The following is a 144,179-nucleotide window of genomic DNA, read 5'->3' as shown; positions in this document are numbered from 1 at the left end:
GTGCTGACGCCGCCGTGCGGACGCACTCGCCGTTTCCCACAGGGTGAGAGCCTGTATCTACCCAAGCGGGATTCTCTGCAGCTGCGGTGCCCCCGCACTTTCTGTTCCAGGTTTTGTGGGAAGTTCCCTCCCTCCTTGAGGACAGGGAGCCGGTGGCGTGAGGCTGGTGGGGACCTCACGCTGGCAGGGGAGTGGACCTCGCGCAGCCCGGCACCCGCTGGCGGACCGGACCCCGACGGTGAGGAAGTCGCACCTGCCGTTGTCTCCCTTTACCGAGCACAGCCGTGAGCTCAGGGCTTCGGGATGAAGGAGACCCGAGGTTCCGTGTCCTGCAGACGATCGCGCTGAGCGCACACATTAAGCTAAACCACGAGCCCTGTGGTGAGGTCCTACTGCGCACAGTCTGAACCACTTTTATCCTTCTAAGGGCCTGCCCACCATGAATGGTCTTAACACCATCACCCTTCTGTCTCTCTCTGTCTCAACACACTTGTAAGAGAAGGGAGTGCAGTCCGCTGTCCAGCACTCGATGACCACGCTAGTGACCTGATGGGGCACCCGCCGTGGGCCCTGCAAATGCCCCAGGGACATGAGCCATGCTTTCCACCTGTTCTCATCATCCATCAGCCCTCTGAATCCCAGGGCCTTGTTGCATTTGTGAGTGGTTTCTCCCCAAATGCACAGGCAGGGTGGTGGGGGGACGGTGGACCCCCCAGAAGCCCACAGAACTTCTCTTACCGCAGTTTGTGTATCCCACCATGGAGACCACAGGAAACTCCCGCCGTCTGCGCTGCCTTCCCAGGAGATGCCTTTTGTCCCGAAGTCTGTCCAGGGCCTTCAAATCTTCAGCTCCTTGTCCTTCAGCAGGTGCCGTTGCACCTGCATGAGCGATTCTCCTACAAACACCCAACACGGTGAGTCAGTGAGCACACTCACAAAGACGTAAGAGCAGAGTGAGCCACGCGGGTCCCTGTGTGCGTTGTGGACAGGCATTCTGCCCCTGGGACCTGCCCCCCGCCCTGCCGGTCTGCTCTTCTATACTGCCCCAGCACCTTCCTGTCTGACAGATGGCTTCACCCAGTGGAGGGTGGCCTCGCCTCCGGACTTCTGCCCTCTGAGGTCACCTGGGCTCCCCTTTATTTGGGAGTAAGGGAGAGCCTCAGAAGGACATGATATCCAGAGCCACCTGAGCGGTGCCCCAAAGACACATCTACATCCTGACCCCTGGGACCTGTGAACGGGAACTCATTTTGGAATATGGTCTGGGCGCATATAACTGGTGAGGGATCTGAGGGGTCATCCTGGATCAGTGTGGCCCTAAATCCAAAGACAAATGTCTGCATAACATAAGAGAAGACAGAGGAGAAGCCGTGTGAAGATGTGAAGACCCATGTGGGAGGGACACAGCCACGAGCCCAGGGACGCCTGGAGCCCCAGAAGCTGCAAGAGGCAGGAAGGACCCTCCCCTGGAGCCTCTGGAGGGAGCACAGCCCTGCCCACTTGGATCTCAGCGGCCCTGCCCAACCCCCCTAACCCGATCTCAGCGGCCCTGCCCCCACCCCACCCCCCAGATCTCAGACTTCTGGTCTCCAGAGCTGACAGAGTAGATTCCTGAGGTTTTAAGGCTCTGGCTTGTGGTCCTTCATTGCAGCCACCCCAGCAGACCACGTAGATATTCTAGTTTGTGTGAATGGGACCATGTATGAGGTCACATGCAGCCCCACTGGGATCTTTCAGCGCTGCTGTCCCCTTCCTAAGGGTGGCTGCCGTGACATAACCCCTTCTGAGCACGTGGTGACAAGACCTCACGTTACCTGACCCCATGATGTAGCGTGAGCCTCCTCCCCGTCCATCCAGGCGGGTGGTACTGCTCAGGTGGGACCTGCCGTGGAAAGGGGGCGTCTCAGTAGACAGGGTGAGACGTCCGTGCCCATCTAGGGGGAGCGCACCAGGTGACAGCACACAGATGCGAGGGTGAGATGAGAACTCTGGGTGGAGAGAGCGAGGCAGGAGGTCTTTCCTCCTGCCTGGATCTTCACCGTCACGGAAGGGGGGGGGGGCCACAGCGGGGTGACCTGTCCGGGTAGGCATGCTGCTTGGACAGGAGCCTGACAGGCCTCGTCCGGGAGGGCACGGCCAGCCCTGCCTTCCGTCTTCACTGCACCCCAGGCAACGGGTCGGACATGCGACTAGGCGAGCCGCGAGAGCTGGGGCGTGCCCCGAACCTGAGAAGGGGGAGCTCAGCCAGCGCGACCTGCAGCCGGGCCTCCTTCGTCCGGGCGTTGCAGCGGAAAATGGAAAGAACAACGGTGAATCGGTCAAACACCTGCACGCCCCAGGCGGCCTCCAGTTCTTTCTGGAAACGGAGGGAGGGAGTGAGGGCATCTGCAGCAGTGTCTCGGGTGAAGGGGGCCGCCGAGATGGCGTCCACGATCCCGGGGCCTCCTCCGTCCGACCCGACTCCCTCCGCCCCGGAGCGTGGGAAGCGCCCTGAGACTCCCGTGTACCTTGGTGGGCGGGGCCATCCTCTCCACATTCAGAAAGACCGAGGTGTTTTCTGGCAACGCTCTGATTTTCTCTGAGGAAAAGAGAAGGTTCGGTTGGACGTCAGGGCTCCATGGGGTCTGTCGTGGGGCCGACCCTGGGCTCAGGCTGGCTGTGGTCACCGGGTACCCCTCGACTCCCTGAGTGTGTATTTGGGAAGTCGGGTGTGTGAGGCAGGGGAGGGGAGGACCGGGGTCCTTCGGGGGTCATGGGTCTTGCACACGCAGGTGACACGACCCCACGGGGTCTGAATGGCTCCATGACCTGTGGTGACAGAGCTGGGCGGTGAGCACCCCCTCAGCGTATCCGCAGGGCTCGCTGCTCTGAAGTGTGACACCCCCGGGGGTCCCTGGAAGGCAGGGTTCACACACAGCACCCTGTCTGCGGGGAGGGCTGGGCTGGGGTCCCGGGGCCGGTTTCCACCGGACTCTGAATTGCCCCGACGGCCCCACTGGGCACAGTTCAGGTTGCGATCGGGGCACGGAGGCGTTTTGGACGTCCGATCCAAGTTCCCGTGAGGACACCTCTACTCGGCCCAGACGGCGAGAGCCCCACCATTCCTGCTCCAGGAGGAAGAGAGCCAAGGAGCAGGGCCCACCTGTCAGGTGCCGCAGGGTCCCTCTGCCGAACGCGACCTTCCCTTCGGGTGTTCTGGCGGGCACCACCATCCTTTCCACCACCGACCAGCGGTCCAGCGTGTGGACCAGAGATTCCGCCTCCGCCACCTGCCGGTCAGCTTCGGGGAGACACAGGGCCAGGGTGAGGGACGCACCCTTGCGAGGTCGGCCCCGGGGCCCCGTGCTCCCCAGCTCGGATGCTGCAGCACGGCGGCACAGAGGTCCGGACGCAGCACCCAGGTAGGCACCTGGTCCGAAACACAGCTGTGTGCCTCCAGGCCCAGACCGTTGCAGCCTCCGCTCACGCTGGACGCCGGGGGCTGGGCAGATAACGGGACGTGGGCTCGGTGAGGCCCCCGCGGTCTGTTGTGACCCAGCGGACAGCCGGTCTCGTGACGGAGCCCAGGAACTGGCTACATTCATTGCCTGCAGGGTGGGCTGTGAGCCCCCGCTTAGGCAGGGAGTGGGGCGCAAGTGCCAGTGGGTCCTGGGGCTTGGAGTCCTGACTGCTGCCGACAGGGCCGAGGGGGGCTCAGGGCTCTGTGACACGGAGGCCAGCGTGCTGGGTCCCACCCCTGTGACACTTGTACTAAGCGCCCGCTGTGCCCCAGTGCGGTCCGCCCTCTCCCGGCGGCCGCCTTGGAGCACAGTGTCCTCAGGTTCCCCTGAGGGACCTCGCTGGTCCTCCTCACCTCACCCCTCTGGGTGGGGTCCCCCGATTCGACTCCTTAACCGTCACACGTGGGGCATCGGCAACCCCCACAGACGCGGTCTTTCCTGACCTCCGTGGGGGGCCAGGTCCCCACTCAACCGTGGATCACCGTGTAGCTTCCCACAACCCCCCTGGCGGTCCTGCTCCTGCGGACCCCCACAGCCACCGGCCTGGGGGTCTGGTCGAAGTGCCACGTGGGACCCCCAACGCTAATGCTCGGGGATCCACCAGGTGGGGATGAAACCTCAGGACACTTGTGTATTCACAGTTCACATGCACGGGCTCACTCACAACTGGGCCCTGCTCGCAGGACTACGGAGGCTTCCCCCACCCCTCACCTCCCCACCCCTGCACCACAACTCCCTACCCCTGCACCACAGCTCCCCACCCCTGCCCCACACCTCCCCTCCCCGCCCCACACCTCCCCTCCCCTGCCTCACACCTCGGCACCACACCACTGAAGACCAGTTGACACCACTTCCTTGTACCCCATCTATCACATCTGGCCATTAGGAGAAAATTACAGGGTATACTGACAGGTGACAAACGTGATGTAAAGACACAGAGCAGTCTCAGAGCCAGTGGAATATGGCAGGAATGCTGGAATTATCGGACCAGGAACTTACAACAACTATGATTCATATGCTAAGGGCTCTGACAGATAAAGGAGCCGGCACGCAAGGACAGATGGGCAACGTAAGCAGACAGATGGAAATCTGAAGAAAGAGCCAAACAGAAATGCTGGCTGTCACAAACACTCCAACGAAAAGGAAGAATCCGCTAATAGGCTTATGAGTGGGCTGGACAAGGCCAAGGAATGAATCTCTAAGCTTGAAGACAGGACAAGAGTCGTGATGAAGAAATTCCGACTGTGAATGACGTAGAGAAACTGAAAAGTCAAGCCACAAACTAGAAGAAAATATTTGTAAAAAACATCTGAGAAAGGGCTATTATCCAGAAGAACTCTTAAAACTTAGCAATAAAAGAAGAACTTGAGGGGCACCTGAGGGCTCAGTTGGTCGAGCGTCCAACCTTGGCTCAGGTCATGATCTCGTGGTTCGTGAGTTCGAGCCCCACGTCGGGCGCTGTGCTGACAGCTCAGAGCCCGGAGCCTGCTTCAGATTCTGTGTCTCTCTCTCCTTCTGCCCTTGCCCTGCTGGTACTCTGTCTCTGTCTCTCAAAAAGTGAATAAACATTAAAAAATGTATTTTAAGGGGCCCCTGGGTGGCTCAGTGGGTCGAGTGTCCAACTTCGGCTCAGGGCATGATCTCGCGGCTCGTGAGTTCGAGTCCCGCATCAGGCTCTGTGCTGAGAGCTCAGAGCCTGGAGCCTGCTTTGGATTCTGTGTCTCTCTCTCTGCCCCTTCCCTGCTCATGCTCTGTCTCTGTCTCTCAAAGATGAATAAACGTTTAAAAAAAATTAAAAAAAAAAAAAACTTGATCAAAAGCTGGGTCAAACAGGACGCCTCAGTGGCTCGGTTGGTTGAGGGTCTGACTTTGGCTCAGGTCACAATCTTACGGTTTGTGAGATCGAGTTCTGCGCGGGGCTGTCAGTGGGAGTTGGCTTGGGACCCTCTGCCCCCTCTCTCTTCACCTCTCCCGCTCCTGCTCTCTGAAAAATAAACTTTAAAAAAATTTATAATAAAAATATAAAAAAACAAAAGCTGGGCTGAAGACTTAACACACACTTGACCACAGAAGCTGGGGAGAGACGCTCTACACCATATGTGGTCGGGGAAATGAATGCACGTTACCTCGAGAGCCACGCACACCTGTGAGGCTGGCCCAGACGCAGAATGCGGACAACACCTGACACTGGTGACACGGTGCAGCAAGAACCCTCCTTGGTCACTGATGGGAACCCAAAGTGGTGCAGCCGCTGGCAAAGCAGTTTGATGCTTTCTTATAAAACCAAATGTGCTCTTACCAGAGGGTCCAGCAGAATGCTCCCTGGTATTTACCCAAGTGAACAGAAACTTAGGTCCACACAAAGTTGCACGTGGATGTTTACAGCAGCTTGGAAGCAACCTTGATGTCCCTCAGCAGGTGGATGAATAAATACACTGGGGGCCATCCAGACAATAGGGTCTTAGCACCACCAGAAACAAATGAGCTGTATGGCCACAGAAACTCACGCAGGAGCCTTAGATGCATGTGATTGAGCGACAGGAGCCGGTCTGAAAAGGCTGCATAGTGGATGGTTCTAACCCTATGATGTTCTGGAAAAGGCAGAACGAGGCACATAGTAAAAATATCTGCAGTTGCCAGGAAGGGGGTGGGGTGAAGCATGAACAGGAGGGGCAGTGAAACCCTCTGCAGAATCCTGTAATGATGGATCCGTAACATTGTACATTGTCTAGACCCACAGAGCGTGAAACACTGAGAGTGAATCGTACTGTAAACCATGGACTCTGGGTGATTCCATGTTCACGTAGGTTCCTGGATCGTAATATGTGTCCTGCTCTGATGGGGATGCTGGTAACACACGAGGCTAACCAGGTGGGACAGGAGGTATAGGGAACCCTCTGTACTGTCTTCTCAAGTTTCCTGTGCAACTAACACTACTCTAAAAGGATTTAAAAGAGAAAACAAGGAACATAGCACTGAGATGGAATGTTCTTGAACAGGAAAGTTCACAGGAACAGAGAGCAGATTCGTGGCTGTGAGGGACTGGATGGGGATGCGATGCAAAGTGGCTGGTATTAAGAGGACAGGGCCTCCTGTGGTGATATGAACCACACAGAGGGGCTGGCTGCAATGTGCTTAATGCTACTGAACTGTGCCCAGCAGAAGGCTAATTACGAATGACATGTTAATAAAGGTCTAAGGGGAAGGGGGGAATTAAAAGAACCCACAGTATCAGGTCACCCTCCTGCTCAATGCAGAGTACTCGTGACAACCCCAGCACTTACAGCCCACATCAGTGTGTGTTAGACACCCAGGGACTCCACTGTAAGTGCCCCCACCTCCCCAAAGCCACCCAGCCAGCCTGCCGGGGGTCACAGGCCGTGCTCCCTGGAGGACCCCTCTCTGGAGACTGTCCTCACATCTCTGTGCCTGCCCCTTTCCACTGTGGGGTCTGGTCTTCCCAAGCCATTCAGGATCGCCCTGCTGAGACCCTCGAACCACGTTTTCGCCCACCCGAAGCACGTGGGCCCAGAAGGTGGCTCTCTGCCGTGAGTGCATGCTGTGCCCCGAGCCTCCATCAGCACAGGCACAGCACTGGCTGTGAGCTACTGGGGGGAACGGTGGTGGTCCCAGGCAGCTGCCCTGGAGAGGGCAGGCAGACAAGGGTTTGCGGTTCCGGGTATAAAGTGCATGTACTATAACCGTCTTCTTGCGCAATCTTTAGTATTCAGTGGTTACATAAATGAAAATGCTGCACAGTAAGGTACTTAAGGATCCGTCTCACACACACACACTCACACACAGACGGGGCACACTGGCTCTAGACTTTTGTTAGATTCTTTACAAAAGAACGGGTAGGACACAACACACAATGCAGGGGAGAGGAGGGCTTAACCAGGAAGCAGGCAGAGAGGGGATAGGGCCAGGCAGCAGAGAGCTGGTGCTGCCTCCAGCAGGTTTAAGGGGGATGGGTGCTGGCATTTCAGTGCTGCGCTTGGCGCCCCGCCCCCTCAGCCCAAGCCCTCCGAGTCTCCGCCCCCCGATGCCCCGCCCCTCCCAATCTCCGCCCCCAGAGCGCCAGCCCTGAGCTCTGGCATCGGGAGCCCCGCCCATCCGAATCTCCGCCCCCAGCGCCAGCCCTGAAAGCCCTGCCCCCAGCCTCCACTCCGGAGTTCAAGCGCCTACAACCACGCCCCCCAAGCCCCGACCCCCCACTGAGCTCCAGCCCGATTCTCCCGAGTCTACGCCCCCTGGAAGCCCCGCCTCTGAGTCCCCGGCTCCGTCCGCGGCGCAGTTCCTGCGCACCTCGGGTCGGCTGCGGCTTCCCGGGTCCCCACTTGACCTCAGGGTGAACCAGGCACACACACTGGGTCCCCACCGGCAGCAAAGGGTCCCTCCTCAGCAGCTCCTCCTCCTTTTCTTCCTCGTCCTCGGCATCTTCTGGTTCCTCCACCTCTCCCGTTCGGCTTCTCGGGCCATCAGCCGGTGGGCCCCGTCCTCTGCCCCCTCGCCCCTTGAGGCCCCCGGGCCCGAAGGTGGCGAGCGCGCGCTCAGGGCAGAACAGCAGCGGCGGCGCGGGTCTCGGAGCCCGGTGGCAAAGAACCACGCGAGACAGACAGGCCCCCGGGCGGATGGCGGCCCGCAGGGCCTACTTCCCGCACTCACAGGAACGCTATGGGGCGGGGCTTCGGGTGGGGCGTGTTCCCATGCGAACTCCCCATTGGCCGCCGGACTTAACGTGCTCGTCGCCGCTTGATTGACGCGAGTGGTCCTGGGCAGTCAAAATTTGGGACTACGCCGCAGCCGGGGATTAGCTTCGCTTCCGCGGATCCTGCTCGGGGTGTATGCCCGCATCGGTAGTGCCACCAGCGGGGCAGGCGCGGGCATCCGACCCTGGGCGGGCGCTTCCCCACACCCGTCCCTATCCGGCTTCTGAGCGGGACTGGTGATTTGGTCCTGGAGGCCTGACTGCTCCCCCAGAGGTCCCACATACTGCCAGGAGGTACGAGGCTGCCCCGGGGGTGGGGGTGCCTCCAAATCCTGCCGCGGGAGTCCGAGTGAGGCCGCGGGGGTCCACATCCAGCCTTGGGGTTAGAGGAGCTCCCTCGGGGGTCCCACATCCAGCCTTGGAGATAGGAGTGCTCCCTCAGCGGTCCCACATCTTGTATTGGGGGTCCGAGTGCTGCCCCCGGGGGGGGGGGTCTCCACATCCTGCCTTGGGGTCCGAGTGAGGCCGCTGGGGGCACATATCATGACTTGAGGCTCAGAGTGCTCCCCCAGGGTTCCCACACCCTGCTTAGGGGTGTGAAGGCACCCCTTGGGGGGTCCTACATACTGCCTTGGGGGGTCCGAGTGCTCCTCCAGGATTCCCACATCTTGCCTTGGGGGTCTGAGACCTTTTCGGGGGTCAGGAATTCTACCTTGCAAGTCTAGTACTGCCCTGGGGGATCCCACATCCTGCCTTGGATGGTGGCCCATACATTTGTCTGGCCATGGAACCCAAAAACTAATCCGGACCGGCACCCTCCCTTATGCACTCCACTCAGCCCTTTTGGTCACCAACTGCACTGTTGTGGGTTCAGTCCCTGGAGCCTTCTGGGACCTAACCCTAAATATAACTGAAACCCTAACCATAACCCTCAACCGAAACCTAACCCTATCTCCAAACCTAACCCTATGCTTGACCTGCACCATCCCATGGGCCCTCACTTCAGCCCTCCAGGGAGATCACCAGCCTGGAGTAGCTTTGGCCCTGGCGGCATTCCTGGACCAAACCCTAACCTAGCTAAGGCTCTCTCCCCATGGGGGACCCATTACCAAAGTCTGACAATACCATGCACATGGGGTCCAAGAGCGGTGCAGGATCACTTGGCACAGAACCTGGAACATCAACATGTCATTTCCAAGGCCCGGCAGAAGCTGCCAAGGAGGATTCCTGCTGCCAACCCGACCAGAAGCCCATATATTTGTGTGGCCTTGGAACCCAAAGACTAATCCTGACCGGCACCTTCCCATTTGTAATCCACTCAGCCCGTCGGGGAGACAACTGCACTGCTCTGGGTTCAGCAGCTGGAGCCTCCTGGGACCTAACCCTAACCCTAACTGTAACCCTAACCATAACCCTCACCCTAAGCCTAACCCTGTCTCAAACACTAACCCTACACTTGATCCGTACCCTCCCATATGTCCTCACTTCAGCCCTCGAGAGAGATCACGAAACTGGTGTCACTTCGGCCCTGGCGATGTCCCTGGACCAAACCCTAACCCTAGCTAAGGCTCTCTCCCCATGGGGACCCAATTCCAAAGTCTGACAACAGCAAACACACGGGTTCCAGAATCAGTGTAGAAATACTCGGCATGGAACGTGGAACATCATGTCATTTCCCAAGAGTGACTGCAGCTGCAGGAGAGGATCCTGAGCCTACCAAAAGAGTGGCACATACATTTGTCTGGCTTTGGAACACAAGGACTAATCCTGACAGGAACCATCCCTTGTGCAGTCCACTCAGCCCTTCAGGGAGACAACTGCATTGCTCTGGGTTCAGAGCCTGGAGCCTCCTTGAACCTAAACCTAACCCTAACTGTAACCCTAACCATAACCCTCACCCTAACCCTAACTCTATCCCTTACCTACAGTTGACCTGCACCCTTCATGGGCCCTCACTTGAGCCCTCGAGGGAAATCACGAGACTGGAGTCACTTCATCCCTGGTGACGTCTCTGGACCGAACCCTCACTGAAGCTAAGGCTGTCTCCTGATGAAGACCCATTCCTAATTCTGAAAACACCATGCACATGGGTCCCAGTAGCGGTGCATGATCAATCTGAGGGAATGTGGAAAATCACCACGTCATTTCCAAAGCTCAATTGGATTTGCACGACGGGGCTCCTGACGCCCTGCTGAAGAGTGGCCCACACAAGAGGCTGGCTCTGGAAGCCAAAATCTAAGCCTGACCGGCAGCCTTAACCTATACCTAACCCTAACCCTAACCCTACACCTACCCTAACCCCTACCCCTATCCCTAACTTTAACCCTAACCCATTTCAAGTTTCCCCGCTGGTGCCCCAGGTAGAAATAGACAATTGGGAACAAATTAATGAATGAACACAGATTGAACATCTGTGTTTTATTTTTATTTATTTATTTTTAATGTTTTTAAATGTTTTTATTTATTTTTGAGACAGAGAGAGACAGAGCATGAGCAGAGGAGGGGCAGAGAGAGAGGGAGACACAGAATCCAAAGCAGGCTCCAGGCTCTGAGCTGTCAGCACAAAACCCGACATGGGGCTCGCACTCATGGACTGTGAGATCATGACCTGAGCTGAAGTCAGACCCTTAACCGACTGAGCCACCCAGGCACCCGGAACATCTGTGTTTTAAATGAACATCTGTGTTAAATGAACACAGATGGAACATATTTGATATTGAAAGGGATTTGATATTTAAACGTATTAAGTTTGTTGGTTTAAGATAGACATGTCTTTAAAGTTATCATTAAGTAAATAAAACTTTTTTTATTTAAAAAAATTTTTAATGTTTATTTTTTGAGGGTGAGACAGTGTGAGCGGGCGAGGGGCAGAGAGAAAGAGGGAGGCACAGAATCCGAAGCAGGCTCCAGGCTCTGAGCTGTCAGCACAGAGCTCAACATGGGGCTCAAAACCACAAGCTGTGAGATCATAACCTGAGCCGAAGTCAGATGCTTAACTGACTGAGCCACCCAGGCGCCCCCATAAAATTTTTTTCTACCTAATGTTTTCTGAAGGTCAAATAAGGTCTTGTTATCTCTGTTACAATTTGTCAGCAAAAAAGGTGACTTATAATGATGGTTAATTTTGTCTGTCTCAAAGTTTTCATGGGTAATTTTTACGATAGCTTTCAAAGTTTTTGGTAACCTAAAACGTTAAAGTTTTGCTTGCATGATAAATTGAGAGTTGAGATTGAATTAATTGGATATCAGGCGAGATAAGAAGCTAATTACTAATTACTAAATGTAAGTTTGTGCTTCTGACTTGTTGCAGAGAAACAAAGGATATTTGGATATGTGAGGAAACATGCTTAATAGATTCATAAGTTTGTCATCTAAAGAAATTCTGCTGTAACGTAGAGTTCACATTTGGTTACTACTTAGTTTTCAGTGGAGACTAAGATTTCTAAGAGTTAAAATTCTGCTAAATGTAGTTAACACTGATGGAAATAAGAAAAGGAACTCTGTAGAGAAGTAGGAGATATGAAATAAAGATATAAAAAATTGAAATATATTTTTGTAGAAGGTAAAAGAAAGTAATCTTGTCCTAAATGAGACTGGTTATTTTAAAAGAAATGGCTTGGGAGAAAATCTAAATGGAAAGGAAAGTCGTAGAAGGTCTATGTGGGGAAATCTTTGGAAAGGAATTTTATGTGTGGTTAGGATGGGCTAAGGTTAAAATAATTGGATTTTAGGGGCACCTGGGTGGCTCAGTCAGTTGAGCATCCGACTTCAGATCAAGTCATGATCTCACGGTTCGTGAGTTCGAGCCCTGCATCGGGCTCTGTGCTGACAGCTCAGAGCCTGGAACCTGCTTTGGATTCTGTGTCTCCCTCTATGTCCTCCCCTCCTCCCCTTCTCAAAAATACATAAACATTAAAAATTTTTTAAAAATAAATGGATTGTAAATTACACTGTGTTAAGATTCAATTCCTCCTCCTTTGATCCAAAGGCTTGGAAAATAATAGCAATACCCTTGGTGTCAGCCTCCAAATTCTCCACATTTGTGTTGTTTCTGTTTAGCAGAGAATGGATGCCTCTGCCATATGAGGAATGGATGATATATAAAGGGCTTTTACTGAGATATATGGGAGCCATCTTACTAAACTTAGCCCATTGTATGTCGAAATTGATATCCACATGGCTGGAACATATGTGTGTGGGCATTGCTAAAAAAGGCAGGGAAATAGACCTTGACTTTGGCCCTTTAATCCCCTCCCTCAATGGTGGGTGATCAATATGTAAGTTCCTGTTGGGCAAAAATAAAATTAGTGCATTCTATGACAACCAGGGAAGTCTCGCTTGGTCACAGTCCATACCCCCAAGGTCCTGCAGGCCGGAAACAGAGGGGTAGGAGAAATTGGGGAAGAAAAGGTCAGCTCTCAGGGGTAAGGTCAAGCCTGGGTAAGAGTGGCTACTCCCAGCACCTCACAAGACTGACAGGGCTTTTGGCTGCCAGTCACATAGCCAGCCAAAACACGGGGTCAGAAGATCAGGTTTCTCCTGGCCAGCTATAGGAAATTGAGATAAAGGATGCCTTTCTTTCTTTTTCCTATAGATGGATAATTCCCCAACCAAGGCCATTATTCCTTTGGAATGCATTATGATTCATTTCCTATTGCACAAAGCCTTGGCCCCAATACAAATTGGAGGAGAAAACATGGCTTCAGAAGGAAAATATCAATGATAATACTATCCTACAATTGAACTTGTTTTGCAAATGTAAAGAAAAATGGGGAGAATCTCCCTATGTTCATTGTTTTGGGGTCTTAAATCAAAATATATGTAAGCAATGTAAGATGGATCCTGATTTAATGGCAAACCTTTCTAAAGCCCAGCAATCAAGAGGGGAAACAATTAAGGGCCCCTTACCTGTATCCAAAGCAGACCTAGAGAAGGAGGACGGAAATTCTTCCACCTCAACCTCCTCCTCCTCGGGTCCTCAATCTATATAAAAAAATTCAACTCTGCTCCCTGCTACCCACCTTATCCAGGCATGTTTCCCTTACAAGAAGCTAGAATGCCAGAAGGGGAAACCATTACATTATAAGATTTAAGACAGATAAAAAGAGATCTAGGTAAATTTTCTGATTGGATAAAAATGTACAGGCTTTTCAGAATATTGAGTATGTTTTTAAGTTGACCTGGAAAAATATAATGCTTTTGTTAAATCAGACTCTTAAGACAGAAAAATGTGGGGTTCAGGTAGCAGCTAAGAGATATGGAGATGAGCAACTCATTAATTACCATGGGACTGGAGGTCCTATAGGGAACTTTCAGCTCCCTACTACTGGAGCTCAGGCAGTTCCACCCCAAGATCCTAATTGGGACCATGACCATCCCAATGGGGAATGATATTGCTCCACCTCCAAGCTTATGTTTTGGAAAAATTAAAGAAATCTAAGATTAAGCCCTTAAATTATGCTAAATTAGCCACTATTTTACAAACACAAAATGAGAGCCTGATGGCCTTCCTGGAGACGTTGAGGGAATCTCTCATTAAATATATGGGTATCTCCCCTGACATCTCTAAGGCTGAGATGATTTTAAAGGACAAAGTTGTCCAAGATATTCAGAGGAAATGCAAAAATTGGCTGTTGGTCTGGAAGGGACACCAATTGGGTGTATTACAACCAAGATTTAAAAAAAAAAAAAATCTTGAGGCCTTGGTCATGGCCTTATGTACCATGTCAGTACTATGTAATACTAGACTTCCAGAGGTCCTGGCACCAAATGCCACGTATGTGGCCATAGAGGGCCCTGGAAATAAGACTGCCCTCAGAAGAGACAATGAAGTCAAAGCCCTGTAAGCCATGCTCCTTGTGTGGAGACAATCACCGGAAGCCTGAATGCCCCTAGGGACCTCTATCTGCAAGGGCTCAGAAAACCAGAGTCCCTGGAAGGGATTGATGGGGTCTGGGCTCTTCGGGATGGCTCCCAGAACCAACTGTCTATTGGAAGCCCAGAGCCTCCGGTAACTCTGGAAAATTCAGGTAACTAGGAAGCCGGTTCAGTTTCTTCTTGATACTGGAGCCACCTTTTCTGACCCCCTTTCCACTCCAGGCCAACTATCCAAATGCCAGCATTACAATTAGAGCCATCTCTGGAAAACCTCTAACTAAATATTTTTCTCAGCCCCTGGGATGTATGAGGGAAAACCTAATTTTTTCTCATTCATTCCTCATAATGACAGAGAGCCTTACTCCCTTGCAAAAAAGGACATTATAACTAAATTAGAGACTATAGTGCTACAAACTCCAGGACAGATAAACAATTATGTGAGTTGGGAAATTACTGGATATTGTAGGCTGTGGATACCAGGGTTCAGAAAATAGCTCTCCTGCTATATCAACTATTTCCGACCCGCCCCGCCCCCCCAGGGGAGTTCTACCAGACGTTTATTTTTTTATTATTATTTTTTTCATTTATTATTTATTTATTTATTTATTTATTTTCAATATATGAAATTTATTGTCAAATTGGTTTCCATACAACACCCAGTGCTCATCCCAAAAGGTGTCCTCCTCAATACCCATCACCCACCCTCCCCTCCCTCCCACCCCCCATCAACCCTCAGTTTGTTCTCAGTTTTTAACAGTCTCTTATGCTTTGGCTCTCTCCCACTCTAACCTCTTTTTTTTTTTCCCTTCCCCTCCCCCATGGGTTTCTGTTAAGTTTCTCAGGATCCACATAAGAGTGAAAACATATGGTATCTGTTTTTCCTTGTATGGCTTATTTCACTTAGCATAACACTCTCCAGTTCCATCCACGTTGCTACAAAGGGCCATATTTCATTCTTTCTCATTGCCACATAGTACTCCATTGTGTATATAAACCACAATTTCTTTATCCATTCATCAGTTGATGGACATTTAGGCTCTTTCCATAATTTGGCTATTGTTGAGAGTGCTGCTATAAACATTGGGGTACAAGTGCCCCTATGCATCAGTACTCCTGTATCCCTTGGGTAAATTCCTAGCAGTGCTATTGCTGGGTCATAGGGTAGGTCTATTTTTAATTTTTTGAGGAACCTTCACACTGTTTTCCAGGGTGGCTGCACCAATTTGCATTCCCACCAACAGTGCAAGAGGGTTCCTGTTTCTCCACATCCTTGCCAGCATCTATAGTCTCCTGATTTGTTCATTTTGGCCACCCTGACTGGCGTGAGGTGATATCTGAGTGTGGTTTTGATTTGTATTTTCCTGATGAGGAGTGACGTTGAGCATCTTTTCATGTGCCTGTTGGCCTCTGGATGTCTTCTTTAGAGAAGTATCTATTCATGTTTTCTGCCCATTTCTTCACTGGGTTATTTGTTTTTCAGGTGTGGAGTTTGGTGAGCTCTTTATAGATTTTGGATACTAGCCCTTTGTCCAATATGTCATTTGCAAATATCTTTTCCCATTCCGTTGGTTGCCTTTTATTTTTATTTTTTTTTAAACGTTTATTTATTTCTGAGACAGAGAGCGACAGAGCATGAACAGGGGAGGGTCAGAGAGAGAGAGGAAGACACAGAATCCAAAGCAGGCTCCAGGCTCTGAGCTGTCAGCACAGAGCCCGACACGGGACCCAAACTCACAGACCATGAGATCATGACCTGAGCAGAAGTCGACGCTTAACTGACTGAGCCACCCAGGCGCCCCCCGTTGGTTACCTTTTAGTTTTATTGGTTGTTTTCTTTGCAGTGCAGAAGCTTTTTATCTTCATAAGGTCCCAGTAGTTAATTTTTGCTTTTAATTCCCTTGCCTTTGGGGATGTGTCAAGTAAGAAATTGCTACAGCTGAGGTCAGAGAGGTCTTTTCCTGCTTTCTCCTCTAGGGTTTTGATGGTTTCCTGTCTCACATTCAGGTCCTTTATCCATTTTGAGTTTATTTTTGTGAATGGTGTGAGAAAGTGGTCTAGTTTCAATCTTCTGCATGTTGCTGTCCAGTTCACCCAGCACCATTTGTTAAAGAGACTGTCTTTTTCCATTGGATGTTCTTTCCTGCTTTGTCAAAGATTAGTTGACCATACGTTTGTGGGTCTAGTTCTGGGGTTTCTATTCTATTCCATTGGTCTATGTGTCTGTTTTTGTGCCACTATATCAACTATTAAAGGAGACTCAATCCCACCTACTCTCCCAAGGAAATAAACTGGGGTCTAACTAATGGATACTGACTCCAGCCCTTGGGATGTTTATGAACAGAGCAGGGGTAATTACTGTTGCTGAGCTAACAGAGCTAAAAAAATCATTAAAACACCACCTCAGGCCCTTCTTTAGGGAGGGATAAAACTTATCCAATAGAGCAAAGGATGTTTACTAAAAAATTTGTCAAGGGACAGTTCACCACATAGTATCAACCTCTAAGATATGATAAATGACTGCCTTGACTCTTTCTCTAATTAGGACTCCCAGCTCCTGGAAATTTTTACACCTCAAAAGAAAACAAACTGTCTGCTTATACTCAGCAAAGCTATAAATAACACCTCACAAGCATTAGATGCTTTAAAAAAATTAAATAAAGTTAGGGCCAAACTCTTGGAGAATAGGGCCATCATTGATTACTTACTGCTTGTCCATCACCTGGGATATGAGAGATTCCCTGACATATGTTGTTTTAATATAACCAGTAATTCTCACAGAGTCTTAGAACTGATAGATGACATTTGGGCATAATTGGACAAAGTTAGGGTCCCTCCTAGATTGTTTGACTGGTTTGGGAACTAGGAACATTATCTTTTTTAATTTTTTTAAATGTTTATTTATTTATGAGAGAGAGAGAGAGAGAGAGAGAGAGAGAGAGACATGAACAGGGAAGGGGCAGAGAGAGAGAGAGACAGACAGAATCTGAAGCAGACTCCAGGCTCTAGGCTGTCAGCACAGAGTCTGACGTGGGGCTCAAACTCATGAACCATGATATCATGACCTGAGCCAAAGTCAGACACCCAACCAACTTAGCCACCCAGGAGCCCCTAAGAACATTATCTTAAGTTGCCATCTTGTTGGTCAGTATAATTTTTATGTTTTTCTCTTTGTGTCTGCTAATGTTTTTGCCACCTCATGCCTGCCAGCCTTCCTGTAGAACCATACCATGGGCCTTTCGACTGACCCTTGGGTAGACTCTAACTGCTGTACCCCCCAACACCATCCCTTATCAGCCTAAAGAAGCCAGAACGGTTTTCATCTCTGTTCCCTAACAGCAATTACGGGCCCTCTTCCAGGGGGAAATATGGATCGAGAAATAGTTAACATTAGGCAGGAAAAGACAAGGGACCTTCAGAAATGCAAACTTCAGCTGCAAATGGGAAGCTAAAGCAGCAGATGGGGTTCTCCCCTTATAAAATCCTTTATGGGTACCCTCCCCCCATTATCAAGGGCATAAGGGTGGGATATAAATAAAAGTAGACAATCTAACCCTAAGGCAACAGTTGTGGGCCCTTGGCTCTACCTTAACCACCTTACACCACTGGGTTAGAAAACAAATCAACAAACGGAAGCAGAAATTAGCAGACTTATGGAACTCTTGGAGCAATATATAAAACTGGGCATCCTGGCTCCTCCCTTTAGCTGGTCCTCTCCTAATACTTTTCATAGCCCTCCTGTTTGGTCCTTATATTCTTAATATGCTAACCAGATTTGTTTCCTCTAGCCTGGAAGCTATAATACTCCAGCTGATGCTCCAGTTGGACCATTCTAGCTGTAGCTATTGTCCTTTAAATGGTGAAAAACCCTAGTTGTCACATTCCTCCCTTCGACATCCCTGTCTAGCAGGAAGAAGACAGAATGGTCTTCGCCCCACCTCCCATGGCAGCAAAGGTTTCCCTGGCCCTCACAAACTGATTTTCTCTAAGACTACTACAACAACTTGAGAATCAAGAGTGGGGAATGAGGAGGAAAGCTGATAAACGCAAAATAAAAAGGGCCAGCCAGATGTCCAAGACCGGATACTCCCCTTACATGCTTTCGGCTTCTGCAGTCTTATTTGCCTTTTGCATCAGCCAGCATCCAGGAACCAGAAGTTTGACTATACTAGTCCTATCCAACCCAGAAGCACATATGTATAAAAGATCAGTAAAACCTGAGCCAGATGCTCAGTCTTTCGAGGTGAATCTGCAGGGCTGGCACCAGTGTGAAATGAACAGTCTTTTCTGATTGCCCGAGTGCTTGTTGCTTGTCTCTTCCTGGGCGCTGAGTATTTGCTGTAACATAGGTTGTGTGGCAAAATGTTCTGACCTAAGTAACTTTAGAAATTAATGGAATCTCTAAACTAAAGGAAAAATGTACTTAACATAAACAGTGGACTCTATAACATTTTTTCCCATCTGGGTGGGTCTGAAAATCCCACATCTGTAATCTGGAAAGGAGCAATGAATTATAGAAATGGCAGGCTGTGGGAGCCAGGTATCTCACCACAGGAGTGGGGAGTTACAGACTAGCAAAGGCAGAAAATCACAATGTCCATGTGATGATGGAGAGTTTGGGGACATCAGTATAAACTCTAATTTAATATAGGTACAGACAGTTCCACATAGAAACCTTTATAATTAGGTGTGTATATATAGGTTAGAATACATGCATACATTTCTTTGCATTGTCCACTGAGCACATTTAGTTCCCACATTTAAGTTTTTTTCATACCATTCCCTAATGAAAGGAACAAGGTCTCCTTGAAGAAATTGCTGACACCAAGACTGAGACAATATAGGAGCCATGATAATCTTGAATATTAGAAAGTAAGGAAGTACCAAGGAAAACCCCACAAAGATGGAAATATGTCAAATGAAAACATGAGCCAATGGAAAGTGCTCTCAGTGGCTAAGCAGGAATGAACCAAGGAGCAAACACTATACTGCTGGAGTATACAACAGCTTAAAGTGACTACCCAGGTGTCCACACTGGTAAAAATAAATGATTAGTTAAAAAACAAACCACAGGACTCAAAGTGGACTCACTTATGTTCAGAGACCCAGGTCAGCAAACCAAGATGTACTATCTAAACTAACTGCAGTTTCACACACATGCCCCAGGTAACCTGGAAAATGTACTGAATGGCCTCTTCTGGTTCCCTTAGGATGGCGGCCTTGCCTAAAACAATGCATCCTGTGCTAATAATTTCCTTTTTTCAATTCTCCTACTGCCTTTAAAAACCTTTTCTTCCCTGTAGCTCAAAGGAGTTCCTTTTTGTTTGCTAGATGGGATGCTGCCTGCTTCATTAATTGTTCAATGAAGCCAATGGGATCTTTTAAATTACTCAGTTGCATTTTTATCAACAGATTACACAGGTTTGTTTTACAAATGGGTTGAATAGACCTCTTCTATAAAATTCCATGTAATAGGTGTAGACATTCAGCCATCCATCAAGGAGGCAAAGCTAACTTCCCTCTCCTACAGTATAGGCTCCACATAGTGTATTCCTGCTCAAGAAGACTCATTATACACACATGGGAAAGAGTAATTCATGGTGAAGAAGTCTGAAAAACACTGCCTCAGCCAGGTGACCATAGTGAACACAGTGGTAAGTGGCCTCTAGAGTGTATTCCCTTGATATAAAGTGATGACGGAGCACTTTACCTCTGTGATCTGCTTCCTCAAAACCCATAACCCCAGTCTAATCATGAGGAAAACACCATCTAAATCCCACTGCGGGACTTTCTACCAAATACCTGAGCAGATCTCCTAGAAACTTCCAAGGTCACTGAAACAAGACAAGTCTGAGGGACTGTCACAGCCAAGAAGAGCCTAAAGAGACATGATGACCACATGTCATGTGGTTCCCTGCATGGGATCCTGGAGCAGGAAAATGTAGAGCAGAGGGAACCTGAATCAAGTATGGACTTTAGTAAATAATAACATATCAACATTTATTCGTTAATTGTGACAATTCTGTAGAAAACTATAAAGAGAGTAGATATTAAAGGTCAAATAAAAAGTGTATTGCATCACACTGGACACCTAGAGGAAATGGGTGGATTCATAGTAAATATACATGTTAACAAAATGGACCCTAACATAAGGAAGAAACAAGCAGACCAATTAACCATCCAGGGACCTCTTTCTTCCTCCTGCTGATTCTCCTTCCACTTTTCTGGAGTTTTCCTCTCCAGGGACAGAGAAGGAACAGGAACAGAGCTGTTCTGGAGGTCCCATTGAGACCTAATGCCACCTACTGTCCTCTCCCCAGCTATGGCCACTGTGCACAGGGAGTCTCAGGGACTGTTGATCCCCATGTGTCAAGATTTTGGATTGCAAGGGACTGGACACACTTAACTGCAGTAAAATAAGTTAATATTTTTAAATGGTGGAAAAAATTAATGCTTGCAAGTGGCAAGAGTGGATTTGGATTTGGCAGATCCAGGGGCTCACAGTCTCATTTGGATCTGGCAGACCCAGGGGCTCAAAACTCTCCATCCTGCTAAGTGCCTTTGGGGAGGCCCCATTCACAGGCACAGTCTCTCTCACTGCATCTGGGGCCTCCAGCAACTCCACGCTGACACTCACTCACTGTCCATTCTACTGGAAAGTGATTCTTTTTCCCTTGGGTTCCATGAAAAGTCATGGCTTTAAATGTCTTTGGCCACATTCTCATCCTTGAAGCTATCAGAGCACCCAAAGGCTGGAGCATGGGTTTGGCTAGATTTGGATAATATGCCCATCTTCAAGGTGGGTGGAATCTGGGGGCTGCCCTCTGGAGCTGCTTGGATGGGAGGCAGGGGGAGATACAGTTCCTAAAGGAAAGCCATAGTGCTGGACTTAGGCATGAGAACAGATGTTGGGGCAAGGAAAGCAACAGATTCCACACCCTTAAGGGCCCACTGCACGGTTGTAGAATCTGAAGACCAAGGAAGAAAGGGTTTCACTTAGAGTCAGGGGCTGCAGCTGCCCATCCAGTGCTCTTGTCCTCCCACAATGGCAAGACACTCTTCCACTTGCTGAAAAAGCAACTTTACTGTTGGTGATAAACTCAAGGCTCCTGCCTTGGGCATTGGGTCCTCACATCTCAGATACTGGAAGGCACACAGACCTCAGTTGTGTCCCTGGGAGGAGGGAGCCCAGGAGTCACAACTGCTCCCCAGCCACATTAATCACCCATCCTCAAAAAACAAAGTGGCCCATTTTACAGTCTCTTCTCTCTCCTTTACTAAGACCAGAGACCAAATGTGAGGATAGTAAGGAAATTATTGCTCAGTGAAGCAGTGGGAAACCCAAGGACTATTCCACAACACAAATCCACACTTGGCAGGCCACAGGCCCTGGGTCATGCAAGTGGTTCTCTGAGACCATGCAGCTTCAGTGAGAAACTGCTCACTGGGAGACACAATTGCTCCCATATCCTTGATTCTTAATGAGTATGCATGTTAAAGGTTTACATTACAATCGGGAGGCCAAAGGACTGCAGGGCCATTCTGCTTTACAGCTGTTGTGGTCAGGGCCACATTCAGCATTTGAAGGATTATTATCTCTCTTGGCAGGCTAGAAGGCTGTGATAGAGGAGGTGTTTTTCTCAACCACACAGATGTTAGGAATGGAAATATCTTGAAGGGCTGTCTACACTGCCCTTGGGCCTGTTAAATTGCCAGGAGCACAGCCGCTCAGTAATTGGCCATGGCGGTTGTCAAGACCCTGGCTGGCCCAAGCTGGAGGACCACAGATGCCTGCCTGGATGGCCAGAGACCAAATACTGTCCTGTCTGAAACCTGACTACTGCTGCCTACTCATATGGGATGAAGGACCCAGCCAGTCCCAGGATGGCCCCACCAGCCCTCAAGAAGTCTGCATGTGGGGGCTGGAAGTTTGCTGCACTCTGTCCTGTATAAATCAACATGTCTACTGAGTGCCCTCATGTGTTAAGGCTGTACTGGAACCTGGAGATGCCCAGAGTGTGGCAGCAGCACCCTTTCTTGGAGGGAGGGTAGGAGGAAACCCTGCATGACTTTTGAGGCCTTCCACAATCCTTGACCCTTCTACAACACTTGAAGTTGTGTTATATTTGAAATAGGCAGTGTCCAGACAGGCATTTCATTTTTCTTCTAAAAGAGCCCAGTACTGGGGAGAATACAGCCAATGGCCCAGCCCAATCCCTGCCTCATGTGTGACCCTGGGTGAGTTCTGTCCATCCCGGAGGCCCAGAGAGATGGAGAGAGAGAAGGGGGAAGAAGGCTAGTTATGACTAACTATAATCCTAACCCTAACCCACTGACCCTAATCCTCTAACCTCTAAATGTAACTCCCTAACCCCTGACCTATACCTCTAACCCAGACTTCTGGCCACCAGTCCTGATCCTCTAACCCTAATCCCTAACATAAGTAAATCTTGAGTCCCCAAAGCATTTGGGGGAGGTTAGTGGGAAGGGAAGGGAAAGTGAAGAAAAGACAAATTCTACTTTTTGGCACTAAAATTGCAGTGAAGCAGGAGGTAGCTATGATCTTTAACTGTGATAGGAAATAAACTGGGAGAGAGCTGGAAAAAAGAAATTACTGAGGGGTTCTGACAGTAAAATGAAGAAATATCTCTTTTCGTATCAAAGTTTCTTGAAATATTTGATTTCTTTGCTAAGGCTTTGAAATGCATACTCTATTGTGACATTTGTGTGACATTTATTATGGGGAACTCAGTATAAAGAATGGGGAAATAGAAAGGAAACCCAGAACCTAACCCCTAACCCACTACCCCACCCAGCCCAAACCTAAACCTTAATCCTGAATATTTAGCCTCAAATGCCAACAGTGCCAAGGGTAAGAAATCCTGGTCTAGGCAAGACCCTTCTGAGGATTCTTCCAAATCGCCTGTGAATCATGAGATTTTCCAGTCTGTCTGGTAGGTACAGGAAAAATCCCTTGCCCTGTGTGAGTGTAGGATACTGTTCACTGTAATCTTTTGTGGATTCTTTCTCAGGCATTTGAGTAGTTTCCTAAGATCTCTAGAGTCCTCTCTCCAGGACTCTCCTCTCCAATACCCAAGTCTACAAAGACTATGTGTCTTGATCTCCATGAAAATCTCAGTCACGTCTCTACGTAGGGAATCTTACAGGCTCTTCCTGCGTTCCTCCTCACTGTATAATTGTCTGGGTACCCTGTCAACATAAGCTGGGGCAGTTGCTGTGTTCACCTCTTTGAAGTATCACTGCCTTACATTGCCTAGAGTCCAGTGTCTTAAAAACTGTTGTTTCATATATATATTATTTTCCTCTGTGGGGTTATTTCAAAACAGAGGATAATTACAGTCCTCCTGTTACTCCATCTTGTCTAGAAGTGAAATCTGTAAGGGGCACTACTGAATTTAATGTTCTCTCTGTGTGCATGAGACCTTTAAAATTTTTCTTTATGTTGTTACAAAATTGGAATGGGAATAAAAAGGTATATCAGGGTGTCAGCCTGTGCATATGAATTTTCTCATATAGAGTATTGCCATTGTTTTCCTTCTCTTTGGAAAAGAGATGTAAAAAATCACAACTAGCTCAGATTTAGGTAATGTTTTGGTTTAATACGCAGCATGAATCCAGCATAATTTTGCACAATGTACCCTAACCAAAAGAATGTTTTAACTTGCCCCAAAGGTCTTTCTCCATAAGGTAAAGCAGTTGAATTGATATTACAAATGAATCTAGGAGGAAATTGGCTGTCCTAACTGGAACCACTGATCTTCCCAGAAGCTGGGAACTTTATAGAAACTTCTTTACCTATATACTTTTAGGATTATATTTTGCCAGTGAAATGAACTCATGTGAGACTTGGAAAGCAGAAAGGAAGTAGAGGCCAATACTTTCTGAAGGTCAGGGCAGTCAGACACAAAGATGATAAAGTGCCTGGTGTGCCCCAGCTTTTTCTCATTCTCTTCCAGTCCATATCCACTTCATCCTCCTGTCTGCTGATCCTGCTGACCAAATGGGACCCCAAGCCAAGTACTTCACATCAAGCTTCCTGAGGCTGTAGCTTCCATAAATCTTTCCACACCATCCTCTTCACACAGTTGCTTTGTCAAAAAGGTATGTAGGGATTCTCAGGTTTTCCAGCAAGCTTCAACGTTCCCACTAGTGCTAATGCTTCAAGTAGAAATGCTTAGTACTATTCCTCTGGTTCCCTTGCGCCTCCTTTCCAGATCTTCCCTTCCCAGTTTTTTAGACACTTGTATAAGCTTAAATCCTGTATTAAACCCCCTGCTTCTTTAATTGTCTTGATTCAGTTTTCCTCACTGAATTCAAATTGACTCATAGATCAACCATCACCACCACCACCACCACCACCACCCCACCTCATTTATTATTCTTAAAAAGATGGAGCAGTCAGTAACAGACCTGCTTCTAATGTAGAATACTGTAGTAAAGTCTAATGCTGCTATTATTTTTGTTACAAACTTCAAGATATTCTAAGAAGCAATCCAATTTCTTTATCTATCTCAAGGCTAGGAAAGATAGGTACTAGCAGAGTTAAGCAAGGAGGAACCATTATCTGATGTAAGCCATATCCACTAATTCAGAAGGAAACATATGGATTGTGGCAACATTTGGCCTTACAGTCAGGGGTTTGAAGTACAAAGAAAGAGTTATTTTGTGCCACTTCTTTCTCTGTTAATAGCAAAATAAATAGCCATGATTTTTTTCTGTAAATGTCTGATTAGGGATGGAATACTTCAGTTGAAACCTAGAGGAGGCCTGGGGAAAAGTTAAATGGGTTGTTTAGAGTTGCCTTAGTCTGAAAAAACAAACAAAATTCCACCATTCCTGACTTGTTACCTAGGTTCAAATAGCTGATTATTGTTTTGTTGTGGCCAAACTTCTTGTACATTTGATCTTGGCCCTTCTTTTTTTCTGTTTAGCTATCCCTGTCTGTCATAACGAATGATTGTCTCCCACCATCTTTTGCCTTTCTTTGAGCCATCTCATTCAGAGCCAATCATGCAACTTTAGATAGAAAGATTTTTTCAGAATTATGTTGAATTAGATTAAAATCCCTGTTTTTGTTTTTGTTTTCGATTATGTCTCAACCATGGTTTAAGGATGATATTTGCAGAGGTTGTGTGGTCATTTCAGTATCTTTCACTGGTTTCAGTATGGTATACATATACATTTTTTAAAACTTTTTCTGTGTCTTTTCATTTTGAAGAAACAAAACATAGCTGAGACAATGCCCTTTATTGAAAGTTTCCAGGTCACACTTCTTCTTTGTTTCAAGTTTTTATTTAAATTCTAGTTAGTTAACATATAGTGTAATATTGGTTTCAGAAGTAGAACTTAGTGGGGCGCCTGGGTGGCTCGGTTGGTTAAGCGTCCGACTTCGGCTCAGGTCATGATCTCACAGTCCGTGAGTTCGAGCCCCGCTTCGGGCTCTGTGCTGACAGCTCAGAGCCTGGAGCCTGCTTCGGATTCTGTGTCTTCCTCTCTCTCTGACCCTCCCCTATTCATTCTCTGTCTCTCTCTGTCTCAAAAATAAATAAACGTTAAAAAAAATTTAAAAAAAGAATTTAGTGATTCATCACTTACATACAGCAGACACCCAATACTCATCACAACTGTCTTCCTTAATACCCATAACCCTTTAGCCCATTCCCTGCCACCTTCCCTCGATTAACCCTCAGTTTCTTCTCTATAATTAAGAGTTTCTTATGGTATTTTTCCCTCTTTTTTTCCCTCCCCCTTCCCCTATGTTCATCTGCTTTGTTTATTAAATTCCATATATGAGTGAAATCATATGGTATTTGTCTTCCTCTAACTTATTTCTTTCCCTTAGCACACTACACTCTAGCTCCATCTGTGTCATTGCAAATGGCAAGATTTCAGTTTTTGATGGCTGAGTAACATTCTGTTATACACACACACACACACACACACACACACACCACATCTTCTTTATCCATTCGTCAGTTGCTGGACATTTGGGCTCTCTCATAGTTTGCCTATTGTACATAATGCTGCTATAAAGATTGGGGGGCATGTGCCTTCACATCTGTATTTTTTATCCTTTGGGCAAATACCTAGTGCAATTTCTGGGTTTTACGGTAGTTCTAACTTTTGAGGAACCTACATACTGTTTTCAGACTGGTTGCACCAGTTTGCATTCCCACCAACAGTGCAAGAGAGTTCCCCTTTCTCTGCATCCTTGTCAAATCGGTTATTTCCTGTGTTGTTAATTTTAGCCATCTGCCAGGTGTGAAGTAGTAACTCATCATGGTTTTGATTTGTATTTCTCTGATGATGAGTGATGTTGAACATCCTTTCATGTATCTGTTAGTCATCTGGATGTCTTCTTTGGAAAAAATGTCTATTCATGTCTTCTGCCCAATTCTTAACTGGATTATTTGTTTTTTGGGTGTTGAGTTTGATAAGTTATTGATTTTGGATACTAACTCTTCATCAGATATGTCATTTGCAAATATCTTCTCCAATTTCATAGGTTGCCATTTCGTTTTGTTGATTATTTCCTTCAATGTGCAGAAGCTTTTTATTTTGACGAGGCTCAAAAAGTTCATTGCTTTTGTTTCCCTGGCCTCTGGAGATGTGTCTAGTAAGAAGTTGTCATGGCTGATGTAAAAGAGGTTCTCCTCTAGTATTTTGATGTTTGGTGGTTTCCTGTCTCAAATTTAGGTCTTTCAGTCATTTTGAGTTTATTGTTGTGTATGGTGTAAGAAAGTGGTCCAGGTTCATTCTTCCGCATGCTGCTGTCCTTTCACAACGCCATTTGTTAAAGAGACTGTCTTTTTTCCATTGGATACTTTTTCCTGTTTTGTTGAAGATTCATTGATTATATGGTTGTGGGTCCATTTTTGGGTTTGCTTTTCTGTTCCACTGATCTTTGTGTCCGTTTTTGCTCCAGTACCATACTGTCTTGATCAATACAGCTTTGTAATATAACTTGAAGTCCAAAATTGTGATGCCTCCAACTTTGCTTTTCTGTTTCAGGATTGCTTTGGCTATTCGGAGTCTTTTCTGGTTCCACACAAATTTTAGGATTGTTTGTTCCAGCTCTGTGAAAAATGTGGCTAGTATTTTGACAAGGATTGCATTAAATGTGTAGATTGCTTTGGGTAGTATTGACATTTTAACAATATGTTTTCTTCCAATCCATAAGCATGGAATATGCTCAATTTCTTTGTGTCATATTCAACATCTTTCATAAGTGTTCTATAGTTTTCAGAGTACAAGTCTTTAGACTCTTTGGTTAGGTTTATGCCTAGATATCTTATGGGTTTTGGTTCAATTGTAAATGGGATCTGTTCCTTGATTAATCTTCCTGCTGCTTCATTATTTGTGTATAGAAAGAAATGCAACAGATTTTTGCACATTGATTTTTGTGTCCTGTGATTTTGCTGAATTTGTGTATCAGTTCTACCAATATTTTGGTGGATTCTTTCAGGTTTTCTACATAGAGTATCATGTCATTTGCAAAAAGTGAATGTTTGACTTCTTTCTTGCCAATTTGGATGCCTTTTATTTCTTTTATTGTCTACTGAGGCTAAGACTTTCAGTACTATATTAAGTAGCAATGGTGAGAGGGGACATCCCTGTCTTGTTCCTGACCATAGAAGGAAAGCTCTTTTTCCCCACTGAGAATGACATTAGCTGTGGTCTTTTGTGTGTGGCCTTTATGATGTTGAGGCATGTTCCCTGTATCCTTACTTTGTTGAGGGTTTTTATCAAGAATGCGTGGTTTACTTTATCAAATGCTTTTTCTGCATCTATTGAGAGGATCATTTTGTTCTTATCCTTTCTTTTATTAATGTGGTGATTTATGTTGATTGATTTTATGAATATTGAACCATCTTTTATTCCTTGCGGCCCAGGAATAAATAACACTTGATCATGGTGAATAATTTTTTAATATACTTCTGGGTTCAGTTTGCTAGTATCTTGGTTGAGAATTTTTGCACCCATGTTCATCAGGCAGATTGGCCTATAATTCTCCTTTTTAGTGGGGTCTTTGTCTGGTTTTGGAATCAAGGTAATGCTGACCTTGTAGGATGAGTTTGGAAGTTTTCCTTCCATTTCCATTTTTTGAAAGAGTTTGAGAAGAATAGAGTTAATAGACTATTAATTCTTCTTTGAATTAAAATTTCCTGAAAAGTTCTTGGAAATTTCCTAGAAAATTTCCTCTTCTAGCTCCTTTAGGTGTAAGTTTGGTTTTGTGTTTGGGAATTTTCTTCCTTCTTGAAGTAGGCTTATACTGGTATATACTTCCCTCTTATGGCTGCTTTTGTTGCACTCCAAGGCTTTGGACTGTTGTGTTTTCACTTTCAGTTGCTTCCATGTTTTTTTTTTTTTCCTTCTTTAATTTGCCAGTTAACCCATTCATTCATTCATCCTTTATTTATTTATGTACTTATTTATTTATTTGTCTTTTTAAAATATAATTTATTTTCAAATTGGCTAACATATAGTATGTACAGTGTGCTCTTGGTTTTGGGGGTAGATTCCTATGGTTCATCGCTTACATACAACACCCAGTGCTCATCCCAACAAGTGCCTTCCTCAATGCCTATCATCCATTTTCCCTCTCCCCCACTCACCCCCGTCAATCCTCAGTTTGTTCTCTATATTTAAGAGTCTCTTACAGTTTGCTTCCCTCCCTCTCTGTAACTATTTTTTCCCCTTCCCTTCCCCCATGGTCTTCTGTTAAGTTTTTCAAGATCCACATATGAATGAAAACATATGACATATGTCTTTCTCTGACTGGGTTATTTCACTTAGCATGATACCTTCCAGTTCCATCCACATAGCTGCAAATGGCAGGATTTCATTCTTTCTCATTGCCAAGTAGTACTCCGTTGTATATATAAACTACATCTTCTTTATCCATTCATCAGTTGATGGACATTTAGGCTCTTTCCATAATTTGGCTATTGTTGAAAGTGCTGCTATAAACAGTGGAGTACATTGTGCCCCTATGAATCAGCACTCCTGTATCCTTTGGATAAATTCCTAGTAGTGATATTGCTGGGTCATAGGGTAGCTCTATTTTTAATTTTTTGAGGAACCTCCACACTGCTTACCAGAGTGGATGCAATAGTTTGCATTCCCACCAACAGTGCAAGAGGATTCCCGTTTCTCCGCATCCTTGCCAGCATCTGTTGTTTCCTGAGTTGTTAATTTTAGCCATTCTGACTGGTGCAAGGTGGTATCTCAGTGTGGTTTTGATTCTTACTTCCCTGATGATGAGTGATGTTGAGCATATTTTCATGTGTCTTCTGGCCATCTGGATGTATTCTTTGGAAAGGTGTCTATTCATGTCTTCTGCTCATTTCTTCACTAGATTGTTTTCCAGGTGTTGAGTTTGGTGAGTTCTTTATATATTTTGGATAGTAACCCTTTTCCAAAAGGTCATTTGCAAATATCTTTTCCCATTCCATCAGTTGCCTTTTAGTTTTGTTGATTGTTTCCTTTGCAGTACAGAAGCTTTTTATCTTGATGAGGTCCCAATAGTTCATTTTTGCTTTTAATTCCCTTGACTTTGGAGATGTGTTGAGCAAGAAATTGCTGCGGCTGAGGTAAAAAAGATTGTTGCCTGCTTTCTCCTCTAGGGTTTTGATGGTTTCCTGTCTCACATTCAGGTCTTTCATCCATTTTGAGTTTTTTTTTTTGTGTGTGTGTGTGTGTATGGTCTAAGAAAGTGGTCTAGTTTCATTCTTCTGCATGTTGCTGTCCAGCTCTCCCAGCACCATTTGCTAAAGGGACTGTCTTTTTTCTATTGGATACTCTTTCCTGTTTTGTCAAAGATTAGTTGGCCATACATTTGTGGGTCCAATTCTGCATTCTTTATTCCATTCCATTGGTCTGTTTTTGTGCTAAAACCATACTTTCTTGATGATTACAGCTTTGTAATAGAATCTAACATCTGGGATTGTGATACCTCCTGCTTTGTTTTTCTTTTTTCAATATTACTTTGGCTATTTGGGGTCCTTTGTGGTTCCATCAAATTTTAGGATTGTTTGTTCTAGCTTTGAGAAGAATGCTGGTGCAATTTTTATTGGGACTGCACTGAATGTGTAGACTGCTTTGGGTAGTATTGACATTTTAACAATATTTATTCTTCCAATCCATGAGCATGGAATGTTTTTCTATTTCTTTGTGTCTCCTTCAATTTCCTTCATAAGCTTTCTATAGTTTTCAGCACACAGATCTTTTACATCTTCAGTTAGGTTTATTTCTAGGTACTTTATGGTCCTTGGTGCAGTTGTAAATTGGATCAGTTTCTTAATTTCTCTTTCTGTTGCTTCATTATTGGTGTCTGGAAATGCAACCGATTTCTATGCATTGATTTTGTACCCTGTGACTTTGCTGAATTCATGTATCAGTTCTAGCAGCCTTTTGGTGGAGTCTTTTGGGTTTTCCATGTAGAGTATCATGTCATCTATGAAAAGTGAAAGTTTTTCTTCTTTGCCAATTTTGATGCCTTTGATTTCATTTTGTTGTCTGATTGCTGATGCTAGGACTTCCAACACTATGTTAAACAACAGTGGTGAGAGTGGACATCCCTGTCGTGTTCCTGATATCAGGGGGAAAGCTTTCAGTTTTTCCCCATTGAGGATGATATTAGATGTGGGCTTTTCATATATGGCTTTTATGATGTTTAGGTATGTTCCTTCTATCCTGACTTTCTTGAGGGTTTTTTAAGAAAGGATGCTGTATTTTGTCAAATGCTTTTTCTGCATCGATTGACAGGATCATATGGTTCTTATCCTTTCTTTTATTAATGTGATGTATCACACTGATTAATTTGTGAATACTGAACCAACCCTGCAGCCTAGGAATGAATCCCACTTGATCATGGTGAATAATTATTTTTATATGCTGCTGAATTCAATTTTCTAGTATTTTGTTGAGAATCTTTGCATCCATGTTCATCAGAGATATTGGCCTGTAATTCTCCTTTTTGTGGGGTCTCTGTCTGGTTTGGGAATCAAAGTAATGCTGGCTTCATAGAATGAGTCTGGAAGGTTTCCTTCTGTTTCTATTTTTTGGAACAGCTTGAGAAGGATGGGTATTAACTCTGCTTTAAATGTCTGGTAGAATTCCCCTGGGAAGCCATCTGGCCCAGGGCTCTTATTTGTTGGGAGATATTTGATAACTGATTCAATTTCTTCCACTAGTTGTGGGTCTGTTTTCTATTTCTTTCCATTTGAGTTTCAGTAGTGTGTGGGTGTGTAGGAATTTGTCCATTTCTTCCAGGTTGTCCTGTTTGTTGGCATATAATTTTCCATAGTATTCTCTGATAATAGTTTGTATTTCTGAAGGATTGGTTGTGATAAGTCCATTTTAGTTTGTGATTTTATCTATTTGGGTCCTATCTCTTTTCTTTTTGAAAAGTCTGGATAGGAGTTTATCAATTTTGTTTATTTATTTATTTAAAAAAAACAGCTCTTAGTCTCATTGATCTGTTCTACTGTTTTTTTTTTATTCTGTATTGTTTATTTCTGCTCTGATATTTATTATTTCTCTTCTTCTGCTGACCTTGGGATTTCTTTGCTGTTTTGCTTCTAATGCCTTTAGGTGTGCTGTTAGATTTTGTATTTGGGATTTTTCTCGTTGCTTGAGATAGGCCTAGACTGCAATGTATTTTCCTCTAAGAACTGCCTTTGCTGCATCCCAAAGGGTTTGACTGTCATGTTTTCTTTTTCATTTATTTTCATATATTTCTTAATTTCTTCTTTAATTGCCTGGTTGACCCATTCATTGTTTAGTAAGATGTTCTTTAACCTCCATGCATTTGGAGGTTTTCCAAACTTTTTCCTGTGGCTGATGTCAGGCTTCATAGCATTGTGATCTGAAAATGTGCATGGTATGATCTCAATTATTTTATATTTATCGAAGGCTGTTTTGTGACCCAAAATGTGATCTATCTTGGAGAATATTCCATGTGCACCAGAGAAGAATGTGTATTCTGCTGCTTTAGGATGAAAAGTTTTGAATATATACACCAAGTCCATCTGGTCCAGTGTATCATCCAGGGCCATTGTTTCTTTATTGATTTTCTGCCTAGATGATCTGTCCATTGTTGTAAGTGGAGTATTAAAGTCTCCTGCAACTACCATATTCTTACCAATAAGATTGCTTATGTTTTTGATTGTTTTATATATTTGGTGCTTTCAAATTGGGTGAAAAAACATTTATAATTGTTAGCATTGGGCGCATAAACATTTGTAATTTTTAGCTCTTCTTGATGGATATACCCCATAATTATGATATAATGCCCTTCTCCATTTATTATTACAGCCTTTAGTTTAAAATCCAGCTTGTCTGATATAAATATGGCCACTCCAGCTTTCTTTTGACTTTTAGTAGCATGATAGATGATTCTCCATCCCCTTACTTTCAATCTGAAGGTGTCCTCAGGTCTAAAATGGGTCTCTTGTAGACAGCAAATAGATGGGTCTTGTTTTTTTATCCATTCTGATACCCTATGTCTTTTGATTGGAGCAATTTAGTCCATTTACATTCAGTGTTATTATTGAAAGCTATGGATTTAGAGTTATTGGGTTATCTGTAGGTTTCATGCTTGTAGTGATGTCTCTGGTCATTTGTGGTCTTTGCAACATTCCACTCACAGAGTCCCCCTTAGGATCTCTTGTAGGGCTGCTTTAGTGGTGATGAACTCCTTCAGTTTTTGTTTGTCTGAGAAAACCTTTATCTCTCCTTCTATTCTGAATGACAAGCTTGCTGGATAAAGGATTCTTGGCTGCATATTTTGCCTATTCAGCACATTGAATATTTCCTGACACTCCTTTCTGGCCTGTCAAGTTTCAGTAGATAGGTCTGCTACTCCTGTTATGTCTATCCTTGTAGGTTAAGGCCCATTTGTCCCTAGCTGCTTTCAGATTTCTCTCTTTATCTTTGTATTTTGCCAGTTTCACTATGATATTGTCGTGCAAAAGATCGATTCCTGTTATGTCTGAAAGGAGTTCTCTGTGTCTCCTGGATTTTAATGTCTGCTTCCTTCCCCAGATTGTGGAAGTTCTCAGCTATGATTTGTTCAAGTACACCTTCAGCCCCTTTCTCTCTCTCTTCTTCTTCTGGAACTCCTATGATACAGTTATTACATTTCATTGACTCAGTTCTCTAATTCTCCCCTCATGGTCTAGAATTTTTTTTATCTCTCTTTTTCTCAGCTTCATCTTTTTCCATAATTTAATTTTCTATTTCACTTATTATCCCCGCTGCCTCTTAAATCCTATCACCACCTCTAGTTTATTTTGCACCTCAATTACAGCATTTTTAAATTTATCATGACTATTTTTTGGTTCCTTGATCTCTGCAGCAATATATTCCCTGCTGTCTTCCAAGCTTTTTTCAAGCCCAGCAATTAATCTTATGGCTATTATGCTAAATTCTTGTTCAGTTATATTGTTTGTATCTGTTTTGATCAATTTTTTAGCTGTCATTTCTTCCCGGAATTTCTTTCGAGTAGAATTATTCTTTTCATCATTTTGGCTACTTTTCTGTCCCTTATGTGTTTTAAAAGCTCATTGTGTGTCCTGCACCTGCGAGCACTACTATATTAGAGAGGAGTCATGCACTGCCCAGGGCCTGACCCTTCAGGAGGTGTTTTTTGGAGTGTGTTATTTGCTCTCTGTTGTTGTGACTTTGGTTGCTTTATCTCCCTACTTGTAGTGATGTTTGGACCCTCCACCAGCTGTGCTTTGATTTGTTCATTGAAGTAACCCTGGAAAGAAAACAAACAAACAAAAAAACACAAACAAAAGCCAAAAACAAACAAAACGAAACAATGAAACAACAACAACAAAAAACCCCGCAAACAAACCAGAAAACCCAAAAACACCATCTAAAAAAACAACGGGGTGACGGTGGTGTTGATGAAAGAGGCCTTATCCCTTACCAAGAGAGAAATGACAGGGGCAGGGAAAAAGAAAAGAAAAGAGAATTGACCAGGCAGAGAAACTACAAGGCTTAAATCAGAGAGAGAGAGGAAAATAAAGGAGACATAGAATATGTATAAAGAGAATAGATTATATATGTCTGCTTAAACAAGCCAACAACCAGAATACCAGACTAGAGAAGGGAAGAAATAAGAAGGAGAAAAGGAAGGGGGGAAATATATATATATATATATACATATATACATATATATATATATATATATATATATATATATATATATATAAGAATTGTCCAATAATTAAATTAGAAAATGCAAAACTGCTGGGTGCCTTGGTACTTACTGGTGGCAGTGCTGGTCTGGAGGAGGGGTCGTCTGGTTTGTCAGCATCTATCCCGCTCCAGTAGATATGCAGTTACCAGGTGCAGAGGGGTGTGGTTTCATGTAGGCAGGTCCTGCCTCCACTGTGGACCTGCTGTCTATTCCCTGAAGCCCCACCTTGTTGGTGATGGGGAGAAAAATGGCGACACCCCAGTCTCTCCTCCACGGGCCAGGTTTCTCAAACCACTCTGTTCAGTCCATCCTCAGAGTGCCACAGTCACAAACAAGGCAGTTTTTTCCACTCCGTTGACTCCCACACCTCCCTGGCACTCAGCTGGGATTTAAACCCCGATGTCTTAAAGGGTCTTGCTCCGTGTGCGTCCAGGTTCCAGGGAAGTGCCACTACGTGCCCACTGATATATGGTCTCTGGCTGGTGGGCGCAGGCAGTCTTTGTCCTTCGAATGGTTATATACCTTCTTCCCACAGCTCTCCATGCCTCGAGGGGGTTGCTTTCTTTCACTGAGGACTGCGCCTCTGAACTAGTTACCAAGCCCAGGGCTGGCTCCCCTTCCCCAGGTGCATGAATAGGGCAAACAGCCCCAGTCTGGAGAAAGCCCCACAGAGATTGGATCTTGGTTTTTCTCTTGTCCAGATACAGTCCTACACTTCCCAAGCCTCTCTCTCTCTCTTCCCTTTGTCTCTACGCAGAAGGGGATCCCTCCCATCTGTGCCTGCACCACCTGTTTTATCTCTCCCAGTTTGCAATCACACACCTATGGCCCTCCAGGTTGTCTCTGTGGGCCCCTGGAGACATCTCTGTCACTCTGCAGCCCTGACTCTTGGAATTCAAAGTCTTTTGGCCTCAACACTGCTGTGTTTGAAAGACAAGGGAACTTTGGGTCCCCACATTTCTCCATGTTGGATCTCCTCTTACCCATTCATTCCTTAGTAGGATGTTCTTTAATCTCCATAGATTTGTAGCCTTTCGAAATTTTTTATGGTTGACTTCAAGTTTCATAGCATCGTGGTCTGAAAATATGCATGGTATGATCTGTTGTAGACTCTGGGTCTGGAGTTCTCTCTTGTCCAGCAAGAAAGCAGGACACAGGATTAAAAATGTGAGAGAGGCTAATGTCCAGGAGGAAACAGCACCAAGTAAGGGTCCTTTCTCCATTTTTATTAGGATCAGAAGGCTTACAAACATGGTGATGGATGTGCACAGAGACAATGAAATCATGAACATTAATTCATGGGCGTGAGGGAAAGGGGGTTTTGAAGATATGCAGTAAGGGTTTGGGTCAATACAAAACAAAATCTTGGTTTACAGCTGAGGTGAGGCCCCACCTCTGTTTACCTAAACTGGCCTAGGGGACATGAAAGAGCATGCTACCCCAGGGTCAACAAGGCACCTTTCTTTTGCTAATTAGTTCCACTCTGGGCAACTTCGCTCTGCTACGGTCCATAGCCCTATTTACCTGTTTACCTAATTTGGCCCTTCCTTCCTGTGAAAGCAGCTTTCTGCTATTATACTAAGTTGGGGTGCAATTCCGTCCTGAATACCTAATCTTTTTTACCTCATCTTGGATGTTTTCATCCTGAGATACCCTATTCCTATACCTTTGTCCTATACTGGGGGCCTTCACCCTGCTTGTCCTATACTGGGGGACTTTGCCCCATTTACCTAATCTTATTTACCTAATCTCATTTACCCAAACTTGGGTGTGTACATCCTATGGCTATTTCTTTATGCTTTGTTACCCATAGGTGCAAGCTCAGGAAATTCCTAACCTTATTCCCCACAATGATCTAAATATTTTTGTTCTTGTTGAGGGCTGATTTGCGACCCAGTATGTGATCTATTCTGGAGAATGTTCCATGTGCACTCTAAAAGAATGTGCATTCTGCTGCCTTAGGATGAAATGTTCTGAATATATCTGTTAAGTCCTTCTGGTCCAGTGTGTCACTAAAAGCCATTGTTTCCTTGTTGATTTTCTGCTTATATTGTCTATCCATTGTTTTAAGTGGAGTATTACAGCCCCCTACTATTATTGTAGTATTATTATTGAGTTTCTTTATGTTTGTTATTGTTTTATATATTTGGATGTTCAAGTTGGGGGCATAAATATTTACAACTGTTAGATCTTCCTCATGGATAGACCCCTTAATTATGATGTAATGCCCTTCTTCATCTGTTAGTCTTTGGTGTAATATCTAGTATAAGTATGGCTACTCTGGCTTTCTTTTGATGTTCATTTGCATGATGTTTCTCCATCCCCTCACTTTCAATCTGCTGGTGTCCTTAGGTCTAAAATGAATCTCTTGTAGGCAGCATATAGATGGGTCTTGTCTTTTTTAATCCATTCTGATACCCTATGTCTCTTGATTGGAGCATTTAGCCCATTTACATTCAGAGTGATTATTGATAGATATGAATTTTGTGCCATTGTACTACCTGTAAAGTCATTGTTTCTGGAGATTTTCTCTGTTCCTTTCTAGTCTTTGTGGCTTTTGGTCTTTCTTTCCCTTTAATATTTCTTGTAGTGCTGGTTCAGTGGTCAGGAATTCCTAGTTTTTGTTTATCTGGTTAACTTTTGATCTCTCCTATTCTGAATGCCAGCCTTAGTGGATAAAGTATTCTTGGCATATTTTCCCCATTCAGCACAGTGAGTATATCATACCACTCCTTTCTGGTCTGCTAAGTTTTTGTGGAATGATCAGCTACTAATCTTGTCTTCCCTTGTAGGTTAGGGATTTCTTTTCCCTTGCTGCTTTCAGTATTCTTTCCTTATCTCTGTATTTTGTAAATTTTACTATGATATGTCTTGGTGTTGGCCAGCTTTAGTTGATTTTGATGGGAGTTCACTGTGCCTCCTGGATTTGGACGCCTGTTTCCTTCCCCAGATTAGGGAAGTTTTCAGCTATAATTTGCTCAAATAAATTTTCTGTCCCCCTTTCCTTCTCTTCTTCTGGGACTTCTATGATATGAATGTTATTATGCTTTATGGAGTTTCTGAGTTCCCTAAGTCTACATTTATAATCCAATATTTTTCTTTCCCTCTTTTCAGCTTCATTATTTTCCATAATTTTATCCTCTATATCACTTATTCATTCCTCTGCTTCTTCCATCCTTATGGTCATTAAATCCAGTTGATTTTACACCTCAGTTATAGCATTTTTTATTTCAGCCTAATTTTTAGGTCTTTTATCTCTGCTGTAAGGGACTCCCTGCTATATTCTATGCTTTTCTCAAGCCCAGCTAGTATCCTTATGATAGTTGTTTTAAATTCTGGTTCATATTACTTTTATCTTTCTTGATTAGATCCTTGTCCATGATCTCTTTGTGTTCTTTCTTTTGGGACAAATTCCTGTCTTGGCATTTTGTCTAGGTCTCTGTCTTCTGTATGTTAGGAATGCCTGTTATGTTTCCTACTCCTGACAGTAATGGATCTATTAAGAAGATGTCATATACTGTCCAGGGCCTGGAGCTTCAGTGTTTCTGGTACATGCTGGGTTCACTCTGCTGTTGTGTTTTGGCTGCTGTTTCCCTCCGTTAAGTTCTCTGCAGAGTTTCTCTGCCTGTGTTGGGGAGTGTTTGGACCCTGCCCACTGGTTGGTGGGTTTTAATTAGGTGTGTTTTGGTCTGCTTGTTAAAAGAGGCTAGATCCTATTTCTCTTAAGAGCTGAAGCTTTGAAACACTCTATGGCCAGCAGACTTGGTGTGTGTGTGTGTGTGTGTGTATGTGTATTTGTGGTCCTCTGGGGGAGGGGCCCACTGCTGCTCTCACAGCACACATGCCCTAGTAAAAAAAGCACCTGCAGAACACGGGGGTGGGGTGGGGTGGTGGGGCTTGGCGCAAGCTGCTCAAGACTCCACTGTGGGCGCTGTGCTGCTCACTGAAGTCTGTCCATACTGATGATGGGCAGGGGTAAAAATGGCATCATCCCACTCCTCTCTCATCCCTGAGGAGTTCATGCCCACTGCTGTTCATGAAGCTCTCACAGAAGAGTAAATAATCTCCCCTCATGTGTCCCAGGTATCCCTCAGATCCCTGACTTCACCCTGTGTCTGAGCTGTCTGCCCACCCAATAGCACAGTCCTGTGTTTTATCTGCCCACCCAGCAGCACAGTCCTGTGTTGTACCTCAGGTGCACTGGTTGGGTTTCAAAACTCCAAATTTTAGGGATCTGTCATGGCATGGACCTGCACTGATCTTCTAGGGGAGAGTCTTGCTGTGCTGCAGCTGGTGGTGTGTCCCAGAAGGGCAGTTGCACAAATACACAGGGGCTTGGAGTTTATGGTAAAGTTCAGCAAAAAGCCAACATCCAAGTTAGCTGCCCTCAGCAGGTGCCTCTGCTATGTTAATGAACTCAATGGTACCTAATGACTCTGCTGTCTGTGGAGAGACAGTGCCACCTCTCCTAAATGCACTCCAAGAAGGGGAACTGTCTCTCCCAGTGCCACCCAGAGGATTCTCAGACCATGCTGTCCATTCTTGGGCCTCTGCCCTCCTCCACAGGAACACCTCTATGCCCACCAAGCTCCACCCTGGTGATGGTGTGCACTTCTAAGACTTCAGACTTTGAGCTCTGTTGCTTATAAAAACTTGGGATAATCAGGTCCTCTCATTTTCCCCATCAATGATTTTGGGGAATTTTTAAAAAGTTTATTTATTTTGAGAGAGAGAGAGAGAGAGAGAGCGAGAGCGAGCATGCAAGGCAGGGAGGGGCAGAGGGAGAGGGAGAGAATCCCAAGCTGGCTCCATGTTCAGCACGGAGCCTGATATGGGGCTGATCCCATAACCTGGGATCATGACCTGAGACGAAACCAAGAGTCAGATGTTTAACCCACTGAGCCACCCAGGCACCCCTGGGGAATTGTTTACCTTGTGCACTGCACATGCACTCTCACTCTCCTTCTCTTCTCTCTCCCTAATCAGGGGTTCTGCTTCTCTGCAGCACCCATGATTCTATTCTCCTCCAGATCCCATCTCTACATCTACCTTCCTCAGTGTGGCCTCTTTTCTCCCACTAGTTGTGCAGTTTGTTCTCTAAGTCCTCAGATTGATTTCTTGGGTATTCAGAATGATTTGATATTTATCTGTGCTCAAGTGATGAGGCAAGCATAGGGTCCCCCTATTACTCTGCCATCTTAACTCCTCCTGGGCCACAATTCTTAATGTATTTTTAGCATAAGTGAACTATGATAAAACGTCATCAGACGAAATTAGATTCAAGGAGGAAAGCTCATTGCAGTAGTCTTAAATTTTATTAATGCCTTCAATTTGTGCGTCATTTAAAACAAGATATGTGCTTTCCAAAGCATTCTTATACATAAATAGACCAATGAACAGTTAAGTAATTTATCCCTAAAACATGCACATCATTTTTACTCAGGTGTGTATAAGAAAGGGAAATAAGCTTTTAAGTCTTTTTCTTTGGATTAAAGACATTTGGAAATTATTATTCAGGAATGCCAAATGTTCTCCTGGAAGAAATGTGTTTTCCAGTAGGAAATGCTGATGTAATTAAAAGGCATTAGTGTTGATAAAGAAGACGGAGAAACACTTGTGCTATGTGTGATCACGAAGAGTTCCAGTGGGCCTAAAGTATATGTCAAAGAAATGAATCAGAGAGCATGAATGAAAAGGTGTATGCAGATGGAAGAACAGGTAGCATGAGTCAGATTATGTGACACGTATATATTCAAGGCACGTGACTAGGATTACACAGATGGCTAGGTTTTACAGACTACATTGTTCTTTCATTTGGAAAATAGTCAAATGTAATATAATTTCCATTTACTGGCATTTATTGATAAATAAATGCAATTAGATTTAGGGCAGCAAATGTCCTTTCAGATACACACCAAACTACATAATAGCTAACAGATGCCAGTGTAGCCAAAGCAGTATGATCACACTCCAGTTTTCCCACACTGCAGTTAAATGGATGTTAAACTTTCTGGTATTGTTTCTATACACCATAATGTCTACTCTCAAGTTTCACAAAAGAATTCTTCAAAACTAGTCAGATTAGAGAATTTATTAATCCACAAAGGATACTAAAACTAGTATTCAACAGCAGTCAAACCCAAACCCTAGAGTTGGCAGTTGACTATATTCAGTTTGGGCTTCTCCCAGACTGGAAAAAATTACCCACACTACCTCCTCTTCATACATCTCTAAAACACTAGCACATCCACTGTGGTTCTTTTATTTTTCTCTGGTGAGCCAGAAGAATTTGCCTTTCCATCTCCTATACTACCCATTCTATTAACCGTACAATTGCCCTAATTATCCACCAAAGAGAAAGAAATATATAAAAAACCACAACCTTCAACAATATTTAAACAATCATCTTTTCAAATCAACTGCAATGGGGGAAAGAGAGGATATCAAGCTCTGCAAAGTTTGTGAATGGTTAAAACTTTCTTCCTGAAAGTGAATACTAGGAGGACAAGGTTACATCTGTGTGTTTCTAATGGGCTAGCAAAATGTTCCCCATATGACTGAAAGAAAATGTTTAAAACTTTACCTGCATGGGCTCCTGGAAACAAGCAGCACCAACAAATTAATTACAATTCCCCAAGTAACAACAATTCTCCATTTATATTGTTTTCAAGCACCTAAAACTCTTCAATAGCAAAAGACATTAGGATGAGATGTTAGCAATGCTTTCTCTTGAATACTGTTGTGTGCACAAAGTTCATCCAAAGTCTTAGTAGACAGTGTTTAAGACTGGTGGTTTCTACCTTGGTGATAGCTTTGTGCAATTGCAAACAAAAATGTTTCTCTAAGCAGATGACTCTAGTTAATGAACTAAAGAAACAAAAGCCTTTTTAAGGCTACTGCTGCAATAAATGGTTCAATCTGAAGTGCACTGGAATAAACTGGACAAAGATAAATCTGGAAGCATACAACAAGATTAAAAAAAAGAAATAGAAGAGAGTTGAAGAGACTGGCAGACACCATCTGTCAGTATTCAAAGGCTTGAATCACATGGATTGCTTTTAACTCCTTGTTCTCTCATATCCTTGGTTAATGATAACTTTTCCTTGTTTTATTTCTTCACACAACTTGGCCATGTAAATCCACCACAGAGAGGTGACACAATGATATAGATGAACACCTAGAGGGAGAGGGAAGGCAATTTTTTTTCTTGAATCTATCATAGGCTCATAAATATAAAGCAAAGCAAAAACCTATTAACAGATATTAGTTCCATTACAGTAGCAGTTGTGTAATAATATAATATACCAACCAAGTATTTTCAAAGGTAGAAGTGGAATTAAAATGATCCTTTTTATTATAGCTCTCACACGTTTGAATTCCACTATACTTTCTTCATTGGGAGAGAAAGCACTGGAGTTGTTTCTCTTCACTAGGAACCAGGCAGAATCAAGCTACATGAGTTAACTCTCATGAAACATCATTAATTATCAAGATCGCAAATTATCATAATTCTCCTGAAGTATAATTTTATTATGAAGCACATTTTTAGATTTTACACATGCATTGCTTTTCATTATTAGGATGATTAGAAATATTTAAAAGTATAAGGAGAGATTCTACATCTATATAATCTATGAGCAAGAATGTTATGAAACTTTTAGTGAATAATGATATAATTACAATTACCGAATCAAAGGAAAGCTGACGATACAAGTAACAGTAAAAACACTAGTCCTATTGTAGATGTGTTAGCTTTTTAACTGTATTGTAATTTTAAAGTATGATTTTTTAATGGTATATGCTTGTTCACATTACTAAATTCCAAAGATATATTTATTTTAAAAATTAGGTTCACTGCATTAATTTAGTCATTTGTCTTTCTTTAAATTTCAACTTTTTTGAGATCTTTAAGTGGCTGATTTCATTACTCAGTGCCTGGAAAAAAATACATTTATGAATTCCATGCTCACTTCCAAAAGTCAGCAGAGTGTTTTTGCCTACTCTATAAATGTCAGGGACGGGGATGGTTTATAGCAAATTCTGGCTATTAATGAATAGTTTAAACTCTACACACACACACACACATACACATACACACAGACAACACACACACACACACACACACACACACACACACACACACACACACAGATATTCCAATTTGACATGAAGTTGACTATTTGCCACAGACGAAATATAAGGATTTTTAAAGCTAAAGTACAATATATTAGGTGACAACAGCTTTTGGGAAAGACTGATACTGCATTAAGAGCGGTGCTATGCATGTAGTAAGTAATCAATAAATACAGTCTGAATTTAACAATAATCTAGCTTTATAAATCAATCTAAATTCCCAGACCCAAGCAGAAGGAAGAAGGCTAAGCTAAGGAGCCTAGAATGTGCCACCTGAGTATCCTGAGCAAGGAAACATTCAAGGCCATGGCACAATTTCCAGTATGACATCAACAGATCGATGGCTGCCCTTCTCTGTTAGGTAGATCCAGCTATCTAAACCGGAGGTCTTTCAACAGGGGGTCAAGGAAAAGTGGAGCTGATTCAGAGGAATCTGCTCAGAATTAACTTTGGGCTTCTGCAAATGGCAACAGGATAGGGAGAAAGGCTGCTTTGCCCAGCCACAAACTACCTTCAATGTAAAGCATCTTCCTCCCACTCTCCTTAGAGCAGCAAGTCTCAAACTTTTGGTTCAGAACCTCTTTATACTCTTAAAATTTACTGAGGATTCCAAATAGCTCTTAAAATAAAAATAATAGACCCATTAGAGATAAACATGACTATTTTTCTCCAAGGTCAGTTTTATGTGTCAATTTTGCTAGGCTACAGTACACAGTTACCCAATCAAACACAAATCTAGGTGTTACTGTATTTTGTAGATGTGATTAAAGCTCATATATCAGTTGCTTTTCAGTAAAGTAGATTATCCTACATAATCTGAATTAGCCTAAATCAACCAGTTAGAAGTCCTTAAGGGAAGAGCTGAGGTTTCCTTGATGAAGAAGAAATTATGCCTGTGTATTACAGCTTTGTTCCTGCCCCAGAGGTCCAGCCTGCCCTTCCTGACAGCCTGCCCTGAGGATTTTGAACTTGCCTAGCCGTTCCCACCATGGCATAAGCTACTTCCCTGTGATGCATATCTTAATATATATCCGGAGAAATTCAAGGAGATGGTACATCTGTTACAAGGACAATTCCATGGGAAAAAAAAAAGGTTATACTAAGAATAATAAGAGTTCTTAGAAATTTAAAGCGTGGCTATGAAAAATAAATACATAGAATGAAGAGAGCTGAAAAGAAAATTAACTTGCAGGAAGAGTGAACTGAATGATTCTTCCAGAATGCAATGCAAAAAGGAGTTTAAGCATATTAAAATGGTTACCAGACATTTAGGATAGTTCAAAGAGGTCCAATTTATTTTTACATAGGGGTTACAAAAGGAGAACAGCATATAGACTCATTTATATTTATAGACAAGAGAAATACTAGATAAGAGAACTACTAAATAAACATTATGAAACAGAACTCATAATGCATTAAAGGAATACTACATAATAGCCACTTAGTATTTTATCCCAGAAATGAAAGGATAATTTTAAGTACATTTATTAATGTAATTATTTATATTAATATTAAATGTAGATAGTCATATTATTAATTCATTGGGAACAGAAATATCATTTCCCAAAATTAAATGCCTATTCCTGACTAAAACTTTAGGCAATCTAGAAACAAAAATAAAATTATTTAACTTGAAAATAAAAATCTAACAAGAATTCATAGTACCTATTACTCTTAAAAATGAAATATTAGAAGCATTCCTATTAAAACCAGAAACTAAAGATGCCACTGACACCATAATTATTCCACATTGCTAGTAACTTTAAATTATATATATATATATATACGTATACATACCTATATGTAATTATACAGAATTATATATAATGTGCATGTATAAATTTGATGAGGTTGAAATTATTAACAGATGGTATCATAATTTACCTATAGCAGGGGCCAGCACATTACAGCCCATGGCTTGTGAGCTAAGAATGGTTTTTATATTTTTAAAGGTTTGTTTTAAAAAAAAAGGATATGTGACAGAGACTACATGCAGCCTAAAAAGCCTAAAATATTTACTACCTGGCACTTTACAGAACGTTTGCTGACTCCTGACAGAAGAATCAGAATACAGAATAAACTGACCAACTACTATAACTATTAAGAGTTATGGAAAGTTGCCAGACAGAAAAACAGATTAGAAAAGAGAAAAGAGAAATAAAGAAATGGAACATGCAATCAACTAGAAAATAGAAATGTAATTAGAAAATATGGAGTCAATTACAAAATGTATTTTTTTAAATACAAAAGGAGAGAGAGGGAGACACAGAATCCGAAGCAGGCTCCAGGCTCCGGGCTGTTAGCACAGAGCCCAACACGGGGCTCGAACTCACGAACCGTGAGATCATGACCTGAGCCGAAGTCGGAGGCTCAACCGACTGAGCCACACAGGCGCCCCACAAAATGTAATTTTAAAAGAACGCCATTTCAGTAGTGACAAAAACATTAAATATCCAGGAATATTTGGAATGCCTTGCATGACTCCTTACATATAAACATTCTCAATAGCAAGATGAGATGTAAGTAGAATATTTTGGAGTGAATTCATAGCAAAGCCTCTTCTTGCTCATGTGTCTTACCACTGAAAGTTATATGTAGCTCATTTCAGAGTGCTAACAACTGAGAAAGAATTCCAGCTTCGAACTTCTTAAAGTTTGAAAAATAAAGTAACACACTATAATGCCAAAAACTTACGATTGATACGATGATGATGATGATAGTGAGCTTGAGATTCTTCATACACATGGCTCGTGCAAGATTTCTGCTGGTTGTTTTGAAGGTCACAGACTAGGGGAAAAAAACATGAATTATTTGATCCCTGGCACTGACTGCATGACTGATTTGTAGTAATTTCTGTAAACATTTTACTTTCATTAATCATGTTGAATCAAGAATTTATTACTGTCATCACAGGTAGAGACTAGCCATTCATAATCACTAGTTCTCAGAAGCAGGACTCTGTCAGGTATACAGTAAGCAGTATGAGCCCACTGGAAAAGCTTCTCCCCTTTTTCTTCTCCACCAAAGTAATATGTATGGTGCCAAGCATCAGAAGTGGTTCTTCCTGCTAGTGTGAAAGCCTTTTCCTCTTTACGCTTTTCCAGTAAGAAAGGTTCCCTCTAAGTCAGTTGTTTGCAAACACATTTGCCTGTTCTGCCTAATATAATTGTGGGATTCGAGCCATAAAAATCTGTTCAATTTCCACAAGAAGGTGATGTATTTACTTGTATGAGGCCCAAAACCCAAGGAACTTTGCTTCATCCGTTATCCATTTTCTTCTGCAAGAGTGACTTCTCAATAATTCCCACCAGGACACAAACAGTTTAAAACAACCGAACAACAAAATTCCCTAATAGCCCAGCAATTCCACTCCTAGGTATATACCAAAGTTGTATGCTCAAGTTCACCAAAAGTGGAAGAAACATTTCAATTATACATATACTTCAGATACTCAAGAAGGTAGAGGAAAGTATGCATCTGCAAAGGAAACATGTGTAAGATCTAAAAAAGAACCAAATCAAACTTGTAGAGACAAAAAATACATGAGGAGGGAATAATAACAGATTACAAACCACAAAAGAAACGTAATAGAAAGTATCCGAAATGAAATGCAGAAAGAAAAAAGGCTGAAAAAATGAACAGATCAATGGGACAAAATAGAGAATCTAGAATTAGAATGGAATCCCAACAGGTGAGCATGGATAAACAAATTGTGGTAGGTAAATTTATACAATGGAATAGTATAAAACAATAAAATAAACTATTACCACGTGCAACAATGTGGATGAATCTCATAGGCCTAATAGTGAAAGAGGCCAGAGAGAAAACAGTATATAACATATGAATCCATTTCTATACATTTAAAAACAAGCAAAACATCATCTAGAGTGAAATAAGTCATAAAATGGCTACTTCTGTTGGGGATTATTAATAGGAAGGAGCATGAGGCAGCTTTCTGAGGTATTGGAAATGTTTTTTATCTTGACCTAAGCAGTGGTTACATAGGTATAGATATATGTGTAAAAGATTACTGAATGGTACACTTGCCGCACTTTATCCTATATAGGTTATTCCTCCATAAAGAGAGACATCTGTTAGTTAATTAGTATCTTTCGTTATTCCGGGTCACACAGCCAACAAAATTAAAGACTTATTTGGAAAGTACAAACTATACTAACACTGGCCAAACACAGACTGTTCTAGCTAAATATAGGGCAATCTTCATAGATTAAGAATTTGGTCTGCAGATCTGGAATCAGATACTTCTTTGCCCCATAGCAATGGGTGACAAAGTGAGCCATTATAAAAACCTGGTATTCTGACTTGCTGTATGGTACCACCCTTCCTCCAATTTCCATGTGCTTTGACTGAAATAAAACTATTATCCTCCTAAGAACTATTGTTAATAGATGTCTCTATAAAACTAACAATAACAGTAAACACTGAAATAGCTCTTATTTTGCACCAGATACTGTGTTAGGCATTTTGCATGCATTACCTGCTTTAATGAGGTACATCTCCATTTTACAGATGATGAGGACTGAGGCATAGAGAGGTTAAGTAATTTGCCTAAGATCACAAAACTACTAAGTGGCAAAGATGTGATTCATCCCAGGCATCCTGACTGTGGAGCTTGTGCTCCTAACCACTACGATCTAGCTGCCAGTAAGAATAAACATGATTACTTACTGATCCATTTCAAGGTGTAAACTACTCTATATTTAAATTTGTAATTGTGTAGACCTAAAATTTAACTGATCTCTGCCCTCCATCTACTCACAGTATATCTATCATCTTTTCCTCAAAACCTTCATCCACTTTCCCGATGGAAAGTGCAAAGACACATATAACTGTAGCATAAGTAGCGCTCATTGGCCCCTCCCAATATCAAATGGCTCTTGCTTGATACAATGAAGGCTCAAGCTGCCATGGTCGGCAAGAAAGAGACTGAACTGTTCAGTTTTCATGATTCATGCTGGATCACAACTGGCCTGCATATTTGTTTCATGTTTCACAAAATGTATAGAAACTGGTATATGCTGCTGAGCTAAATTATAAAGGCACCAATCTAAAGCTTTACAAAACTGTTTCCATACTGTATATTGAGTATATTCCCCAAACCAAAATTTTCTTAATGGCTTCTAATGGGTTGTGGCTTTTATTCTATACCTATACCTCATTATTATCCTCATCGTCACAACATTATCACATAATGGAGGTTAGAAAGGAAAAAAAATCGCAAATTATTAAATTTAACATATTTCCCTATTATGTTAGCCATCAACCACAGTTTCTCTACTTTATTTAGACCCTGAAAAAACATTACCATATCCCATACTTACCGAATCCACAAGATTTTCTGTTTTATCTATCAATAATTCCAATCTTTCTCCTCGCTGAGCTACCAAATCTGAAAATGTTGGGAAAAAAACCCAGTAAATATCATTTTATATTATAAATCTTCTATTTTTGTTTTTAAGACAAATATGATTTTAATTGTAGTTGGTACTCTTGACAACTCATTTACTACAGGAGCACCTTTAAGTAATAAAAGACTTTAGTAAAGCTGACCAACGAAAGTAGGGATTGGCAGATTTTGTTTCTGTAAAAGGCCAGATACTAAATGTTTTAGGCTTTCTGGGGCAAATGGTCTCTGCTGCAATTACTCAACTCTGTCAGACATAGACAATATGTAAACAAATGGGCATGATGGTATTCCAATGAAACTTTATGTGGATTTGATCCAAAGGCTATAAGTTTGTAAAGCTCTAAATTAAGGGTATGATTTGAGAGTTTTCAAAAATGGAGCCCTCAACATGAGTGAGAGTTGGACACTTCCAGAATTTCAGTGTGAGAAGTTCCACAGATGCTCTCTCCAACAAAACAACTATAACTTGAAAAATTATGAAAACAAACCACAGCCACCACCATTTAAAGTGTCCTACGGGCATACAGAAAATGGGAGAAACATACACAAGAAAATTAATTCTTAGTAAAAACAGTGAGTCTACAGCATTTGAGCCATGACCTGCCCCATCTTTCAGCACACTGACACAGAAGTTCTAGTCCTGGCAAGTAAGGCCAGGAGGCTCTCTTTCCCTCCAGGTCCCGGTCAAAGGCTATGCTTTCTCCCCACAAGGGACAAGTCATTAACATTTCTCCTCCTATCCCACGCTACCCCTAGCTCCATAATGCAAAAGCTCTGTTCCAGCAAGGCACACCTGATAGGCCTGGGTTCCTTTCCTTCACCTACTGCCACACACAGGGCAGAAGCTCTATTGGAAGCTTTATTAGATTACACTGGAGTAATTTATGTCTGGGGGACCTCTTACCAAAGAATACAGCAATTAGCCTGCAATTAGTGGAGGCTGACATCTGGGTGTGACAGCAACAGAGGCAGACCAGCTATCAGCCTGACAGGGAGATTAGGAAAAGAGACACTCGAAGAGGATTGTGTCATTCCAGGGTGACTGCATATGCTCAAGGCTATTCCCTCTGAGAAATGACATTAGAAGCTGCACACTGTAGGAGAACTCAAGTTCAAAGAAAAAGTGCAGCCCAGTCACTAAGCAAATAAACAACAAAACAACAAACTCTGGAGGATGGGAATCAGTACCCAGAGTTGCTATGATACATTACCTAAAACACCCAGTTTTCAACAAAAAAATTATGATATGAAAAAAAGAGGAAACTGTGATCTACAGGGAAAAGAGCACAGGTTGGAAACTTACCTGGGGGGGGGGGTGTCAGCTATTGGACTTAGCAGTGGAATGATATTTAAAAATCAGTCACAGAAGGAAAGCTTATGGGGTGAAGCAAAAGCAGTTCATAGAAGGAAATTTAAAGCAGTAAACATCTACATTAAAAAGAAGAAAAATGTTATGTACTGAATCATATCCCCCCAAATTCATATATTGAAGCCCCTAACCCCTAATGTGATGGCTTTGGAGATAGGGGCCTTTAGGAGATAATTAGGTTTAGATGAGGCCATGAGGGCTTATGGTAGGATTAGTGCACTTGTAAGAAGAGACACCAAAGAACTTACTCTGTCTTACTTTCTACCATGTTAAGACATAGTGATAGGGGCCACCTGCAATCTGGGAAGAGAGTTCTCACCAGAATCTGACTAGGTAGAATATGACTAAGAAGGCACCTTGATCTTGGACTTCAAGCCTCCAGAATTGTGAAACAATGAATTTCTGTTATTTAAACCACACAGTCTACAGTAATGTTTTTATAGTAGCCTGAGCAGAGTAAGAAAAAAAGATTTCATACTAATAACCTTTCTACCTTAATGAATTGGAAAAAGGAAGAGCATACTAAATCCAAAGCTAACAGAAGGAAGGAAACAAAAATTAGAACAGAAAAATTTAAAACACAGTAGAGAAAAACACTAGAGAAAAATCAGTGAAACCAGAAATAGGTTTTTGGAAAAGATCAACAAAATTGACAAATCTTTGCATAAACTGACCAAAAAAAAGCAAGGAGAGACAACTCAAATTACTGAAATAATCACTATCAACTTCACAGAAGTGAAAGGGATCCTAAGGGAATGCTACGAATAAGAGTATGTCAATGCATTAGATAACTTAGATAAAATGGGCAAATTCCTAGAAAGACATAAACCATCAAAACAGACTCAAGAAGAAACAGACAATTTGAACAGTTATAATAGACTGAATAATTATAATTTTTAAATTTGAGTACAGTTGACCCACAATGTTACATTCGTTTCAGCTGCACAACACAGTGATTCAACTTCTGTTATGCTCTGCTTACAAGTGTAGCTACCATCTGTCACCATATACTACTATCATTGACTATATTCCCTATGCTCTACCTTTCACCCTTATGACTTGTTAACTCCCATAACTGTATCTCCCACTCCCCTTTCCCTATTTTGCCCATCTCACACCATCCTCCCTTCTTGCAGCCATCAATTTTTTGCCTATATTTATGAGGCTATTTCTGCTTTTTTGATATATTCATTTGTTGTTTAGATTCCACACATGACTGAAATCATATGGTATCTGCCTTTCTCAGTATGACTTAATTTAACTTAGCATAATACCCTCTAGCTGCAACCATGTAGTTACAAATGGCAAGATATCTTTTTTATAGCTGCATAATATTCCATTATATGTACATACCACAACATTTTTATCCATTCATCTATCAATGAGCACTTAGCTTGCTTCTATATCTTCCTTATTGTAAATAATTCTGGAATAAACATAGGTATGCACATATCTTTTCCAATTAATGTTTTCATTTTCTTTGGGTAAATACTCTGAGGTGCAATTATTGTATCATATGGTATTTTGATTTTTAATTTTCTGAGGAACTGCCATACTGTTTGGACAGAGGCTGTAACAATTTATGTACCCACAAACACTGCATGAGGGTTTTTTCCCACATCCTCACAGGTACTTGTTGTATCTTGTGTTTTTGATACTAGCCATTCTCACAGATGTAATGTGATATTTCATTGTAGTTTTGATTTGCATTTTCCTGATGAGGAGTGATGTTGAGCATCTTTTCGTGGGTCTGTTCGCCATCTAGTTGTCTTTGGCAAAATGTCTATTCAGGTCTTCTGCCCATTTTTTAATCAGGTTATTTGGGGCGTTGAGTTGTACAAGTTTTTAAAATATATTTTAGATATTAAACCCTTATCAGATGTGTCATCTGCAAATATCTTCAACTAAGTACATTGCCTTTTTGTTTTGTTGATGGTTTCCTTCACTATGCAAAAGCTTTTTATTTTGATGCAGTCCCAATAGTTAATTTTTGCTTGTTTCCCTTGCCTCAACAGACCTATCTAGAAAAATGTTGCTAAGGCAATGTCAAAGAAATTACTTCCAGTGTTCTCTTCTAGGATTTTTATGGTTTCAGGTTGCACATTTATTTCCTTAACCCATTTTCAGTTTACTTTCATGTATGGTTAAAGAAAGTGGCCCAGTTTCATTCTTTTGTATGTAGCTGTCCAGTTTTCTCAACACCATTTCTTAAAGAGAGTGTCTATTCGGAGTCTTTTGTGGTTCCATACAAATTTTAGTTTTAGTTGTTCTAGTTCTGTGAAAAATACTACTGGTATTTTAATAGGGATTGTATTGAGTCTGTAGATTGCTTTGGGCTAGTGTGGACATTATAACAATATTAATTCTTCGAATCCATGAGCATGGGATAATAGCTTTCTGTTTGCTTTTGTTGTCTTCAATTTCTTTCATGGACCTTTTTCTAGTTTTCAGATTACAAGGCTTTTGCCTCCTTGGTCAAATTTATTCCTAGGTAGTGTATTTTACTGTATCTTATTTATTTTATTTTGGTACAACTGCAAGTGGAATTTTTTAAATTTCTCCTTCTGCTACTTTAGTTATAAGCATACAAACTACTGATTTCTGAGTATTATTTTTGTATCCTGCAATTTTACTGAATTTATTACCTCTAGTACATTTTGGTGGAGTCTTTAGGGTTTTCTATGTATACTATCATGTCATCTGCAAAGAGACAGCTCAACTTCTTCTTTTACCAATATGGATGCCACTTATTTCTTTTTACTGTCTGACTGCTATGGCTAGGACTTCTAGTACTATGTTGAATAAAAGTGGTGAGCGTGGACATTCTTGTCTCATTGCTGATCTTAAAGGAAAAGCACTGCAATTTTTACCATTGACCATGATGTCAGCTGTGGATTTATCATATGGCTTTATTATATTGAATTATGTTCCTTCTAAAACCAGTTTGCTGAGAGTTTTATAGTGAATGGATATTGAATTTTGTCAAATGCTTTTTCCCCACCTATTGAGATGACTGTATGACTTTTATCCTTTGTTTTGTTGATATGGTGTATTTCATTGATTGATTTATAAATGTGTAACCATCCTTGCATCCCCATAATCAATCCTACTTGATTGTGGTAATGATCCTTTTAACGTATTGCTGGATGTGGTTTACTAATATCTTGTCGAGGATTTTTGAATCTATGTTCATCAGGGATATTGACCTGTTTTCTTTTTCTGTGATGTCTTTGTCTGGTTTTGATATCAGGGTAATGCTGGCCTCATAGAATATATTTGAAAGATTTCCTTCCTCTTCTACTTTTTGGAATAGTTTGAGGAGAATGGGTACTAACTCTTCTTTAAATGTTTGGTGGAATTCCCCTGTGAATCCATCTGGTCTTGAACTTTTAATTTTTGGTAGGTTTTTAATTCTGATTTAATTTTGTTACTAGTAATTGGTCTTTCAGATTTTCTCTTTCTTCTTAATTCAGTTTTGGAATATTGTATGTCTCTAGAAAGTTATCCATTTCTTCTAGGTTGCCCAATTTCTTGGCATGTAATTTTTCAAAGTAGTCTATTATAACCTTTTTATTACTTTGGTGTTGGTGATTACTTCCATTTCATTTCTGATTTTATTTATATGGGTCCTTCTCTATTTTTCTTTCCTTCTTTCCTTCCTTCCTTCCTTCCTTCCTTCCTTCCTTCCTTCCTTCCTTCGAGTGAGTGAGTGAGAGAGAGAGCACACACAAATGGAGGAAAGGGGCAGGGGGAGAGAAATAATCTTAAGCAGGCTCTGTGCTCAGCAAGGAGACTTATGCGTGGGTTGATCCCACAATTGTAAGATCATGACCCAAGCCAAAATCAAGAGTTGGACGCTTAACTGACTGAGCTACCCAGGTACCCCTTTATTTTTTAAATTAAAATAATTTTATGCATTTGAGTTATTTCAGTATTTAATAATATAATTTTACTTTGAGAGCCATTTAAGGCCTTAACTGTGTGACAGGTGGTGTTTAGCCATCATATAAACTGTTTTGTTTAGTAAACAATCAGGTAATTAGTAAAAGGCATATTTATAGAAACAAGAAAAATATAGATTAATATATAGTATATATATTACATACCAACATGGTTCACTGGCTTTCTATATATATATATATATATATATATATATATATATATATATATATAAAACAGAGCAAATTACAAACCCAGGGTCTACCAGTGCTGCCAGTGAAAAGTTTTTTAGATGTCAGGCTTGAAGCATCCTCAAATGGGAGTTGGAACAAACAGCAGGAATCAGAAGGGTTTTTCTGGTTTGTAATCCAAATGTCTGTGATGATCTTTTTGAATGGCCCATTTTAAGAAGGGATTATTAGTATAAATTGGGGAAAGGAGAATGAAAAAGAAAGGTACAACCATCATAAGAGAAGTTTGATGTCTTTCGCAGGTTCACAGGAATGAGAAGGCACATTAGTTTGCTCATTAGTTTCCTGTGAAGGGGGTACAGGTTTTATTTTGGATATAGGAGCCCATGAAAAATGCCCCTATAGCTTTACTGCAGTGGGTGACATAATATGACCCAGTATCGCCCCTCCACAGTGATAGGAGGAACAAAGGCAAGAAGGAGATGGCAGGTAAAATTAAATTTCCTTATAACCTGCAGCCCATTGACAGATACTTGAGGCAAGCAAGCATAGCATTTCTCCAGGAACCCCCTATGGTCCTAATGTTAATGCTTTGCTAGAGGGAAAAACAACCTTAGCTTGACAATAGCAAGGCCTCAGGTATCTTAGGAGTCCTCTTTAGCATATCAAAGTCCCTCTGGAGGCCTCCCCTTTGACTGTACCCCCCCCCAACTCCATAGTATAAAACCAACCATTCTTCACAACCCCAATGTAGCTCTTTCTGCCCATGGGTCACCTTTTGCACCATAAATGAATGAATGAATGAATGAATACATTTTAATTCCAGCAAATAACATACAGTGTTGTATCAGCTTCAGTTGTACAATATAGTGATTCAATAGTTCCATATATTACTCAGTGTTCATCAAGATAAGTGTATTCTTAATCCCCTTTACCCGTTTCACATCACTCCTCACCTACCTCCCCCCACTGTTAATCTTCTGTTCACTATAATGAAGAGTATGATTTTTGATTTGTCTCTTTTTTCCCTTTGTTCATTTGTTTTGTTCATTAATTATACATGATTGAACTCATGGTATTTACCTTTCTCTGACTAGCATATTTCACTCAGCACTATACTCTAGATTGATCCATGTTATTGCAAATAAAAAGATTTCATTATTTTTCATGGCCGAATAATATTCCTGTGTGTGTCTAACATTTTCATCCATCCATTCATCTATTAATGAACACTTGGGCTGCTTCCATAGTTTGGCTATTGTAAATAAGGCTACTACGAACATAGGCATGCATATATACCTCTGAATTAGTGCTTTGTATTCTTTGGGGAAATACACAGTAGTGCTATTAAGGATAGTAAGGCAGCTCTATTTTTAACTTTCTGAGGAGCTTCCATATGGTTTTCTACAGTGGCTGCACACTTTGCATTCCCACCAATAGTACAAGAGGGTTCCTTTTTCTCCACATCCTTTCCAGCACTTTTTTGTTTCTTGAGTTTTTAATTTTAGCCATTCTGACAGGCGTGAGGCAACAGCTTATCATGGTTTTGATTAGCATTTCCCTAATGACAAGTGATGTTGAGATCATTTCAGGTGTCTGTTGGCCATCTGAATGTCTTCTTTGGAGAAATATCTGTTCATGCCTTCTGCACATTTTTTAATTAGAATATTTCGTTTAAATTTTTAGTGTTGAGTTGTACAAGTTCTTTATATATTTTGGAAAAAACCTTTTATCAGATATATCACTTGCAAATATCTTCTTCCATTCATAGATTCTTTTAGTTTTGTAGTTTCCTTCACTGTACAGAACCTTTTCATTTTGATGAAGTCCCAATAGTTTATTTTTGCTTTTGTTTCCCTTCCCTCAGGGGACATTATCTTGGAAGATGTTGCTACAACTGTCAGAGAAAATACTGTCTGTGCTCTTCTCTAGGATTTTTATAGTTTCAGGTCTCACATTTAGGTCTTTAATACATTTTGAATTTAATTTTGTGTACGATATAAGGAAGAGGTCCAGTTTCATTCTTTTGCATGTTGCTGTCCAGTGTTCCCAACACCATTTGTTGAAGAGACTATTTTTTTCCCATTGCATATTCTTGTCTCCTTTGTCAACGATTAATTGATCTTATAATTGTGGGTTTATTTCTGGGCTCTCTGTCCCATTCCATTAATTTGTATGCCGGTACCATAGTGTTTTGATCACTATAGCTTTGTAATGTAACTTAAGTCTGGAATTGTGACATCTCCAATTTTTTCATTTTCAATATTGCTTTGGCTATTGGGGTCTTCTAGCTCTGTGAAAAATGCTGGTGGTACTTTGACAGGGTTTGCATTAAATGTATAGACAGCTTTGGGTAGTATAGATGTTTTAACAATATTTTTTCTTACAATCCATGAGCATGGAATACTTTTCCATTTCTTTGTGTTATCTTCAATTTATTTCATCAAAGTTTGATAGTTTTCAGAGTACAGGTCTTTTCACCTCTTTGGTTAAGTTTATTCCTAGGTATTTTATTATATTTGGTGCAACTGTAAAAAGAATTGTTTTGTTAAGTTCTCTTTCTGCTGGTTCATTAATTAATGTATACAAATGCAATGGATTTCTATACATCTATTTTGCATCCTGCGACTTTATGGAATTCATTTATCAGTTGTAGTTTTTTGATGGAGTCTTTAGGGTTTTCTATATAGAATATCACGTCATCTGCACACAGTGAAAGTTTTACATCTTCCTTACCAATTTGGATGCCTTTTATTTCTTATGTTGTCTGACTGCTGTGTCTAGGACTTCCAGTACTATGTTGATTAAAAGTGGTGAGAACAGACATCTTTGTCTTGTTCCTGACCTTAGGGGTAAAGCTCTCAGGATTTCACCATTGAGTATGACGTTAGCCATGGGTTTTTCATATATGGCTTTTATTACGTTGAGGCATGCTCCCTCTAAACCTACTTTGCTGAGGGTTTTTATCATGAATGGATGTTGTACCATGTCAAGTGCTTTTTCTGCATCCTTTGAAATGATAATATAGTTTTTATATTTTCTCTTCCTGATGTGATGTATTACATTAATTGATTTGCAAATACTGAACCACGCTTGTGGCCCAGGAATAAATCCCACTTGCATGTGGTGAATGATTTTTTTTTTTTGATGTATTGCTGATTTGGTTTGCTAGTTATTTTGTTGGACTTTTGCATCTACGTTCATCAGAAATACTGGCCTGTAGTTCTCTTTTTTTGATGGCGTCTTTATCTGGATTTGGTATCAGAGCAATGATGGCCTCGTGGAATGAATTTAGAAAATTTCCTTCCTCTTCTATTTTTTAGAAAAGTTTGAGAAGAACAGGTATTAACTCTTTTTTAAATGTTTGGTAGAATTCCCCTGGGAAGCTGTCTGGTCATGGGCTTCTTTGTTGGGAGTTGTTTCATTACTGATTTAACTTCATTGCTGGTAACTAGCCTATTCCAGGTTTTTTAATGTTTATTTATTTTTGAGAGAGACAGAGCACGAGTGGGGGAGGCACAGAGACAGAGAGGGAGACACAGAATCTGAAATAGGTTCCAGGCTCTGAGCTGTCAGCACAGAGCCCAACATGGGGCTCAAACTCGAGAACGGGAAGATCATGACCTGAGCCGAAGTCAGACGCTCAACTGAGCCACCCAGGCACCCCTAGTCTGTTCAAATTTCTATGTCTTCCTGCTTCGGCTTTGGTAGGTTATATGTTTCTAGAAATATATCCATTTTTTTCTAGGTTGTCCAATTTGTTGGTATGTAATTTTTCATAATATTCTATTATAAGCATTTCTATCTCTGTGGTGTCAGTTGTTATTTCTCCTCCTTTATTTGATTGTTTATTTGCATACTCTCTTTTTTTATGAGTCTGGCTAGATTGATGGATTTTGTTGATCTTTTCTAAGAAGCAGCTCCTGGGTCCTTTGACCTGTTCTATTGCCTTTTTTTTTTTTTTAACTTTCTATTTCATTTATTTCTGCTCTAATCTTTATTACTTCCTTCCTTCTGCAGGTTTTAGGTTTTGTTTGTTTTTTTCTCTACCTCATTTAGGTATAAGGGTAGGTTGTTTACTTGTGATTTTTCTTGCTTCTTGAGGTAGGCTTCTATTGCTATAAACTTCCCTCTTAAAACTGGTTTCACTGCATCCCAAAGATTTTGGACTATTTTATTTGCATTTGCATTTCTCTCCATGTGATTTCTGATTTCTTTGATTTATTGGTTGACCCATTCATTGTTTAGTAGCATGTCATTTAACCTCCATGTATTCGTGGTCTTTCCAGATTTTTTTCTTGTGGTTGATTTCTAGTTCTATAGCATTGTGGCCAAAGAAAATATATGGTATGACTTCAATCTTTTTGAATTTGTTGAGACTTGTTTTGTGGTCTAATATGTGATCTATTCTGGAGAACATTCTCCGTGCACTTGAAAAGAATGTGTTTTAGGATGGAATGTTCTGTACATATCTGTTAAATCTATCTGTTCCAGTGTGTCATTCAAAGCCACTGTTTCCTTCTTGATTTTAAATTTGGATGTGTCCATTGATGTAAGTGAGGTGCTAAAGTCCCCCACTATTATCATATTACTATCAATTCGGTCTTCTACGTTTATTATTAAGTGTTTTATCTATTTGGGTGCTTTCATGTTGAGTGCATAAATGTTTATAATTGTTATATCTTCTTGTTGGGTTTTCTCCTTTCTGATTATATAGTGTCATTCTTTGTTTCTTGTTACAGTATTTGTTTTAAAGTCTAGTTTGTCAGATAGAAGTACTACTACTCCAGCTTTCTTCCAACATCCATTTGCATGATAAATGTTTTTCCATCCCCTCACTTCTCATAACCTTTTTCTTATTTTATCAGCTACTATGTCACCCTGTACCTTTTGATTGTTCAGTCCATTTACATTAAAAGTAATTATTGATATATATTTATTACCATTTTGGTACTTGTTTTGTGGTTGTTTTTGTAGTTCTTCTCTGATCCTCTCTTTTGTCTTTCATGGTTTACTGGCTTTCCTTAGTAATATACTTGGGATTCTTTTCTCTTTATTCTTTGCATATGTATTACTAGCTTTTGATTTGTGATTACCATTAGGTTTGTATATAACATATGCATATAGCAGTCTGTATGAAGTTGATGGTCATTTAACTCATTTCTCACTCCTCTTCCCCCCACCATGTTTTACATATATAGCATCATATTTTCCAACCTTTTGTAGATCTCTTGACTGATTTTTACAGATATACTTATTTTTATTGCTTTTGTGTTTCCTACTCTTAATTACAGTCTTTCCTTTCCACTCAGAGTCACCTTTAATATTTCTTATAGGGCTGGTTTAGTGGTCATGAACTCCTTTAGCTTTTGTTTGAGAAACTCATTATCTCTCCTATTCTGAATAATAGCCTTGCTACATAAAATATTTTTGGCTGCAGATTTTTTCCTTTCAGCTCTTTGAGTATATCATGATACTCTTGTGTGGCCTGAAAAGTTTCTGCTGAAAAATCAGCTGACAGCCTTATGGAATTTCCTTGTGTATAATGGTCTTTTCTCCTGCTCCTTTTAAAATTATCTCTTCATTACCACTTTTTGGCATTTTAATTACCATGTGTCTTGGTGTGGACCCCCTCGGCTGAATTTTGGGAAGGGATCTCTGTGCCTCCTGCATGTGGATAGGTTTCTTTCCCCGTATTAGGTAAGTTTTCAGCTATTGTATCTTCACATAAATTTTCTGCCCCTCCTTTCTCTTCTTCTGGGATACCTACAACGTCAATATTATTATGCTTGATGGAGTCGCTAAGTTCCCTAAGACCATTCTCATTTTGCATAACTTTTTTTTTTTCTCTTGGCTGCTCAGCCTGATTATTTCCCACTGTTCTGTCTTCCAGGTCGCTAATTCACTCCTTGTTTTTTTCTAGCTTGGTAATTATTCCAACAAGGATATTTCTAATTTCATTTACTGTATTCTTCACTTCAGATTGGTTCTTTTTTATCTCTTTTTTAAGGGTATCACTGACGCCCTCCACTCTTTTCTCAAATATGATGAGTATCTTTATGATCATTACTTTAAATTTTCTACCAGGCATATTACTTATATCCATTTTACTTATGTCTCTTGCTGTGGTTTGGTCCTGTTCTTTCATCTGGGATATATTTGTCTTTCTCATTTTCTCTGTGTCTGTTTGTGTGTTAGTCAGCTGAAAGTCAGCTACATATCCTACTCTTGAAGGTGTTGACCTTATGAAGAAGAGGTGCTGTAGTACTCTGCAGTTCAGTGTCCCTTGTTCCCCAGGACCTGGTGCTTCATGGGATATACCAATGTGTGCTGCATGCACCCTGCTGTTGTGTCCTGGCCGCTTTTTCATTCAATTGGTGCATCTGCAGAGGCTCTCTTTGCCTGCTGTGGGCAGTGTTTGGTCTCTGGTCAGGGTAGGCTGTAAAGTTTTAACAAGGTGCACACCAGTCTGCTTGCAAAATGAGACCTGCAGCCACCACGAGGACCAGGACCAGGTCAGCCTAGGCAGATCTGCAAGGCATACAGGACATGTAATTTTAATAAGGTAAGTCTCAAGCTCCCACAAGGCCTGCCACCACCGCTGCTGCCCCCACCTCCAGGACCGAGGCCCTGAAAAACATGTGGATAGGAAGATGCAGTGTTGATGAGGTTTGCACTGCTCTTCTGAGGGAGGGGATCCACAGCACTGAGAATGAGGCAAGTGTGACTGGGAAGGGTAGATTCAACAAAGCACAGGGAGAGCAGAGTTTCATGTGAGCAGGTTAGGTAGTAAGTGTTGGCCCCACACTTGTTCCCACAGATGCCCTGTGTTTATGCTGGGGGGTGGGGATGTAAGATGGTGCCTGCCGGCTACTTTGTTCCTATAGAAGTCTATCAGCCATCCCTGCTTCTCTGGGACATGCTCTGAAATGAGCAAGCTACTCTCCCTCCCATATGTCCCAGGCGTTTTCCAAACTACTGCTTCTATGCTATATCTCCACAGGCTGTTCATCGTGCTGTCTCTATAAACGTGGGGACTCAGTTTCCTCTCACCCTTCTAGGCTCTCCCAGAACTGAGCCCCCTGATTTTTAAAATTCCAGGTGTTAAGTCCCACTGGTTATAAGAACTCATGAAATTTGGCCCTTCTAGCTTTCAAAGCCAAATATTACATGGATTTGTCTTCACCATGCAGGCTTCCTGGTATAATAGTCTATTTCTCTCCCCTCTTCACACCTGTGGCTTGCCCCACCGCCACCACCATGGATGGCCATGGTCCATTTTGCTCTCCACCACATCTCCACCATTCTTACCCTCTTCAGTGTAGCCTCTTCTCTACCTTTAGTTGTGGAGTTTGCTCTGCCAGTCTTCCAGTCATTTTCTGGGTTATCTACACTGATGTGACTGTTATGTAGTTGCATCCATGGGCCAAGGTGAGTGCAGGGTCCTCCTATTCAACAATATCCCTAGACTCCTTCCTTTTCTCTTTCTTTATTGATGAGTCTGGCTAAGGGTTTGTCAATTTTGTTTGATCCCTTCAAACAATCAGCTCTCAGTTTCATTATTTTTTTTTTCTATCATTTTTTTCTTTTTTTCTAGTCTCCATGTCATTTATTTATGCTCTGATCTTTATTACTTCCTTCCATATACTCACCTTGGGCTTTGTTCTTTTTCCAGTTCTTTAAGGTGTAAGGTTAGATAATTTGAGCTTTTTCTTCTTTCTTGGAATAGGCTTGTATATTATTTACTTCCCTTTTAGAACTGGTTTCATTGTGTTCCAAAGATTTTGGACCATTGTGTTTTCATTTTAATTTGTCTCCATGTAGTTTTGGATTTCTTATTTGATTTCTTCATTGAACCATTGGTTGTTTAGTACCATACTGTTTAGGCTTCACATGTCTGTGTTTTTACCAGTTCTTCTCCTTGTGACTGATTTCTACTTTCATATCATTATGGTGGAAAAGATACATGGTTAAGATTTCAATCTTCTTAAATTTGAGACTTGTTTTGTGACCCAACATGTAGTCTATTCTGGAGACTGTTCCATGTACACTTGAAAAGAGTGTATACTATGTTTGTTGAATGGAATGTTCTTTATATATCTGCTAGATCCATCTAGTGCAGGGTGTCATTCATAACCACTGTTTCCTTATTGATTTTCTGCCCAGATGATCTATCCAATAAAGTAAATGGGGTGTTAAAGAACCCTAATAATATATATTACCATCATTTTCTCTCTTTATTATCTGTTAATATTTGTTTTATATATTTAGGTGGTCCAATATTGAGTGCATAGATATTTACAATTTTTATATCTTCTTTTTGGAGTGATCTCTTTATCATTATGTAATGCCCTTCATCTCTTATTACAGTATTTGTTTTAAAGCATATTTTGTCTGATACAAGTACTGCTACCCTGGCTTTTTTTTTTCCACTTCTATTTTTTTGGTAAATATTTTCCTATCCTTTCACTTTCAGACTGTATACGTCTTTAGGTCTGAGGTGTCTCTGATAGGCAGCATAGAGATGAGTATTTTTTTCTTTTCAATCCATTCTGCCACTCTAGATCTTTTGATTGGAGCACTTAGGCCATTTACATTTAAAGTTATTATTCACAGATATATACTTATTTCCACTTTTGTTAATTGTTTTCTGGTTGTTTCTGTAGTTCTTCTCTGTTCCTTTCTTCTCTTGCTCTCTTTCTGTTTGACGAGTTTCTGTACTGTTATGTTTGGCTTCCTATTTTTGTGCATCTCTTATAGCTTTTGAGTTTGTGGTTACATTGAGGTTCATATATAATATCCTTATACAGCAGACTATATTAAGTTGATGTTCAAACACATCCTAAAAAAACACTATTTTTTTTACCTCTCTCCACATTTTGTGTATATGCTGTCATATTTTACATCTTTCTATTCATAATTTTCTTATGTCTAATTATGGTCTTTTCTTCTTCACTTGAGGAAGTCCCTTTCATATTTCTTGTAGGGCTGGTTTAATGGTAATACACTCATTTAACTTTTGTTTGTCTGGGAAATTCTTTATCTCTCCTCAATTCTGAATGATAACCTTGCCAGATAGAGTATTCTTGGTTGCAGGGTTTTTTTTTTTTTCCTTCCAGCACTATGAATGTATCATTCCACTCCCTTCTGGCCTGCAAAGTGTCTTCTGAAAAATCAGCTGATAGCCTTATAAAGTTTCCCTTGTAGGTAAGTTTTTGCTTCTCTCTTGCTGCTTTTAAAATTCTTTACCTTTAATCTTTGACATTTTAATTATTATGTGTCATGGTATGGACCTCCTTCAATTCATCTTGTTTGGAATTCTCTGTGCTTCTTGAAACTGGATGTCTATTTCCTTCCCTAGGTTAGTGAAGTTTTCAGGTCTTAATTCTTCAAGTAAGTTTTCTGTACCGTTCTCCTCCTCTTCTGGGATCCCTATAACGTGAACATTTGTTTGCTTGATATTGTCCAAGAGATCCCTTAACCTACTCTCATGTTGTCAAATTATTCTTTTCGCTTTTTGCTATTCAGTTTGGGCGCTTATCATTACCCTGCCTTCCAGATTGCTGGCATGTTCTTCTGCATCCACTAATCTATTGCTGATTCCTGCTAGTGTATTTTTTTTCATTACAGCTATTGTATTCTTCAACTCTGATTGGTCCTTGTTTATATTTTATAACTCTTTATTGAAGGTTTCACTAAGTTCTTCCACTCATCGTCAGCCCAGTGGGCACCTTTACAATCAGTACTTTAAATGTTTTATCAGACATGTTGCTTATCTCCATTTCATTTATTTTACTGACATTTTTGTCTTGTTCCTCTTAGAGCATGTTGCCCTGTCTCCCCATTTAGCTTAACTTTCTATGTTTGTTTCTATGGATTATGTGGACCAGCTACTTCTAAAATTGAAGGAATGATCTTGTGTCTGGTTGTTCCCTGTGTAGACTGTGTGTGCTTGGTGATTTCTGCTGGCTGGCTGGAGCTGTGGCTGGCATGGGTTGGGGGACGCAGGGTTCTCCACACAGTGGGCACCCTGGCAGGAAAGCTAAAGCTGAAGTAGCTGCAGGCCAGTATAGTCCCTGGGCTCTCCACACAGCAGGTGCCCTGGCAGGACAGCTATTGCTTAAATGGGTGAAGTTCAGGGTATTCCACGTTGCCCATGGCGGGGCGGGGGGGGGGGGGCGGGGTATGCCCTGCAAGGTGGCTGGAGCTGAGACCGTGTGTGGGCTGGGAGGTCCATGGGCTCTCCACACAGAAGGTGCCCTGACAGGATTAGCTGAAGCTGAAGTGGCTGGAAGATGGGAGGGTCCTGGGGATCTATGCACAGAGGCCATCTTGGCAGGACAGCTGAAGCTGAAGTGGCTATAAATCAGGATGTTCCAGGACTCTCTGCACAGTCATTGCCCTGGAGGGGCAGCTGGAGCCAAGACAAGGTATATGTCAGGGGGTCTTGGAGTGCTCCATGCAGTGGGCATCCTGGCAGGATGGTAAAACTGAAGTGGATGTGGGCCAGTGTGATGTCTGGGTTCTCCCTACAAAGTATGCCCTGGCAGAACAGGTGAAGCTGAAGTGGGTACAGCTGACATGTCCTGGGGTGCTCGATGCAGGGGTGCCTTGGCTTGGTGAATGGAGCTGAGGCTGGCATGGGCAGAGGTGCGCTGGGGTGCTTCATGCAGGGGTGCCCTGGTGAGGCAGCTGGATCCAAAGCAGACATCAGCCAGGAAGTTCCTGAGCAAGCTGTCTGAGGCCAAAATGGTGAGGTCCTGGAGTGTTCTGGGGTGCCTTGCACCTGTGTCACCTTGGCACAAAAGCTGGAGCTGTACTGAGCACTAACCAGGGGTGTCCCAGTGTGCAGCATGCGCTACTCTGTGGCCACCTTGGTGGGATGGCTTGGGCTGGTGTGGTGTGGTGTGGGCTAGAGGCCTGGGGCTCACTGAGGCGGCAGGTCAGTTTTCATGCCAAGACTGTGTACTGGTCTGTGCTTTCAAGGTGGAGCGGGGGACACAGACCATGTCTGTCAGTCCCTCCCACCCGCAGAGTATGCCAGCAGCTCCCTCACCATTTGGTGGAGTTCTAGGGCTGGCTCTTTTATGTGCTAGTTCCCCTGTTACACTGAGTTTTCCCTGTACCCCAGCTATCCAGGGCTGGTGTGCGTTAGGGAACCTGGGTCTCAAGGAGTGGCAAACTAGTTATGGCATCTAGACCTTGCTGGGTCAGTGCTTTCAAGGGGAAGCAGGAGCATAAACCATGTTGCTCACCAGTCCCTCCTCTGACCCAGAGATTTCCAGCAGCTCTGTGGTGTTTGGTGGAGTTCTAAGAGTAGCTCTTTTATGAGCTAGTTTCTCTTTTAAACCATGCCTTTTTTTCTGTGCCCAAGGACAGATGACTGCTCCTGGTCCCTCAGTACTATCTCTCCCCACTGCAGTTCACAGCGTCAGGGGTGGGGGTTCCCTTCACTGCTGTGTCTCCATCTCTCTTGCCATTGTCTTTTGCTGTTCTATCTTCTGTTGTACAGAAGCTGTTCAGTTAGCCCTCAGTTCGTCCTCGGGAGGATTTGCTCTGTAAATAGGTGTAATTTGGTGTGTTCAATGGAGGAGGTGAGTTCAGGGTCTTCCTACATTGCCAACTTGAACTGGAACTTCTGAATCAGTAATTTTTAAACTTTGCCCAAGGAAAAGCCCATGACTAGATGGCTACAAAGATGAATTTCAAGACGACTTAATACCATTTTTTCAAAAACTCTTCCAAAATAGAAGTGGAGGGAATAATTCTCAACTCATCCTATGAGGCCAGTTTTACTCTGATATCAAAATCAGACAAAGACATCACCAGAGAAAAACAGATCACTATCTCATGAATATAAGACATAAAACCACAGTAAAATATTAGAAGAAATCCAGCAATATATTAAAGGGATTATACCTCATGATGAAGTGGCATTTATTTCCACTATTAAAGGTTGATTTAATATCAAAAAACCAAATATTATAATATGCTGTATTAACAGAATAAATCCGAAATCCATATGATCAACTGGTGCATAACAGCACCTGGCAGAATCTAACATCCTTATGTATTATTCTATGTATATAGAAAAACATAAGGAACTCACTAAAAAACTATTAGAACTAATAAAAAGTTCAACAACGTTGACAATACAAAATCAATATGCAAAATCAACTGTATTTCTATACATGAGCAATGAAACCATCCAAAAATGATAGAGAAAAAAATCCATTTACAATAGCATCAAAAAACTAAAAAATAAAATACTTAGAAACAAGGCAAGAAGTATGTTGGAAGAGAGATACTATTAAAGGGAAATTATTCTGACACCTGTCAAAAATGGTAAGGAAAATTTTATTCAAGATGACTGCAATAGGGATCAAAACTATCAAAATAGGTTAAGAAAGATTGAGCTCCACCGTAAATATAACAAGAAGTGGGGTAATGTCAGCATCACGGCAGTGTAAGACATCCCTCTATTTTGTTCCCTCTTTTAAAAAACTAATTAGGCATCCATCCTCAAACAAAAGCACCTATGTCGAAGTTGTCAGATCCAACACCATATGCCAAAGACCTGAGGGGGTCTCATGCACTCATACATTGGTAACAGGCAGACAGACCTAAGTGCAGGCTGTGGAACCAGCAGGACCAGTGAACCTGCCCTAAGCCCTCTTGGCCACAGTTGGAGAAAACCTGAAGAGTACTGACTTAGGCAGGTACTCATGGATAAGACATAATTTATAGAAGGCCAGCTTTGCCAAGAGGAGATTTCAGCAGGGGATTGGAGCATAAAATATAGATATTAAGTTTAGATGCATTGGAGAGGGTAAGAGGAACTTTGCCAGCACTGACCATCCCCAAGGTAACACAACATTGGGCTGACTAGCTGGTGGCAATCTCTCTACCAGGGGAAAGGAAAAACAGTGAGTGAGTACCTGGCTACATCAGCTATGTGACAAGCTACTGGCGAAACTCACGTCTCTTCAGCAGCACCCAGAGTACCGAGGCAAGAACTCCAAGACTGTGGGCAGGGAGGAGACTGGGAAAGAGGCGAATAAAAATATCACAGGACACGAAAAGAACATACTTCCTGATGACTGTGCTCAGAACTTAAGCAGGAAGTCCACCCACAAACCTCTTGGAGACCCTCACCCAATGATTCCTCCCCACACACCAGTCGCAAAGTCACCTCCTCCCACTCTGTGGCCAGCTCCTAATGCATGCTCCCAAGTGCAATGGCAAGAGTGAGCTCCAGTAAAAGGAGTGCTCTCAGAATATCAGATCAGGGTCTGAGGGCAAGGGAGAAACCATAAACTCAAACTGTAGTGTCATTTTCTGGAAAACAATAAAAAGGTTTCTAGCTGCCAGCATGGTGAATTTTAAGACCAGAAAAGACATAAAAGCTTAAGAATTCTGCCACAAGAGTAAGAAACATGTAGCAGGAATATCCAGACAAAGTTGCAGAAAACCCCGGATAAGAAGACGACGACGAATGCTATTTCCTACCTGAGGGTAACTAGCAAAGACTTTAGGAGGTGTCCGCTACTTTAAAAGTGAAGGCAGCCACACAAAAGTTCAAGGAACATAAAGAATCAAGGAAATATGTCAACACTGTAAGATAACAACCATTCTCCAATAACTGAAATCAAAAGCATGAAATTTTGCAATCTAGCTAATAATTCAAAATAGCTGCTTTGAAGAAACTCAACAATCTGCAACCCCCCCTCTCAAAAAAAAGGAAACAAAAAACAAAAAAACCCCGGAAAGATAATCAACAAAATCAGGAGGGGAGCCTGGGTGGCTCAGTCGGTTGAGTGTCCGACTTTGGCTCAGGTCATGATCTCACAGTCTGGTCTGTGAGTTCGAGCCCCGCGTCAGGCTCTGTGCTGACAGCTCAAAGCCTGGAGCCTGCTTCAGATTCTGTGTCTCCCTCTCTCTCTCTCTCTGCCCCTCCCCCTCTCGCACTCTGTCTCTCTCTCAAATAAGTATTAACAAAATCAGGAAAACACTACACGAATAAAATCTGAACTTTAACAGAGAGACAGAAATCATGACAAAGAATCAAATTCTGGAGCTGAAGAACTCAATGAATGAGATGAAAAATTCAATAGAAAACATCTACCTCAAAGTAGACCAAATGGAAGACATAAGTGAGCTAGAGGATAGGAACTTTGAAACAACACAGAGGATAACAAGGAGAAAATAATGTAAAATAACCAAAATGCCTACATGATCTATGGGACTCCATGAAATGTACAAATATTAGAATAACTGGGGTTCCAAAAAGAGAAGACAGGGAGAAGAAGACAGTAAGCTTATTTAGAGAAATAATAGTGGAAAACTTCCCAAACCTAGAGAGAGACCTGGAAATTCAAGTTCATGAAGTTAAAAGATCACTCTATTATCTCAACACAAAAAGACCTTCTTAAGATACATTATAATAAAACTGTCAAAAATCAAAGATAAAGAGAAACTCTCAAAAGCACTCAAAGAGAAAACAAGATTGTAATCTACAAAGAAATTCCCATTAGGCTATCAATGGATTTTGTAGCAGAAACCCTAAAGGCCAGAAATGAATGTGGAATAACATATCCAAGGTGTTGAAAGAAAAAAACTTGCCAGCCAAGAATACTCTATACAACAAATTTATTCTTCAGATATGAAGCAGAAATAAAGATATTCTCAGACAAATAAAAGCTGGGGGAGTTCATCACCACTAGACTTGCCATACAAGAAATGCTAAAAGGAAAAGACACTAATTAGTGGCATGAAAACTTACAAAAGTATATAATACACTGGTAAAGGTTAAGTATACAGATTTAGAAAACTCTAATTCTGTAACAGGATGGTGTGTTAAACACTTAACTATAGTATAAAGATTAAAGGAAATGAGTATTATAAATCTCTACAGCTACTATAAATTTTTAACAAATACACAATATAAAAAGAGGTAAATTATGACATCAAAAGTATAAAAGGGGAATAAATAGGTAGTTTTGTATTCAGTCAAAGTTAAGTTGCTATCACCTTAAAATGGACTATTTTATCTATTAGATGGTTTATGTAAGCCCCATGGTAACTGCAAAGCAAAAGCCTAGAACAGATTCACAAAAGATAAAGGGAAAATGGAGCACACAATCCCAAAACATCACCAATTTTAAAAGGTAGGCAGAAATTCTGGACAATATAGATGGACCTAGAGAGTATTATGCTAAATGAAATAAAGACAAATACCATATGATTCCACTAATACATGGAACCTAAGAAACAAAACAAACAGAAACAGATCATAAATAATTACAACTGGTGGTTGCTAGAGGGGAAGGGGAGGGGGGAATAGGTGAAATAGGTGGAGTGGATTAAGAGGTGGAAAGTTCCAGCTATAAAATAATTAACATGGATGAAAAGTACAACATAGGGAATATAGTCAATAATATCATAACTTTCTATGGTGACAGACTGTAACTGCACTTCTTGTGGTAAGCATTTCATAATGTATATAATTGTTAAATCACTATGTTGTATACTTGAAACGAATACAATACGGTGTGTCAACTATTTTCCTTTTCTTTTTTGACAGAGGGAGAGAGCGTGCATGCAAGTGGGGGAGGGGCGGGGAGAGAGGGAGACAGAGAATCTGAAGCAGGCTCCATGCTGTCAGCACAGACCCCGATGTGGGGCTCGAATCCATGAACTATGAGATCATGACCTGAGCCAAAAATCAAGAGTCAGACGCTTCAGACACTTAACCGAATGAGCCATCCAGGTGCCCCTCAACTATATTTCAATTAAAAACTACATATATTTTCTGGGATACACACACACACACACACACACGTATGTATGTACGTATATATGTACGTACATACATATGTATGTATATATATATAGTCTGGGGGAAAATAATAAATAAAAGGAAAAAATTAAAAAGTAGGCAGAAATGGAAGGAAAAAGGAACAATGAAATTATAAAAACAACCAGAAAGCAGTGAATAAGATGGAATTAGTAAGCTCTTATATTTCAAAAATTAACTGTAGTAAGTTCACCAATCAAAAGGCACAGAGTAGCTGGATGGATTTAAAAAAAAAAGATCCAATAATATGCTGCTTACATGAGACTCACTTTAGATTTAAGTACACACATATGCTTAAAGTGAAGGGATGGAAAAAGATATGTCATACAAGTGGAAACCAAAAGAAAGTGGGGATAGCTATACTTAGAAAAAATAAGACTGTACAGAAAAACAGTAAAAAAAAAAAAAGGACAAATACAGTCATTATATAATAATAAAGTGGTCAATTCATTAGGAAGATATAACAATCTTAAATATACATGCACACAACATCAGAGCACCTAAATAAGATTTTTAATACTAACAGATCTGAAGGGAGAAAGAGATAATACAATAACAGTAAGGGACTTCAATACACTACTTTCAACAATGGGTAGATCATCCAAACAGAAAATCAACAAGGAAACACTGGACTTAAACCATACAAGTGGTCATAACAGACATACACAGAACATTCCATCCAACAGCAAAATACACATTTTTCTCAAGTGCACAAGGAACATTCTCCAGGATATACCATATGATGGGACATAAAACAAATCTTAACAAATTTAGGAAGACTGAAATCATACCAAGTATCTTTTCCAACCACAGTAGTATGAAAATAGAAATCAATAAGAGGAAAGCTGGAAAATCTATAAATATGTGGAAAGTAAACAGCACACTCTTGAACAACTAACGGGTTAAAGAGATAAATCAAAAGGGAAAAAAAAGAAACCTCTGAGCAAATGAAAATAGAAACACAGGACACCAAAATACATAGGATGCTACAAAAGCAGTTCTGCGAGGGAAGATTATAGTGATAAATGAATATGTTAAGAAAACAAAAGACCTCAAATAAACAACCTAACTTTACCCTTCAAAGAACTAGAAACAGAAGAACAAACTAAGCCCAAAGTTAGTGGAAGGAAGGAAATAAAGTTCAGAGTGGAAATTAATGAAATAGAAACCAGAAAAATAATAGAAGAGATCAACAAAACTAATAGCTGTTTTTTTAAAGATAAAATTGACAAACTTCTAGCTAGACTAAGAAAAAAAGAAGATTCAAATAAATAAAATCAGAAATGAAAGAAGAGACATTACAACTGATACTACAGAAATACATAGGATCATAAGAGATTCTTATGAACAATTATATGACAACAAACTGGATAACCTAGAAGAAATGGATATATTCATAGAAACATACAACCTACAAGACAGAATCAGAAAGAATTAGAAATTATGAACATTCCAATAATGAGTAAGGAGATTAAATCTGTAACCAAAAAGCTTCTAACACAGAAAAACCCAAAACCAGATGGCTTCACTGGTGAATTCTACCAAACATTTAAAGAAAAAATAATGCCAATCCTTCTCAAACTCTTCCAAAAAACTGAAGAGGAAGGAATACTTCCAAACTCCTTTTACAAGGTCAGCATTATCCAGATAAGGACACAACAGGGAAATAAAACTATAGGCCAATATCCCTAATGAACACAGAGGCAAAAATTCTCAAAAAAAAAATTAGCAAATTGAATTCAAACTACATTAAAATGATCATATACCATGACCAACTGGGATTTATCTATGGCATACAAGAATGGTTTAACGTACACAAATAAACAGATGTGATATATCACATTAATATAATGAAAGATAAAAACTTATAATCACCTCAATAGATGCAGAAGAAAACATTTTACAAAACACAACATCATTTCATAATAAAAACCCTCAACAAATTGAGTATAGAACATATTTCAGCATAATAAAAGTCATATATGACCAACACACTTCACCACATATATATATATACATATATATACACACACACACATATATATATACACATATATATACACACACATATATATATATATACACACACACACAGAATATTATTGAGCCATAAAAAAGAATGAAATTCTGCCATTTGTGACAATATGGATGGATCTTGAGGGCACTATGCTTAGTGACATAAGCAGACAAAGATTATATACTACTTATACATAATGCAAGAATCTAAAAATGCTGAATTTGTAGAAACAGGAAGTAGAATGAAGGTTACCAGGAGCTGGAAGATGCAGAGCAGGGAGATGTTAAAGGGTACAAACCTGCAACTAGAACATGAATAAATTCTGGAGATCTAGTGTACAGCATACTGCGTATAGTCAACAACACTGTATTATATACTTCAATATTGCTAAGAGACTAGATCTTAAATGTTCTCACTGCAGAAATGACAATTTATATGATGTGATAGAGGTGTTATCCAAAAGCTAAAGTGGCAATCATATTGCATTATTTAAAATGTATTAACATGTTGTACACTTTAAACTCACATGATGTTTATGTAAATTATATCTCAGTAAAATAAAAAAAACAAGGACAAGTAGGGTTTTATTAACCAACAAGTAGAGTGAAGGGGTGGTCAGTAGGTGAAAAATTACTGGCAGAAATCAAGGGTAGGCCTAAACTGGCTTAAAAGTATCTTCCTAAAGGCAAGCCAAGGACTTTACATCAAAGGTAGAGGATGAGGAACTTGATCACCTATCAAGGGTGATCAGATATCAAGGGTAAGGGATTGACTTAGCAGGATTCTTTGGTTAAGACTCAGGTAGACATGGGACATAGCCTAAGAATGAGGCCTGGACAAACAGAGGGCTGAGAAGAGATGGTCTAACATTTGGTCAAGCAGAGAGTCTTTGTCATGTATGATCTGTATGCCAAAAACTATAAAACATCGTCAAAAAAAAATTAAAAAGACCTAAATAAATGAAAAGACATCTCATGTTCATGGATCAGCTTAATATTGTTGAATTTGGCAGTATTTCCCAAATTGATCTACAGATTCAACACAATCCCTATGAAAATTCCAGCTACCTTTTTTTTTCAGAAACTGCAAAAAATTCTTATGGAAAGGAAAGGTACCCAGAATAGACAAAGCAATCCAGAAAAAGAGGAACAAAGTTGGAAGAGTCATAATTCCTGATTTAAAAACTTACTACAAATCTGCAATAATCATGACAGTGTAATACTGGCATAAAGACAGACATAAAGATAAATGGTACAGAACTAGGAATACAGAAATAAACCCATACATCTATGGATTAACTGATTTTTGATAAGGGTGCTAAGATCATTCAAAAGGAAAAGAAAACTCTTTTCAACCAATGTTACTAGGACGACTGGATATATACATTTGAGAGAATTAAGTTGGACCCCTTCCTTACCTTATACACAAACATTAACTCAAAAGAGATCATAGACCTAAAGGTAAGAGCTAAAACTATAAAATGTTTAGAAGAAAACACAGGAGTAAATCTTTGTGACTTTGGCTTAGGCAATGGATTGTTTTTTAGATATGACACCCAAAAGACAAGCAACAAAAGAAAAAAAAATAAATTGGGCTTCAACAAATTAAAAAACACTTTTGTGCTTCAAAGATCACTATCAAAAAAATGAAAAGATAACCCATAGAATGGGAGAAAATATTTGCAAATCATATCTGATAAGGGCCTAATACCCAGAATATGCAAAAAACTCTTACAGCTCAAGATTAATAAGACAGCCCAATTAAAAAATAACAATGTGGGGGGCACCTGGGTGGCTCAGTCAGTTAAATGCCCGACTTTGGTTCAGGTCATGATCTCGGTTTGTGAATTTGAGCCCCTCATTGGGCTCTGTGCTGACAGCTCGGAGCCTGGAACCTGCTTCAGATTCGGTGTCTCCCTCTCTCTCTGCCCCTCCCCTGCTCATGCTCACTCACTCACTCTCTCTCTCTCTCTCAAAAATAAACATAAAAAATTAAAAAAAAAAAAAGAAAAAATGACAATGGGGTACACCTGGGTGGCTCAGTCATTTTGGTGTCCAACTCTTGATGTTGGCTCAGGTCATGATCCCAGGGTTGTGAGATCGAGCCCTGTGTCGGGCTCCATGTTGAGCATGGAGCCTGCTTGGGATTCTCTCCCTCTCTCCCTTTGCCCGTCTCCCCCACTCTCTCTGTGTCTAAAAAATAAGTAAGTAAATCAAAATAAAAAATAAAAAATATAAAATGATAATGGATAGAATAGAATAGAATAGAAATTTTAATAGAAATTTCTCCAAAGATCTATAAATACAAATGGCCCATAAGCACATGAAAAGATGCTCAACATCATTAGTCATATGGGAAATGCAAACCAAACCACAATATGATACCGTTTCACACATACCAGCTTGGCTATAATAAAAAACACAATAATAAATTTGGACATGTGGAGAAATCAGAATGCTTGTACACTGTTGGGAATGTACAATGGGTGTAGCCACTTTAGGAAAGTTTGGTCTTACTCAAAATGTTAAACGTAGAGTTCCGATGTGACCCAGCAATAATAGTCCTCAGTATTTCCCCAAGAGAACTGAAAACATAGGCTCAAACAAAAACTCATACACAACTGTTCACAGAAGCATTATTTATAATAACCAAAAAGTGGAAACCACAAAAATATCCATCAACTGGTTTCAATACAATGGACTATAACATAGCCATAACAAGGAATGAAGTACTGATACATGCCACAACATGAATGAACCTCAACATCATTAAGGTAAGTGAAAGAAGCCAAGATACAAAAGGCTACGTATTATATGATTCCATTTGTATGAAATGTCCAGAAGAGGAAAATCGATAGAGACAAACAGAAGATTAATTGTTGCTTAGGTCTGGATGTTGAGAGCGAAAGAGAAGTGACTGTAAATGGGTATAGGATTTCTTTTAGAGGTGATGACAATGATCTAAAGTTGATTACATTGATAGCTGCACAACTCTGAATATATTATAAACCATTGGATGGTATAATTTAAATAGGTGAATTGTATGGCGTGTGATTTTTATCTTAATAAAGCTGTTTAAAAAATCAAACTGAGATTAGAAATGCTTTTGCTAAATTTTAATTGGATATCTCTGTAATTCTAAAAATAAGTAAGTCATTTAAAAGTTGACTTAAAAGGTTCATTTTCTGAGAAATTTATGCATTTGTAATAACACTGTAGCAGTTGGATGCTTCACTTTCAGGAGAAGTAAATACATCTGACAACCAAAAATAGAGGAAAAGTAAGTATTAGTAGTTCATTCCATAGGTTCTCTAGTTTGCATCCAGACATACAACTAAAACTAAAATCAATGGTAGGAAATCACTTCAAATAACCAAGAGACAAAACATATCAAGAATTGCATGTTTCTCCCTTTTTATGCTTAACATCACTGATCATCAGGGAAATACAAATCAAAACTACAATGAGATATCTCCTCACATCTGTCAGAATGGCTAAAATTAACAACTCAAGAAACAACAGATGTTGGCGAGGATGTGGTGAAAGGGGAACCCTTTTACACTGTTGGTGGGAATGCAAACTGGTGCAGTCCCTCTAGAAAACAGTATGGAGGTTCCTCAGAAAGTTAAAACAGCTCCTCTACAATCCAGCAATTGCACTACTAGGTATTTATCCAAAGGATACAAAAATACTACTTCAAGGAGATACACGCAGCCCAATGTTTATAGCAGCATTATCTACTATAGCCAAATTATGGAAGCAGCCCAAGTGTCCATAGACTAATGAATGGATAATGAAGATGTGGTTTATGTATACAGAGGAATATTACTCAGCAATCAAAAAGAATGAAACCTTCCATCTGCAATGATGTTGATACAGCTAGAGAGTAAAATGCTAAGTGAAATAAGTCAGTCAGAGAAGGACAAATATCATATGATTTCACTCACATGTGGAATTTAAGAAACAAAACCAATGAGCAAATGGAAAAAAAAAAGGAAATGAGAGGCAAACCAGAAACAGAATGTCAACTATACAGAACACAGTGATGGTTACCAAAGTCAAGGTGGGTGGGGGAATTAATACAGGGATTAAGGACTGTACTTGTGGTGATGAGCACCAGGTGTTGCATGGAAGTGTTGAATCACTATATTGTATACCTAAAACTAATATTACGCTGTATGTTAACTAACTGGAATGAAAATAAAAATTTAAAAAAAAAGTTCCTCCCTTTTGACTATTAATCTCATTCCTGGGAATAGGCACAAAACCATATATAACAGTACTATTACTGTAACACAAACCTCTAAATCAGTGCTACCTAAGAGTGTTTGCTACTGCTTCAACTATCTCTAATCACAGAGTTCAGTCCAACTGACATATTCATAACAAGATGTTCTCAATGAAGGAAGCACAGCACTGACTTACATGCTGGAGCAAGCTCTTTATCTGGTTGTAAAACAGTATTCTGAATACCACTTCTCTAAAGAACCAAAGGTCCAAAATAAGGACATGATTTGTAACCTATAATATAACCCAATTACATACTATATGAGCAAAAAGTAGACTCATGATAGCTAACAGTAATTCAGCTTTTACTATATGCTAGGCACTGTACAATATGCTTCACAAATATTCTCTCCTTTTTCCTGGTAACCTTAGGTGCTATCATCTCCTTTTTGCAGATTAGGAAACAAAGTTCAGAGAAGTTAGAGGATTGACCAAGGACTGACTGGAGGTAGAAGTGACATCAGAACTCAAACTCCAGCACATAGGACTCCAAATTTTGGTCACTGTATTATACTGCCCAAACAAAACTGAATATAAACTTATTATAATATGTATATATGGATAAAAAAAATTTTTAAAAATGGAAATAAATCTTTAGAATGGTGAGACCAAGAGTAAGTAATCTTTTTAAAAATGTCTTTACAGTTTGTACCTGTTCTAATAATAAACGTAAAAGTAATTCAAATAGTAAATCCAAAATTACAAGTAAACTGACATTTATGAAATTTAACAATCTCAATTAAGTATCTTATAAAACAATAATATAATCAGCTTCATTCAATTTTATACAAGTTATCATCTGAGATATTCCCCTTAGAAAGAGTGGATCTCAAACTTGAATATGCATTAGAATCCTCTGGAGGTCTTCTGAAAACACAGATTGCTGGGCCCCACTCACAGTTTCTGATTCAACAGGTCTGGGGTGGGTCCCAAAAACTTGTATTTCTAACCAGTTCCCAAGGCATGTTGATGCTACTGGCCCAGGGACAGTTTGAGAACCAGTGTTTTTAGAAAAATTAGCATCATCCCAAATCTAAATACAACTGCATAATCAATTAAAAAATAAACTGAGCCTGGATGGCTCAGTTGGTTAAGCATCCGATTTTGGCTCAGGTCATGATCTTGTGATTCACAAGTTTGAGCCCCGTGTTGGGCTCTGTGCTGACAGCTCAGAGCCTGGAGCCTACTTCAGGTTCTGTGTCTCTCTCTTTCTCTGTCCCTCCCCTGCTTGCACTCTGTCTTTCTCAAAAATAAAGAAACATTAAAATAAAATAAACTTGATGAATTTCTCTGGATTAGTTTAATGTGCTGAACAGCTTGAGAAAACACAGGCTGACTGAATTTCTATCATAGTTTGTCCTCTGAAGAATACAACAGTCAGTTTTTTTGGACCAATTCTTTCTTTCTCTCAATCAAGAGCTACAAACTTTCTAAGGAGGTCAAATAGTTATACTTTAGGCATCTACTGATAACATCAGCTATCTGGGTATCTCTAGCCAAAACTGATTAATTTATTCTTCACTGCTGAACGTTTTTGTAAGAGTCTCAGAAATTAGTATTGCTAAGTCAACTAACAAATTAGAATGAAGAACAGTTATAGTACTAAGAAAAAACCATTCATATAGCAGGCAGTATCATAAGTAGGTAATACCCATATCTTAGCCAATAATTAGTTTCCAATAGTAAGAATAAGGAAGTATTAGTTCAGCCTTTCTAGAATAATTTGATCCCAATCAAGTAATCTATTATCATTTTTGCCCACATGCATGTGAACTATGCCATGAAACATACCTATGTTTCTGACCATGATTCCTTTCAGTTCATCCACTTGGGCTTGAGTCTCCACCACTTTGTCTATGCCCTTATTCTCAGAATGATGCTTCTGTAAGAAAATAAGATTTAACTTACCAGACATTATTTACAATAGGAAAACAAAAAGAAGAGGAATGACATTGAGGAATGCTATTAAATTATGCTGGTATTGACACAAAGGATACATGCCATTTCATTTAAAAATTGTTATCAGACCTAGGGAAAAATATAGGCAGCATAAAAAAGTGACAATCTAGGGGCGCCTGGGTGGCTCAGATGGTTAAGCGTCCGACTTCAGCTCAGGTCATGATCTCACAGTTTGTGAGTTTGAGCCCCGCACTGGGCTCTGTGCTGACAGCTCAGAGCCTGGAGCCTGCTTCAGATTTTGTTTCTCCCTCTCTCTCTGCCCCTCCCCAGCTTGCACTCTCTCTCTCTAAGATGAATAAACATTAAAGATTTTTTAAATAAAAAAGTGATACCACGTGTTATAGTATAAAAATATCACCTTATTTAAATAATTAAATTAAATTAAATAATATAAAGGTATATATATTATAATATATCAATATACATTCTGCCTTGGGACAGAAGTATGTGGTTCTATAATCTATGCTCACACAAGAAAGGAAAAAAGAGGACTGTAGTTGGGGCAGGGGGAACAGGACAAATAAAAGCACCCCAAATTGTTCCCCACTTCTTCGGTATGATGAAGTAGGGACTGGCCCAGCTTCTGAGCATCTGTTATCTGTTGAGATCTGAGTATACATCCTATTTTCATTGGCTTCTTATAGGATGTAGAAATCTAAGACACTGATAATAGTATATATTTACATACACATATATACATGTGTATATATGTATATATATACATGTGTATATATGTATATATGTATATATATGTATATATAATAGTATATATATACATGTGTATATATGTATATATAATAGTATATATATATACACATATATACATATATTAATATTAATGTCCTTTCTTATGTATATATGTGTATATATATATATATTTTTTTTTTTTTCCTCCCTCACTCTTCCCTACGCCCAGCACCTCCTCACTGCTAGACCCACTACCGCTCCTCTCTCCAATAGTATATATTTTGAAATTATTATCCATAGCTATCCATGGAGGGCTTAATATACAATATTCTGGTCACTTCACCATGCTAAATGCTTCAAAGAAGAAACATTATTTAATCCACCCAAAAACTCCATGATGAAGATGCTTTTATTATTATCTCCATCTGTAGATAATCCTGGCACAGATTCATTCATAGGTCACCCACAGATCTGGAGCTAATGATGAACTGGCTAAGTTGAAAGTTTTGCTGCCAGTTCCCCCTATTTACCTTTGACTGTGCATTGGTATATTTCTGGTTGGTGATGTTTTACATGGTTTCATATATTTGATTATTTTCTAGTGGGAAGTATGAAACAAATGAACTGACTGAATAAAGATTTATAACTATATAAAGGAACTTCATCCCCAGAAGAATGCATATTTATAAGTGTAATACTCAAAAAGAATACTTAAAAAAACACTTAAAGGAGAAGTGAAAGGGAACGCATTCAATTATAATAATTCTTTTTTCTCTCATTCACAACACAATCATAGAACATATGTCTTTGCACTCAAATAGTTTCATGGATAAAAGGGAAGCATTTATAAAGGTCTCAACATCATTAGTCATCAGGGAAATGTAACTTAAAACCACAATGAAATATCACCACACACCCACCAGGATGACTAAAATTAAAAAGATAGACCATGGCAAGCATTGGCAAGAATGTAGAAACACTAGAACTGCTGGTGGGAATGTAAATGGTACAACCACTTTGGAAAAAAGTTTGATGATTTATTACAAATTGTGGTATATGCATACAATACTATTCAGCAAAAAAGAGACCTACTTATTTATGCAACATGAATGAGTATCAAAAGCTTTACACGGAGCATGCAAGACACACGAGAGTACATAATGTATAATTCCCTTTACAGGAAATTCTAGAAAAGACAAAACTAATTTATAGTGACAGAAAACAGAGCATAGGGTGCCTGTGGCAGAGTGTGGGGGAGGGGACTGACTGCAAAGGGACATCAGGAACTTTTAGAGTAATGGAGATATATCTTGGAAAGGGTGGTATTTCACAGGTGTATATATATGCAAAACTTCACCGAGCTGATGATTAGGTATTCATATAGATCAGCAGACTTGAAAATGACTAAGTTGAGCTGTTCAAAAATTACAATTGCCTCATGGGAGGGTAGAAGGTTAATGTATGAGTTAAAGAGGCCATTTGGCATATTAGTGGATTTATGCACTAGACAGGTAGCTAAAGTAGATGATATTTAATGTCCTTCCCCATTCCCAGATACTTTGAACACTAGAATAGAGAATATCACGTTATTTAAAATTTTTCTATCTGGTAAGTTTTCTTATGTTCACATTTAATGGCAAAATCAGAAAAATATATTTGCAGGTCAAGGTCTCCTTTATTCAAAGTGCCTTAAGGTAATAAAGAAGATAGGAATCAAAATACTACATCCTAAAAATATCTTACCAGCTGTGCAGCCAAAACACTTGAGAACTCGCTATTCATGGCATATGGGAGTGCTGTCTGTGCTCTTGAACCATATGTTGTCTGGAACCTCTTCTTTATCTCATTCAGAAAATTAAATGCTCGGGAACGTTCAAAATCCTGAAAAGAGACCAACACAGAGTTCACATCAGAAAGTAAACAAAGATGATATGGATGATTAACAACAACCATAAGAACAGCTAACATTACTGAGCAATGATTCCATGAAGAGGAACTAGCACTGACCTCATTTTACAATAAGGAAACAAAGGCTCTGAAAAGGTAACTTGCCAAAGGTCAAACAACTAGTAAAAGAGCTGAAAGTCCAATCTAAATATTAAACAACTAGTAAAAGAAAGAGCTGAGAGTCCAATTCAAATGTTTGATTACTTCCTACTAAAGATAACAGGATCTAAGTTAGCTTCTTGAGAGCAAGAATTGGGCTTTACTTCCTTCATATCTTTCACAGCATCTAATAAGAAGGCCCAGCACAAGAAGATGCTTAATAAATCCATAATAATACTGCAGTCTTTCACACACAAAGATAACACTACTGATAAATACTTTGAATTGGGTTTTTTCAGTAGTGATGGTACACTTGAAAAGATCAAGTGATGTACTCTTGTCTGGTCCCAGCCAAAAAGTAATTACATATGTATAAAATTACAACTCAAGAAACAGAAAACTCAACTCTGATGAACCCAAATTTAGTGATATTTCTCATCTATTCCAATAAAGATTAAACCCTGACCTATGGCAATCGTGCCAATTCCATGCCTCTTGTCATTGATCAATTTAGAAATAAGTATGTAACCTACTCCTAGCCAATGAGCAATTTCAGATATAGCTGGATTTTAAAAATAATTTTAGAAAACAATGGGGCGCCTGGGTGGCTCAGTTGGTTGAGCATCCAACTCTTGATTTTGGCTCAGGTCATGATCCCAGGGTCATGGGATCGAGCCCTGCATCAGGCTCTTTACTGAGCATGGAGCTTGCTTAAGATTCTCTCTCTGCCCCTCTCACCCCTCGTGCCCTCTCTCTCTCTAAAATGAAAAAAAAAAAAAAAACAAAAAAAAACTACTGTGAAACCAGGGATAAAAATCATTGTGATGGTCACTATGGTTGACACTCATCTCCATTTCACACAAGATGATTATTAGTCTATGCCAAGGGTTCGTAAGCTGGGGTCAATGGTCCGAATTCAAGGGGTCCATGTACTTGAATAGAAAGAAAAATGACATTATTTTCAGTAAGTTTTAACTTAAACTTCAAATCTGAGTGTAGGTAACAAACCAAAACAGTACCAAACAGTATCTGTCACTCTGTCACCAATAGAAATCTTTTTTTCACATACCATTAGTTATAGATATCTCAAAATCTCATTTATATCATCGCCATTTCAAAATTATTATTAGTCATTAGACCTCTGACTAGATCTTGTTACTTAACGAATTCATAAAGAAGCATATACATTACTCTATCAATTTTTAAAATACGCTGAATACTGTATTTCAATATAATTGGTTTTGTTTATAATAATGTATTTCATACACTTAAAAACATCCTAGGAGGGGCCTATGAGTGTCAAAGGAGTCTGTGGCACAGTAAAGATTAAACCCTGACCTATGGCAATCATGCCAATTCCATGCCTCTTGTCATTGATCAATTTAGAAATAAGTATGTAACCTACTCCTAGCCAATAAGACATGAAAAGAAGTTCACTTCGAAAGCAGGGAGAGAGGACAGTGTGCTTTGGAGAACTTCCCTCATTCTTACAATAAGAGATTTGAGAAGACATAGTCCCTCTTCTCTGAATACAAAATAAGTAAGCATGTGGCTGCATGCAACCATAGGGAAATGTATCTAGGAAGAAGCTGACACCAAGGATAGCAGAGGAGAGAGAGATGACCTTGATGGCATTGTTAAGCTACTGAGCATTTTGGTCTAGAACCTACAAACTCTAAAAACAGCCTACCAATGTGAACTACAGGTCTACAAAACTGATTATGATATACTGTGATTTTGTTTTCTGAAAGTCTATATACATTAAAAAATTCATTATTGATTGAATAAAATAACCTATTTAATATTTCAGATAAATAAATTTTGGACTGGATACAAAAAAGTCACGATTATGAAGACCAATTCCCACTGCACAATAGGATAAATGTAGAAGCTGCAAGAAATTAGTTAAGCTAAAACTCTACCAAAACTGAGCTGATATGCATGTACCCAGACATCACCTCTTCTTGTCATTTGCTGCTCCATATGATAAATGCAAAGTATAGAAAAAAATGTATCTATGGACACTTATATTCACATCATGTTTACCTACCATAAATATAGATAATTAAGAACTGACTCTATTAACAGTATACATACTTAAATAGCAACATGTCTTCAAGTTACTTACATCATCAGTGATACAAAGATATACAATCCTGTCTTGGCAGATGTAATGAAACAAATAACTGTAGGATAAAAGATATAAAACTTACTGTGGTTATGAGCAATATTGCTTTCACTTCCATCTTCTATGTATAAGCAAATTTAGTACTGCCAATGTGACCATATCATTTACCGATACTATCTATTCTCCCTCTCCCCCTCCCCTATACGCCTGTTTCTCTCAAGTCAAACTGATAAGAATAAATAAGACATTAAAAGAAAGTCTCTACCTTAACTACATAGCACAACAGTATGCACATTACCTATTAAAATGACAGCTGCAAAAGCACAACTGGACTCTTAAGGCCTGAACAAGGGATGACATCTTAGGAGGGACACATCATTAAGATTAACCTCCAATGGGTTATCCGGTCTTCCTTGCCTTCTTTTACAATCTCAAAGCAAACACTTTTTCTACCAAACACTCAACATTAACATTTGTTTGGCATCTACTTGGAGCCAGTTACTGGGCTGGGTGCTGAGGATACAAATAGGCAAAACCATCAGTCCCCACCTACACCAAGATCACAGTGCAGGGAATTACAGAGCAACATGGTAAAATAGGATGAGGAGAGGCAGTACACGGTGCTCTGGCAACATAAAGGAGACACCTACAGAGTTTAGCAGAGGGTAACGGGAAAGACATCCTGGAGCAAGTGATGTGTAAGCCAAGACCTGAATAGTAAGTAAGAGATGGCAAGGTAAAGAGCAAACAGAGTGTTCCAGAGTAGAAAACCAATAAACATAAAGGCTTGGAGATAAATAAAAAAAAAAAAAAGCACATAATGGGTTTAGTAAAGTCAAAAGAGTCCACATGACTAGAGTCCACATGACTAGAGTATGAAATGGAAAGACAATTTGGCTGCACAGATGAGGCTATGGAAGTAAGCAAATACTAGGCTATAGAATATGTTACAACCTCACTATGCTTTATCCCCAGAATAATGAACAAGCATCAGAGGGTTTTAGCCTGAGGAGAATGTGGTAAGATCGGCCACGTAAAGGGATGTTTTGGCTAGAACACGGAAAACAGACTGAAAGGAGGACCTGACAGGAGACTGCTGTAGTAGAGCAGGTAAGCAAATGAGGAGGGAAATAAACTAAAGTACTATGGGCAATGGAAAAGGAAAGAGAAGAAATAGAACAGAACTTGACAACTGGCTATTGGAAGTGAAGCAGAGGGATAACTCAATTTTGCCTCCTGGATTTTACCTTGGGCAAGTGGATAGATAGGAGTACCTCTTGAATTATACTTTTAATGTCCACATAGAAGCTTAATATGAATAACAAGGAGGTATGGGGAACTCAGGCAAAATGTCTTCCTCCACTACTCTAAAATCGTTCACATCAATTCCATCAATGGCTTCCACATCGCCATGTCCAGTGGCTCTCTCTGAAACATGGTAGTGTTGACCACTTCCTTCTTCTGAAAAGTGTTTTCTCTCCACTAGATTTCCTAACACCAGGCTTGCCTGGTTAATGTGGTAGTCTCTTTCCCTCTCTATTGATGTTTTCCAGCATCTTCAGCTCCCTGCTCTTTTCTCACACACTCCCTGGATGGTGGCATCCACTGTCATGTTTCATTGTTGTTTGTTTTCAGCTACCACAATTATGATGATAATTCTCACATCTAGATCTGACCTACTTCCTGAGCTCCAGGCTTACATACACTACTGTCTACTAGACATACCCAACTGGACATACCAGTGACAACTTAAACACAATGTTCAAAATGGAAGTCATCAGTTTCCCCACAAAATTTGTTTCTCCTAAACTACATTAGGGAGTAACTTGGTGCAAAGACCACAAAAAGTTACAAGGCATGGTCCCTGCCACCGAGGAGCCTACCGTCAGGGGACAGAGACAAAAAATAAAGATTGCAATTATGATACAGAGTGCTAAGTGCTACAATATGAATAAACAAAGGATGCTATGGAGACAAGCAAAAGGGAGGCACTTGGTCTGGTCTTGGAGTTCAGAGTTTCTAGAAAAGGAAATATCAAAGCTCAGAAAGACAAAGTCAGATTTTTAAAAAAGATAAACATTTTCCAGTAAAAGGTAATAGCTGCTGCAAAGAATAGGAAGAGAGAAAAAACCCAGCACTGAAATGAAAATAGCTGAGTATGGCTGGAGAACAAAACCAAAGGCTAAAGCAGTGACAGATGAGACCAGAGAAGGAAGCAGTGGCAGATCTTGAAGAATCTTCCTAGTCACATTAATAACTTTACCGACTGCACAGAGTAACTGCTGAAGAAAAGGGACATGATCAGAACTGCCCTTTTAGGACTAAAGTAATAATGAAGAAAATAGTTCATCTGGGACCTGTAAAATTAGCAAAAGTTTACCAGGGGGCTAGGAGGAGGAAGACAGTCCAAAAGCATGAAAAAAAATATATATATATACATATATAACAAAGCCGGGAATAACACAGCTAGGACAGGGTATGGCAAGGAGTCCTAAAGAGATAAGGGTAGAAAGGTCAGGAATGGACAAAATTGTGAAGGCAGAGTTCGGCCTTTACTCTAAAAGCAATGGGTTTTAAGCCAGAAAGTGTAATCACAGGAATATGCAAAACAGATTAAAGGAAGGAGCAACCAGAAGCCGAATGGTTAGGAGGAAGCTATTAAAAATGAAAAACAATAAAGGCCTAAACTACCACTATGACAAGTGGGGACAGAGGAAATGGAATGGATTGAAAAATGTCTTGTAGGAGAATGGCAAGGATTTGGTGAGAAAGTCAAATACGATTCTTAAATTTTAGGCTTAGCCAACTGAATGACTGGTGATGTTGTTAAAGAAGAAAGAAATAGCAAGAGGAAGATCAGATTCAGGCAGAAATGGTTGTAATACAGTAAAAAAATGGACTTTTTTCTTCTGGTGTACAATAGTTAAAGATATTTTTAATAGAGATGATGGAACATGATTATAAGAAAGAAACAAAGACAGACGATTAAAAGGAAAAAACTCAGTGATGGAGCCTCACTCTAGAGAATACTGGCCTCACTCTAGATTAGGAAGCAGGTGGGGAGGCATGGCAGGTGCATAATGTTTCCTTCTTGTACTATAACCATATTTTCACTGGATTACATACTCTAGCTTCCCTTGTAGTTATATATGGCTATGTGACTAAGTTCTGGTTGATAAACTGCGAGTGGAAGGTATATCCCCTACTTCCCGGTCTTGCCTCTAGAAGGTCTGAATGTGCTTTTCCTGGGCATTTTCCTGAGAACTGACTCGGAACACAGAGACCACAAGCCTAATAAGTCTGACAAAATTATAAAGCCAGACTCACAAGAAACTGGGATCACTTGACCCCTAAGACCACGTCTGGACCGGTAAACTATACCAGCGGGCAGCAGACTACAAAACCTGTATAGTTCCCAAAGAAGACACACTCTCTAACACCCATTTTGGATGTGGCCAGATGATAACGGACCAGGAAGAGCCTCGTGGAGAACAAAGCCAAGATTCAGGGAGAAAAGACAAGGGAGTTCTTCCAATAAACCAGAACCACTAACCACTCTAGGATCAGAACAGAAAGTCTTTGAAATGGCTGTGAAGTAGTTATTTGAACACTGCTGGGAAGCAGTGACCTCTACGTGTTTTTCATTGTTCCCTTTTCTAAATTGGAGTTTGTAACTTCCACTGTGGTGAAGTTGTTGTTCTTCTACAATTGTCTATTGGGTTGGCAGGGGGAGCAGGGGGAACATATGACTTCTCTTTTAGTTTATGGTCAGTAGGTCACAGGAGCCACACCTGGGCCTGATGGAGAAGACTGCATGTCACCCAGACTCTCTGAGCTGGACAGTGACCAGGAGTCTTTCGGGCCATCTCCTGCAGAGAGGATATGTGTTCTAGGTTTGAAAGGAAAGTACACACAGATATTTGAGTGGCCCAAAAGAGCAGAATGGAAGACTGCACAAGTTGTCTCCTAATATCCTCTAACTTCTAGAGCAATAGAATTTTAGCTGAACATACAGTTGCACAGCTTATAAAGGACAAATTCTAACCTCCCTTCTAGCTAGGTTAGCTACATAACTATGTAGAGAAAAATAAAACGTAAGCAGAAACTTCTGAACAATAAAACATCGGCCTACTTCTGGACTTGGCCTTTAAAAACACTGGGCAAGTGCAGGGAGTTAACAAGACTAAAGGAGCTGCCTTGGCCACAGCTAATCAAAGACACTAACTGTAAAGGACAGAGCCACCCCACCAGCCTGGAAGCACTCATCTCTGGGATACCTCATTTAAGTAACACCATAATTTGGGGTATCTCTCTTACAGTGATTTAGAGTAGGTCCTAAATTATACAAGGAGGTAGCTCTGGAAAGCAATAAGAACCTCCTTCTGAGATAAGAACTAAGGAAATCAGGATGAGTTAAATAACAAAATTTTTTTAAGTACTGATGAGGAAGGTGAGGCACTTTTTATCTGATTACTAAGACTTCCCATCTGTGCCCTCCCCAACCCATTCTCCAACTGCCCACCAGACTCTAAAGCAAAACCTGACCATGTCACACCCAGCTGAAAACCTTCAACACCTTCCCATGGCCCACAGAGTAAAGTCCCGTCTCTTAACATGGCCTATGAGGCCCTATATGACTTCTCTTCTACCTATCTCTTAGCTTTGTTTTCACCAGGCTGGGTACCAGTCACAGAATACCACCGGCAGTTCCCTACACATGCCCTATGATCTCATGACTCCATATTTCTCTACCAGCTGTTCGTTCTATCTAGAATGTGATCTCCCTACCTGCTACCTCCCACCATCTACTTCAATTATCTATGGATTTGACTTTCTCTTCCATTTAACTCTAACCTCTATGAGGGCAAATATTGTGTGATTTCTTGTTGTATCCCCAGCACCAAGCCCAGTGCCTGGCAATAGTCAGTCAAGTGCTCAGTAAATATTTACTGAAAGAATGAACAAAGGAATATCATCTCTCTTATCTGTTCCATGTTGCACATATCCTAGAGTTCTATAGCAAAGTCATTTTTACAAGTAACACTGCCATATCTTTCTTTAAAATAGTAATATAACTTCAATAAAATAATTTAAATTTATAATGAATAGAAGCAAACCATTTTCTAAGTTGGTAAAGGTTATTGTTCTGTCAGCTTATTTAAACTATCCACCAAGAACCTCGTTTTCCAGTTTTCTACTATGCTGATTATAATACAATTTACTTCTTTCACCCTCTACCCATGCAGAGCAGAACTCACTTGCCATGTGAGTACGTTAGTTTGTTATTTTCAGAAGGTATCTTAGCCAGAATCTGTTCTGTCACCTCCAGGAAGTTTCCTCCACACCAAGCATGTTTGGCAAGGATAGTTGTTCCCCTGGCAACAACTGCAAAAAGAATGGCCATGGCTTCAATCTATCAAAAGGAAAAAAGACACACAAAACTTAGAATATTTCTTTGACATTATCTTTCAAAAGAAAACTATCATATACCAACACCTACCCAAGACCAGTATTTTTTCAATACTCATTTATTTTTTTAATTGAAGTATAGTTGACACACAATGTTACATTAGTTTCAGGTATACAGCATAGTGATTTGACAATTCTATAAGTTATGCTATGCTCACCACAGTGTAGTTACCATCTTTCACCATGCAAAACTATTACAACATATTGACTATAATCCCTATGGTATACCTTCTATTCCTATGACATCGATTCCATGACTGGAAGCCTGTATCTTCCACTCCCCTTCATCTCTTTTTGCCCACCCCTCTCCCCTCTGGCAACCATGTTTGTCCTCTGCTTTTATACATCCGATTCTGCTTTTTGGGGTTTTTTAATGCATGTTTTTTTACATTCCACATGTAGGTGAAATCATACATTTGTCTTTCTGACTTATTTCACTTAGCATAATACTCTCTAGGTCCATCTATGTTGTTGCAAATGGCAATGGCTCGTTCTTTTTTATGCCTGAGTAATAATATTCCTGTGTGTGTGTGTGTGTGTGTGTGTGTGTGTGTGTGTGTACGTATGTACACCACATCTTTATCCATTCATTTACCAATGGATATTTGGGTTACTTCTGTATGTTTATTATTGTAAATAATGCTGCAATAAACATAGGGGAACATACACCCATTGAAATTAATGTTTTTGATTTCTTTGGGTAAATATCTAGTAAAATTACTGAATCATATGGCATTTCTATTTTTGATTTTTTGAGGAACCTCCATACTATTTTCCATTGTGGTTGCATCAATTTACATTCCCACCAGCAGTGCACAAGGGTTCCCTTCTTTCCACATCCTAGCCAATACTTATTTCTTGTCTTTTTGATAGCGGCCATTCTGACAAGAATGAGATAATATCTCATTGTGGTTTTGATTTGCATTTCCCTGATGTTAGTGATGTTGAGCTTCCTTTCATGTGTCTGTTGGCCATCTGTATGTCTTCTTTGAAAAAATGTCTATTCAAATCCTTTGCCCACTTTTTAACTGGATTATTTAGGGTTTATGGTGTTATGTAAGTCCTTTGTATATTTTAGATATTAATCGCTCATGAACCTATCATTTGCAAATATCTTCTCCTATTCAGTAGGGTGCCTTTTAGTTTTGTCAGTAGTTTCCTTTGCCGTGCAGAAGGTTTTTATTTTGACGTAGTCCCAATAATTTATTTTTTATTTTTTCCCTTGCCTCAGGATACATATCTAGAAAAAAATGTTGCTAAAGCTGATGTCAAGGAAATTACTGCCTATTTCTCTTCTAGGAGTTTTACAGTTTCATGTTTCACATTTAGGTATTTAATCCATTTTGAGTTTATGTATGATGTAAGACAGTGGTCCAGTTTTCCCAGCATCGTTTGTTGAACAGACTGTCTTTTCCCTATTGTTTATTTTTTACCTCTTTTGTTGAAGTTTAATTAACCACATAATTGTGGGTTTATTTCTGGGCTCTCTATTCTGTTCCAATGATCCATGTGTCTAGTTTTGTGCCAATACCATATTGTTTTGATCACTACAGCTTTGTAATATATCTAGAAATCAGGGATTGTGATACTTCCAGCTTTGTTCTTATTTCTCAGATTGCTTTGGCTATTCAGGGTCTTTCGTGGTTCCACACAAATTTTAGGACTATTTGTTCCAGTTCTGTGAAAAATGCTATTTTGATATGGATTGCACTGAATCTGAAAATTGCTTTGGGTAGTATGGACATTTTAACAATATTAATTCTTCCAATCCATGAGCACAGGGTACCTTTCCATTTGTTTGTGTACCTGGAAACAGTATTGACCAAGGTCAATAACACTAACACTAATGTAAGACACTTAAAAACAGGCTTAACAAAAAGGTCACAGTCTTGTACAAACTTACGACCCTAAACCATGTTGATATGCATAGACATATAGAGATACACCAAATATGTACATGTGTGTGTATACAACGTAATGTATGTCACACACACACATTGATAGGGTGCATTTACAAATTATACAACACAATCAGATATCACCACTTGAAAAGCAATTACCATAAGCAAAGGGACATAAATAGAGGTGTTTCATCCTTTTTTTAACTGAGGCACAATTAACAGTGTTATATTAGTTTCAGGTGTACAATATAATAATTCAACAATTCTGTGCATTACTCAGTGCTCATCACCATAAGTGTACTCTTAATCCTCTTTATCTATTTCACTCAACCCCCACCCCCCCACCACCCTCTGACAATCACTAGTTTGTTCTCTGTATTTAACAGTCTGGTTTTTTGTGTGTCTCCTTTTTTCTTTGTTCTGTTTCTTAAATTCCACATATGCAGTAATCCCATCCTGAAAATTTATCCTAAGAAAATAGTTCAACAGAAGTTTGACTCTAGAGTCACAAAAAATACATAATAACAATAAAAATAGCTCATATTTATTAAGTGTTTACTGTGTGCCAGAGACCATTTTAAACACTTTACAATTATTAACTCACTCAATCCTTTCATCAATTAAATTATACACTATTATGATACTTATACTAAACTGAGCAAACTGAAGTATAGATGGCTTACACAGTTTTCCCAAAATTACAGAGCTAGTAAGTGGTAACAGCTGGAATTTAAACCCAGGTGGTATGGTTCTAGAACCCACAATCTTATCCCAAACTATGTAGTGCCTCTACTTTAAAGGCATCATCCACAATAGAAACAAACTGGAAACAACCCAAACCTTCTATAAGAGGAATGGCTCTATAAATTATGGTAAGGTCTTTCATAAACAAAACATTTCTAAAATATACAGCATGAGTTTAGGTCTATTTTTCTCATATAATGAATTTGTACTATTTTTTCCATGTAACTTCCTCATTTCTCTTATCTATAGAATAAATTTATAAAAAGAGATGACAAAGTACTTTTCTATTCTAACTCTTCAACTTAATGTTTTTTGTTAACATGTTCAGTTTCATCCAACAGGCCAGTGGTTCTTAAAATGTAGGTTAATGAGTTATCCTGGGCAGAAGAATGACAGTCACTATTAAAAATTCAAATTCTTGGCATCATCACCTGAAATTCTGATTCAATAGGCTTGAGGTGACACCATGGAAATACGTATTTAAGACAAGCCTGTCTGGATGCAGGTGATTCACACAACCATATTTTGTGAAATACAGCAACAGACCATAAAAATGCTTGAGGTCAGGGAATCCTGAGACTCCTTCCTGGAATCTCACACTAAAAGACAGCATACAGAGAAGAAGCACTCATCTGTCACTTGAGCTAAACACCTCCAGGGTCTCTTCTTCACTCCACTCTCTAAATAAGGGTATTCCCCCGGGTTGTGTCCTTCACCATCATCCTCTTTCTGGATTTCTCTTTTATTTTTTTTAATTTATTTTTTATTTTTTTTTCAACGTTTATTTATTTTTGGGACAGAGAGAGACAGAGCATGAACGGGGGAGGGGCAGAGAGAGAGGGAGACACAGAATCGGAAACAGGCTCCAGGCCCTGAGCCATCAGCCCAGAGCCCAACGCGGGGCTCGAACTCACGGACCGCGAGATTGTGACCTGGCTGAAGTCGGACGCTTAACCGACTGCGCCACCCAGGCGCCCCTGGATTTCTCTTTACACATATGTATCAAGTTACAATTTCTAAATCACTTTCTTGTATATTATATCCCTTGATCCTAAAAGCCTCAACTGACCCTATAACATGCCTCAGGTACTGCTTCACTTCTTAAAATCACAATCTACATACTATCTCTGCTTCTCTAGTTCTTACCTCTTCAACTTACTATAATCTGGGTTTTGCCCTAAAGAGTCCACAAAACCATGCTTGCTAAGATCATCAACAGCCTCTATGCTACAAAATTCAGTGGACACTTCTCTATTATCACTTACTTGACCTCTTAGGAACAGTCAACATTGCTGACTAACCCTCCTTCTTGAAACACTCCTACATGTCTGGATGCTCCTTGTTTTCTTTTTGAGCCCTCCTCTTCTAGCTAACTTCTAAATGTTGACTTTCCATGGGTATTAGTTCTACGCTCTCATCCCAAGAAGAGCTCATCTACACCTGTTATTTTATACATGATTTATTTGCTGAAGACATTGCATATAGAAAAAAAAAAACAACAAAGGCACAACCAAAGTTAAGGGAAAACCAAAGACAAAATTCACGGCACAATAAATAGTTGAGAGAAAAGTAGATGAACAGAGACCCACAAAGAAGACTGAGGAGGACCAACTGAGAAAGTCAGAGGAAAGCCAGAAGAGTGTGGTGGCCTGAAAGCCAAAGGGAAAGCAAGCTTCAAGAAGGAACAAGTGTCAGCTACTACCTGTGTTCACTGATGCATAGTAGGGAGACTGTAAAAGAGCCACTAAAATTCAATAAAGAAGCAAGTCATTAGTCAAAGAGATATGTAGTAGAATGGAACAAAACCACAAAGAGAAACAGAGACAAGAAATTATATGGTCCATGAGACAGATGAAAAAGTAGCAGCTTCAGTCCCTTAGCAGCTTCAAGAAGTAAACTCAATTTGGCAACAATACAAAAAAAGTCTACTGTCTTAGTGGACCAGAAGTTCATTATGAACTGACATCAGGTAATTGCTTAAAATGCTTACATAATCCTAAATTATATTAAGAAACAGTGTCTTGATCTTTTAAAGTACTATTACCATTATACTCTGTGCTGGTTAGAATACATGTGGAATACTGAACTCAACTCTGAGTATGGTATTTCAAGATTGGACGGAAGGGCAACATTATGGTTAAGGAACCTGGACATGCTATCATTTGAAGAATGGCTAGAGAAACTAGGAACATTTAACATTAAAAAAAGAAGACTTAGAACGTGACAGCAGCCTTGAAGTTTACATGAAGTACAGTCACCTAGAACAGGGAGTGCATTATTTGGAATATAATTAGGAACAAATGTCTGTTAAACATCAGGTACACAGCCACAGAAATTTTTACTTTCTTCTCATGTGTCAATAATAGGAATTTCTTACTCTCTTCTAGACTGTTAAAAACCTCACCTATTATCAAGTCTCATCTTCCCCCACTGTAACTCTCTTGCAATAGAATCTTTAATGTCTTTTTCAGCTTTTTTTTTCATTTTTTAGAGACAGTGAGCATGCATGTGGGGGTGGGGGGGCAGAGGGAGAGAGAGAATCTTAAGCAGGCTCTAGGCCCAGCACAGAGCGTGACGTGGGGCTCAGTCTCATGACTGAGATCACAACCTGAGCCCAAATCAAGAGTCAAACACTTAACTGAGTGAGCCACCCAGGAGCCCCAATCTTTTTAAGTTTTTAATTCCAGTTTAGTTAACGCATAGTGTAAAATTAGTTTCAGGTGTACAATTCAGTGATTCAACACTTACATAGAACACCCAGTGCTCACAAGTGCATTCCTTAATCCCCATCACCTGAACCAGTAATGTCTTTTTTTTTTTTTTAATATTTATTTATTTTTGAGAGAGAGAGAGAGAGACAGAGTGTGAGCAGGGGACTGGTAGAGAGAGAGGGAGACACAGAATCTGAAGCAGGCTCCAGGCTGTGAGCGGTCAGCACAGAGCCCAACGCGGGGCTCTAACTAAAGAACTGTGAGGTCATGACCTAAGCCGAAGTTGGACGCTTAACCGACTGAGCCACCCAGGCACCCCTGAACCTGTAATGCCTTCATGAGTATTGGGATAATAGAAACAGCTGTAAAAGAATACTGCATTTAAAGTGAGAAAAGCTGGCTCTGCTAATTATTAGCAGTATGTGAATGTCTAATAAATCCTAACATGCTATATAAATATAATATTCAAGAAAAAAAGAATGAAAAAGATAAGCCAGAGAGAAAAGAGAAGGGGAAAAAAACCCAATGATGAAATATAAAGGAAAGCCCTGTCTCAACACAGTTCTCTTTCTCATTCCTTTCTGGGTCCCAGAGCCGTTATCCCAATTCTACTTCCTTCCTGCTAAGAGTCCTGTATGAATTTCCTGTGGCTTCCTTGACAAAGTATCAAAAGCTGCAAAGGCTTAAAACAAGAGAAATTTACTGTCTCCTACTTCTGGAGGCCAGAAGCCCAAAATCAAGATGTTGGCAGGGCCAGGCTCCCTCTGAAATGTGTAGGGGAGAATCTTATCTCTTCCTAGCTTCTGGCAGTTTGCTGGCAATCCTTCGCATTCCTTGCCTTTTAATGCAGCACTTCAATCTCTGCCTCCATAGTCATATGGCATTCTCCATGTGTACCCATGTCTTCACACAGCAGTCTCTGTGTCTTTTCTTATTAGGACACCTATTCCAGTAAGTCCTCATTTTAACTTACATCTTAATTATCTCTGCAAAGACCATCATTTCCAAATAAAGTCACATTCATAGGTACCAGTGGTCAAGATTCAACATGTCATTTTTGAGGACACAAAACATCTTAGAAACTCACTGTTCCCCCCAATCATTCCTACTCTCTCTTCTACATGTATTCACATCATCCCAACTTGCCTCCCACTTCTTTCCGAAACCGTTATCCTCTTTTCTTACTCACATTATAGGCCTGTCTTTAGGGTGATGGGCCATAAGGGCAACCTCCAACAGCCTGGAGTTAGAAAGACCTGTTTCTACTGCCTAGAAGATTCCAAGGAAAGGTCATTTTTGTTTCAGTTGCTGGGATTCCAAAAAAAGATATGCTATGGAGGAATCCAACTGAGAATTCTAGATGTAGTTTTTTATAGAGGAATTATTAAATTGTGGTGAAGGTCTTTAAGTCCATTAAATTAAAGATTAAGTAAGATGTTACCAGCTGGCATAACAACTGAAATGTCCTGAATAGCATTATTTATAAAGAAAAAGGCATCAAGTTTCAAATAATCTTAAAAAGGAATTTTTGGAATATATCCATTAGTAAGTAATGGATTACCTGTATTAAAAACAAAGTGCTTCCCATACCCCATCCAGAAAAAAAAATAAAAATTAAAAAAAAAAAACAAATTGCTAACAAAATAGCACAGCAACAATACAAACACTGCTCCTCAGTGGAGGCATCTTCAAGTAGAGGTTGAAGACTGTTTTAGAGAACTGAGCAAAGAAAAAGGCCAAGTCAATTTTTCTCACATTCCAGTCTATGTGTTCTGACAAATTTTTTAACGTTGATTTATTTTTGAGAAAGAGAGAGAGACAGAAGGAGGGGCAGAGAGGGAGACAGAGGATCTGAAGCTGGCTCTGCGCTGACAGCAGAGCCCAATGTGGGGCTCAAACTCACCAACTGTGGGATAATAACCTAAGTCAAAAAGTCAGATGCTTAACCAACTGAACGACCCAGGCACTCCTAATTTTTTAATTCTATATTTTTATTTTGATAACATCAAAAAATTTATGTAAATATTCTGAATCTACACATACACCTTATAAACGAGCAATGGCACACAATTCCATGCTGCATTTGCATTATGAAGGCCTAAGTGCCAAGAAATTCTCTAAAATGATAGTGCCTAATTTTTAATGTCTTGGAAGCATGTGTCTGGCTGCTCTTGGGCTAGCAAATCCTAAAATCATAATGACAATAATGACTCAAGAACTCCTGTATTCTTGTTGTGTTTTTTAATCAGTTACAAAGACATAATTTATCTTTTGCAGTAACAATTTACAATTGAAATCTATCTGCATAATAAAAACCTTTTATTTGAAGAATTAAGACTTGACATGCTGAAGATGACAGAGTAGCAGAATAACATTAACAATTATCTCAGGCTAAGGAGAAAATAATACTTAAAGATATGTCTGAACCAAGCAGATACCAAATGATACTATAATGTGTTTTATGAATAAAGGATGTGCAACTGTTCAAACAAAAAAGAAGTGGAAGAATTAACTTCTGACATAGCCCATGGTTATAGTCAGTGTAAAATCAAAAGAACACATTCTGTATCATTATTTATATTATTGCAAGGGGATGTGTTATGTTAATCCCTGCAACAGTTCATTAGCAGAATGTTCCACAGGAAATACAAAATGGCAATTAGATTTTTTTCCACCTTTTTATACTATTAAATTGGCCCAATAAATTAAATGGGAGAGGGGCATGGAAAGTGCTCAGGAAAGGATGGGAACTCATTCTAGGGGGGGAGCTATGGAACAAGAGAAGCTATAGGAGTGAGATCAAATTAGGGAAGGTAAACTAGCCTGATGAGATGGAATGGTCCACATTTGGTGGTTGGGAAGGACTAGGGATAAGTCTAATGACCTTATATAAAGAAGGCCTTGTATAAGTTAAGTAATTAATGGATTGGATCAAATAGTTTTTCTATTTCAGTTCAACACATATGTCCTAAGGGTTTACTATATGGCAACCAATGTAGTAGACACTGGTGGCATGAAGGCCATTAAGAAAGGACCTCTACACTCAAGGGAGCCATAGTATAATTGGAAAGAAAGACATAAATAAATGAAATAAAGTATAACCAGTGAATAATCTAAAAATGCACACAATTGTTCAGATTTCTTAAAGTTTTGTGATTATTTCACCTGGGTGAAGAAAAAAAAACAGGTGTCAGCCTATGTATTAGGAATTTCTTCAGCATAAAGAAGATGTGGTATATATACACAATGGAATATTACTCAGCCATCAAAAATAATTAACCAATATGGATGGATCTGGAGGGTATTATGCTAAGCAAAATAAGTCAGAGAAAGACCAATACCATACGACTTCACCCATATGTGGAATTTAAGAAACAAACAGATGAACATATGGGGGGGGGGAGGAAAAAGAGGGAAACAAACCATAAGAGTCTTAAAGACAGGAGAACAAACTGAGGGTTGATGGAGGGAGGTGGGAGGGCTCGATGGGTGACGGGTATTAGGAGGTCGCTTGTTATGATGAGTACTGGATGTTGTACTTAAGTGATGAATCACTGGATTCTACTCCTGAAACCAAAAATGCACTGTATGTTGGGGCACCTGAGTGGTTCAGTTGGTTAAGTGTCCTACTTCGGCTCAGGTCATGGTCTCATGGTTCATGAGCCCAAGCCCTGTGTCTGGTTCTGTGCTGACAGCTTGGAGCCTGGAGCCTGCTTCGGATTCCTTGTCTCCCTCTCTCTGCCCCTCCCCTGCTCTCTCTCTCTCTCTCTCAAAAATAAATAAACATTAATTTTTTTAAAAAAATAATGCACTGTATGTTAACTAGAAATAAAAATTTGAAAAGGAAAAAATATATGTAACAGATTTTTAAAAAGTATTTCATTAACATACTGTTAAAATTATTTCTCTTTGGAAGAAAGGTCAAAGTCTATTTTATCATTACTGGCTTTCCAGTGCCCAGCACAGTGCCTGGCATATAATTTTCCCACAAATACTTGTTAAATGAATGAATACTGAGCATGTTTTGGTTTAAACAACAGATAACTTTATATTCAGTAGGACCTGGTAAGAAGGATATTTTGATTACTAAATTATCTCCTTAAGTAAGATAAAGCAGTTGAGCTGCCTTAATCTAATCTAATCCCCAACTCTTCTGTCCTGGTCTTAGGAGGAAATAAGCCAATGGCAGATAAACTACCAATTCTGATGTAATAACCTTAGAGGAGACAGAAGAATGATGAACAAATATTGATATGGCAGAGGAAAATGTGTTTATGAAAAGCCTGGAGTCTGGTCACAGACGTGGTGTATTCTTCTTGGCGTTACAAATATTCTTTCAGGGTGATGTTCTGAACCCAACCCAATCCCTCTGACTTTCTCAGGATAGAAGCCTACCCTGCTAAGTCAACAACCTGTTCTATTTTATATTAACTACCACCACCACCACATCACATCATCTGGGTTATTCCTGTTCCCCCCCCCCACACAAACATGTGAACTAATGAGAGTAGCAATCTCGTATGTCTTGTTTCTAGCTATATCCTTTGAACTTGGAAGAGTATCTAGAACATATTAGCTGTTCAATCAATATGTGTTAGACATATGAATGGGTCTGGTCTCAGCCACAGCTATTCAAAGGAAAACATGTCTCTGGGATCAAGTGTGGGGCAATGGAGGTACAGGTAGTTGAGAGCAATTAATAAGACAGAAAGAAAAGGACTTGACAACTGGTCGTTTGGGGCGGGGGTTATGGGAGAGGGAGATATAAAGCATTTACTGAAGTGTCCATTACATGGCCAGAGTTTGTTAAATATTGGCCAATTATAACAACATACAGGTCTGACGCTGTGGAAATAGATCTGGGTAGAGATACAGAGTACCTATCCGAACTGAGGCAGAAGAGGAATGTCAACAATGGGTGGTGAAGAAACGGCACGCGGAAGGATAGAAACCCACGAAGGAGTTCAGAAGTAGGAGATGAAGCAGAAAAGTGACGTCATCAAAACAAGGGCGTAGAGACGAGTCGTCAAAAGACTCGAGAGGTCTTTTAGAATATGAACTGAGGGAAAGTTAACATTTTCCTCCTCCTGTAACAACTTAAGTGACGCATTCTGACACTCTTTAAATCGAGGCCTTTTCAGAGGCAGAAAACGCACTTCGCCAAAACTGAACCTACCCGACAATTCGAACCGTCGACATCAGAGAAGCCCAAGTCACCCTTGCACTGCTTCCTCAATCCACCCCAGCACCTTCCAGTCCACACCTCTCCCCTCCCTCCGCCGTCGTCTCCCCGCCTCCTGCCGAGCGTGCCCCGTTCCATTTACCTGTCCGGGCACCCCCTGAGAGCGCGTGGGCTCAGGACAGAGGGGCGCAAGTCAGAGCCGGACCGCCGATTGCCAGCTCCCAGAGGAGGCTGGGACCCGACGCCGCCGGCTTCCGCGTAAAGCGCCCCGCCCGCGCGCGGCCTCCTGGGAATGTGAGCGCTCCTCCAATGGGAGTGGGCTGGGGGGGCGGGGTTTGCTGCATTCCCATCCCCAACACTTCCCAGCAGCCGCACTGCATTCTGGGAATGGTAGTTCCAATTGGCTTATAGCCCGGTCTGTTGCACAGTTGGTAGGTAACTTGTCATAAACAACATCAAGCGCTGATTCTCCGGCAAAAGAAAAGAACGCACAAAAGGAAAGGGCCACAAGGAGTCCACCAGTATTGAGTCTGCGAGATAAACGAAGAGCGAAGCTTACCCCGCCGTCTCCCTGCTTAGTGTCAGCAGTTAACGTCTCCTGTTACTTCACAAATAGAATTAGTCTCACAGGAACTCTCTACTTTCTCCACGAAATTTTGTGACCTCCTTAGACCCTCAACAATTTTTTCTCCCATGCTTTTGTAGTAGTAATAATAATAACTCCTCTCCTTTGATCTAAGCTCCCCCGTCCTCTTTTCATTCGTATTCCAGTCTTGCCAACTCAGAGTCTAACTCCACTGATGAGCCCTTCTGTCTCGTGACTCTTCAACGGCTCACTGTTTATTCCCTCTTTATTATTAGTATTTAAAGACTGGCAGAATTTCTCTCCTCTAAAACATTACAAAGTCGCCTTTCTCAATCCCACACCCCCCAAACCTGTCACCACACACAGACTTAACCTGTGGTCTTTTTCCCACCTCTCTTTTCTAGTCAAAATTCTCAACTGTGTTGCTAAAACAATTGTCACTTTTCAACAATTCCCATACTTCAAACTTGCAGGATTTTACATTGCTTATTTCCTCCTTCTTTAAATCCTCTGTCTTAGAATGGACTTCTTTAACAAAATATAATAAACTGGATGGCTTAAACAACAGAAATTTATTTCTCAGTTCTGGAGACTGAGAAGTTTCATATCGGAATGCCAGTCAGTTGGGTTCTGGTGAGAACCTGCTTGCTGACTTGCAGACTGCTGCCTTCTTGCTGTATCCTCACATGATGGAGAGACATCAGCTCTCTGACACATCTCTTACAAGGGCACCAATCTCATTCATGAGGGCTCCACCCTGCTGGCCTAATTACCTAGAAAGGCACCACCTCCAACTAGCATCACATTGAGGAGCAGGGCTCCAACATATAAAAAGGGGGATCACAAACATCCACTTAATAGCACCCTCTATTCTTTTATCTCTGAGATGGTGCGCATTCCTGGTTCCCCTCCCAGTTCTGTGGCAGCTCATCATTTTCCTTTGAAATGTTCATGTTCTATAGTGCTCCATCCTACACTCTTTTCTCATTCTTCACAAGTTTCTTGGGTGATCTTACCATTCCCATTGGTTTGGTTGTCATCTGTATGTTGATGATTCCTACATATAGGGAGCCCAGAAAAGACTCCTGTAACCCAGAATGAAATGCCTAATGACATATGGGCATCTCTTCCAGGTGCTTAAAACTTAATATAGTCCTCAGTTGACCTAAGACATTTCTACTCTCCCCTCTCCCATAACCTGTTCCTCCTTCTCCTCTAATCCCATGTCAGTGAACAGCACAACAATGCAATCAGTTGCCACACCAGAAAGCTGGCTATCATTTTGAGTGATTTCACTCCCTCAAAGTTCACATCCATACAATTATCAAGCCATACTAATTCTGTCTCCTAAATACCTCACTTCTCAAGCTCCAGTTTTCTCATCTTTAAAATAAGGATAATAATAGCACCTGTCTTCATGGTTTGTTGCAATGATTAATGAACAAGAGTGTGAGGCAGAGAGTAAGCACTCAAGGACAATAAGTATTTATCAAACAAGCATGGTGTTTGTCATTGGTTCTCCTTCATTTGGTCTTACGTAATGGTAAGTAGCATTTACTTTTATTTAGTTTATATTCAGGGAGATAAATAAAAGGAAAAAATGAGAAATGGTGAGATATTTTGTGCAGGTTACCTCTATTCCATTCCTCTGTATTTTTCCAAGCATGACAAAAGTATAGTACTGGTCACAAGGCACTATACATGTGGTTCCAATCTAACGTGCAGGATATGCCAGTCCTTAGTTATTGTTATCAGCTCTGAGTGGGTTATAGACAAATTGAAGTACATTCAGAGAATCATGACTAAAATTATCAGAGCACTAGAAATCAGAAATAATGTCTCTGTACCTATAGTATCTCCTTCACCATCTCCCCACCTGCCCCTTCTTGTCACTTGAGATTGCTCTATCTAAAACAAAATCTGATCACTTTGAAATCCTACTTGAAACCTTCATTGGCTCCTCATTTTGTAGAGGATAAAGTCTAAGATTGTCAACAGAGAATTCAAGGCCCTCTGTGATCTGGCCTCTTTCTACCCCTCCTTCTTCATATTCTGCTTCTCTCACCTACACACTCTGTGTTAAAGCCTGCTCCTCTATGGTAGCATTCACTCATTCATCCAACCATCCATTCCTTCCATTAATATGCACTAAGTGCCCACTATGAGACAGGCCTGTTATGTATTCTGGAGATATAGCAGTGAACAAGACAGACAATGTCCTTGCCTACGTGGAATTAACACTTCGATACCATGCTCTTTCATGCCTCAGCACCTTTGCACATGCTGCCTCTCCTATCTAAATCTTATTTATTCTTCAAGACCTATCTCAAATACCATGTCTTCATTTTATCTTTTTAATGTTTATCTTTTAGAGAGAGAGCATGAGCGGGGAAGGGGCAGAGAGAGAGGGAGACACAGAATCCGAAACAGCTCCAGGCTCTGAGCTGTCAGCACAGAGCCTGATGTGGGGCTCAAACTCACAGACTATGAGATCATGACCTGAGCCCAAGTCGGACGCTTAACTGACTGAGCCACACAGGCGCCCCTCGTCTTCATTTTACATCAAAGTATATGTTGCTTCTTTCAGCTTTATCCACCACCTGCAAAGTTATGCTTTTCATATTAGTATTAATTTTATTCAGTACCTATTCTTTGTGAGAGAGAATAGTTTCTTAGAAAGATAATGAGTTTTGGAACCAGACAATCCTGAGTTAAGAGCTCTGTGAACTTTAAATGCTGCCTCATTTAGAGATTTTAGGGCTCTATCAAAGCCTCAATTCTTACTCCATTTTCTCTCACGAAGTAATATTTGTATTCCAAAATTTGTATTTCTAGCACAAGCCTTTATATTGGGAAATCAGGGAAGGTCTCTCTCAGGAGGTAACATTTAAGCTGAAACCTGAATGTCAAGAAATAATTGGCCACAATAAGATAAGAGAGAACAGAAATAAAGGCAGAGTGGCTGGAAGGTAGTAGAAGTGAGAGAAGAGTGGTAGGAGAGGAGATCACACCAGCCTTCTTTCTGCTCTTTAAATATGTTGAGCTCCTTCCCATTTTATGATCTTTGCACCAGCTCTCTCTGCTTGGAGTTCTATTACATCTTATTTTCTTATGGCCAGAGGGTCTTGCAAGGCTGTGTAAGCCAGGAGAAGGAATTTGGATTTTATTCTAAGTATGATAGAAAATCACTAGAGATGTTCAAGCAGAGCAGTGACATGATCTGATGTATGGGTTTAAAAAAAAACTTATCTAGCTTTATTTAACATGCCAATATACTATCTTGGTAATAAATTAATGTCTACAGTTTTAAAAATATGTTGGGTAGTTTCCAAGAAAAATGTTCCTGCATGTGTATACTAACGTGCATACAGAACCATTTAAATAGATGGCTTTATAATTTTATAATTTTCAATTCAGAAATTCTGTTACCATTTCATCAAGTTGCTGAAGAATAGAATTTCTTCTTTATAATCCATTATTTTAGACAGTTTGAGTTTATGGAGTAAAGGTTTCAGTTTCCATTTCAATTCCTGCAGCTGCCAAGCCTGGAATTATAGAACTGATGGCTTAGATAACCTAATCCAGTCTCCTAATTGTACACATGAAAAATCTTCTGGTCTTGACAAAGATTACAAAGCTAAGAAATGATAGAGTCTGGATTACAAACCGGCTTTCATGTACTAGATGCTCCAGAAATATCTGTTGGGCTAAAATAAAATACATATATTATACAGAGCTCTAGTGGTATCTGGGAGACCCTGTTTTTACATTCCGCTTAACAAGATTGCATCCTGATGTGTTATTTTGTGGTTCACAAATCGAGTAACTGTTGTGTTGGCATCAAAATCATGCACGATGATGCAATATATCACTGATCACCAGTGCTGTTTATGCTTCTTTTCTCCTGGATATTTGGTCTTGGGCAAATTTTCTTCTTGTTCTATGTTCAAAACAGACCTACCTGAAGAGTGCCTGTTCGCCTTTGAAATTCACAATCAGCAGAGGGAGCTAACACATTACCAATATCTACAAAATCATTGGCATTTGAGTATGGTACAGTTCATTTTTTCTTTGCAGCTCATTTCAGTCAGTCATCACATATCCTAGTCTATTTCTCCGAGGCATCAGTGGTTCCAACACCAGCTTTGGCAAAGCAGCTCTGAGGTGTCTTTCCCACACAGGAATGAAATTTCTCATGATATCGGGAACGTGCCATTTATTTACATCTGCAGTAGAACAATGCTTCTCATAACATACCAAACACTTTCAACATCCAGTTTTTGATGATTTATTACTTCTCAGTCTAATGGCTATACATAGCCATGGTGCTAGTAGGCAAAAACAAAATAAAACAAAACAAAAAAACGTATAGAGTTGTTTTAATTTAAACCTCCAGTGTCTGTGTGCAACTATCAGTAATAGAATGTTCATTTTCTCTCTAATTGCAGGAGCCATTTCCCAAAAAAATTGCCGGATGTCAGTGCACTGTTTTAAAGTTTTTATTTATTTGAGAGAGAAAGAGAATAAGTTGGGGAGGGGAGGACAGAGGATCTGAAGCGAGCTCTGTGCTGACAGCAGAGAGCCCAATGCAGGGCTCAAACCCACGAACACTGTGAGATCATGACCTGAACCAAAGTTGGAAGTTTAACTGCTTAACTGACTGAGCCACCTAGGCGCTCCCGGGCATTTTTGTTAACTTTATGTACACATGGGAAATTTACATATACAAAGGGGTTTTTCCAATTTCCATATAAGTGACTAATTTCTTGCTTCTCCCAGCACTATAACAAAGAAAAGCTGATGACCTTTGTGTGTTTCTTTTTCTCCAGAACAACATTTTTCTGTCAGAGTGTGCCTCTGGTTTGGTTGTAGATTATAGAGGTTCATTAGATGTGACCCATGAATACATCTACTCAGATTTGACCTCTCATTTTCAAGAGAGTCTTAGCAGTTACTTTAGATGCTTCACTTTTTAGGTGAAGTGAGATGACATTGTGATAATGCTGGAAGCATTATTGCCAGTCATAAAGAGTCTACATCAACTCCCATCTGGAGAGCAATTTCATTAGCCTTTTCTAAAAACCACTGAACCTCCATACATAGAAATTCCAAATTTTGTGACCATTTCACTTTTTTACTTTTATCCACAAAATTCTAGTTCTGGAGAAATTGGGAGCTCACTAAATTTTCTCTTTAATGGTATGACTAACACCAAATGGTGTGTAACAGAAAACTACACACTGCTTCACAGAACACTAACATTCAAAAAGGGACAAGACCAAGGGCAAGCCTGAGGCTTGGTACAGAACATGGAAGTGCAACACTGGCAAGGCAACTCATTTTCTTAAGTTTTAAAGTTTCTAAAGCAAAGGTGATGTCAAATTACAAGAAGGGCTAATTTGAATTATCTTTATAACCAACTCAAAAATAAGGGATACTAATGCCTTTGAGGTAGATACTGCTGCTATCAGATAGCAAGTGATTAGGTTTAAGGCATAAAAATGATGGAATGGAGGAAAAGAAAACACTGAGTTGAAATCATCCTCCTTTAAAATTCTGATGGAAAATCAAGAACATCTCCAGTTCTGAGTTCTAAGCATAAAATCCAGATATGTCACATCTTTTGGCTTATTTCTCATATGATGTAAAGAATCTACATTCTAATGGAATAGCAAACCACAAGCCTACTATCCCTAGGGAAGAGGCCTGTAATTTGGCATTTGGTTTTTTACATCTTGGCTCATTCCCAGTTGTTCAGGATTTTGACTCCTCAGGCCTTCATCATGTAACCAATTATTCACTGGTGGAAGGGGCTTGGGATTGTTTCGCCGCACATAAAGTGACCTTTGTCATTTTATGATAAGAGAACATTGAGGACATGTAGCTACATATTTCCTATTCTCCAACTCTTCCTTGGTGAGGTTGAAGACGCCCATATAAATTATCCTCACATGTGCAGGGGTAGAAATACGTCTGCAAGGCATGATCATATTGGAAGTGCATGTTTTCCACCTTGGAACAGACCAGGTATGTTCTCACCTTTGAGTTTTTGCATCCGCTGCTTACTCAGCATTTAATGCTGAATCTCCAGATATGTGCACATGTCTTTCTTGTAATTCAGTTCCCAGCTTATATGGCTCCTCCTCAGATGGACTCTCCATGACCAGTGATCATTAACATTTTTCTGTTTTATTTTCTTTATAAAATATATGATCAAAATAATTTTTCAATGTTTACTTCTTTACTGTATGTTTGCTCCATTAAATTTTATTTACTTATAGAAAATATAAGTTCCATATAGGAAGAAAGTTTAATGCTCTTGCCCACCATTGTATCTCCTTAAGGTGACACAGAGTGAGTGCTCAATTACAGTTTGTTGAAAGCATGCATACTAACAAGAAGGACTAATAGTCCTAATACTATTTGGTACCAAATAGTATTACTATGGTAAATATATATTACTGCACTCTATCATTATAGTAATGCTGTGAGCTATTATTATGGTCAACCTCATTTTCCAGATAAGGAAATGGAGGCTCTAAGCAGCACAGAAACTGACTGGGGCCAAGGTTTGCCTACGGAGGTCTTGGTTTCCTGACCCTGTGGCTCTTGTGTAAATTTCAGAACCTCTTTTTTTTTTTAATTTTTTTAACGTTTATTTTTATTTATTTTTGAGACAGAGCATGAATGGGGGAGGGTCAGAGAGAGGGAGACACAGAATCAGAAGCAGGCTCCAGGTTCTGAGCTGCCACCACAGAGCCCGACGCGGGGCTCGAACTCACGGACCGCGAGATCATGACCTGAGCCGAAGCCAGCCGCTCAACCGACTGAGCCACCCAGGCGCCCCCAGAACCTCTTTAAGAGGGAACACAAGGAGTGGGTGGGCAGTCAGTGTTGATTACCAATATCAGTCCCTGGTGGGTACACAACCTGTTTGCTTCCCTGCCTCTCTTTCATTAGTGTTCCTGCCTCCAGGGCTGCAGCACTTAAAAGGGGACTTTTCTGACGACTTTGCTGGGGTGGGGGAAGGGAGCGGGAAGCGCTCATTTCACAGCAGAATGATTGGAAGACAGTAATTCTAGCAAGGGGCGAAGTTTTTTGAAGTACATCGCCCAGGGACCTCGGCAGAAATGCCCAAGGGCCTCAGAGTTTAAAGCGGGGAGGAGGATGCGGTTGAGGGACAGCCTGGCGTCGCGTCACTGCTGGCGGCAACGGCTCTGCAAAGGGTGCGCTGGAAGGACAAGACAGAGAGCCTTCACTGTAGTTCTTCTCTTCCCTCCATAGATGAGGGGATTCAAGGACCGCTCTTCTTAGATAGAGAACGTGGTGCTCGTGACCCGATTTGAGAAAGTGCCGGAAACGGGCTGGACCGGAGACCTTAGAGCAGCAAGGCGACTTAACAGCCCCGGTTAGCTTTGCTTTTATTCCATCTCTTTTACTGCTCCTGGAAAACACAGGGTTTCATCTCCCTCCCCACCGGGTTCGCATGGAACATTTCTCCGAAAGAACAAGTAGACTGGGGTTAGGAATAAGGGGAAAGCACCGCTGGAATTCACCCCTAGAGTCTAATACAGTAAGGCTCAAAGGGGTTGTTCGAAATCACCCTGGAGTTAGAGGCTGCGGAGCTGGGACTAGAACCATAGGTGGCTGCCTCCTGAACCCTTGCTCTCCCCAACATATCTTAAGGATTTTTTTCCTTCCCTCTACAGCCTGCAACTTTTTTTTTTCAAATCTGTGCCTGCACTGGTTCCCTGTAAGGATAAAAACAAAAACTTTAAATAGCTCTCATGTTAAGGTAATGGTTTTCATGTTATGCTTTAGAGTATTTGAAACATGTGAGTTAGTACATATGTAACACAAAATCAAGGGATATATATGTTGTATATTATATATGTTATAGTATATATAATTTGTCCATCTTATTCACCTCTGGAAAATAATTCCATAGAGTTTTAGAAGCTCTAAAAAAGTGGCTAGAATTCATTCACACATCTTGTGGCTCACAGGAACACTCTCAACTCTACATTGAAGGTAATTGGTACATCTTCACGCAGCTGTGCAGACCATGAACTTTGTTGAGAGATGTAAATTCTTTCTGTAATAAGACTAAGTTTCTAAGTATAATGGTAAGTCATATGGAAATTTAAGAAGATTAAGGAGCGCCTGGGGGGCTCAGTTGGTTGAGCATCGCACTCCTGATCTCACCTCAGGTCATAATCTCAGGGTTATGGGATCAAGCCTTCTGTTCGGCTCTGTGCTGAGCTTGGACCTGCTTGAGATTCTCTCTTCCCCCTGCACTTGCATGCTCTCTCGCGCTCTCTCTCTCTCTCTCTCTCAAACAAATTTTTTTTTTTAATTTAGGAAGATTGAAGCAACATACACGCTAATGGCTTCTATTTAGTAAGCCTTTATTTTGTTTCTTGTTTTTATTTTTTTAATTTAAATCCAAGTTAGTTCATATAGTGTAATAATTTCAAGGGTAGAATTTAGTAATTCTCACTTACATACAGCACACAGTATTCATCCCAAGTACCCTCCCTAATCCCCATCACCCATTTAGCCCATCCCCCCACCCAGAATCTCTCCAGCAACCCTGTTTGTTCTCTGTATTTAAGAGTCTCTTCTGGTTTGCCTCCCTCTCTCTTTTTATCTTATTTTTGCTTCCCTTACCCCTATGTTCATCTGTTGTGTTTTTTAAATTCCACATGAGTGAAATCATATGATATTTGTCTTTCTCTGACTTATTTTGCTTAGCATAACACCCTCTAGTTCCATCCATGTTGTTGCAAATAACAAGATTTCATTCTTGTTATTGCCGAGTAATATTCCATTGTTTGTGTGTGTGTATGTGTATATATGTATACACATATATATAGGTGTATATTGTTTGTGTATGTGTATGCATGTATACACATATATATACACCTATATATATAAGTGTATATATATGTGTGTGTGTGTGTATACATATATGCATGCCACATCTTCATCTTCTTTATCCATCCATCAGTCGATGAACGTTTGGGCTCTTTCCATAATTTTGCTATTGTTGATAATATTGCTATAAACATTGGGGTGCACATGCCCCTTCAAATGAGCATTTTTGTACCTTTGGATAAATACCTAGTAGTGCAATTGCTGGGTCATAGGGTAGTTTTATTTTTAATTTTTTGAGTAACCTCCATACTGTTTTCCAGAGTGGCTGCACCAGTTTGCATTCCCACCAGCAGTGCAAAAGAGATCCTCTGTCTCCACATCCTCGCCAACGTCTGTTGTTGCCTAAGTTGTTAATGTTAGCCATTCAGACAGGTGTGAGGTGGTATCTCATTGTGGTTTTGATTTGTATTTCCCTGATGAGTGATGTGGAGCATTTTTTCTTGTGTCAGTTGGCCATCTGGGAGTCTTCTTTAGAAAAGTGTCTATTCATGTCTTTTGCCCATTTCTTCACTGGATTATTTGTTTTTTGGGTGTTGAGTTTGATAAGTTCTATATAGATTTTGGAGACTAACCCTTTATTTCATATGTCATTTGCAAATATCTTCTCCCAACTAAAGGCTGGTTGCCTTTTAGTTTTGCTGATTGTTTCCTTCACTGTACACAAAATTTTTATCTTGATGCGGTCCCAGTAGTTCATTTTTGCTTTTGTTTCCCTTGCCTCCAGAGACATGTCAAATAAGAAGTTGCTGCAGCCAAGATCAAAGAGATTATTTCCTGTTTTCTCCTCTAGGATTTTGATGGCTTCCTGTCTTGCATTTAGGTCTTTCTTCCATTTTGAGTTTATTTTTGTGTATGATGTAAGAAAGTGGTCCAGTTTCACTCTTCATGTCGCTCTCAAGCTTTCCCAACACCTTTTGCAATAGAGACTTTTTTCCATTGGATACTCTTTCTTGCTTTGTCAAAGATCTGTGGATCCATTTCTGGGTTCTCTGTTCTATTCCATTCATCTATGAGTCTATTTTCATGCGAGTATCATACTGTCTTGGTCATTATAGCTTTGTAATACAGCTTGAAGTCTGGAATTGTGATGCTTCCAGCTTTGGTTTTCTTTTTCTTTTTTTTAAATTTTTTAACATTTATTTATTTATTTTCAAGAGAGAGATAGAGACAGAGCACAAGCAGGGGAGGGGCAGAGCGAGAGGAAGACATAGAATTTTAATCAGGCTCCAGGCTGTGAGTTGTCAGCACAGAGCCCGACATGGGGCTTGAACCCATGAACCATGAGATCATGACCTGAGCCGAAGTTGAATGCTCAACCAACTGAGCCACTCAGGTGCCCCTGGTTCTCTTTTTCAACATTACTTTGGCTATTCAGGGTTTTTTTCTGGTTCCATACAAATTTTACAATTCTTTGCTCTAGCTCTGTGAAGAATGCTGGTGTTACTTTGATAGGGATTGCATTGAATATGTAGATTGCTTTGGGTAGTATCAACATTTTAACATTTGTCCTTCCTATCCAGGAGCATGGAATGTTTTCTCATTTCTTTGTATCTTCTTAAATTCCTTTCATAAGCTTTCTATAGTTTTCAGTGTATGGATCTTTTGCCTCTTTGGTTAGGTTTATTCCTAGGTGTTTTATGGTTTTTGGTGCAATTGTAAATGGGATCAATTCCTTGATTTTTCTTTCTACTATTTCATTATTGGTGTATAGAAATGCAACTGATTTCTGTACATGGATTTTATATCCTTTGCTGAATCCATGTATCGGTTCTAGCAGTTTTTTGGTGGACGTTTGGATTTTGCATGTAGAATATCATGTTGTCTGTGAAGAGTGAAATTCTGACTTCCTCCTTGCCGATTTGATGCCTTTTATTTCTTTGTGTTGTCTGATTGCTGAGGCTAGGACTTCCACTACTATGTTGAACAACAGTGGTGAGAGTGGACATCCCTGTCATGTTCCTGACCTTAGGGGGAAAGCGCTCAGTTTTTCCCCATTGAGGATGATATTAGCGATGTGCCTGTCATATATGGCTTTTATAATGTTAACGTTGCTCCTTCTATCCCGACTTTCTTTAGGGTGTTTATTAAGAAAGGATGCTGTAGTTTGTCAAATGCTTTTTTCTGCATCTATTGAGAAGATCGTGTGGTTCTTTCTTTTATTAATGTGATGTATCATGTTGATTTGCAAATATTGAACCAGCCCTGTAGCCCAGGAGTGAATCCCACTTGATTTTGGTGAATAATTCTTTTAATGTGTTGTTGGATCTGCTTGGCTAGTATCCTGTTGAGAATTTTTGCATCCATGTTTACCAGGGAAATTGGTCTGTAGTTCTCCTTTTTAGTGGGGTTTTAGTCTGATTTTGGAATCAAGGTAATGCTGGCCTCATAGAATTAGTTTGGACATTTTCCTTCCTTTTTTTTTTTTGGAATACCTTCAAAAGAACAGGCGTTAATTCTTGTTTAAATGTCTGGTAGAATTCCCCTGGAAAGCCATCTGGTCCTGGACTCTTGTTTGTTGGGAGATTTTTGATTACTGATTCACTTTCTTTACTGGTTATGGGTATGTTCAAATTTTGAATCCTACTGAAGACCATGAACTGGGAGACTACAAACAAGGGTAAAACCATGTGCTCACAATCTAGGTGGAGGTGTAAAATAGACAAATACATATGCATGGTACAATAATGATTGGTATGGGAGAGATTTTATGAACAAATTAGGCACAAGAAGGAAAGGAAACACATTAACATTTTATTTGTTGAACATAATTTTTTGAGTTCTTGCTATGTCCAAAATACTAATGGCACAGAAAACAGTTTCTGCCCTCTTGGGGATTACATTTTTTTGAGTTCCTACTGAGTGTGAGGGAATGTTTCTTACATTGTTTATTTTTAAATATACATGGTTTCAGTTAATATTCCAATAAATCTGGGTGGTATAATTTTGAAGTCTATCTCTTCAAATTTCAGCAATAACTAGAATTTTTAAAACAATCCATAGATATCTCCTTATGTAGATATATAAAAGGACATGGTGACAAATGATGAGAAATTTTAGGTTTAAAGAGGTTAAGTACTTTGTTAAAAGTTAATAGCAAAGCTGAAATTCAAATCCAATGTCTATTTTTGATTCCAATGTCCCCTATTACCTTTATACAATGCAGTTTCCTGTGGGGCCAAGCCCAAACTGACTTCACAATCAAACCGCATTTTAAGAGATGAGTGGGACAAAAGTGCAATAGAGAAAAAGATTATTGCTTATGTAATAAATCCCGCAGAAGGAACCTATTTTTCAGTCATTAAGGTAGCATGATTCAGTTGTCCAGACATAATGAGAGAGTTATTCATACAATTTTAGCCTGTCAAATTAGAAAGACCTACATTTAGGACTATTTTTTTTTGAAGTTAACACCATGACTTTTATTTTTACCTCCTGCAATTAAATAGAGCACTTCAGTTCAACCAAGTTTTACTGAGGCGTCATGTACCAAGAAGTATGCTAAATACTAGAAATACATGTTCTCAAGGAATTCAAATACTATACGTAATTGATTCATTAAAATACATGCAAGTGTAAGAGTCATCGTGTCCTGGATTTTGTAACAGTTCTGGTTTTAATACAATTCATATGACTTCACCTTTGTGACTTTCATCTGTAAAATTATGAGGTTATATTAGCTGATCTTTAAGAAAAATTTTTATGATCTTGCGGTATTGAAATCTATCAAAAAGTTTGCTTTTATAAAAAAATTTCTTTAATTTTTTAAAATTTATTTTTGAGATTGCGAGAGAGAGAGAGAGAGAGAGAGAGAGAGAGAGAGAGAGAGCATGAGCAGGGGAGGGGCAGAGAGAGAGAGGGAGACACAGAATCTGAAGCAGGCTCCAGGCTCTGAGCTGTCAGCACAGAGCCTGATGTGGGGCCCAAACTTGTTTACTGCAAGATCATCACCTGAGCCAAAGTCAGAAGCTGAACTGACTGGGCCACCTAGGTGCCCCAAAAAGTTTGCTTTAAGTGATAGCTTTTGCCTTTCAAATTTTGCTGCATTCTATTGTTTGGTATTTGATACTGAGGAATAACACTGTTATCATTTGCTTTCTCTTGGTTGGCAGGTGCTGGCATTGATAACAGATAGAAATTGTACCACATTTGTATTGCCCAAGGAGGGCCATACCTTAAGAAACTCTCTTCATTATATGATCATTTTGAAATGAATGTAAATGCCCATTCACCAAGAGTTTGGATATTGCTTCACAGAATCACCAGACTAAAATGTTAATTCCTTAAAATCAGTAATATATATAGGGCTATATAAGAATCACTTGAGGGTGTCAGCTGTTAATATTGATTCTTGGCCTATGAAGTCACATTTCTTTTTTATTTTAGAGAGAGAGAGAGTGCACACTCATGAGCTGGGGAGAGAGGCAGAGGGGCAGAGAGAGAGAGACAGAGACAGAGACAGAAACAGAGAGAAACAGAGAGAGAATCTTAAGGAGGCTCCATGCTCAATGCAGGGCTCGATGCAGGGCTCAATCTCACAAATTATGAGATCATGACCTGAGCTGAAATCAAGAGTCAGACACTTAACCAACTGAGCCATGTAGGCACCCCAACGAAGTCACATTTTGAAGGGTTGAAGAGGATCGGTATTTGTAGCAAGGGACCTAGATGATGCTGATAAGCTTAGAAAATACTGGAAAAGACGATGAGAAAGTGTTTAATCCCCCAATCTCAAATTAGGATCTGATTTAATCTGTAATTTAATCTGTAATCAATTAATTAATTAATCTGTAATTAATCTGTAATTTAATCAAATTTAATCTGTAATTTAATCTGAAAAAATCTAGGATCAGATTTTTCACTCTGTAGTAGTGCCTACTGCAGTTAACAACACAAGCAGTTAGAATGTTATTTAGTAGATATAACCTAAATTTTTCATTCTGTAGTTTCAAGTCCATTTACTGTCCCTAGCAACTGGTACCCTATAATTCTAGGCTTAATGACTCTAGGATATACTGCTATCAAGGCCTAATTTCAGTTGCCAGTTTGTAAAACCAATGCAAATGGAATCTGTCACTAGACAGAGACCGTGTTTCATTGTTTTCAAACATTATTCAAAGCTTACTTTCATTTGATGAGTCATACAAGGTTTTGTTAGTTATACAAGTAATGCATGATCAGTAATAGAAAAATCAGAACATGCAAGTAGGTAATAAAGAAAATATAAAAATCAGCTTTAATCGTACCATTTAGGATATATATCTCACAAGACTTTCTATATACATGTATAGATGTGCATATATATACATGTATATATGTACATGTACAGATGTGTGTATATATATACATATATATATATGTATGTATGTGTATAGAATTACTTTAAATGTTTTCTGAGTGCTTATAATTTATAAGGTTGTATAGGAAAGCAAAAATCACTATACCATGGAAAAGATCACCAGTAAATCAATCACTTATAAAATTATTTCTCCTCAAAAATCCCTCCCTGTTTAGCAATAGCCTCTATACCCTCCATCACATCATTGGTCCTCTGTTGACTAATGAATGTTAACAATGTGAAAATTACAAATTAATTGCAAGGTGAAATTATACATCTTGCAAAAGATACAGGATTTCATAAAATTGAAAGTGGTGTTGGATACCTGCTTTAAAAGGCCACAGCCACAGATACATGAATTAGATCACTCAAAAATTGAAGTGAAGAAAATCTATATGGATGATGAGTGATATGGATTTTGATACCAAATTGATGAGGGGTCTTTAGAAGAAAGGATGAGTTTTTCAAATGTTTTGGCAGAAGTGATCCTTTTTCTGCTAGGAGAATAAAAAGTGTGGTAAAGGATACTGTATCACGGTAGTTCTTTTATTGGAGCAATGCCCCAAATCCCCCAGTTATTGTATTCTTTGTCCATTTTAAAAATTAGTGCATAACTTCAGTTAAAACCTAAAATCTTTTAAATATGAGATTAGCAAGCATATTTTCACAATTTTTGGCCTATTTTTCTAGGTGAACTCCTGAAGAAACCTTGTTTTTTCCATTTGTGATGAAATATTCTTCCCCTTTTTAGGTCGATTCTCTTCAGTATCATTTTAAGTACTAGTTGTCCTTAGATAATGAGGACTTCCTGTGTATAAGTGTGCATTGTATTGTTTTTGTTTTATTGAGATATGTGACATATAATATTAGTTCCAGGATACAACATAATGATTTGATATTTGTATATATTATGAAATGATCACCACAATAAGTCTAGTTAACATCCATCACCACACATAGTTACATTTTTTTCTTTGTGATGAGAACTTTTAAGATCTATTCTTTCAGCTACATTCAAATATACAATACAGTATTATTAGCTATGGTCACCATGCTGTACATTAAATCCCCAGGACTTATTTATAACTGAAAGTTTGTACTTTATGACTACATTCACCTATTCAGCCTACCCATATCCCTCACCTCTGGAAACTACCAATTTGTTCTCTGTATCTATGAGTTTGTTTCTTTGTTTTTAGATTCCACATATAAGTGAGATAATACAGTATTTGTCTTTCACTGTCTGACTTTTTTCATTCGACATAATGGCCTCAAGATCCATCCATGTTGTGCAAATGGCAAGATTTTCTTCTTTTTATGGCTTAAATATATAATATTCCATTGTGTACATATTCACCACATTTACTTTTCCATTCATTCATTGATGATATTTTAGGTTGATTCTGTGTCTTAGTTATTGTAAATAATGCTGTGATGAACATGAAGATGTATATATCTTTTGAGTTAGTGATTTTTCCTGGATGAACTCCTAAGGAAACCTAGTTTTTTCCATTTGTGATGAAATTTTCTTCTTTTGGATAAATAATCAGAAGTAGAATTGCTGGATCATATGGGTCTATTTTTAATTTTTTGAGGAAACTCCATACAGTTTTCCATAGTGACTGCACCAATATACATTCCCACCAACAGTGCACAAGGGTTCTCTTTTCTCTATATCCTTGCCAACACTGGATATTTCTTGTCTTTCTATAATAACCATTCTAGCAGGTATGAGGTAGAATCTCATTGTAATTTTGATTTGCATTTCCTTGATGGTTAGTGATATTAGTCATTTCATGTACCTGTTGACCATTTGAGTATCCTCTTTGAAAAAACTTCTAAGGAGTTCCTCTGCCCATTTTCAATTGGATTATTTGTTGGTTTTGTTTGTTTCTTTTTGGTCATCGCTTTATATGAGTTACTCATATATTTTGGATAATAATCTCTTATCAGATGTGTGGTTTTCAAATATTTCCTCCCATTCCATAGGTTTCATTTTCATTTTGTTCATCATTTCTTTTATGTGCAGAAGCTTTTTAGTTTGATGCAGTCTTACTCATTTTTTATTTTGTTGTTGTGCTTTAGGTGTTATATCTAAAAAATCATGTCAAAATCAAGGTCAAGGAGATTTTCCCCTTTGTTCTCTGCTATGAGGTTTATGGTTTCAGGTATGATACTTAAGTCTTTAATCCATTTTGAGTTATTTTTCTATGGCTGGTGTAAGATAGGACTATAGTTTCATTCTTTTGCATGAGAATATCCAATTTTCCCAGCACCATTTATTGAAGAGACTGTCTTTTCTCCATTTAGTGTTATTGACTCCTTTGTCAAATGTTACTAGACTAGATAGATAGACATGTTTATTTCTGGGATCTTGATTATGTTCCATGGGTCTGTGTGTCTGTTTTGTGCCACTACCATACTGTTTTGATTACAATAGCATTGTAATGTTGTTTGAAATCAGGAGGTGTGATGCCTCCTGCTTTGTTCTTTCTCAGGATTTTCTTGTCTGTTTAAGGTATTTTGTGGTTCCAAATGAATTTCAGGATTGTTTTTTATTTCTGTAATAATTGCCATTGAAATCTTGATGGAGATTTCATTGAATCTATAGGTGGTTTGGGGTAGTATGAATATTTTAATATTAAATCCTTCAGTTCATGAACATGGAATATCTTTCTATTTATTTGTATCTTCTTCAATTTCTTTCATCAGTGTCTTATAGTTTTCAATTTCTTTTCTTTCTTTTATTATTATTATTTTAAATATCATTTATTGTCAAATTGGCTTCCATATAACACCCAGTGCTCATCCCAACAAGTTCCCTCCTCAGTGGCCATCACCCACTTTCCCCTCTTCCCCAAGCCCCATCAACCCTTAGTCTGTTCTCGGTATTTAAGAATCTCTTATGGTTTGCCTCCCTCGCTCTCTGTTTGTAACGTTTTTTTTCTCCTTCCCCTCCCCCATACTCTTCTGTTAAGTTTCTCAAGATCCACATATGAGTGAAAACATATGGTATCTGTCTTTCTCTGTATGACTTATTTCACTTAGCATAATATTCTCCAGTTCCATCCACATTGCTACAAATGGCCAGATTTCATTCTTTCTCTTTTCCAAGTAGTATTCCATTGTATATATAAACCACATCTTCCTTATCCATTCATCAGTTGGTGACATTTAGGCTGTTTCCATAATTTGGCTATTGTTGAGAGTGCTACTATAAACATTGGGGTACAAGTGCCCCTATGCATCAGCACTTCTGTATCCCTTGGGTAAATTCCTAGCAGTGCTATTGCTGGGTCACAGGGTAGGTCTATTTTTAATTTTTTGAGGCACCTCCGTAATGTTTTCCAGAGCAACTACACCAGTTTGCACTCCGACCAACAGTGCAAGAAGGTTCCTGTTTCTCCACATCCTTGCCAACATCTATAGTCTCCTGATTTGTTCATTTTAGCCAGTCTGACCAGTGTGAGGTGATATCTCAGTGTGGCTTTTATTTGTATTTCCCTGGTAATGAGTGACGTTGAGCATCTTTTCATGTGTCTGTTGACCATCTGGATGTCTTCTTTGGAAAAGTGTCTATTCATGTCTTCTGCCATTTCTTCACTGGATTCTTTGTTTTTTGAGTGTGGGGTTTGGTGAGTTCTTTATAGATTTTGGATACTAGCCTTTTATCTGATATGTCATTTGCAAATATCTTTTCCCATTCTGTTGGTTGCCTTTTAGTTTTGTTGATTGTTTCCTTTGCAGTGCAGAAGCTTTTTATCTTGATGAGGTCCCAATAGTTCATTTTTTCTTTTAATTCCCTTGCCTTTGGAGATGTGTCGAGTAAGAAATTGCTGTGGCTGGAGCACCTGGGTGGCTCAGTTGGTTAAGCGTCCGACTTCGGCTCAGGTCATGATTTCGTGATTTGTGAGATCGAGCCCTGTGTCCGGTTCTGCTCTGACAGCTCAGAGCCTGGAGCCTACTTCAGATTCTGTGTCTCCCCTTCTCTCTGCCCCTCCCATGTTCATTCTCTGTTTCTCTCTGTTTCTCAATAATAAATAAACGTTAATAAAAAAAAAAAAAAGAAATTGCCATGGCTGAAGTCAAAGAGGTTGTTGCCTGCTTTCTCCTCTAGGGTTTTGGTGGTTTTCTATCTCATATTCAGGTATTTCATCCAATTTGAGTTTATTTTTGTGTATGGTGTAAGAAAGTGGTCTAGTTTCATTCTTCTGCATTTGCTGTCCACTTCTCCCAGCAACATTTGTTAAAGAGACTGGATACTCTTACTCATTGGATACTCTTTCCTGCTTTGTCAAAGATTTGTTGGCCATACATTTGTGGGTCCAGTTCTGGGTTCTATATTCTATTCCATTGGTGTATGTGTCTGTTTTTGTGCTAGTATCATCCTGTCTTGATGATTACAGCTTTGTAGTAGAGGCTAAAGTCTGGGATTGTGATGCCTCCAGCTTTGGTTTTCTTCTTCAATATTACTTTACCTTCTCAGGATCTTTTGTGGTTCCATTCAAATTTTAGGATTGTTTGTTCTAGCTTTGAGAAGAATGTCGGTGTAATTTTGATTGGGATTGCATTGAATGTGTAGATTGCTTTGGGTAGCATTGACATTTTAACAATATTTATTCTTCCAATCCATGAGCATGGAATGTTTTTCCATTTCTTTGTGTCTTCTTCAATTTACTTCATAAGTTTTCTGTAGTTTCCAGCATACAGATCTTTTACATCTTTGGTTAGGTTTATTCCTAGGTATTTTATGATTCTTTGTGTAATTGTAAATGGAATAAGTTTCTTCATTTCTCTTTCTGTTGCTTCATTATTTGTGTCTGGAAATGCAACCAATTTTTGTACATTTATTTTGTACCCTGAGACATTGCTGAAAGCATGTATCAGTTCTAGCAGCCTTTTGGTGGGGTCTTTCGGGTTTCCATGTAGAGTATCATGTCGCCTGCGAAAAGTGAAAGTTTGACTTCTTCTTTGCCAATTTTGATGCCTTTGATTTCATTTTGTTGTCTGATTGCTGATGCTAGGACTTCCAACACTATGTTAAACATGTTGTGTTGTGTTCCTGATATCAGGGGGAAAGCTCTCAGTTTTTCCCCATTGAGGATGATATTAGCTGCAGGCTTTTCATATATGGCTTTTATGATGTTTAGGTATGTTTCTTCTATCCTGACTTTCTTGAGGGTTTTTTAAAGAAAGGATGCTGTATTTTGTCAAATGCTCTTTCTGCATCTATTGACAGGGTCATATGGTTCTTATCCTTTTTTTATAAATGTGATGTATCACATTGATTGATTTGTGAATATTGAACCAGCCCTGCAGCCCAGGAATGAATCCCACTTGATCATGGTGAATAATTATTTTTATATGCTGTTGAATTCGATTTTCTAGTATTTTGTTGAGAATTTTTGCATCCATATTCATCAGGGATATTGACCTGTAGTTCTCTTTTTTTGTTGTTGGGTCTCTGTCTGGTTTGGGAATCAAAGTAATGCTGGCTTCATAGAATGAGTCCTGAAGCTTTCCTTCCATTTCTATTTTTTGGAACAACTTGAGCAGGATGGGTACTATCTCTGCTTTAAATGTCTGGTAGAATTCCCCTGGGAAGCCATCTGGTCCAGGACTCTTATTTGTTGGGAGATTTTTTATGACTGATTCAATTTCTTCACTAGTTATGAGTCTGTTCAAATTTTCTATTTCTTCCCATTTGAGTTTTGGTACTGTGTGGGTGCTTAAGAATTTGTCCATTTCTTCCAGGTTGTCCTGTTTTTGGCATATAATTTTTCATAGTATTCCTTGATAATTGCTTTTATTTCTGATGGATTGGTTGTAATAAATCCATTTTAATTCGTGATTTTATCTATTTGGGTCCTCTCTTCTCTTTTTGAGAAGCCTGGCTAGAGGTTTATCAATTTTGTTTATTTTTTCAAAAAACCAACCCTTAGTTTCATTGATCTGTTCTACTATTATTTTAGAATCTATATTGTTTATTTCTGATCTGATCTTTATTATTTCTCTTCTTCTGCTGGCCTTGGGGTTTCTTTGCTGTTCTGTTTGTAGTGCCTTTAGGTGTGCTGTTAGATTTTTTATTTGGGATTTTTCTTATTTCTTGAGATATGCCTGGATTGCAGTGTATTTTCCTCTTAGGACTGCCTTTGCTGCATCCCAAAGCATTTGGATTGTTGTGTTTTCATTTTCATTTGTTTCCATATATTTTAAATTTCTTATCTAATTGCCTGGTTGACACATTCATTCTTTAGCAATACATGCTTTAACCTCCATGCTGTTGGAGGTTTTCCAAACTTTTTCCTGTGGTGGATTTCAAGTTTCATAGTATTGTGATCTGAAAGTGTGCATGGTATGATCTCAATTCTTTTATATTTATTGAGGGCTGTTTTGTGACCCAGTATGTGATCTATCTTGGAGAATGTTCCATGTGCATTCAAGAAGAAAGTATATTCTGTTGCTTTAGGATGTAGAGTTCTAAATATATCTGTCAAGTCCATCTGGTCCTGTGTATCATTCAGGGCTTTTGTTTCTTTACTGATTTTATGTCTAGATGATCTGTCCATTGCTATAAGTGGAGTATTAAAGTCCTCTGCAATTGCCACATTCTTGCCAATAAGATTGTTTATGTTTGTGATTAATTGTGTTATATATTTGTGTGCTCCCGAATTCGGTGCATAGACATTTATAATTGTTAGCTTTTCCTGATGGATATACCCTGTAATTATTATATAATGCCCTTCTTCATCTCTTGTTACGGCCTTTAATTTAAAGTCTAGTCTGTCTGATATAAGTATGGCTACTCTAGCTTTCTTTGGACTTCCAGTAGCATGATAGATAGTTATCTGTCCCCTTACTTTTGATCTTAAGGTGTCCTCGGGTCTAAAATGGGTCTCTTGTAGACAGCAGATAGATGGGTCTTGTTTTTTATCCACTCTGATACTCTATGTCTTTTGATTGGAGCATTTAGTCCATTTATATTCAGTGTTATTATTGAAAGATATGGGTTTAGAGTCATTTTGTTATCTTTAGGTTTCATGCTTGTAGCGATGTCTCTAGTACTTTGTGGCCCTTGCAACATTTCACTCACAGAGTCCCCCTTAGGGTCTCTTGTAGGGCTTGTTTGTGGTGATGAATTCCTTAAGTTTTTGCTTGTCTGGGAAAACCTTTATCTCTCCTTCTATTCTGAATGACAGGCTTGCTGGATAAAGGATTCTTGGCTGCATATTTTTTCTGTTCATTCCATTGAAGACTTTCTGCCATTCCTTTCTGGCCTGCCAAGTTTCAGTAGATAAGTCTGCTACTACCCTTATGTGTCTACCTTTGTATGTTAAGGCCCATTTATCCTTAGCTGCTTTCAGAATTCTCATTTTATCCTTGTATTTGCCAGTTTCACTATGATATGTTGTCTAGAAGATCAATTCAAGTTACGTCTGAAGGGAGTTCTCTGTGCCTCTTGGATTTCAATGTCTGTTTCCTTCCCAAGATTGGGAAAGTTCTCAGCTATTATTTGTTCAAGTACACCTTCAGCCCCTTTGTCTCTTTCTTCTGCTGGAATTCCCATGATACGGATATTGTTCCATTTGATTGAATCACTTAGTTCTCTAATTCTCGCCTCATGGTATAGAATTTTTTAGCTCTCTTTTTCTCATCTTCCTCTTTTTCCATAATTTTATCTTCTAATTCACCTATTCTTCCCTCTGCCTCTTCAATCCACACTGTGGCTGCCTCCATTTTATTTTGCACCTCATTTACAGCATTTTAAAACTCATCATAACTAGTTTTTTAGTTACTTGAACTCTGCAGCAGTAGATTCTCTTCTGTCTTTTATGCTTTTTTCAAGCCCAGTGATTAAATTATAACTATTATTCTAAATTCTTGTTCAGTTATATTGCTTATATCTGTTTTGATAAGTTCTTTTTTTTTAATGTTTATTTTTGACAGAGAGAGAGAGATGGAGCATGAGTGGGGGAGGGGCAGAGAGAGAGGGAGACACAGAATCCGAAACAGGCTTCAGGCTCTGAACTGTCAGCACAGAGCCCGATGCGGGGCTCGAACTCACAGACCACGAGATCATGACCTGAGTCGGAGTCAGACACTCAACCGACTGAGCCACCCAGGCGCCCTGTTTTGATCAGTTCTTTAGCTGTCACTTCTTCCTGGAATTTCTTTTGAGGAGAATTCTTCCATTTCATCATTTTGGCTATTTTTCTGTCCCTTATGAGTTTTAAAAGCTTGTTATGTGCTCTGCACATGTGAGCACTGCTATATTAAATGGGAGTCATATGTTGTCCAGGGCCTGGCCCTTCGGGTGGTGTTTTTTGGAGAGTGTTACTTGCTCTCTGTTGTGACTTTGGTTATTTTATTTCCCTACTCGTAGTGATGCTTGGACCCTCCACCAGGTGTGCTTTGATTTGTTCCTTGAAGTAGCCCTAGAAAGGAGAACAAACAAACAGGAAACAAAAACATGCAAACACAGAAACAAATCAAACAAACAAACAAACAAAACAATCCAAAAGCAAAAAACTGGAAACACCAGCTACAAGTAAAGAAGAGGGTGGAGGTGGTGCTGATGGAAGAGCACATACAAAGAGAGAAATGACAGGGGAGGGGAAAAAGAAAAAATAAACATTGACCAGGCAGAGAGACTAAAGGGCTTAATCCAGAGAGAGAGAAAGGAAAATAAAGAAGGTAGTTGGGAAAAAGAAATGAAGATAAAGTTACCCAGACAGAGAAACTACACGGCTTGATTATTCCAGAGAGAGAGAGAAAGGAAAGAAGGGGGTATAGAACAGGTTTCAAGAGAATGGATTAAATATATCTGCTTAAATAAAGCAACAACCAGAGTAACCATACTAGAGGAGGGAAGAGATAAGAAGGAGAAAATGAAGGAGGAATGTATGCAAATAACCAGAATTGTCCAAGAATTAATCCAGGCAATGCAGCAGCACTGGTCTGGAGGAGGCAGCCATCTGGTTCCTCAGCATCTATCCCACTCCAGTAGATATGCAGTTACCCAGCAGGGAGGGGCATGGTTTGGTGTGGATGGGTCCCACCTCCACTGTGGGCCCCACAGTCAGATCCCTGAGGCCCCGCCTTGGTAGTGGTGTCCCAAATCACTCCATTCGAGCTGTCCTCACTGTGCTGTCTCAGACGTGACAGTCTGTCTCACTCCACTGACTCCCGTGCCCGGCACTTCACTGGGATTCAAACTCCCACTCCATGCACCCCGGCCCTGGGGAAGTGCCTCTCTGTGCAGCCCGATGTGTGGTCCCGGCTGGTTTTGTCCTGTCCCACAGCTCTTCAAGCAGGGGACCACTTTCTCCTACTGTGGACTATGGCCCTGACCTAGCCACCAAACCTGGGGGCGGCAGACACAAGCAGGCTTTGTCCTGTTCTGCAGCACCCCAGGGAGGGAGTTGCTTTCTCCTGTGGGCTGTGCCCCTGATCAACCACTGAGCCTGAGGCTGGCTCCCCTGATATAGATAGATATATAGATACAGATATATCACATTTTTTTTATCCACTTATCTGTCGATTGACACTTGTGTTGCTTCCACATTTTAGCCATTGTGAGTAATATTGCTACGAGCATTACTATGCTATGAGCATAAACTATCTCTTTGAGTATCAACTCTTTTGGGTATAGATCCAAAGTGGAATTGTTGGTAAATGTACTTCTATTTTTAATTTTTTGAGGAACTGCCATATTGTTTTCCACAGTGGCAGTTCCATTTTACATTCCCATCAACCCTGCACAAGATTCCAATTTCTGCACATCCTTGCCAACACTTATTTTCTGTTCTTTTGGAATTAGTCATCATAACAGGTGTGAGTTTTTATTTGCATTTCTCTAATGATTCATGATGTTGAACATCTTTTCATGTTCATGTTGGCCATTTGTATATCTTCTTTGGATAAAATGTGTGTTCAATGGCTTTACCCATTTTCGTATCTGGTTGTTTGTGTTGAATTTTATGCATTCTCTATATATTCTGGATGTTGATCCCTTATCAGATATATGATTTGCCAAATATTTTCTACCATTCTGTGAGTTGCCTTTTCACTCTGTTGATATTGTCTTTTGATGCACAGAATTTTAAATTTGTATGAAGCCTAATATGTCTATTTTTCTTTTGTGTGTCTTTGGTGTCATATCCTAGGGAACCATTGTAAAATCCAATGTCATGAGGCTTTTTCCCCTGTTTTTTTTTTATTTTTAAAGAATTTTTAATGTTTATTTATTTTGAGAGAGAGAGAGAGAGAACGAACATGAACGGGGGAGGGGCATAGAGAGGGAGAGAAAGAGAATCTCAAGTAGGCTCTGTGCTGTCAGTGCAGAGCCCAACAAGGGGCTCAAACTCACAAACAATGACATCATGACCTGAGCCAAAATTAAGAGTCAGACACTTAACTGACTGAGCTACCTAGGCATCCCTCCCCTATGTTTTTTTCTAAGAGTTTTATAGTCATGTCATGCATTTAGATATTTCATCTATTTTAAGTTAATTTTGTATATCATGTTAGGGTCCAACTTCATTTTTTTGCATGTGGATATTTAGTTTTCTCAGCACCATTTATTTAAAAGACTGTCCTTTCCCCCACTAAATGGTTTTGATGCCTTTGTCAAAAATAATTTGACTGTATGCATGAGAGTTTATTCCCGGGCTCTTTATTCTATTCCATTGGTCTATATGTCTTTCTTTATGCCAGTGTACCACACTGGCTTGGATTTGCATTTCCCTGATGATTACTGATAGGTACCTTTTTATATACTCATTGGCCATTTATGTATCTTTTTTGGAGAAATGTCTATTTCGTTCTTTAGGTCATTTTTAATCTGGTTATTTGTAGTTTTTGCTATTGAGTTGTTTAGATTTATTACATATTTTATATATTAACACTTTATTAGATGTATGGCTTGCAAATTCAATAGGTTGTATACTCACTCTGTTGATTATTTCCTTTGCTTTGCAGAAACTTTTTGGTTTGATTCAATTTGACTTGTCTATTTTGCTTTTGTTACCTTTGTTTTGGGGGCCTGTGATAGTTCGTTTTATTTGTTAACTTGACTACACTATGGAAGACCCAGGTAGCTGGTAAATCATTATTTCTGGGTGTGTCTGTAAGGGTGTTTCTAGAAAAGATTAGCATTTGATTCAATAGACTGAATAAAGAGATCTGACATCAACAATGTAGAGGGGAACATCTGATCTTTTAGGATCCCAAGTGGAACCAGAAGGGAAAATTCTTCTCAAGCTGAGATGCCCATCTTTTCCTGCCCTTGGACATTGGGGGTCCTGGTTCTTGGGTCTTTGGACTCTAGGATTTATAACAGTGGCACCTTGGTTCTCAGGCCTTCAATGTCAGACTGGGAATTACACCATTGCCCCCCCTGGTTCACAGGCCTTCAGACATGGACTGAATTATACCACTGGCATTCCTGGTTCTCCAGTTCATAGACATCAGCTTATAGGACTTCTTGGCCTCCATAACTATATGAGCCAATTCCTATAAGCAATCTCCTCATATATTTATATCTATAAATCTAAATGTAAGTATATATCATCTATATCTATGTCTATGTCTATGTCTATATCTATATCTATATCTATCTATCATTATTTTATTCTGTTTCTCTGGAGAACTGTGACTAATACATGGTCATGTCCAAAAAAATCATCGCACAGACTAATGTCAAGAAGTTTTACCCTATGTTTTCTTCTAGTAGTTCCATAGTTACAGGTTCTACATTTAATCCTTTAATTCAGTTTAAGTTAATTTTTGTATGTATTATATAAGGGTCCAATTTCATTATTCTGCATGTGGATATCCAGTTTTCTCAGCACCATTTATTGAAAAGATTATTTTATCTCTTTGTGCATTTTTGCACCCTTATCAAAGATGAGCTGACTGTAAATGTATGGATTTATTTCTTGACTCTCCATTCTACTCCGTTGGTATAGATGTCTGGTTTTATGCCAATAATCTTAATGTTTTAATTACTACAGGTTTGTAATACCTTTTAAAAGAAGGAAGTCTGATACCTCCATCTTTGTTCTTCTTGCTAAAGCTTGCTTTGGTTATTCAGGGTCTTTTTTAGTTCCATATTAATTATAGGATTGTTTTCCTATTTCTGTGAAAAATATAATTGAAATTTTCATAAGGATTGCATTTAATCTATATATGGCTTTGGGTAGTGTGGACATTTTAACAACATTAATTCTTCAATACATGGATATAGAATATCTTTGTATTCCTTTGTCTTCTTCAGTTTCTATTATCAATGTTTTATAGGTTTCAGTGTACAGGTCATTTATCTCCTTTGTAAAATTTATTCCTAAGTATTTTTGATATTATTGCAAATGAGATTTTTTCTTAATTTCTTTTTTGGATATTTGGTTGTGTATGGAAATGCAACTGATTTTTTGTGTTGTTATTGTATCCTGAAATTGTACTGAATTTATTAGTTCTAACAGTGTTTAGGTAGAGTCTGTGGATTTTCTATATATAAAATAATATCATCTGCCAAAAAAGTATATTTTTACTTCTACCTTATTTGGATACCTTGCGTTTCTTTTTCTTGCCTAATTTCTCTAAGTCTTCCAATACTACGTTGAATTGAAGTGGTGAGAGTGGGTATCCTTGTCTTTTTCCTGATCTTAGAGGAAAAGTTTTCAGCTTTTGACTATTTTACTGTTGACTATGATAATTAGCTATGGGCTTGTCATATATACCCTTTATTATGTTGAAGTACATTGTTGATTAACAACCTCAGGAACTTCTTGGGTATAATCTGAAGCCAGCCCCTGTATGTGGAGGACAGGGAGAGACCAAAGAAAGATGCAGACTACTCCAGATTGTTATGTGGAAGATTTAATAAGTAATGGAATTTATATATGAGGCTTCTCTGAAGTGGCCACAAGATGAGTAGATCTCCTCACCACCTGCCAAATCTTAAAATTTTATATAGATGCCTTAACTGGGTTCAGTCACATATACTGTCCATATCACTATCTCAAGGCTATATATTTGGGAAAGCTTCTGGGAGTGAAGAAGTGAAGCAGAATGCACAAAGGACTGGGGAGGGGATGAGGAGCCCCTGATTGCTGGGGCCCAGCTCATGGGTAAACCAGTGGTCACGTCCTCTCAATGACCTCCCCCAATATACATTCCTTTGATACGTAATTTATTGAGAGTTTTTGTCATGAAAGGATGTTTAATTTTGTCAAATGCTTTTTCTATATCTATTGAGATGATCACATAATATGTACTCTTCATTCTGTTACTGTAGTGTAACACATTTATTGATTTGTATATGTTGAACCATGTTGCATGATAGGGATCAATCCCACTTGATCATGGTATAGGATCTTTTAAATATGCTATTGAATTCAGTTTGCTAGTATTTCGTTGAGGATTTTTACATCTATGTTAATCAGGGATATTGACCAGTAATTTTCTTTTCTTACAGTGTCCTTGTCTGGCTTTAGTTTCAGGGTAATGCTGGCTTCATAAAATGAGTTTGGCAGTGTTCCATCCTCTTCAATATTTTTTGGAAGAGATTGAGAATTGGCATTTATTCTCCTCTGTTTGGTAGAATATACCAGTAAAAGCCATCTAATCTTGGGCTTTATTTGTTGGGAGATTTTGATTACTGATTCAATCTCCTTATTCATTATTCACTATCAAAATCTATTCAGATTTTCTATTTCTTCATGACTCAATCTTGGTAGGTTGTATGTTCCTAGGAATTTATCCATTTATTCTAGGTTAATAAATGTGTTGGCCTATAATTGTTCATAGTAGTCCAATATGATCCTTTATATTTCTGTAGTATCAATTACATTGTCTACTTTTTCATTTACAAATTTATTTCTTTGAATCTAACCTCTTGTATTCTTAATAATCTAGCTAAAGTGTTGCCAGTTTTATCTTTTCAAAAAACAGCTCCTAGTTTTATTGATTATTTTTTATTGTTTTCGAATCTATTTCTGCTCTAATTTTTATTATTTCCTTCCTTTTGCTAACTTTGGGCTTAGTTTGTTTTTTTCTAGTTCCTTGAGGTGTAAAATTAGGTCATTTATTTGAGATTTTTTCCTTAATGTAGGCATTTATCACTGTAAGCTTCTTTGTTAGAACTTACTGCATCCCATAAGTGTGGTATTTTGTGTTTCCGTTTTCATTTGTCTTACGATATTTTTTGATTTCCCACTTGAATTCTTTGATCCATTGGTTGTTTAGGAGTGTGTTGCTTAATTTCTACATATTTGTGACATTTCCAGTTTTCTTCTCATTATTGATTTATAGTTTCATATCATTGTACTTGGGAGAGATACTGATATGATTTTAATCTGCTTAAGTTTATTAAAACTTTTTTTGTGGCCCAAAATATGATCTGTCCCGGGGAATGTTCCATGTGCTCTTGAAAAGAATATGTATTCTGCCATTGGATGGAATGTTTTGTATATATCTGTTAGGTCCATTTGTTCTATAGTGTTATTCAAGTGTTCTGTTTCCTTTTCCATTTCCTATATGGATGATCTGTCTATTGTTCAAAGTGGGCTATTGAAGTCTCCTACTCTTATCTTATTACTACTATCTCTGTCTTCATTTCTGTTAATATATTCCTTACATACTTAGGTGCTCCAATGTTGGTAGGTTATATATGTGCAATTGATATATCCTCTTGATGAATTTACCCCTTTATCATTATATGACCTTCTTCATCTCTTCTGAGAGTTTTTAACCTAAAGTCTATTTTCGCTGATAGGAGTATAGCCACCCCTGCTCTCTTTCAGTTATATTCATGGAGTATCTTTTTCCATCTTATCACTCTCAGCCTATGTGTGTCCTTAAAGTTTAAGTGAATCTCTTGTAGTTAGATCCTATGGGTTTTTAAAAATCTTTTTAACCACCTTGTCTTTTGATTAGAAAAGTTTAATCAATTTAGGTTGTTTTTTCACTTGTAATTTCAAAACAAGTTTATTGTACACTATGTATCAGGCACTATGCAAAGTGTTGGGGACACAGAGATAACAGCCCCAACCTCAAGTTCACAATGCCAGCAATCAATCTATTTTTACAGCAATGTTTGAACCGTCTCAATTTTTACAGATGAGGAGAGCAGCAAAGTCTGGCTAGAAATAATATCCAGTTAACCATGTAGCTGGGGAATTCAAATCTAGGCTGTCAGTATCCTTTCAGCTATAGCATAAGGCCTCTTAGATTTTTTTTTAATGTTTATTTATTTTTGAGACAGAGAGAGACAGAGCATGAATGGGGGAGGGCCAGAGAGAGAGGGAGACACAGAATCCGAAGCAGGCTCCAGGCTCTGAGCTGTCAGCACAGAGCCCGACATGGGGCTCGAACTCACGGACAGCGAGATCATGACCTGAGCCGAAGTTGGACACTCAACCGACTGAGCCACCCAGGCGCCCCGCATAAGGCCTCTTAGATAACACTTATGATGGTCCTGGTAATGTTCTAGGCACTTTACAGATATCAACTCATCTAATCCTCTCAACAGTCCTAGGAGATAGGTACTTATCCCCATTTTACGAATGAGGAAACAGGCACTGAAAGACTAATTTTTCCACAGTCACAGAGCTATTTATGGGCAAAGCTATGATTTCAACCCCAGAAATTCTGGCTCTTTACTACACTATACTGCCTCTGGGTAGGTTTTTCTTGTTTGTTTTTTTGTAATTTCTTTTTTAAAGGGGGGAGGGGAAAAACAGCTCTTAAAGATAGGACCCTTTTAAGCAGAGAAGCAGTGTACTCATATTGTAGCAGTCATGGAAAATGGATTTGGCAAAGCAGCCAGTTTCTAGAGATCTTTGATTGACTGATCATTCTGAAGTCCTCTAAACCAATAGCCGTCAACCATTTTTTCCTACAACCCATGGTAAGAAATAATTCTATATTGCAACCAAGTACTGGCAGATGCATACATACACAAACTTTATGTTAGAGATTCATGATTATATGATGAAAACTTAAATTTCTTAAAAGAATACTTATCATTTCCTGTGCCATGCATGCTGAGACTTTTTATTCTATTTCATTTTTTTTAACATTTATTCATTTTTGAGAGACAGAGAGAGATAGAGCCTGTGCAGGGGAGGGGCTGAGAAAGGGGGATATGTAGAATCTGAAGCAGGTTCTAGGCTCTGAGCTGTCAGCACAGAGCCCCATGCAGGGCCAAACCCACAGGCCATAAGATCACGACCTGAGCCAAAGTCAGATGCTTAACCAACTGAGCCATCCAGGCACCCCAATTTCATTTAGTTTTTTAAAGGCTGATTTAACCCCTTAAATTTATTTCATGATCCACACTAATGGGTGATAACCCAGTATGAAAACACATTAGGCACAACATGAAACAAGTAGCAGTGACACACACACAAAAAAACCAGTGATGTGCTTTGAAAGGAAAAATTAAGCAGCAGTAGAAATGATCAGGGAAAAGGAGACCAGGTGGGAGAATACAACAATACAGGAAAGTGAATGGGAATGGAGAGAACATTTCAGAAGATTTTGTTTAAGACAGAATACTCTGAACTTACTTACTGGATATGCAGGGAAAGGGAGAGGGCAGAACCAGAGATAATCCTGTGATTTCCAGCCCAGGTGGCTGAGCAAATGAAGTACCTTTAAAAGGAATGGGGATTTCAGGGGGAAAGGCAAGTAGTACACTTTTAAGGTTAAGAGAAAAAAACAAAAGACCCAAGAGTTAGAGAAGTTCCACAAGGGAGCAAATTAAAAGTGGTTGATGCAACTGAGATGGAAAGATGACTGAGGAAAAGCACTGGATTTAATTAATAAGAGTAAGAGGTACTTTGAGTGAGTGGTAGGAGGAGCCAAATTCAAACAAGTTAAGCAGGGAGTGATGGTAAGAAAGTGAAATAAATTTAAGTTTGTCCAAACCCCTCTCTGAAGGTATCTTGTCTCAGAAATGTTCATTGGATTGGTAGTCGCATGGCTCTGGCTCATGCTTGCTTGCTTGTTTGCTCTCTGTCATATTTGTGTGTGTGTGTGTGTGTGTGTGTGTTTGCACGTGTGTGTGTGTCCATGTGCATGCTCTGGGCTCTAGGTGTCGTAGAAGTCCCAAGCTAAAATATGCTTGTTTGTCTCTTCTGTACTGTCAGTACCTGGTACCAGTGCCTGGCTTGTCCCCACTCCCTGCCACAGCCCTGGCCTGGATGTGAGAGCCAAGGCAGTGAGCATTTCCTGGGCAGTGAAGTGGGCACTGAGTATAATCAGGAGATGCCTTCTCCAAAGAGCATGTCCATGCAATCACCAAGCAAATGGAAGTGGTAAAAAGGACCTTTTGCTGCTTACTGCCTGGGGGAAGGTCTTCATGGACTCCAAACCTGCTTCACAGATCAAAGTCCAAACCCCGCCAAGACTGCTGCCACAGTGACCTCTGCCCCAGAAGTAACCAACTTAGATTTAAAGTAATTATTGCTGCACCAGTTTGCATTCCCACCAACAGTGCAAGAGGGTTCCCATTTCTCCACATCCTCTTCAGCATCTATAGTCTCCTGATTTGTTCATTTTGGCCAGTGGTTTATATACACAATGGAATACTATGTGGCAATGAGAAAGAATGAAATATGGCCTTTTGTAGCAACGTGGATGGAACTGGACAGTGTTATGCTAAGTGAAATGTCATACAGAGAAAGACAGATACCATATGTTTTCACTCTTATGTGGATCCTGAGAAACTTAACAGAAGACCATGGGGGAGAGGAAGAAAAAAAAAGTTAGAGAGGGAGGGAGCCAAAACATAAAAGACTCTTAAAAACTGAGAACAACCTGAGGGTTGATGGGGGTGGGAGGGAGGGGAGGGTGGATGATGGGTATTCAGGAGGGCACCTGTTGGGATGAGCACTGGGTTTGTATGGAAACCAATTTGACAATAAATTTCATATTAAAAAAAAGATTTAAAGTAATTATTGATAGGTAAGGGCTCACTATTGCCATTTTGTTAATTGTTCTTTGATAGTTTTATAGTTCCTTTTTTACTTCCTCTCGTGCTGTCTTCCTTTGTGATTTAATTGTTTTTTTGTAATGGTATGCTTTGATTCCTTTCTCTTTACCTTTTGTGCATCCACTAGAAGTGTTTTCTTTGTGGTTAGTATTAGGATTACAAAAATATCTTACAGTTTATTTTAAGCTGATACAGACCTTCCTTCAGAGGCACCTGGGTGGCTCAGTTGGTTGAGTGTTTGACTCTTGATTTCAGCTCAGGTCATGATCTCATGGTTCATGAAACAGAGCCCTGCATCAGGCTCTGTGCTGACAGTGCAGAGCCTGCTTGGGATTCTCTCTTTTCCTCTCTCTCTTTCCCTCTCTCATTTCCTTTTTCTCTCAAAATAAATAAACTTTTAAAAAATTTTTACTTCAATTGCATACAAAAACTCTATACTTTTACTCCCACACCACATTTTATGTTACTGATGTCTCAATTTGTCTTTTTATAATATGTGTTCATTATCAAAGTATCATAGGTCTAGTTGTTTTTAATACCTTTGTCTTTTAACTGTTATACTAGAGTTAAAAGTCATTTAAGCACCACCATTACAGTATTAGAATATTCTGAATTTGACTATATACTTATCCTTATCATTGAGTTTTATACTTTCATATGTTTTAATATTATTAATTAGCATCCTTTCATTTCAACTTAAGGAACTCCACTTAGCATTTCTTGTAAGGCAGATCTAGTGGTGATAAACTCCCTCAGTTTGTTTTTTTAAATCTTTATCTCTCCATTTATGAAGGACATCTCTGCTAAGTATACTATTCTTATTTGGCAGGTTTTTTTTTCTTTCAGCACTTTGAATGTATCATCTCACTATTTCCTGGTCTGTAAGGTTTTTGCTGAGAAATCCACTGATGGCCTAATGGTGTTTCTCTTGTATGTGATGAGTTTCTTTTTCTTTTACTGCTTTCAAATTTTTCTTTTTGTCTTTGAATTTTGAGAATTTGATTATAATGTGGTTAACCTTGTTTGACTATTTGAGCTTCATGCATCTGGATGTCCATGTTCCTCCCATTATTTAGGAAGTTTTCTGTCATTATTTTTTTAAATAAACCTGCTCTTTTCTCTCTTCTTCTATGAGTCCCATAATGAATATATTAATTCATTTCGTAGTGCCCTATAAAATCAAAAGGCTTTTTTCACTCTTTATTGTTTTTCTTCTCTTCATTGGATAATTTCAAATAATCTGTCTTCAAGTTCACAAATTCTTCCATTTGACAATTTTGCTGTTGAAGCTCTCTATTTCATCTTTCATTTCTTTTATCATTTTCTTCAGCTCCAGAATGTTTGTTTTTTTAAATAATTTATTTTTTCTTTGTTGAAATTCTTTTGTTCATATATTGTTTTCCTGATATCATTGCATTGCTTATGTTTTCTTGTAGCTTTCTGGACTTCCTTAAAAGAATTATTTTTAATTATTTGTCAGACTACTTGTAAATCTCCATTTCTTTGGGGTTGGTTACTGGGAAATTATTGCACTCCTTTAGTAGTGTTATGTTTCCTTAATTTTTCATATTCCTTGAGTTCTTGCATTGTCATCTTTGCATTTGAAGCAGTCACTTCTTTTGGTCTTTACTGATTGGCTCTAGTGGTCTCTTAGACCTTTCCTATGGATCCTCTTGTTCCTCTTAGGGGAGATTCTTAGGATTGTATGCCCTTTCTCAATCCTGCAAGACTGGACCACGTGCTGAGAGCCTCCCTGAAGCATTCAAGTTTATGTGTCTTCTCCTAACACAGTACAGTTGTGCCACCTCTATGTGCTTGTGCACAATCTGTAGAGACTTGAGTATGTATTTTGTGGGGGTTGTGGAGGGGACCAGCTCTGAGGGGGTGAGGGATGCATGTAGATCTAGGTTGCACTTGTGGAATAATTGGAAGAGACTGCAGGTGATGTATCTTACAAGGTTTGTTTGTGGGGTTCCTGGCAGATTATGCAAGGTAAGTAGTAGAATCTATGCCTCTTTGTTGACTTCAACTCTCCAGTTACTCTGAGTCCCCATCCCTTTTCCCTGCTCCTTGCTGCCCCCTGACTACTCAGCTACTAAGTGTTATGGGCAGGACGAGAATGGAGCAGCTAAGGAAGTCAAATACTCACTTTGCCCCATGGGAGAAATCATAGGCTGAGAGGGTCCTCTTGGCACTGAGCTGTTTGCGGAGGGTTTATACAGGTAAAGTGAAACTTTTTGTTATCCTCTTCAGTGAGTCTATTCTCAGATATTTTGGCCCCAACAAGGTGCTAGAACCTCTCTGTGGATTTCTGTACTTCCACAAAGGTATTCTTATCCATGGGTGGTTGTCAAAATTTGTTTCTTTGTGGGAGATGAAGGCTAAAACTCCTATTCTACCATCTTGCTGACATTTCTTTCCTGAGGAAATAAAACCAGATTTGTCTTGGGGTGCTTGGGTGGCTCAATTGGTTGAGCATCTGACTCATAATTTCAGCTCATGTCATGATCTCATGGTTTGTGGGTTCAAGCCCTGCATTGGGCTCCCTGCTGACAACACAGAGCCTTCTTCGGATTCTCTCCCTCCGTCTTTCTCTCTGTTTTTCCTGTGTGCACTTTTTATCTCTTTTTCTTTCAAAATAAATAAATAAATAAGCTTAAAAATTTAAATAAAACCAGGTTTGTCTCAATCAAGCATCATGTTCTTTGAACTCTGTAGCACTACCTTATTTGCTGATTATATCCACTTAAAATGTGCATATTAAAATTAAACATGCATTTTTCATTTTATCAGGTCTATCAATAGCTTTCAACATAACTGACTCTTCCCTCTTTTAAGTCCTTTTCTATCTTGGCTTCCATTAAGATACATTTTCCTGGTTTCATTCCTATTTTTGTAGCTACTTTCCAGTTTGTGTTTCTAGATTCTTCTCCTCTACATGCCCCTTCAGTATTGGATACTCAGGACTCTTCCTGTGCCCTTTGCTTTTCAATTCTACACAGTTTACTGAAGAAATGTCTGTCATCCATTCTTATGACCAGCTGTCATTAATATGCTGATGACTCCCACATTTGTATCTCCAACATCCACCATTTTTTCAAACTCAAGACTATATCCAACTACATACTCTACATCTGCATACATCTGTTACCTCAAGTTCAGTATGCACAAAATTGAACTAATTACCTTTTTTTTTGCCTCAAACCTGGTCATCTTCTGGGATTCTCAGACTTGATAAATGGTAATACTGCCTGCTCAGCTATTGAAGCCATAAGCTAATGAATCAATCTTATCTCCTCCTTCTTCACCCCATATATACAATGAATCAAAATGTCCTGCTAATCCCACTTTCTTAAAAATCTCTCCAATTGATCAGCTTTTCTACATCTCTACAACCATAACATACAAACCACAAAGCTATTAACAATGCCTGGTTGTGGTGTTTCAATAGCATCTTAACTAGTTTCTTATAAGATCTTTTGCTCCACACTAATATTTTATCTACATACCAAAGAGTAAAAAAATTTTAATGCAAATTTGACTACATAATTGCCTTGATTTCCATTGTTTTTTGCAGCTCCATAATTACTAAACCAAACTTAACATTGCCAGGTCACTGACAACTTCTCTCTTATCTCATATCCTACTTTCTACCCCTCAATTTATTCCAGGTATACTAATCTTCTTTCATTTCCTTAAACACACCAAGTTATCTCCTGCCCCAGGCATTTGGCCATATTAGTCTATCAAACCAACCCCTCCTTCTTATTCTTTAGATCTCTTAACTATCCATTTTGGTTCTGGTCCCTTGAACACTGGATTATGTCCTTCATTATACACTTCCTTAGCACTCAGTGCTCTCACTACTAGTAATTACATGGAATTGCTTAATTCCATGTAATTATTTAATTATGTGCTTCTTTCTTTCTTCTTCTAAAATATAAACTTCATGAGGGCAGAGATAATGATTATATTGTTAAATATTGTGCCCTCACTACCTGGAATATTGTTAAACTGCTGGAAAAATAATACATATCAATATATTACAATCTATTCCACTAATAAATAAAACTATTTCAAATTATTTTTCATTATAGATCACTAATGTCTTTACTCCCTTATACTGAAACATAAAACTGAGAGATATACATATTATAACTATGTCTATGACTTGGACCTATTCTTCATTCTCTATTACAATCCTATTATAAAATGTACCTGAACTGCCGACTCAAAATTTTTAATTTGTATTATATACTGCTTGAAAGTCATGCATTATTCATTCAATGTCAAAATGCCCAGAAATACTTTTAATTCTTCCTTATTTCCTACTGCAACTTTTCAAATCCTGCTGGGTCAGGCAGTGTTGACTCATCTTAGAAAATATACTCATTTGACTTCACTTACTTTGACTTTCAAATAGGAGTTCCTTATATTACAAAAGAAAGAAAAGAAAGAAAAGAAAAGAAAGAAAAGAAAATGAAAGAAACATTTTCTCTTCTCCTCTCTTGGATACAAAACCAAGATACAACTACAACTATGTGTTGTCTATAAGAATCTCACTTTATTATAAAGACACAGATAGGTTAAAAGGAAATATATGGCAAGCAGTATACAATATAAAAAATAATCCAAAGAAAGCTGGAGTAGCTATATTAGTATCAGATAAAATAGTCATGGAACATTTACCAAAACAGCCATACTTTGGGCCACAAGTCTCAATAACTTTAGAAATAGTGAAATCATGCAAAGTATGATGCACAGTGGAATTAAATTAGGAATCTATAAGATATCTCAAAGATATCTAAATGTTTAGAATTAAAAGCATGTTTGTACATAACACATGAGTCAAAGAAGAAACCATAAGTTAGAAAATATTTTTAACTGGGGCACCTGGATGGCTCAGCCAGTTAAGCATTTGACTTTGGCTCAGGTCATGATCTCCCAGTTAGTGGATTTGAGCCCTGCATCAGGCTCTGTGCTGACAGCTCAGAGCCTGGAGTCTGCTTTGGATTCTGTCTCCCTCTCTCTCTGCCCCTCACTGCTCATGCTGTGTCTCTCTCTGTTTTTCAAAAATGAATAAACATCAAACAATTTAAAAAAAATATTTTTAACTAAATTAAAATGAAAACATGGCATACCAACATTTGTGGGTTTTAGCTAAATCAGTGTGCTCTAGGGAAATTTATGTTATTAAGTACTCATTATATATTAGAAGAAAAGTATTTAAATCAACAATATAAGCTTCTACCTCAATAACTAGAAATGGAAGAGTAAATAGAGAAGGGGGATCAATGAAATTGAAACCAGAAAAACAGTAGAGAAAATCAATGAGATCAAGAGCTGGTTATTTGAAAAGATTCATAAATCTTAATATGATCAAGAAAAAAGGCTGAAGAAACAAATTATGACCATCAGGAATGAAAGAAGGAATGTCACTGCAGATCCTACATATATGAAAAGGATAGTAAGGAAAAATTATGAACAACTTTATGCCAAAAAACTTTATAGCTTAGATGAAATTGACAAATTCCTCAAAAAATCAAATTTTGAAACTGACCAAAAAAAAAGAAAATATAAGTTTATATTTCATAAAGACATTGAATTCCAAACTTAAAATACTACAGGACCAGATGGTTTCACTGATAAATTCAATGAAACATTTAAGGAAGAAATAATATAAATCTTACACAAACTCAGAAATTAGAAAATACTGCTCAAGTATTCTAAATCAAGTTTTTGGGCCAGCATTACCCTGATTTTAAAACCAGACTAAAGTGGTGCCTGAGTGGCTCAGTTGGTTGAGCATCTAACTTCAGCTCAGGTCATGATCTCACAGCTCGTGGGTTCAAGCCCCATGTCATGCTCTGTGCTGGCAGCTCAGAGCCTGGAGCCTGTTTTGGATTCTGTGTCTCCGTCTCTTTCTGCACGACCCCCTGACCCTGCTCACACTCTGTCTGTCTCTATCAAAAATAAATAAACATTAAAAAAATTTAAAAAAACAGACTAAGATATCGCAAGAAGAGAAAGCTACAGAACATCCCTTAAGAACAAAGATACAAATGTACTTAACAAGATATTATCCAATTGGATCCAGCAATATGTATAAAGGATCATCCATTACATCCAAATGGGATTTATTCTGGGAATACAAGGTTGTATTAACAATTGAAAACAAACTGTTGTAAAGTAAATGACCATAGGGAGAAAATAAGAGAGAGGCAAACCAAGAAACAGATTCTTAAGCATAGAGAACAAACTGATGGTTACCAAAGGGGAGGTGGGTGGGAGATTGGGTTAAATAGGTGATAGGGATTAAGGAGTGCATTTGTGATGAGCACCAGGTATTGTATGGAAGCGTTGAATCACTAAATGGTACACTTGAAACTAACTGTTAACTAAAAGGAATTTAAATAAAAACTTAAAAACAGAAAATATTATAATTCACCATATCAACAGAATAAAGGATAAAAACCATATGATCATCTCAATACATTTGGAAAAAGCATTTGAAAAAAATCAAGATTAATTCATGAAAAAAAAGCAAAAGAACCCATCAAAAACCACAAAAATCTTAAGGTTACTTCCTCAACTAGATAAAGGGCATATTAAAAAAAAAACAGCCCTATTGTTTTACTCTTAGAATTGAAAACAAAGCAAGGATGGCCACTCTTGCTATTTCTTTTCAACTAGCCACTGCAATGAGATCAGTATAAAAAAATTAAAGACATGAAGATTGGAAAGAAGAAAACAACACTATCTGTATTCACAAGTGACATAATTATATACATGGAAAATCCTAGTGAGTTTCCAAGAAAACTATTAAGTATACAAGTGAGCAAGATCACAAGATGTAATATCAACATACAAAAGTCAATTGTATTTCTATAACAAATAACAATTAGATATTGACATAAAAAACAATTACATTTAAAATAGCATCTCCACACATGTATTACTTTTTTATTTTTTTATTTTTTTAAGTTTATTTTGAGAGAGACAAAGCGTGAGCTGGGGAGGGACAGAGAGAAAGAGGGAGAGAATCCCAAGCAGCCTCTGCAGAGTCAGCTCAAAGCCCGATGTGGGACTCAAGCCCATGAAACTGTGAGACCATGACTTGAGCCAAAATCAAGAGTTGGAGACTTAACCGACTGAGCCAGTCAGGCACCCCAAACATGTATTACTTAAAGTTACATTTAACAAAGTAAGTGCAAACCTGTACAATTAAAACTTCAAATTTTGCTTACAAAAATAGAAGAAAAATAGAGAGATATATCATATTCATAGATTAGAAGAATCAGTTGTGTCAAAGTGTCAATTTTCTTCATATTAATTCATAAGTTTAACTCGAGCTGATCAATATCCCAACAGATTTTTAAAGGATATTTACAAGCTGATACTAAGATTTATATGGAAATGCAAACAATATAAATGCCATAAAGAATTTTCTAAAATAAAAATTTACCTGATTTTAAGACTTACTATAAAACTACAGAAATCAAGATAATTTGGTGCTGGCAAAAAGATATTCCTTTAGATCAATGGAACAGAATAGAGCATCCAAAAATAAAGCCACACAGTTATGGGTAGTTGATCTCTGACAAAGGTGGCAAATAATTAAATGGAAAAAAGATAATCTTTATAGCAGGTGGTGCTGGAACAACTAGATGTCCACATACAAAAAAAAAAATAAAATAAAACAAACTTGACACCTCATGTCATATAAAAATTCACTTTAGATGGACAATAGAAAAAGACATGAGAAAATCTTTGCAATCTTGGGGTGAGTAAAGATTTCCTAGGACACAACTGTAAAACACGGGTCATAAAGGAAAAGAAAACACTGATTAACTGGACTTCTCCAAAATTTTAAAGCCTTTAGTTTTCAAAATATACTGTTAAAATAAGACAAGTAACAGATTGTGAGAAAATGTTTGCAAAACATATCTGACAAAGGATTTATATTTAGAATATACAAAGAATTTTCAAAACTTAATAACAAAAGGAAAACAACCTGCAGAAAAGTGGGCCAAAAATTTGAATAGGCATTTTATTAAAAAAGATACACAGGCCAATAAGCACATGAAACGATCCTCAGCAAAACTAGTCACCAGAGAAATACAAATAAAATCACAAGGTGATACCACTGTACACCCAGTAGAATGGCCAAAATTAAAGGATGTTATGATACCCTGTATTGGTAAGGATGTAAGAAACTGAAACTCTCACATCTTATTGGTGAGACCATTAAATGATACAACCACGGTGGAAAACAGTTCAGCAGTTTCTTATAAAGCTAAATATATGCTGTCCATACAACCCTGTAATTCCATCCATAGGTATTTATCCAGTAAGTACAAAGATATTTCCATAAGAAGTCTTGAACTTGAATATTCATATCAGCTTTATCCATAGTAGCCCTAACCTGGGAACAACTGAAGTTTCCATCAACAGATGAATAAACAAAGGGTTACATCCATACAATGGAATACTACCCAGTAATTAAAAAAGAATAAACTACTGATACATAAAACAACATAAATGAATCTCAAAAACTGTCTGCTAAGTGAAAGAAGCCAGACACCAAAGGGTACATTCTGTATGATTCCATTTTTATGGAATTCAACTGTAAACTACAGTGACAGAAAGCGATGAACTTAAGGGTTGGAGGAGGGGTGTGAGAATACTTTCTTGGGTGATGGAAATGTTCAGCATCTTGATATTGATGGTAGTTACATGATCATATACATTTTTCAAAACTCACCAAACTATAATAGGTACATTTACTGTGTATAAATTATGTCTCAGTGATTAAAGGTGATTACATTACAAAAAAGAAAAAAGCAGAAATACTTTGTATAAAAAACGAGTATAATGTCTGAGATAAATAAATAAAAACTAGTACAACCTTTGGAATAAATAGGAAAATGGATACAGCTAAGGAGTGGATTAACAAATTCTGAAACTCGACTGATGAAATTTTTCAATCAGAAAGAAAATGTAAAAGAAAACCTTGGAAATGTGTGTGATAAGAGTAAACCATTTGGGTAATGGGAGTGTCAGAAAGGGAGAAGAAAATTAAAATAGGGAAGAGAAAAATGTAAGGAAAAAATATAGGTAAATTTTCCAGAATTAAAGATAAACAACATTTCTCACTGACAGTGCTCTTAAGGATAAATAAGGAAAAACCCACACCTAGTGATAGTGAAATTTCATAATATCTTAAAGAGAAAATTCTAGGGGCGCCTGGGTGGCGCAGTCGGTTAAGCGTCCGACTTCAGCCAGGTCACGATCTCGCGGTCCGTGAGTTCGAGCCCCGCGTCAGGCTCTGGGCTGATGGTTCAGAGCCTGGAGTCTGTTTCCGATTCTGTGTCTCCCTCTCTCTCTGCCCCTCCCCCGTTCATGCTCTGTCTCTCTCTCTGTCCCCCAAAAAATAAATAAACGTTGAAAAAAAATTTAAAAAAAAAGAAAATTCTAAGAGCTTTTAACTGAATGAGCAAATTGCCTAACAGTGGTATACCTAGTGCATTTATCACCTGGAGATCATTTTTTAGTGTCCTCTTCCTTCATGTGACAAAATTATTTTCAATGGTAAACATAATAATATGTAAATAATTATGGTAAACATATTCAAATAATGATAAACATAATATTCAAATAATTATAATAATGTTGCATAATTATGTTTTGCAATATTGCATAATAATATCGCAAATAATGCAATAATAAGTTATCTTCTTGGTTTCATCTTTAGTTTATTTTTTGGTTTCTTCTTTAGCTTAAAAACAATGTTTTAAGAAAACTAAATTTCAATTTTAAGCACATTGTTCAAACTGAGTAAAATATTTCATGTGTGAACTAAAACTTTCACAATCCACATGAAACAAAATTTTGTATCTTTCAGTTCATACTATGTTACACTAGTAACAGAGTTCAAAACAAATAAAAACTCTAAGTGATCAAAGGAATGATGGAAATGAAGTACTATCTGTACTTACAACTACTGTGCTATCATTATTTTAAATCCACCATTTAGGGGCGCCTGGGTGGCGCAGTCGGTTAAGCGTCCAACTTCAGCCAGGTCACGATCTCGCGGTCCGTGAGTTCGAGCCCCACGTCAGGCTCTGGGCTGATGGCTCGAAGCCTGGAGCCTGTTTCCGATTCTGTGTCTCCCTCTCTCTCTGCCCCTCCCCCGTTCATGCTCTGTCTCTCTCTGTCCCAAAAATAAATAAAAACATTGAAAAAAAATTAAAAAAAAATAAATCCACCATTTAAATGCAGGAATATGCAGTAATAGAGGGGTTGGTGACATGAACTGTACCTGCAGCAAGCTGGAACAATTAGAAATCATTATGAACTAACTGCCCAAATGAATGTATGTCGTTGAGTCTGCATATGTCATGGGCCAACTGCACAATTGGGATTTCTCTGAATTAACTTCCATGTACAATTAAAGGGTAAATGATCAAAATGTACTAATTTGAAGGTTACATATAAATTGTTAAAAGTAATTCTTATAAGTTAACAATAATAATGTCAAATGCTTAGAACTTAGCCAAATAAAAGGGTTTATTTTTAGTTGGTAGAATACAGAAAGAAGTTGACAAATCTACTACGCGGAGACTTTCACACATTTCTCTCAATTAGTGTAAGATCAAGGAGACAAAACAATTCAGAAGAATATAAAAGATATCAACATCACCGTTAAGAAGTTTGACATAAACTAACCAATACTGACCCAAGAAAATACAAAAATTTTGAAAGTCCTAGAGTCATGAAATTGATTAAAGCAGTATTTTAAAAATATTCCTCCAATGAAAATACCTGGTCCAGATGGTTTCACAGGCAAGTTCAACTAAATTTCAAGATGATCATTCTAATTTTAATCAAACTCTCCCAAGCAACAGATAAAAAAGAACACTTTATAACTTATCTTTGAAGACAGCATAATCATAGTACCAAAAAGACAAACACATTATATAAAAGTAAAATGACATTTCTCTTTCATTTATAAATATACATGTTGAATCCTACATGAAATATTAATAACTGAATACCATGGTTGGTTTTATGCTAGAGATGCAAGAGTGGTTTAATATTAGAAAATCTATAAAAGCAATTCACCATTAAAAGATAAAACTATATGGGGGTGCCTGGGTGGCTCAGTTAAGCATCCGACTTCAGCTCAGGTCATGATCTCGCAGTTTGTGGGTTCGAGCCCCACGTCGGGCTCTGTGCTGACAGCTCAGAGCCTGGAGCCTACTTCTGATTCTGTGTCTCCCCTTCTCTCTGCCCCTCCCATGCTCATGCTCTGTCTCTCTGTGTTTCTCAAAAATAAATAAACGTTAAAAAATTTTTTTAAAAAGTGAAAACTTCATGATGATAGAAATCTATTACAGAAAGAGCCTTTTATAACATTTTGACTGTTGGAAGCAATGCAATCTATTTTCCAATAGATAGGAACAAGGAAGAATATAATTCTGATGTGTGCTGGCAGCCATCCTATGACTTTAAAAGGAGTCAGCCATAGGATAAGTCTGACAACATGAATGTCAGAATTCAATGGAGAGATTTGAACAGGAGATAATACATCTTGTATTATCAACATATATATGGTATTTAACACTACAAAACTGGTTAAAGGAGGAGAGTAAGTGTAGGCAGGGAAGAGATCCAAGGATGGAGCCCCAATGTTTGGAAGTTACTTAGTCTTATGGGAAGCAGCTGAGACTTACCTTAAAGGGCCGGGGGAAAAAGACAGCTCTGAATTCAGTGACTCTAATAAAAGAGCACATTCTGGGTGGGATCAAAACTTGATAACCAAAGGGTGTATAAGGGCCTAAAGATACAGATTCAGGTATGCTGATGTGGCCTCCCTGAGATTTCTCTTATTTCTGAGAGTAGAGGCCAAGATTGTCTCTGGTTGAGGAAAATATCTGTCACCTGGCTTCAGAGGGGAAATTTGGGTAGATCTGAGGATTGGAATAACATAGGCAATATCATTTTAAAATTGAAATACAATTTTATATTAGTTTCAGGTATACAATATACTTATTCAATAATTCTATAGGTTACTCGATGCTCACGATGATAAATGTAGTCACCATACAACATTATTATAATATTATTGACTATATTCTCTATCCTGTACCTTTTATCTCCATGACTTTATTTTATGACTGGAAGTTTGTGCCTCTTAATCCCCTTTATATATTTCAAACACCCCCTTACCCACCTCCCCTCTGGCAACCATCAGTTCTATGTATTTAAGTGTCAAATTTTTTGTGTGTTCATTTTTTTATTTTTATTTTTTAATGTTTATTTATTTTTGAGAGAGAGAGACACATACACACAGCTCCAGTGGGGGAGGGGCAGAGAGAGGGAGACACAGAATCCAAAGCAGGCTCCAAGCTCTGAGCTGTCAGCACAGAGCCTGACGTGGGGCTCAAACTCGTGAACCAAGAGATCATGACCTGAGCCAAAGTTGGATGTTCAACCTACTGAGCCACCCAGGTGCCCTTGTTTGTTCATTTTTTTTGGATTTTACATATAAGTAAAACTATATGGTATTTGTATTTCTCTGATTTATTTCACTTAACCTAATAACCTAAGTCCATCCATGTTGCTGCAAATGGCAAGAGCTCATTTTTATGGCTGAGTAATATTCCATTATATATATCTCCTTCTTTATTCATATTTTTTATCCATTCACCTATGGATGGACACAGGCTTGCTTTCATATCTTCCCTCTTGTAAATAATAAAAATAAATATCTTCCCTCTTGTAAACATAAGGGTGCATGTATCTTTTCAAATTAGTGTTTTCATTTTATTTGGGTAAATACCCAGTAGGGGAATTACTGAATCATGTGGTATTTCTATTTTTAATATTTTGAGGAGCCTCCATGTTGTTTTTCACAGTGGCTGTACCAATTTACATTGCCACCAGTAGTGCACAAGGCT

At 39.4% G+C, this 144,179-nt stretch overlaps 2 protein-coding genes across 3 annotated transcripts in view; both read right to left on the bottom strand.

Moving 5' to 3' along the window:
- Positions 1-8,579, bottom strand: part of LOC101098289 (putative GTP-binding protein 6) — a 13,282-nt gene extending 4,703 nt beyond the window's left edge. The window contains 8 exon segments of the mRNA XM_045050409.1: positions 739-840; positions 843-896; positions 1,815-1,882; positions 2,226-2,356; positions 2,508-2,578; positions 3,143-3,280; positions 7,806-8,148; positions 8,367-8,579. Of these exon segments, the coding sequence (XP_044906344.1) occupies positions 739-840; positions 843-896; positions 1,815-1,882; positions 2,226-2,356; positions 2,508-2,578; positions 3,143-3,280; positions 7,806-8,148; positions 8,367-8,579 (1,120 nt within the window).
- A 32,622-nt stretch (positions 8,580-41,201) lies between these two features.
- VAMP7 (vesicle associated membrane protein 7) lies at positions 41,202-98,655 on the bottom strand. Of its 2 annotated transcripts, XM_004001062.4 has the most exons (8): positions 98,504-98,655; positions 87,613-87,767; positions 82,355-82,412; positions 79,924-80,061; positions 77,326-77,416; positions 47,791-47,858; positions 45,143-45,235; positions 41,202-41,492 (listed from the first exon to the last, which is right to left on the bottom strand). In XM_004001062.4, exons 2-8 carry the CDS (start codon positions 87,756-87,758, stop codon positions 41,424-41,426), a joined length of 663 nt encoding a protein of 220 aa, XP_004001111.1. In that variant the 5' UTR covers positions 87,759-87,767; positions 98,504-98,655; the 3' UTR covers positions 41,202-41,423. The 2 variants fall into 2 exon arrangements, with proteins under 2 accessions (XP_004001111.1, XP_044906594.1); XM_045050659.1 differs by lacking the exon at positions 82,355-82,412 and having other exon boundaries at positions 87,678-87,767.
- Positions 98,656-144,179: the final 45,524 nt, after the last annotated feature.

The sequence above is a fragment of the Felis catus genome, chromosome X (assembly GCF_018350175.1).
Source record: "Felis catus isolate Fca126 chromosome X, F.catus_Fca126_mat1.0, whole genome shotgun sequence".
NCBI classification, from domain to species: domain Eukaryota; kingdom Metazoa; phylum Chordata; class Mammalia; order Carnivora; family Felidae; genus Felis; species Felis catus.
This window is presented reverse-complemented; position numbering and strand designations above follow the sequence as displayed.

Excerpts from the sequence above, each read along its gene's own strand:
- VAMP7 (XM_004001062.4), bottom strand. The coding sequence starts at position 87,758 with ATGGCCATTCTTTTTGCAGTTGTTGCCAGGGGAACAACTATCCTTGCC. Across the intron at positions 77,417-79,923 it reads GTGTTTTGGCTGCACAGCTG|AAGCATCATTCTGAGAATAA; the intron begins GTAAGATATTTT and ends ATTTTCTTACAG. Across the intron at positions 45,236-47,790 it reads CAGAAAATCTTGTGGATTCG|TCTGTGACCTTCAAAACAAC; the intron begins GTAAGTATGGGA and ends TTTTTCCCCTAG.